This window comes from Salvelinus fontinalis, chromosome 34 (assembly GCF_029448725.1).
Source record: "Salvelinus fontinalis isolate EN_2023a chromosome 34, ASM2944872v1, whole genome shotgun sequence".
Taxonomy (NCBI): Eukaryota; Metazoa; Chordata; class Actinopteri; order Salmoniformes; family Salmonidae; genus Salvelinus; species Salvelinus fontinalis.
In genome coordinates, this window is record NC_074698.1 from 23641545 (window position 1) to 23785723 (window position 144179).

The 144179-nt window shown below is 43.8% G+C and overlaps 2 protein-coding genes and 1 long non-coding RNA gene across 4 annotated transcripts; all 3 read left to right on the forward strand.

Moving 5' to 3' along the window:
- The first annotated feature begins 5446 nt into the window (after positions 1-5446).
- On the forward strand, positions 5447-11382 carry LOC129833533 (tumor necrosis factor ligand superfamily member 14-like). The gene is made up of 4 exons (XM_055898201.1): positions 5447-6522; positions 7841-7874; positions 8071-8157; positions 8358-11382. The coding sequence occupies exons 1-4, from the start codon at positions 6322-6324 to the stop codon at positions 8750-8752; spliced, it is 717 nt and encodes a 238-aa protein (XP_055754176.1). The 5' UTR covers positions 5447-6321; the 3' UTR covers positions 8753-11382.
- Positions 11383-50278: 38896 nt separating this feature from the next.
- On the forward strand, positions 50279-93994 carry LOC129833536 (phospholipid phosphatase 3-like). Its single transcript, XM_055898203.1, has 6 exons — positions 50279-51206; positions 85641-85798; positions 86097-86383; positions 86828-86885; positions 88542-88718; positions 92040-93994. The coding sequence occupies exons 1-6, from the start codon at positions 51002-51004 to the stop codon at positions 92139-92141; spliced, it is 987 nt and encodes a 328-aa protein (XP_055754178.1). The 5' UTR covers positions 50279-51001; the 3' UTR covers positions 92142-93994.
- Positions 93995-112704: 18710 nt separating this feature from the next.
- LOC129833537 (uncharacterized) lies at positions 112705-115688 on the forward strand. Of its 2 annotated transcripts, XR_008756079.1 has the most exons (4): positions 112705-112880; positions 113472-113632; positions 113831-113965; positions 114079-115688. It is a non-coding gene; the product is annotated as an uncharacterized LOC129833537 (long non-coding RNA). The 2 variants fall into 2 exon arrangements; XR_008756078.1 differs by lacking the exon at positions 112705-112880 and having other exon boundaries at positions 113269-113632.
- Positions 115689-144179: the final 28491 nt, after the last annotated feature.

A 144179-nucleotide genomic window follows, 5' to 3' on the forward strand; every position in this document is an offset into this window, starting at 1 on the left:
GCATGGTTTGCTTTCACCGTAAAGCCTTTTTGAAATCTGACACAGCGGCTGGATTAACAAGAAGTTAAGCTTTATTTTGATGTATAACACATATTTTCAAAAACGTAAAATATTTGAATTGAGTATTTTTGAATTTCGTACTCTGCAATTTCACCGGATTTTGGCCAGGTGGGATGCTACCGTCCCACGTACCCTAGAGAGATTTAAAAAAGTAAACATTGGCTTTTGATTATATCACACTTTTTTTTACATGGTGGGGTCACATGTTTTTTTTAAATATCAAAAAAGTTGGGGAACCCCTGCCCTGCCCTAACCTAACACTAATCCTAATTTTAACCCTAACCCTAACCTTAACCCCAAAACATAACCTTAATCCTAACCCTAAACCTAAACCTAGCTCCTAACCCAAACCGTATCTCCTACACCTAATTCTAACATCAACCCCAACTAAACCCCTTAAAAATAGAATTTGACCTTGTGGGGACTAACAAAATGACCCCAGTTGGGCAAATGTTTGTTTGTTTACTATTCTATTCTGGTCCCCATAAGTATAGTTAAACGCGTACACACACACACACACACACACACACACACACACACACACACACACACACACACACACACACACACACACACACACACACACACACACACACACACACACAGAGATGCACACATCCAGTAAGCACTGACTGACGTAAGATGTCCATGGATGTTTGGTGAAATTTGGTCAGTCCATCTTGGTCTTGATTTCAACATCAACAGAGGTTAATTTCCAGACCGACATTGATTTGGCCCTTAAATTAACATATATAATTGGTTCAGATTTGGTCCGCTCTGGACCACCCTTGATTTGTCTCAAACATGTACATCTATGATTTCTTAAGATTTGGTCAGCTCTGGGCGGGCCTATGTTTGGTTCAGATTTCGTCCTGTCTGGACTAACCACATTTTTATCAATGTCCGTAAAATACGTATTTTCAATGTCTGTAAAATAAGTTTAACTTTCACTTAGAGCTGAAAATGAACGTGATTTCAACCTCCGTAATTATGTATTTTCAACTTCTTTCCAACATCACTTTGCTCACTGGGCACTCATTTCATCCAGTTTTTTTTTTGCCAGAATTGTCCACTCAGTAACAATTTCCACAGTTTTTCAAGGAGTCCTGGATTCCATAGAATCAATAAAAACAGACACATCACATAAAAGTTGTCTAGATCAAAACACACGTACACAAAAGCATACACAGCATACCCAGTAGTAAACATACAAAAATATGTACACACATACAGCATATGCCGTGTACATACCATTTTTAAGATCAACTTGTTGTACGTTTTAGTTATATGACATACAGAATGTTTTTTTAGAAGTGTGCATTATGGTCAGAGAGGTTGTGGGTGGTGCTATGACCAAGGGAAAGCTTTACATTGTTATTGCAATGTGCTCTTGTTAGTTTTGGATGAGGTTTACTCTTTGCCACTGATCTAAGATCAGATTTGTACTGCCCCAGCCTGATAGCTAAGGGGGTTTGGAAAGGGTGTTGATCCTACATCTGAATATGATTTTGAATATAGGTTTAGTTGTAGATTCTTTTCACTAGTGGGTGATTGAAAAGTTAAAGAATTGAAAATTACTTTTAGAACACACCTTAGAGAGCATGCTGAAGCTAAATATGGACACCCCTGCTGTGTACCTTTTATCCGCTTCCTGACATAGTAAACCACAATCAATCTCCAAATGCCAAGCAGAGATGCATTTTTCCAGTCTTTAATATGGCTTGACCTGGGATCGAACTCCCAACCTTCCAATGTCAGGGAGGGCAAAGCATGATCTTGACAAAGCATGTGGTAAAAAAAAATGATCATGAAAAGTGTTACGGCTTTCTTCCTGGGATGAAGGAAAGGACCAAAATGCAGCGCAGTTAGTGTTCAACATGTTTAATTAAACAATAAACGATGAACATTAACAAACATTACAAAACAACAAACGTGAAAGCCGAGACAGTCCTATCTGGTGCAGAACATAAACACAGAGACAGGAAACAACCACCCACAATCCCCAACACAAAACAAGCCACCTATATATGATTCTCAATCAGGGACAACGATTGACAGCTGTCTCTGATTGAGAACCATATCAGGCTGAACATAGAAACAGACGAACTAGACACACAACATAGAATACCCACCCCAACTCACGCCCTGACCAACTAAACACATACAAAACAGGTCAGGAACGTGACAGAACCCCCCCCCCTCAAGGTGCGAACTCCGGGCGCACCCCTAAAACTCAAGGGGAGGGTCTGGGTGGGCATCTGTCCGCGGTGGCGGCTCCAGTGGTGGACGAGGACACCACTCCCTTTGTCCCCCTCCTTAGCGTCCTTTGAGTGGCGACCCTCGCCCCCGACCATGGTCCAGGAACCTTCACCAAGGCCCCTCCTAAATAGAGGAGACAACTCAGGACCGAGAGGTAGCTCAGGACAGAGAGGTAGCTCTGGACAGAGGGACAACTCCGGACTGAGTGGCAGCTCCGGACTGGGTGGCAGCTCCGGACTGGGTGGCAGCTCCGGACTGGAGGGCAGCTCATGACTAGAGGGCAGCTCATGACTAGAGGGCAGCTCATGACTAGAGGGCAGCTCATGACTAGAGGGCAGCTCATGACTGGTGGGCAGCTCATGACTGGTGGGCAGCTCATGACTGGTGGGCAGCTCATGACTGGTGGGCAGCTCATGACTGGAGGGTAGCTCATGACTGGAGGGCAGCTCATGACTGGAGGGCAGCTCATGACTGGAGGGCAGCTCATGACTGGAAGGCAGCTCATGACTGGAAGGCAGCTCATGACTGGAAGGCAGCTCTGGCAGCTCCTGACTGGCTGGCGGCTCTGGCGGCTCCTGACTGGCTGGCGGCTCTGGCGGCTCCTGACTGGCTGGCGGCTCTGGCGGCTCCTGACTGGCTGGCGGCTCTGGCGGCTCCTGACTGGCTGGCGGCTCTGGCGGCTCCTGACTGGCTGGCGGCTCTGGCGGCTCCTGACTGGCTGGCGGCTCTGGCGGCTCCTGACTGGCTGGCGGCTCTGGCGGCTCCTGACTGGCTGGCGGCTCTGGCGGCTCCTGACTGGCCGGCGGCTCTGGCGGCTCCTGACTGGCCGGCGGCTCTGGCGGCTCCTGACTGGCCGGCGGCTCTGGCGGCTCCTGACTGGCCGGCGGCTCTGGCGGCTCCTGACTGGCCGGCGGCTCTGGCGGCTCCTGACTGGCCGACGGCTCTGGCGGCTCCTGACTGGCCGGCGGCTCTGGCGGCTCCTGACTGGCTGGCGGCTCTGGCGGCTCCTGACTGGCTGGTGGCTCCTGACTGGCTGGCGGCTCCTGACTGGCTGGCGGCTCTGGCGGCTCCTGACTGGCTGGCGGCTCTGGCGGCTCCTGACTGGCGGGCGGCTCTGGCGGCTCCTGACTGGCGGGCGGCTCTGGCGGCTCCTGACTGGCGGGCGGCTCTGGCGGCTCCTGACTGGCGGGCGGCTCTGGTGGCTCCTGACTGGCGGGCGGCTCTGGCGGCTCCTGACTGGCGGGCGGCTCTGAAGGCTCGTGGCAGACGGATGGCTCAGATGGCGCTGGGCAGACGGATGGCTCAGATGGCGCTGGGCAGACGGATGGCTCAGACGGCGCTGGGCAGACGGATGGCTCAGACGGCGCTGGGCAGACGGATGGCTCAGACGGCGCTGGGCAGACGGATGGCTCAGACGGCGCTGGGCAGACGGATGGCTCAGACGGCGCTGGGCAGACGAATGGCTCAGATGGCGCTGGGCAGACGGATGGCTCAGATGGCGCTGTGCAGACGAATGGCTCAGATGGCGCTGGGCAGGCAAGCATTGCAGGCGGCGTTGAGCAGACGAGCAGTGCAGGCAGTTCAGACGGCGCTGGGCAGGCAGGCAGCTCAGACGGCGCTGGACAGACGAGCAGTGCAGGCGGCGTTGAGCAGATGAGCAGTGCAGGCAGTTCAGACGGCGCTGGGCAGGCAGGCAGCTCAGACGGCGCTGGACAGACGAGCAGTGCAGGCGGCGTTGAGCAGACGAGCAGTGCAGGCAGTTCAGACAGCGCTGGGCAGGCAGGCAGCTCAGACGGCGCTGGACAGACGAGCAGTGCAGGCGGCGTTGGGCAGACGGCCGACTCTGACCTGCTGAGGCGCACAGTAGGCCTGGTGCGTGGTGCCGGAACTGGTGGTATCGGACTGGAGACACGCACCTCAAAGCTAGTGCGGGGAGCAGGAACAGGGCACACTGGACTCTCGATGCGCACTAAAGGCCTGGTGCGTGGTACCGGCACTGGTGGTACCGGGCTGAGGGCACGCACCTCAGGGCGAGTGCGGAGAGAAGGAACAGTGCGTACAGGGCTCTGGAGACGCACAGGAGGCTTGGTGCGTGGTGCCGGAACTGGAGGTACTGGGCTGGAGACACGCACCACAGGGAGAGTGCGCGGAGGAGGAACAGGGCTCTGGAGACGCACTGAAAGCCTGGTGCGTGGTGTAGGCACTGGTGGTACTGGGCTGGGGCGGGAAGGTAGCGCAGGATATACCGGACCGTGCAGGCGTACTGGCTCCCTTGAGCACTGAGCCTGCCCAACCTTACCTGGTTGCATGCTCCCCGTAGCCCGTCCAGTGCGGGGAGGTGGAATAACCCGCACTGGGCTGTGTTGGCGAACCGGGGACACCATGCATAAGGCTGGTGCCATGTACACCGGCCCAAGGAGACGTACTGGAGGCCAGATATGTAGAGCCGGCTTCATGGCACTTGGCTCAATGCTCACTCTAGCCCGGCTAGTGCGGGGAGGTGGAATAACCCGCACCGGGCTATGAACACGTACAGGAGATACCATGCGCTCTACTGCGTAACACGGTGTCTGCCCGTACTCTCGCTCTCCACGGTAAGCCCGGGAAGTTGGCGCAGGTCTCCTACCTGACTTCACCACACTCCCCTTTATCCACCCCCCCCCCCCCAAGAAATTTTGGGGTGAGCCTCTCGGGCTTCCAGCCGCTCTGCCTTGCTAGCGCCTCATAATGCTGCCTCTCCGCTTTAGATGCCTCCAGCTCCGCTTTTGGGCGGCGACACTCCTCTGGCTCTGCCCAGGGTCCTTCTACGTCCAGAATCTCCTCCCATGTCCATTCCTCCTTGAACCACTGCTGCTGTCGCTGCTGCCCGTTAACCCGCTGCTTGATCCGGGTTTGGTGGGTGGTTCTGTTACGGCTTTCTTCCTGGGATGAAGGAGAGGACCAAAATGCAGCGCAGTTAGTGTTCAACATGTTTAATTAAACAATAAACGATGGACATTAACAAACATTACAAAACAACAAACGTGAAAGGCGAGACAGTCCTATCTGGTGCAGAACATAAACACAGAGACAGGAAACAACCACCCACAATCCCCAACACAAAACAAGCCACCTATATATGATTCTCAATCAGGGACAACGATTGACAGCTGTCTCTGATTGAGAACCATATCAGGCTGAACATAGAAACAGACGAACTAGACACACAACATAGAATACCCACCCCAACTCACGCCCTGACCATACTAAACACATACAAAACAACAGAAAACAGGTCAGGAACGTGACAAAAAGTCTTAACATAACAAGAATAACAATACAATGAACCATATGTTGTTGTTTTTTACAAGAAGCTGCACTGTAAAGGAACATGAATATATTGGTCTTGTCATGATTTTACTGTTTTTGCTGGTAGAGTAGACAGCAGACCACTCTCTACCAGATCAGATACTCATCATAAGAGTGGCTGAGAGTGAGTGAGAGGAAGTGTGAACAGAGAGACAAATTATTGCTCAACTCCATGTATGCTGTAGTAGGCTAGAGTGGGTGGGTGTATGTAGTGTAGTGGGGAGGTGATCATACTCAGTGCATGGACACTCTATAAGATGCTCATTTGCATTTGCCTCGCTCTATCTGACCGATTGAAACTTAACACCAGAGGTAACCGTTCTCTCTCTGTCAAGATTTATTTTGGTTAAGACAAGTTTTGCTTTCTGTGACTGCTCTTTGGGGAGGTGGTCGTTTCTGTGAAGGATTTCCACATTTCTCATATCTGGAAGTTTTCTTCCACTACTGTGTGTCTTGTCTTTTCTGCTGACAAGACGTCCTGAGGAGTCATACTGTACAACCCACACTAGTGCTTGGTCTTGCTCTGGGAAAGAATCTCTCTGTGTCTCTCGTTGTGTGCCGGGACCCCAGGTGCTTGGACCTCGCTCAGGTACTACTTGACTTCCTCTTGGAGGATCCTTTTTCAGTTCCTTATATTCTCTGATCGGAGACATCATGGCTGAGGGTGGTGTCCCGTACCCCTCCGTGTTCATGGTGGATAGCCATGCAACCTACCCACCGCTGCCCCCCAAGCCGAGACCTCCTGGTCGGGGTGGTGTGGCCCAAAGCCTGCTGTTCTTGCTGGTTGGTCTGGCTTTGTGTGGCTTGGCCATAGAGGCCTGCTTCATCTACCACCTCTACTCTAAACAGGGATCTGTGAGTATTGTCACCATGATGTGGCTGTCTACCCATCTCCATCTCTATTCCGTCTCCCTCAACACCTGAGTCTCTCTTCACACATCTCTCTCTCTCACACTACACACATCTAGTAACAACTATGTATTCTTTACTGTGTTCTTTCATCTCTGACTGTTTTATTTCCCCCAGTCTCTGTCTTGCTCTCAACCCCACAACGTGTACACTATTCTCAGAAACAGCTTTCTTTCATTCCAAAATGAAAGTCAATACATTTTCAGTGTCATTAGTTGATGTGTTCTTTCTCTCTCAAAAAAATAATCTACAACCCATTTGTATCATCATATGGGAAATAATTACTGGATTTGATTTACTTTCGTAGTCGCAGTCGACAAGACTGAGATTATGCAGAATGCACAGTTACATTAAGACAATACTTTAAAAACCCAAGATACTACATTAAATTAATAAATCATTATTTAAAAAGTCACATTTTGTTATCCAATCTCAATGTATTTTGTACAATGTAGTAATTTACTGTTGGCTTTTTGCATTTGTTCCTTTACTCCATTTTATTATGGCATTATCCTGGTTGAGAATAGAGTAATGTGTGGTGATATGTCACTTGGAATATTGGAACCTTGCTACAATTGGTTGTTTTGTTAGACTGTAATTGTGAAAGTCTATAGGGAACAGAAACAAATATTAACTCCCGAGGTACCAGGGCATTATTCACCACCATGTAGGTTTTTTGTCGGGTTAATTTTGCTTTACGTACAAACAGGTCTCATGACAACATAGTCAAGTTCTGTCATGGTCAGCAGTTTCTGTCCTAAGTTTGAGTTGGGATTCCCCATGATATACGCATTAAACAGTTTTATTCATTCTTGTACATTTGGCAACAGTTGAGATGGAGAAGTTTATCAGAATTGGCATCATTTCGGAGAATATGAATGTTCCGTGACGTACCTTGCTGGAGCAGGGGCCAGCATTCCGTGTTCCACAGAATTGGTTCGTTGGTCAGGTGTTTGTGGTTATGTTGAGCTTCATGTGACATCATTTCCCCTGACCCAATCTGGTGGCAAGGGTGCGATGGTTTATTGGAAGAGGACAGAGCTAACCTAGTCTTGCTGCATGCACATGTACTGACAGGGGAAGACAGGGGGTGGGGTGATCTGGGATGGGATGGGGGATCTACTTTGCTTAATGTAAAGGTCACATTGCTGAAGGCCCAAAGAACCATTTAAATAGGAACAAATTAACATTCTCACACATGCCTGTACTGTATTACCACACACCTCTCTGTTCACTATGATGAAATCTCTATTCTCAACTGCAGGTGGAGTCAGGGTCAGCTGGTATGAGTATCCAAGGTATGTCTGAGACTATATCTTCTTCTCTTGTTCAAACACTGTGACAAAATGACAAGGGACTCATCTTTGGTAGAAGAAGACACTGTATATATTGCACCCCGACTGAGTATTTTGTACACATTTGATAAATGCATTTCTGAATCATTCAATTTCTAAAATGCACATCACATCAACATAAACCTTGATCCCAAAACAGACCAAGAGGACATTCCGAAGGATGTTCCCCCAACTTCAAGACCAAACCCTATTGTGTTGCCTTCAAAACCTGTTGCACATCTGACAGGTAAGAGCATTACCACCAGGCCATTGCAACTACACACAACCCTTTATATTAATATTTGGTCATGACAGAAGAGGGTGAAATAGAAGTATGTAGTAGTTTATCAGATAGTATGGTGTTTGAAATAGGACATGACGATAAATTAAAATGAGCTCTTACGACAGAAAACTTTTCCCACATATTGTCCTGTATTTGTTCTCCAGCTGGACCTCAAGCACCCCATGGAGATGGAGTCATGGTATGGAACATGCAGGCAGAACCGCTCCTCCATGAAATGGAGTACAAAGATGGCAAGCTTGTCATCCAGAAGCAAGGCTACTACTACGTCTACTCTAAGATCTTCTTCAGTGAGGTCAATGTTGCGTTCACACACTCGGTCTGCAGAACTACCCCACGGTATCTTGGGGAGGACATTGAACTCCTTAAGTCCAGGAGATATTACCCCAAGTTTGGGAAAATGATGTCCACATCAAACAGCTACCTGGGAGGGGTATTCCACTTCTTTGAAGATGACTCCATCTTTGTCAAAGTGAAAAATGTCACTCAAGTTCGGATACAATATTCCACAGAGAACGTGTTTGGTATCTATATGATATAATAAGCCTGGGGTTGATGATGAAGATACTTATTTTTAGATTGCTAGCTGATTATCATTTGTTTAAGGCATAATAATACTGTAGGCCAATTTACATGTAATGTTGCTACGCAGGGCCTTCCCCCTTCCCGGCACACCATCATTTTCTTTAAACAAATCCTTGCATCTAGATGCAATTCGATGCGTGGAAAATTGACTGTTGAAGAAAAAGCCCCTTTATAATAAAGCCATAATAACGTTTGCCATGTGGCATACACTAGGCTACAGTTGAGCAGAGGCATTTTTAGGATTTCCGCACATGGGGATTTTTTTTTAGCAGGGTCATAAAAGAATCCGCTTTAAAAAAAATGCATTTAACGCAGTTCTACGTCATTTACATGACCTAAAGACATTAGTTGAATCTTTTTATTACCACACAACTGACGGAAATGATTGGCTACTCTGACACTGACAAACTGAGATCAATCTGGTCTTGAATTCAAACAAACAATAGCCCAGGCCAATGAAGCGACACACGGATTGTACAATATTCGGAGGCAATATATATACAGTATATACTGTATATCATAGGTTACAGTAGGTTACTAAATAAAATGTCGAGTGGCACACTGATTCACCTAATGATGGAGATGAGGCCATAGGCTTCTCACGGTGAGGGCTGATGTTAGCTAAAAATTGGGAGTTGTTAAGATTTTTTTTTTATTGGTTCTATAGACAGATTAGTCTTCTCTTTTCACCAGTAGGCATTTGCTTTCCAAACTATTTCCCACAATTTTATTTTGAAATCTGCAAACTGACAGCTGCTTCCCAACCATAGAAGTACAATCCATAGATGGCAGTTCCCATTCAAGTCAGAACTGGTATCCACTGCTGGTGTACCACTTCAATGGAGTATATATCTATGGCCAAAAAGCAACAAGCTGTAGCCTATTTGGAGCATGACCTTCCTGACTGGCATACCAGTAACTGCCAAAATAAAGGAAACACATGAGTTAACAAGGGATACAAGGTATACAGTATGTTATGGTGTGGGGTGCATTTTCCTGGCATGGTTTAGAGCCACATGTATAATCTATGCCAAGGAGCTTTGAAGCTGTTCTGGCAGTTCATGGTGGCGCAGCACCCTTTTAAGACACTTTTTGTTGGTGTTTCCTTAATTTTGGAAGATATCTGTATGTGCTTGTGATAAAACTTAATTCACAGCTATTTTTTTTACAAATGATTTATCCTCTGCAGGTAAATTATGCTTTCTGGTGTATTCTGAACATTGAGAGCGGGCGCCTGTGGTTGGATAAAAAAATATATATATATATAAAATAAAAAGTATTATTATTTTTTGCCTCTTGGGCCCAGTCCTTGACTCACACAATTGACCAGTCCTATTTATTTATTATGCAGTTATTATTTATATATTTTTTATTAATCAATTACCCAATCAAGACAGGGGACCCCCTACCTCCTCTCCTCCCCCCCTTCTGATGATTAGCAGAGCGTCAGCAGGCAGCAGCTAGACTCATTGAGAGCAGAGTCCTGAGTCTTCCTGTGATTGGCGGTTGTAGTGAAAAAGTATAAAATATATGCTACATATATAATATATACGACATATAATATATATATATATATATATATCTATATATAACATATAATATATACAGTATATATTTCCTTGAAAGTTAAACATTTATTTAAAAACTAAAAAAATGAATTGCTGCCTCTTGGGCCCCCAATGGGCCTGGACGCAGGTGTTACAGCCTCGGTAAACCCCTGCATTAAACCGGCCCTGTTGCTAAGGTAAATCATCAAATCAAATAATAATATATTGATTGATTTTGCTCTTGTAGAATAAAACCATTTTTTTATCAGTGTTGGTGGTGAAAGTGCAGAATATTCTGGAGTTAACATTATTAGGGATGTTTGTATTCACTCCGTGTTGCTTCTCTTTTGTAAGTAGTGTTGTTATTGATGGGGGTTTAGGTCAGGAGGTAACACATTATGTTGATAGTCCGCTCTCAAGAACAAGAACAAAAGAAGTGTATGAACATTCAATGCATATTTACAGACATCAGCTCTTTATACTCTTACTTGTTTGTTATATTCACCTGATTAAAAAAAATATATCCATAATAGTATAAGGAAAAACATAATATAGATATAGAGAAAAATATTTAGATATTTAGATAATTCCAAATGGAGACAAGTAGATATATTCTACATTATTGAAACGATTTAAGAATACCTGATATTCAGGTAAATTGCATGTAAACCACTGCATAGTGTTCATGATAAGGTCAAATGTTGGACTATCAATTTCCCTCTTTGTATAACCTCCATAAAATGACCAAGTAATTAACTAATTTCAATACCCTTGACATGTTGTATTTCACCTTTTGGTGTTTTATATTTATTTAACATTTTATACAAATGTAAAGTAGTCATTGTCTTCCATATTCTGATAAACACGACTTATCAACTTCCATATATAGTGAGAAATAAAAAAGAATATATGTTTTTTCTTCTTCTTGGACGCCAACGTTATGCAAGCAGTAGGCTATAGCTGTAACACATACTGTGTATTTTGTATATTCTATCCTGCAAATATTCAAATAAATAAATGTTGATTTTTTAAAATCTTTCTTACGATTCTGTGTGAGCATTTTTTGTTACTTGAATTGATCCACAAAAGTATATGCACGCAGGAATGTAATCACAAACAGACATACAGAGTCATCATGTAACATAAGGGCTTCTGTGCTGGAATTGAGTCTAGAGTGTGGCTTCAGTAGCAGCGGATGCTGCACCCACTCAGTTGCATTGTAGACAGTCAGCCTGCGACCACACGAGGTGAAAACCACTTCTCATTTCACCGTCCCCCATCCCCACCAACCCCCTGCGTTACAGTGAAGCATATAATCCCCCCGTATACAGTGTCTTTGCATTTCTGCTCCATTTTACTGACATATAGGAACAAGACCTCAGAGGTCTCAAATCAACGGTAATAGATACGAGTAAGGTATGCGACCTGAGTATATGACAGTATGTGACCTGTGTTCACATAGAGATTATTGTCTTGTTTCCCTGACCTGATTAACTTGTTTACTGGTGACAGAGGTGATAAGACTGCACTGTGCAGGTTTTAGAGCAATGCTAACCACATTTGATCACAACTTTGATATTACTTCCCTACCAAAAGTATCTGACCTCATTGATTGAAAACACATAACAAAATACATTTCCAATGTCTTTCCTAACCGGCTCTGCATTTTGTATTGGATGTGTGTATTCTGTTTCCGTTCTGCAGGGCTCATTTGTAAAAGAGACCTGGACCTCAATATGAATCCCTGTTAAAATAAAGGTTAAATGAAAAATGTATACCATGCAATCACATGCATTCACACTCACATTATACAAATACTGTACCTACAGTACCAGTCAAAAGTTTGGACACACCTACTCATTCAAGGGTTTTTCTTTATTTCTTATTATTTTCTACATTGTAGAATAATAGTGAACACATCAACACTATGAAAAAACACATATGGAATCATTTAGTGTTAAACAAATCAATTTGAGATTCTTCAAAGTAGCCACCCTTTGCCTTGATGACAGCTTTGCACACTCTTGGCATTCTTTCAACCAGCTTCACCTGGAATGCTTTTCCAACAGTCCAACTCATCCCAAACCATCTCAATTGGGTTGAGGTTGGGTGATTGTGGAGGCCAGGTCATCTGATGCAGCACTCCATCACTCTCCTTCTTGGTCAAATATCCCTTACACACCCTGGAGATGTGTTGGGTCATTGTACTGTTAAAAACAAATGATAGTCCTATTAAGGGCAAACAAGATGGGGTGGCGTATTGCTGCAGAATACTGTGGTATCCATGCAGGTGTAACAGTACTAGGTTTCAGAGCAAGTGACGTAACTGATTGAAACGCTACTAGCGCGTACCCGCTAACTAGCTAGCCATTTCACATCCGTTACACTCACCCCCCTTTCAACCTCCTCCTTTTCCGCAGCAACCAGTGATCCGGGTCAACAGCATCAATGTAACAGTATAACTTTAAACCGTCCCCTCGCCCCGACACGGGCGCAAACCAGGGACCTTCTGCACACATCAACAACAGTCACCCTCGAAGCGTCGTTACCTATTGCTCCACAAAAGCCACGGCCCTTGCAGAGCAAGGGGCAACACTACTTCTAGGTTTCAGAGCAAGTGACGTAACTGATTGAAACGCTACTAGCGCGTATCCGCTAACTAGCTAGCCATTTCACATCCGTTACACAGGTTAAGTGTGCCTTGAATTCTAAATAAATGATAGACAGAGTCACCAGCAAGCATCCCAAAACCATCACACCTCCTCCTCCATGCTTCACGGTGGGAACCACACATCCGGAGATCATCCGTTCACCTACTCTGTGTCTCACAAAGACACAGCAGTTGGAACAACAACAAAAAATCTCCAAAGGCCAGATTTCCACCGGTCTGATGTCCATTGCGCATGTTTCTTGGCCCAAGCAAGGCACTTCTTTTTATATGTGTCCTTTTTCTTTGTAGCAATTCGACCATTAAAGCCTGATTCACGCAGTCTCCTCTTAACAGTTTATGTTGAGATGTGTCTGTTACTTGAACTCCGTGAAGCATTTATTTGGGCTGCAATCTGAGGTGCAGTTAATTGCAGATTTCTGAGGCCGGTAACTCTAATGAACTTATCCTCTGCAGCAGAGGTAACTCTGGGTCTTCCTCTCCTGTGGGGGTCCTCATGAAAGCCAGTTTCATCATAGTGCTTGATGGTTTTTGTGACTGCACTTGAAGAAACTTTCAAAGTTCTTGACATTTTACGGATTGTCTTAAAGTAACTATTACAGACTACAAAGGGAAGCACAGCCGCAAGCTGCCCAGTGACACAAGCCTACCAGACAAGCTAAATTACTTATGTGCTCGCTTCGAGGCAAGTAACACTGAAGCATGCATGAGAGCATCGGCTGTTCTGGATGACTGTGTGATCACGCTCTCCGTACCCTATGTGAGTAAGACCTTAAAACAGATCAACATTCACAAGGCCGCAGGGCCAGACGGATTACCAGTATGTGTACTCCGAGCATGCGCTGACCAACTGGCAAGTGTGACATTTTCATCCTGTCCTTGACTGAGTCTGTAATACCAACATGTTTCAAGCAGACCACCATAGTCCCTGTGCCCAAGAACACTAAGGTAACCTGCCTAAATGACTACTGACCCGTAGCACTCACGTCTGGAGCAGTGAAGTGCTTTGAAAGGCTGGTCATGGCTCACATCAACACCATCATCCCAGAAACCCTAGACCCACTCCAATTTACATACCGCCCCAACAGATCCACAGATGATACAATCTCTATTGCACTCAACACTGCCCTTTCCCACCTGGACAAAAGGAACACCTATGTGAGAATGCTATTCATTGACTCCAGCTCAGCGTTCAACACCATAGTGCCCTCAAAGCTCATCACTAAGCTAAGGACCCTGGGACTAAACACCTCCCTCTGCAACTGGATCCTGGACTTCCTGGCGAGCCGCCACCAGGTGGTAAGGGTAGGTAACAACACATCCGCCGCGCTGATCCTCAACACGGGGGTCCCTCAGGGGTGCGTGCTCAGTCCCCTCCTGTACTCCCTGTTCACTCATGACGGCATGGTCAGGCACGACTCCAACACCATCATCAAGTTTGCCGATGACACAACAGTGGTAGGCCTGATCACCAACAACGATGAGACAGCCTATAGGGAGGAGGTCAGAGACCTGGCCGTGTGGTGCCAGGACAACAACCTCTCCCTTAACGTGATCAAGACAAAGGAGATGATTGTGGACTCCAGGAAAATGAGGAATGAGCACGCCCCCATTCTCATCGATAGAGCTGCAGTGGAGCAGGTTGAGAGCTTCAAGTTCCTTGGTGTCCACATCACCAGCAAACTATCATGGTCCAAACACACTAAGACAGTCGGGAAGAGGGCACGACAAAGCCTACACCAAGTCTAGGTCCAAAAAGCTTCTTAACAGCTTCTACCCCCAAGCCATAAGACTCCTGAACAGCTAATCAAAGGGCTACCCAGACCCCTCTTTTACGGTGCTGCTCATCTCTGTTTATTATCTATGCATGGTCACTTTAACTCTACCTATATGTTCATATTACCTCAATTACCTTGACTAACCGGTGCCCCCGCACATTGACTCTGTATCAAAACCCCCTGTATATGGCCTCGCTATTGTTATTTTACTGCTGCTGTTTAATTATTTGTTACTTTTATCTATTATTTTCTTAAAACGTCTTAAAGCATTGTTGGTTTAGGGCTTGTAAGTAAGCATTTCACTGTAAGGTCTACCTGTTGTATTCGGCGCATGTGACAAATAAACTTTGAGTTGACTTTCATTTCTCTTTGCTTACATGAGCTGTTCTTGCCATAATATGACCTTGGTCTTTTACCAAATAGGGCTATATTCTGTATACCCACTCTACCTTGTCACAACACAACTGACTGGCTCAAACACATTAAGAAGGGAATAAATTCCACAAGTTCACTTTTAACAAGGCACACCTGTTAATTGAAATGCAATCCAGGTGACTACCTCATTAAGCTGGTTGAGAGAATCCCAAGAGTGTGCAAAGCTGTCATCAAGCAAAGGGTGGCTACTTTGAAGAATCTGAAATATATTTTTTTGTATTTTATAACACTTTTTTGGTTACTACATGATTCCATATGTGTTATTTCATAGTTTTGATGTCTTCACTATTATTCTACAATGTAGAAAATAGTAAAAATAAAGAAAAACCCTTTAATGAGTAGGTGTGTTCAAACTTTTGACTGGTACTATATATATGTTCATACAAAACTTTCAATCACTCATTCAGACACACTCACACTCTCTAGTGCAGCTTTTTTTCTAGTCCTGAGAACATCTTTGCGTCTTTGTCTTGCTCTTTCCTCTCACCTCTGTCCTATTCTAAGAAGCAGCTCTTTGAGGTCTCCCCCGGTGCAGGCGTGTGTTGTATATTAGTACACTGAAGAGGAAGTGGAGGTGGGGGTTCTGGGTGCTGGTTGGGGGCGATGCAAGCAGCTCAGTATATCTATTGTTTCGCTGATTCATGGCCTTTCTCTCTCTGGAATTTTCCAACCCATGTACTGGGGACAAGTACATTTACGAATCAAGTAGGGTGCGTGTGAAGGGGGGTAATAAGCAGCTAATATGATATTGAACCCATCCCCCTCAGTAATCATCTCTACAATGATCCAAATGTTTGTTTAATCAAACACACTTGTGTCACTGTTCTGGTATGAACTTGGCTTGTGTTTCTACAGGTCTAATTTCAATCATAAGAATGTCTAATTCTGTGATCATAAAGTCCCAAATGGCATCACATTCCCTATATAGTGCACTACCGTTGACCATAGGCCTCTGGTCAAAAATAATGCACTATATATAGGAAATATGGTGTGATTTGGGACACTGACTTAGGCCTCAGATTAAAACAGCATGTTGAGACATGTCATAATGTTACAGTGTACAGGTGTACGACTGTGTCCATACTTGAGTCATCACCACATCTTCAACCTTCAGTGGTCTAACCATGCCCTGTAACTCTGTGGTAGAGATGGAAAGACAGAGATGACTGTATGAGTTGCAGTTGGATTTTCCAGTTCTTACTGTTCTTGACTTCTTATCCTGTCCTTAATGGCTCAGCTAAGCATGTTGAAAACGTAGGCCTGTAGCAGCCATTTCATTTGAACTCATCAACCAACCATGAAGTGGAACATTTATGAAGGAATATCTATACAATAGGCCCATATCAGTTTGAAGAGGCAACACGTTCACATTTGTCCGTTAGTTTTATGGATCATGTGTTTCCTACAACCTTTGGAAATACCTGGGTTGAGAAAGGTCGTGTGGTGTGTAATGTCAGTGAGAAATGTTGTGAGACCCCAGAGAATAAATGTGGTCCTACTTAAAGCGAAACACTGCTCCCTGGTGTCTCCTTCGAATACAACAGCATCTTATTCTATATGGAACCAAACAGACTGGATCGTTGTATCCAATTTGTGTTGGCACATATTCCATTTGAGTTAATATATACAGTAAAATATATTTATTTAGTTAAATATGAACAAAGAAGTAACTAATTCACATTGATTTCATATTGAGGTACTTAACCCTAATATGGTTCAGGGGCGCTGTACTATTTGGGCTGACCCTGTAAAAAAAACACATTTCACTGCACCTATCCTGGGAATGTGACAATAAAAAAATAAACATTGTGTGTGAGGGGGGGGGGGGTGTCCCCAACTTTGAACATTTCACTTGAAACTACAGGTAAGTGTCAAAATAAAGGAAACACTAACATAAAGTGTCTTAATAGGACATTGGACCACCACGAGCTGCTAAAGCCGCCAAAACAGCTTCAATGTGCCTCGGCATAGATTCTACAAGTGTCTGAAACTCTATTGGAGGGATGAGACACCATTCTTCCACAAGAAATTCCATCATTTGGTGTTTTGTTGATGGTGGTGGAAAACGCGCTCTCAGGCGCCGCTCCAGAATCTCCATAAGTGTTCAATTGGGTTGAGATCTGGTGACTGAGACACACACACACACACACACACACACACACACACACTTTAAACCCCCATATGCACTTTTGAGACCCCTCTTTCAAAGTTACTGAAATCTCTTCTTCTAGCCAGGGTAGCCAAAATAATGGGCAACTGAAAATGTTTATACATGACCCTAAGCATGATGGGATGTTTTAATTGCTTAGCTAACTCAGGAACCGCCTGTGTGGAAGCACCTGCTTTCAATATATGTTGTATCCCTCATTTACTCCAGTGTTTCCTTTATTTTGTCAGTTACCTATACATGCCATGATGAATGTGTTCCACACTGTTAGAAATATATGTGAGTATCATTTCACAGTTGGGTTGCATCATTCCATATGCTCTCTCCAGAAACATTGTCAAGCAAACTATGAATTCTGGATAATCATCTTCGTATGTTTCAATATAATTTTCCATTGACTGGGAGAGACAGAGCGTTAGAAAAAAAGAGCGTTAGAAAGAAAAGAGAGAGAGATAGAAAGAGAGAGAGATAAGAGCAAATAAACATTTTGAGGAAATTGTCATGATGACGTCTTAGTGCGTGGAAATAAGAAGCAGAGGCAACGCGGACTGCATCCGTACTGAAACACACACAAAACACTTTCTCTCTCGTGTGGACTTGCCCATACCTCCTGTCTTTAACCTCACATCTGGCAGTGGAAAGTCATCACATTAAGAAATGTGTGTCACTTTCCTGACCGGTTTTCTGTTATTTTGTATGTGTTTGACGGTCAGGGCGTGAGTTTGGGTGGGTAGTCTATGTTATGTGTTTCTATGTTTGTTTAAGGGTGACCTGATATGGCTCTCAATTAGAGGCAGGTGGTTTTCATTTCCTCTGATTGAGAGTCCTATTAAGGTAGGTGTTTTCACATTGTTTGTTGTGGGTGGTTGTCTCCTGTGTCTGTTGCGCTACACGGGACTGTTTTCGGTTTGTTTGTTCGGTTTATGTAGTCTGTTCCTGTTTCATGCGTTCTTCGTGTCATGTAAGTTCTTATGTTCAGGTGCGTCTACGTTGTTTTGTAGTTTGTTAAAGTGTTTTCGTGTTTTTCGTCTTTAATTTAATAAATCATGTCATATCAAGAAGCTGCATTTTGGTTCAATCCCTGCTCCTCCTCTTCGGATGAAGTTACAACGTGGTCTAGGCTTCCTCATGAAACCTCTCCAAGGAGTGGGTGGACGCTAGTCTCTGATCTCTGTTTACGTGGGACAGCATTCTGGATAAACTCAGTGCGTAATCGGAATCTGTGGTTTTAACAGCTAATGTTACAATGATTAGAAAGATGTAAGGTTATCGTTGAAATGGAGAAGATTAAAAAAATTAAAACCCCAACGACTGGAAAAATGTGTGTGTCTGGGTTGTGATGAGTCATGCTGTGCTACACAACACTTTCTCTCCCTCCTGCAAGGATATAAGTAGAAAATATCACTGATTTGATGTGCTGTGTGATACCTCTGTGACAGTTTACAATATAAGCCAATATAAGATCTTCTTTACTTAGCTCTCAGCCTCTGGAGGGTCTGTTCCTCGACAGCATAGTTAAAGGGAGGGCCCTTGAATGTATTATTCAACCAACGTGTGGGGGACACACTGTAAGGCCCTCCTACTTTCACTTGATCTCTGGGGTCTCATGGTGCAGTAAGTCACACAACTATACAGATGTAGGATCTTAATTTGAGACAGTTGGTTACAGAAGGAAAATAATCCCTTAGCACCAGGAAATGTGAATTATTATGTGTTTTATAATTAATAGACATTTTTGTAGGGGTACAGTGCATTCGGAAAGTATTCAGACCCCTTGACTTTTTTCACATTTTGTTACTTTACAACCTTATTCTAAAATTGATTAAATCAAATGTTTTTCTCACCAATCTACACACAATACCCCATAATGACAGAGCGAAAACAGGTTTTTAGAAATTTCAGCAAATGTATTAATAATACAGAAATACCTTCTTTACATAAATATTCAGACCCTTTGCTATGAGACTCTCATCATTCTTCAATGGAAGAAGTTTGGAACCACCAAGCCTCTTCCTAGAGCTAGCCACCCGACCAAACTGAGCAATCGGGGGAGAAGGGCCTTCTTCAAGGAGGTGACCAAGAACCCGATGGTCACCCTGACAGAGCTCCAGAGTTCCACTGTGGAGATGGAAGAACCTTCCAGAAGGACAACCATCTCTGCAGCACTCCACCAATCAGGCCTTTATGGTAGAGTGGCCAGACGGAAGCCAATCCTCAGTAAAAGGCACATGACAGCCCACTTGGAGTTTGCCAAAAGGCACCTAAAGACTCTTAGACCATGAGAAACAAGAGTGTCTGGTCTGATGAAACCAAGATTGAACTATTTGGCCTGAATGCCATGCGTTACGTCTGGAGGAAACCTGGCACCATCCCTACGGTGAAGCATGGTGGTGGCAGCATCATGCTATGGGGATATTTTTCAGCGTCAGGCACTGGGAAACTAGTCAGGATCGAGGGAAAGATGAACAGAGCAAAGTAGAGAGAGATTCCTGATGAAAACCTGCTCAGGACCTCAGACTGGGACAAAGGTTCACCTTCCAACGGGACAATGACCCTAAGCACACAGCCAAGACAACACAGGAGTGGCTTCGGACAAGTCTCTAAATGTCCTTGAGTGGCCCAGCCAGAGCCTGGACTTGAATCCGATCGAACGTCTCTGGAGAGACCTGAAAATAGCTGTGCACCTATGCTCTCCATCCAACCTGACAGAGCTTGAGAGGATCTGCAGAGAAGAATGGGAGAAACTCCCCAAATAGAGGTGTGCCAAGCTTGTAGCATCATACCCAAGAAGACTCGAGGCTGTAATCGCTGCCAAAGGTGCGTCAACAAAGTACTGAGTAAAGGGTCTGAATAGTTATGTAAATGTAATATTTCCGTTTTTTTATTTTTTTTATACATTTGCAAACATTTCTAAAAACCTATTTTTTTTCTCATTATGGGGTATTGTTTGCACAGAAATATTTAATACATTTTAGAATAAGGCTGTAATGTAACAAAATGTGGAACAAGTCATGGGGTCTGAATTCTTTCTGAATGTACTGTAGATACATTTTTCTTACTGGAAAATCAAGTCGGAAATTTCAGTGTAGAAATTACAAACTTTAGAAGCCTTTTAAACCTCAAATACGCTACAAGTTACTCTGCAACAGGGGGATCAAATGATGATCCTACATCTGTAGTTCGATATGACCCTTATTAAACTGTGTTGGTAAGGATTCACATCTGGTGGTTTCACATCTGTTTATAATAGCTCTCACCTCCTACAGCGTTGGTATGACACCATTAGGCTTACATCTATTTGTGCTTTATTTGTATATCATTTCACAACATGTCATGATTTAGTCATAATTTCAGTAATTATGGCTTCAACAAACAATATTTGAAGGTGAAATAAAAGCCATATACAAGTCAAATATTGTACTTCATTTATTTGTTTGGAAAACAAAATATTCCAGTGCTTTCTTAATATAATAGATTACATTCATGTTTCCCAGCCGGAACTTCACTTGTGGAATTCGTAACAACGTACATTTTATCTTAGTTTAGTTAGCGCTATAAAGTCGGTTTCCATCCAATTTGCGTTAGATTTTCATGCTAATATTCTAAAATCTGCTAAAACGATATGTGCATTCCCAGGGATGTTTCCATCAAACATACTTGTTTATGGGTAAAAAGCTGTGCTTGAGGACGTAGTGCAGATAAAAAGAACTTCTGCCGTTAAAAATTCCTTCTACCGAATGGAAAATGGGTTTCCAACGCATTTTCAACTCTACTGATGGAGTAGGAAACGCGCACTCTGATCTTGGAACACGCGCTCTAGCCAATAGCTCTCAGATTCAGTGCGGTAGGCTACCAACATTGTGCGATTATTGGATAAGAGCATTATTATTTGTATTTTTTCAAAAGGCAGCCAATAATCGATCATCGTCCAGAAGAAGACCCTCGATATTTATTGAAAAGGAGCATCACCTTGCACATTCACCACCCTGTGAAGTTCATCATAATGTATTTCATCTGTAGCCTAATAAACGGCATGCTTTCCCGAGTCGTAGTGGGAGAACCACACAATTTATCATGGCGTGACTCCAAGTTTACATCGATATGATGGTTATTACATCAATATTTGCGCATGAAGGTGTTTCCACTGCCATTTCTCGCAAAACTAATTTTACCGACACAAAACGACCCCACCTTGTATAGCGTACATTGTATTGTCTACATTTGGAAGGTTTACCGAAACATTTTCTGTTTCCATCAGGCCTGTCATTAAATGTTTTACCTGATGTACTTTACTCGCATAAAAGGATTGAATGGAAACCTGGTTAGTGACATACATTCATGGATTATCTCTACATCTCGTCCTACAACATACTCAACATGTCCTTCAAATTAGATATAGAAAATAAATAAGAAGAAAATAATAATAAAATAATATTGTAATAAGACATAAATAGGTAAAAAAACGAATATTTTAAATACAAAGCAATACGCAAATATTAAAGTAAACATTAAAGATATGTTGATACTGTGCATTCTCTCAACAACCCTGTGCACATGACTTGATAAGACAATCCCCTCATTCATAGCTTAAAAACCTATATTTACTGGAAAAACATACGAACTATAATCCTGAGCGGTAAAAACAGTGCTACTTCATCCAAGAGAGAAAAAGGCCAAAGTAACAGTACAACCCATAACCCATGATGACAAACTTTTAAACATATTTTTCCAACATTCCAAGACACATTATTATTTTACATTTGTAATCCCCCTTCCCTGCAGGAGGCCTTTTGTATTTTGGTAGGCCCTCGTTGTAAATAAGAATGTGTTCTTAACTGATTTTTCTAGTTAAATAAAGGTTAATATATATATATTTTAAATCAGTAGAATTCTGGAAAGAAAATCCTTGCAGCTCAAAACCAGTTGGAAGGCTAGGTAGAGTATAAAGGAGTGGAATAATCTTCTGTGATGAGCAGGGAGTCGGACTGAATCAGTTTCAGTCAAATATACCGTGTCTCCCACATGATCTTCCCCACTACTCCACCTCTCTGACAGGTGGTGGGATGATGGGTTGATCCCAGTTAATTCCAGATCCCCAGGATCTATTCAATCAACCCCTACCAAATTACTCCCTGATCTAGCCCCCAGCATGTGTCTATGAAGACAGGAGTGTCTATATCCAATAGATTCTAAAGATATAATTCTGGACCTATGATGCCCAGGTATGTGGCGGTGTAGGTGGTGTTGATCCTGGCACCAGGGGAGACAGTGACTGTGAGGATGTCAGAGGCTGCTAGATCCACAGCCCTGCCCAGGAACCCTGTGCTGAGGGAGGTGTTGGTCATCCTTACTTCCAGCAGGACTCTGTTGGGCTTGTTCACTCTCACTATGTGCTGTCCAGACACCTCTGGTGTCTCCAGAGTCACCTGAAGATACAGGAAGTAACAACCATCCTGGTTGATGGTCAGGGATCCTTCCTTTAGGGAGACAGAATTATTCGCCTTGGACTGCGTCTTCCACTTGATCCCACTTCTCGCCACCGAGACATTATCTGTGGATGATCAATTGAAAACTGGCATCAGTAATGTGGCTAGAATTGGAATGTAAATGAATTGTGACTATATCTAAAAATTCAAAGAGACTGAACTTTCTAAGAACTCTCACCGTCTATACTTGTGGGTTCAAAGGTGAGCATTTGCCATGGTACTCTTTGATGGTCCAGGGGTATGCTCTGTGGGGACAGAAATAACTCATCATTAGTCACTGATCTCTCTACTCATTGAAGTAATGGTGGGCATCCAAGCAACACGACTCAAATCCTAACAGTAAAACAAAGAAGGGTTGTGGTCAATTCCATTTCAATTCCAGTCAATTCAAAATGTAATTTTCCTCATTGAAAAGCACTGAAGATAATTGGAACTGGAATTTGAATTTCAGTGTACTTCCTGAATTGACTGGAATTTAAATATAATTAACCCCAACCCTGGAACAAAGTATGATCTTCAAACTATTCTTTTTATCTGTGACAGGGTACGAACTACAGCTGTTGTCTATGTTTCCCTGGGGACCCTATTTAGGGAAGCACAGGCAGGAAGGTATAAAAGCACCCCTCAGTTTCTGCAGAGACGGAAGATACATTTGTAAAGGATATGGTTACGTGTCAAATGTTTGCAGATGGGAGAAGTATAGTATTGAAGAATCTGTCAATGGAAAATGTTGCAACTGTGGTGGGGATCAGTCTCCGGACTTCCTTGAGTGCCCTGTTAGAGTGAAAGAGGTTGAGGTGCCAAGAATCAGGGCTGGCAGCAGATCTCTTATGTGGAGGCGGTGAAGAGAGTTGAAGGAGCAAGAGGCAACAGTGTTGAAGATATGGAGGTGGATGCATTCCAACCAGTTGCTAGTGTTTTAAGTCAATTGAGTGATCTGGATACATGGCATTTGTGGCATTTATAGCCACAGTGACTAAGTGTCTAAGAAGTCCAAGAAGCTGGACATCATCATATCTGCAGCCGAGAAGTTTTTGGGGCTCCAAGACTTCATGGCAGAAGCACTGCAAGGACTATTGTTGCTAGTAAATGTACCCACCCTCACAGGAGCCTTTATAGCCTGTTTAGGGACCTGATTGGAATTTTGTTTTTGTTTACAGAAAAGCAGGTTGATTTTGTTTAGTTAATTTCTTTTTTGATAGATTATAAGATATTTTATTTAGTTTTACCCACATTATTTCCTTTTTGGGGATCCTAATTATTCACCTGCACAGTAGCTGGCGGAATGCACATCACATTTACATTTGCGAACGCCATTATACCATAGTTCACTCAGGCCATTCTTCTTCTATCTTAATTTATCCACCATTTTTGGTATTTGTTCAAGAGAGCTTTTTGTCCCTGAAAAGAATTTGGAGATGTTATACTGTATTGGTGCTGAGCAAGTTCATGTTTGAGGGAAACCATTTTGAGAATCATGCAGATTTTTTTGAAGAAGAGTTTGGGGTGAGGTCAAATGTGCTCTGAAGGTATGTTTGTTACATTATTTGTATCAATGCTGATATACAGTACCAGTCAAAAGTTTGGAAACACCTACTCATTCAAGGGTTGACTATTTTCTACATAGTAGAATAATGGTGACAACATCAACACTATAAAATATGGAATATGTGGAATCATGTAGTAACCAAAAAAGTGTTAAACAAATCAAAATATATTTCATATGTTAGATTCTTCAAAGTAGCCACCATTTGCCTTGATGACAGCTTTGCACACTCTTGGCATTCTCTCAACCAGCTTCACCTGGAATGCTTTTCCAAGGAGTTCCCACATATGCTGAGCACTTGTTGGCTGCTTTCCCTTCACTCTGCGATCCAACTCATCCCAAACCATCTCAATTGGGTTGAGGTCGGGTGATTGTGGAGGCCAAGGCAAAGGGTGGCTACTTTGAAGAATCTAAAATCTAAAATATATTTTTATTTAACACTGTTTTGGTTACTACATGATTCCATATGTGTTATTTCATAGTTTTGATGTCTTCACTATTATTCTACAATATAGAAAACAGCCAAAATAAAGAAAAACCCTGTAATGAGTAGATGTGTCCAAACCTTTGACTGGTACTGTATGTGTGACAATATTAAAAATGTTCTATTGTTCTGTGCTGCCACTGCAATAGTGGATTTATTTTTTAGTTGGCTGCAGACTATTCTGTGTTTGGAGAGGCATTGGGAGTGCAACCAGTATAGTGACTCAGACCTCCATTAAGGTAATTGTTTATTCTGTTGTGCGTTTTATATTTCAGTGAAATATTTACTGTTTATTTATAGTGTCCAACAAGCAAACCTAAACCTCTAAGCTTAATAACCTTTTTAAAAAAAAATGTTATATCTGCCTTTCGACTGTTTTCCTTCAGTGGGCATAGTAGAACCTGTAGTTATTATATTACTTATGTCTAGATGTTACATATCCCTACAGAGTTTGCCGTCACTTATACAGATTTAACAGTAAGTACAGTTATTTTAACAGTAAAGTTCCATATAGGGCAGGGATGTGCAACTTTGATGGGGAAGGGGGCCACACACTATCTGAACTCATCATGATGGGCTGCAATGGCTGCAGGTCTGCATACCCACATCCATATCCACACATGCAGTCAGAGCTGGCCCTACCCTTTTGGGGGCCTTAAGTGACATTTTATTGTCTGATTGCTGACATTCTGTTTACCTGTCTAGAAGCGAGAGTGTGCTATGTGAGTGCTCAGTTGGGGAATCCATCTTCAAATAAAATTGGAGGGGATGGGGTTAGCATCAAACGATTGGATTTAATACTTTCTTGTGCACTGCTCAGCGACGCAAACAACAACGTTTCCATCAGAAACGATTACGGATACCATCCAACACGGGAAACATGCTGCTAAAACATGTACAACAACGTTTCCATCAGAAACGATTACGGATACCATCCAACACGGGAAACATGCTGCTAAAACATGTACAACAACGTTTCCATCAGAAACGATTACGGATACCATCCAACATGGGAAACATGCTGCTAAAACATGTACAACAACGTTTCCATCAGAAACGATTACGGATACCATCCAACACGGGAAACAGGCTGCTAAAACATGTACAACAACGTTTCCATCAGAAACGATTACGGATACCATCCAACACGGGAAACAGGCTGCTAAAACATGTACAACAACGGGTCGGGAGATTTCTCGTAAGCTCTATGGAATGCCCTTAGACCCGGCTTATTGATAAATTAAATAATACTAAAGGTGTCTAGATTTGGGATAGATGTTGCATGCCTATCACATTTAGGAATTAATTTGAACTAGTTGCTTCCATTAACACTTACTAATGGAGTATGCCACACTTTCATGATCGTAAAACAGAGATTGAAATCTGATTTCAGAGAAGGAAAATCTGCACAGTGGCATTTCCCTGCATGTGGATATGATGTTATGACATGTCACCTTTCCCTGCAGTGCGGTGAGGCTGGTGGTTGAGCCCTCTACTGTCTGAGAGCCTGGAGGATGATAAGTCAGACAGAGACAGCGGGACTGACGAGGTATGGCCTAGCCTAAGCACAGGTCCCTTCCAAGATGCATTCAAAATGATCTATTGCCGGGTTTACAAAACTTGGTCCGGGGTCCTCCCACAGGTACACGTTTTGGTTTTTGCCCTAGCACCACAGCTTATTAAAATAATCCAGCCTTGATTATTTTAATCAGCTGTGTAGTACTAGGGCAAAAACCAAAACGTGTACCCCAGGGAGACCCAGGACTGAGTTTCGGGATCCCTGGTCTATTGTATATCCTATTGGCGGGCCATGTATATGATGATGATGATGATGATGATGATGATGATGATGTTTTGACTACTCTCTGTCTTGGAGGGGGCAAAAATGAACAAAACGTTTGTATGAGACATGTTAAAACTTGTTAGAGGTTGGAAACATGTTTAAACCCGTCTTGTGGTTAGCTTACCAGAGATGAGTCTGCTGTGGGTTTTGGAGCTGAAACTATTTCTGTCAGAGGCTGGGGGAGGGAGATGGGAAATATCATGACGATTGTCCTATCAGTAACTTGTAAGTAACTACATTTTGCCTGAGAAAGACATTTGTATTCAGCTCTACTGTAGGCTTTATGAAACAGTATTAATATGATATACACAGTGATCATTCAGTAGCACACAACCAGCCCTTTAATATTGGAGAACAGGGTTCTGATGTCACCAGTACTAAACCACACATAGTGATGCGTTTCCCCCACCAGCTGTGATGCTACTGAAACCACTTCAGAGGCTTGTACTCAACAGGTGCAACAGGCAGGTGTTACCACAGCTACAATACACCGCTCTATTGACACACATTGATCCAACTTCAAGATCTCATCTTATTTTTACACAAAGGGAGCTACAATACATATCTCAGATTTCATTCAACTTGATTTCACTATGTCCCTCCCTAAGTTGTGATGGTCAGGGGCTCTTTTTCAATAAACAACTAGCAACAGCATTACATAGTTAACACACACCAAAGAGTGTGTAAGTGTGTGTCTATGCAGGTTAGCATTCTTACCAGTGCGTGTGGCCTGGTGATGATGAGTAGGGTGATGGAGACCACATGGCTGACGGTGAGGAGACCGACCCAGAGAAGGAGTCCACTGACCAGGCGCCGCTGGCTCCCCTGGGCCCCCGGGCTATGATGGTGGCAGTTCTCTGAAACCTCACAGCGATCCATTGACTGCTGCTGCATCATCAATCTGCAACGTCCGGCTGTGGGGGAGAGAGAGGCTCGGGTAGAGCAACCTCAGTCCCCTGAGATGCAGCAGAGGGAGTGCAGGAAGAGAGAGAGATGGAGCCGCTGTGTGTTTGTCCTCTTGGCTTCCTCTGCTGTGAAACCTCAGAACACTGCTGTGTGTGTGTTGCGTCTGTATCCGACGAGGACGTCTTTATGTCTGTTTTCTGCTCTGTGTTCCTCTGTAGCTGTCCAGGACAGGAGGCAGGTTGGGCTGGTACTTTCCTGAGTGACTGAAGGAAAACAAAGAGACTAGATAACTCTTCACGTAGGGGACTGGCCCTCCTACTATTCACACTACTCTCATAGAGAAAGAGGAACACCACTCACAACCAATGAGAAAACGAGGGCGTGATAAACAATGACCTTTAAGTGAAAATGAGTCATTCACATCCTTCCCCTAAATAGATTTTACAATGTGATTTGTCAGCTACTACTATAAACCAAATCGGACCGATAGATTTTGATAGTGTTTTGGCACTGTTCAATGTGAGTCCATTCACTTTTCTGATGTGTCAGTGCGTAATTCGCTTTCTTTTTCTATTCTCTTCCTCTTTCTCTTTCTGTGCGAAAGTACTGTAGTAAAATACAGGTCAAGTCAACATATTCAAACTCCACTCTTCAGCACATTAATATGATAACATGTCACAAGGTTGTGTTTCAAATGTTTGCATCTCTAAAATCTCCCAGTCTCAGCTGCATGTCAGGCTGTGCTGTGCACCTCTTATGCTTTCACTTTGGTTACTTGTGGCTGACCTGGGGAAAGTTTCCGGACCACACAACAGGGTTAAGGTGTCAATCTTGGTATTTGAGTACACTGACCTGGATAGTGATGACAAAGGCCAAAACAACACCTACACATATGATGATTAGATGGACATTATGGAACAAAAAAACTTCCCTAAGTGAAAGTTGGATACCACTATCCGTTTCTAACGTTGTTTAAGTTGTAATGGAAATAACTGACCTTTCCTTTCTTGTGGCATATGAGCAATAGGCTTTGTAATATACTAGCACACAGGAATGCGGGTAAAATAACCATGTTTATCTGATGTAATTGGTGAAGTGCAAAGTACAGATGATGACATGTAGTAAATAGTAACAGAGCAGCCCTCAGGCACGACAGGTTAGTATATGCATCACATCTCCCTTTCTTTGGATCATTTGTTTCTCAAAACAATGTTCTTTCAACTCAGTGTTTCACATTGCAAACAATATGCAAACAAACGTTGCTTTTTTCTTGGTAATATAGACATCACAATAGTCATTACATTGTTATTATTAATGTCTTGTCAATGTTTTATTTTTTCTTCTATTTTGGTTTTTGTTTGTTTTTCAACAGTCTCTGTTTGAACTACAAACACTGACAGAATTGGCATTCTGATAGGTCTTCCATAACGAGTTGAATTCACTGGTGTGTCAGTGTTTACATTGTTGCTTTACATTGTTTGTTTTGGTTTTGTTGGTGCTGGAGAACACACAGGTGAGTAGTTTTCTTCCAGGCTGACACTTGTTTCAGGTTCTCTTTCCACTGGATAAGGTAAGTCCATTATGGTTTCTGAGTGTCTCTCTGGGTGTGTTTCATGTGTTTTTTAACAGGTGTCTCTGGTTCCTTCAGTAGATTCTCTCATTTTGTGTTTGTACTATGTATGACCTTGGCTGGTCATGTTTTCCAATTAAAATCGCTGGTTGCCATTTGTTGTCTTGTCTGTTCCTGACTCGTTCTCCTTCCCTCATGACCAAAAGCTTATAAGTGCGTTGGTCAAGGTAGTGCTTTGTCTCTGTTGTCTGCTTGTGAGCCTGTTCCTGATATGCTGATAGAGTCCTGGATTTAACCTGTTTGGGCTGCAAGCTGAATATTGAAAAAACTGGAAAATGTGTGCACATTTTCAAACGGCCTCCTAAGAAACTTTTTATTTTCCAATATGCATATATTTACTACTGTTGGATAGATAACAGTCTATAGTTTCTAAAAAGGTTTGAATTGTTTCTCTAAGTCGTGCTAGGCTAGCGCTTGACCAATGCTAGTGCTGACTTATGCTAGCTTATGTTGTTAGCTAATATAACGATATATTGTGTTTTCGCTGTAAAACACTTCAAAAATCGGAAATGTTGGCTTTATTCACACGATATCTGTCTTTCATTAGCTATCCACCATATGTTTTTCTGAAATGTTTTATGAGGTGTAATTGGTAGCCGACGTTGGTGTATGTATTTTCTCTGGCTACTCCCGTCTGGATTCAGACTCTAGCTATGTGTTAGCATTTATGTTAGCATCAATGTAAAACTGATTTATAGTTAAAATATGCACTTTTTATGAACAAAACATAGATTTATTGTGTAACATGTTATATGACTGTCATCTGAGGTAGTTTTTTCTGGGCTCTTTAGGTTGGTTTTAGTTTATTTCGGTTGGCTTGTGCATGCTACTTGAATCATAATTCATACTTCATAATCATATCCATACGTGTCTGTCCACTTTTGTATTTGGTGGTGAGCTAACATAAATATATGTGGTGTTTTCTCTGTAAAACATTTAAAAAATCGGACATGTTGGCTGGATTGACAAGATGTTTATCTTTCAAATGCTGTATTGGACTTGTTAATGTGTAAAAGTTAAATATTTAAAAAAAAATAGATTTTGAATTTCGCGCCCTGCAGCTGTTGTCATTTTCGTCCGATTTCGGGCTTGCAGCCCAAACAGGTTAACAATCTCTCTGACTTCAAAATCTTTGTCTGCAGCCTCCCTCCCATCAGTAGGTGTGCAGGTGAGAGACCTACTCCATCCAGGGGTGTTTCTTTACTCAATGAGCGCTAAGTATTCACTATGTAACAGCCTTATTCTAAAATTGATTAAATCGTTTCCCCTCATCAATCTACACACAATACCACATAATGACAAAGAAAAAACTAACAAATATTTTTGGAAATAAAATTTAAAACTGAAATCACATTTACTTAAGCATTCAGACCATTTACTCAGTACTTTGTTGAAGCACCTTTGGCAGTGAATACAGCCTTGAGTCTTCTTGGGTATGACGCTACAAGCTTGGCACACCTGTATTTGGGGAGTTTCTCCCATTCTTCTCTGCAGATCCTCTCAAGCTCTGTCAGGTTGGATCAGGAGCGTCGCTGCACAGCTATTTTCAGGTCTCTCCAGAGACGTTTGAACGGGTTCAAGTACAGGCTCTGGCTGGGCAACTCAAGGACATTCCGAGACTTTTCCCGAAGCCACTCCTGCGTTGTCTTGGCTGTGTGCTTAGTGTATTTGTCCTTTTGGAAGGTGAACCTTCGCCCCCAGTCTGAGGTCCTGAGCGCTCTGGAGCAGGTTTTCATCAAGGATCTCTCTCTACTTTGCTCTGTTCATCTTTTCCTCAACCTTGACTAGTCTCCCAGTCCCTGCTGCTGAAAAAAATCCCCACAGCATGATGCTGCCACCACCTGCTTCACCGTAGAGATGGTGGCAGGTTTCCTTCAGACATGACACTTGGCATTCAGGCCAAAGAGTTCAATCTTGGTCTGAGTCCTTTAGTTGCCTTTTGGCAAACACCAAGTGGGCTGTCATGTGCCTTTTACTGAGGAGTGGCTTCTGTCTGGCCACTCTACAATAAAGGCCTGATTAGTGGAGTGCTGCAGAGATGGTTATCAATCAATCAATCAATCAATTTTATTTTATATAGCCCTTCGTACATCAGATAATATCTCGAAGTGCTGTACAGAAACCCAGCCTAAAACCCCAAACAGCTAGAATGCAGGTGTAGAAGCACGGTGGCTAGGAAAAACTCCCTAGAAAGGCCAATTATCCTTCTGGAAGGTTCTCCCATCTCCAAAGAGGAACTCTAGAACTCATTCAGTGACCATCAGGTTCTTTGTCACCTCCCTGACCAAGGCCCTCTTCCCACGATTGCTCAGTCTGGCCAGGCGGCAAGGTCTAGGAAGAGTCTTGGTGGTTCCAAACTTCTTCCATTTAAGAATGGAGGCCACTGTGTTCCTGAGGACCTTCCGTGCTGCAGAAATGTTTTGGTACCCTTCCCCAGACCTGTGCCTCGACACAATCCTGTCTCTGAGTTCTACAGAAAATTCCTTCGACCTCATGGCTTGGTTTTTGCTCTGACATGCACTGTCAACCTTGAGACCATATATAGGCAGGTGTGTGCCATTTCCAAATCATGTCCAATCAATTGAATTTACCACAGGTGGACTCCAATACAGTTATAGAAACATCTCAAGGATGATCAATGGAAACAGGATGCACCTGAGCTCAATTCCGCGTCTTATAACAAAGAGTCTGAATTTGTTATGTAAATAAGGTATTTCTGTTTTAGTTTTTTTATACGTTTGCAAGAATTTATAAAAACATGTTTTCGATTTGTCATTATGGGGTATTGTGTGTAGATTGAGGAGAAAAATGAAATTAATCAAATTTAGAATAAGGCTGTAACGTAACAAAATGTGGAAAATGTCAAGTGGTCTGAATATTTTCCAAATGCAGTGTATGTGGGGCAGCAGGTAGCCTAGTGGTTAGAGTGTTGGGCCAGTAACCGAAAGGTTGCAAGATCGAATCCCTGAGCTGACACGGTAAAAATCTGGTGTTTTGCCCCTGAACAAGGCAGATTAACCCACTGTTCCCAAGCCATCATTGTAAATAAGATTTTGTTGTTAACTGACTTGCCTAGTTAAATAAAGGTACAAAAAATTGCTTTTTATACATCTTCTCCAGTCTGAACTACTCTCTCAGCTTGGCCGTTTGACTGTGGAAATCTAGGGCTCGACGTGACATGTTTGAACTCTCAGCTGGTATCAAACTCTTGACTCACAAGACATTTCTTGACTCACAAGCTGTGAGTGGGGCACAAAACGTTGAGCATCCCATGCTTGGCAAAGATCGACTTTAGTGCTGTAATTATGTGTTTACTTGCTGTCCCACTGATCTTGGAGATTTCTGGGTATTTTGTAGTAATCCACACATAGTAGAAATTCTGTGTCATTGTAATGGAAGAGGTCCACTCTAACTTTGGCCCAAGCTCTCTCTTATATTGGATGGGACATGAGCGGCTGTTTGGTTGTTGTTTTGGTGTTTGTTGCAGACTGCATATTTTGTTACATCTTCAATCTGTTTAGCCACGCCTGGCCAGAACTTCCCTTCCTCTTTCCTTACATTTTACAATTCCCATGTGTGCTTCATGGATTTTTCAGATTTCTTCTCATTTTCTGAGAGACAAGTTTTAACTTTTGAACAGCAGTCCATCTGGTATTTCAAGTCCTCTCTGAAGGTGCAGTGTTGCTGTATTTTCTTTGCAACTTTCCCTCTCGTGTCTGGCCATCCTTTTTTAACTGTTTCTGTGACCAGTTTTAACTCTCCATCTTCTGCTGTTGCTGTTTTGAATTGCTGCAGTTTCTCCTCTGAAACAGGCTTTTGATCGATGTAGTTGACATCCAGCTCACCATCGAACAATTTCTCTCTCTAATCCTTCAAGTATGCTCGGCTCAGTGCATCAGCGACGTGTATCTCCTTTCCTGGCTTGTCTGTCACATGTAGACTGTATCTCTGTAGTCTCATCAGCATTCTCTGCAGTCTGGCTGGTACTTTCTGGAGCGACTTCTTGAAGATTGTTTCCAAGGGTTTGTGGTCTGACTCCACCTGGATCTGTTTTTAATACAGGTATTGATGAAACTTCTTGCAGCCATACACTATTGCCGTTCGCTCTTTTTCAATTTGAGCGTATCTCTTTTGACAGTCTGTGATGGATCTTGACCCGTATGCGATTGGCTGACCATCTTCCAGGATCAAAGCTCCCAAGCCTTCTGAGCTTGCATCCACAGTCAGTTTTTTTAACATCATAGTACTTTAACACTGGCGCATTGCTGACAAGCGAATCAAATGGCTATTTGCATTGCCCCCCCCCCCTCCCCCCTCATTTACGCTGCTGCTACTCTGTTTATTATATATGCATAGTCACTTTAACTCTACCTACATGTATATATTACCTACTAACCAGTGCCCCCGCACATTGACTCTGTACCGGTACCCTCTGTATATAGCCTTGCTACTGTTATTTTACTGCTGCTCTTTAATTATTTGTAACTTTCATTCTATATTTTTTTACTTATCTATTTTTTTACTTAACACATTATTCTTAACTGCATTGTTGGTTAAGGGCTTGTAAGTAAGCATTTCACTGTAATGTACCTTTTTGTATTTGGCGCATGTGATTTGAAGTGTTTTCATGCTTTTGAAGCTCTGTTCCTGTGCAGACTCCCAGTCCCACTGAATTTCTCCTTCCAGCAGTTGTCTCAGTGGTGCGCTGACATCTGAGAGATTTGGGATGAACCTTGTGATGTACTGCAACATTCCCATGAACCTCTGAAGCGCTGCTTTGTCCTCTGGCCCTGGCCTTTCTTGTATTGCTCTGACCTTTTTGGAGGCTGGTTTCAAGTCTTCTTTACTAAACACATGTCAATGTAGAGAATTTCTGTCATTCTGATTTTGCACTTGTCCATATTCAATTTCAAGTTGATGCTTCTTAGTCTGTCTAGTAGCTATCTCAGTCTCCGGTCGTGCTGCTCTGTGTCATCACCCAAGACAAGAATGTCATCCATGATGTTTACTACACCTATTAGACCTTCCCGATATTCTGCACGAGGCACCTCTGGAGCGGACACGATTCAGAACAGCAGTCTCTTGAATGAATACCTCCCAAACGGCAAATTGATGTGTAGTCGGGAGCTCTCTTCATCCAGTTGGATTTTCCAGAATCCTTGGTGTGCATCAACCACTGAAAATACCTTAGCGTTGGGCATTTCAGCAACTTCCTCTTCAATGGTACGTAAAAGATAACGTTCTCTCTTGATGGCTTTAAGATCCTGTTGGTCCATGCATACCTCGTCATCTACAAGACCCTGCTAGGTAAAGTCCCCCCTTATCTCAGCTCGCTGGTCACCATAGCAGCACCTACCCGTAGCACGCGCTCCAGCAGGTATATCTCTCTAGTCACCCCCAAAACCAATTCTTCCTTTGGACGCCTCTCCTTCCAGTTCTCTGCTGCCAATGACTGGAACGAACTACAAAAATCTCTGAAACTGGAAACACCTATCTCCCTCACTAGCTTTAAGCACCAGCTGTCAGAGCAGCTCATAGATTACTGCACCTGTACATAACCCATCTACAATTTAGCCCAAACAACTACCTCTTTACCTACTGTATTTATTTATTAATTTATTTTGCTCCTTTGCACCCCATTATTTCTGTCTCTACTTTGCACTTTCTTCCAATGCAAACCAACCATTCCAGTGTTTTTTTTAGTTTTTATTTTACTTGCTGTGTTGTACTCACTTCGCCTCCATGGCCTTTTTATATTTTTATTTATTTATACATATATCTGTTTGCCTTCACCTCCCTTATCTCACCTCACTTGCTCACATTGTATATAGACTTATTTTTTTATCTTTTTCACTGTATTATATGTTTGTTTTTACTCCATGTGTAACTATGTGTTGTTGTATGTGTCGAACTGCTTTGCTTTATCTTGGCCAGGTCGCAATTGTAAATGAGAACGTGTTCTCAATTTGCCTACCTGGTTAAATAAAGGTTAAATAAAAAAAAAAAAAAAAAAAAAACCTATATTTTGTTTGGCTTCACGATTGTCACCAAGCTGTTCATCCTTTCAGAAGGCTCAGTTTGCCTGTTGACAACATATTTTCCATGCGGTTCAGTTCCTTTTCAAGTGTTTATTTTAATGCTACTGGTACCTTTCTGGGTGAGTGAACCACTGGTGTGACGTCTGGGTCTATTTGTGTGTGATGACCTCCTGGAACACATCAAAGTCCTGTGAATGAATCTTCATATTCACCCAAAATGTCAGTCTGTCCTTTGTTCAAGCTTGAATATTCTCTGTATTAAGTATTGCAGGTGCATCTTGTTCTATCACTTGATATTCCAGTTCAAACACTTTCTCTTTGTATTTGTATTTATTAGGGATCCCCATAAGCTGCTGCCAAGGGAGCAGCTACTCTTCCTGGGGTCCAAACTCATTAAGGTACTTAAATCACACATAAAACAAAAGAGAAAACAGTACATCACATAACATTATTACACCACTACATATCTACAATACAAAATGTATAATACCACCATACAACAATATTACTATGTACGTGTGTGTGTATTGTGAGTGCGTGTCTTCACAGTCCCTACTGTTCCATAAGGGAATTTTTATGTTTTATCTTATTCAACTGCTTGCATCAGTTACCTGATGTTGAATAGAGTTCCATGTACTTTAGTTATGGCTCTATGTAGTACTGTGTGCCTCCCATAGTTTGTTCTTGACTAGGGGATTGTGAAGAAACTTGTGGGGTATGCATGGGTGTCCAAGCTGTGTCTAAGTAGTTTAAACAGACACCTCGGTGCATTCAGCATGTCAACACTTACAAAACAAGTAGTGATAAAGTCAATCTTCTCCACTGTGAGCCATGAGAGATTTACATGCATATTATTAATGTTAGTGCTCCGTGTACATGTATTGGCCACCCGTGCTGCCCTGTTTTGAGCCAATTGTAATTTTCCGAGGTCCCTCTTTGTGGCACCTGACTACATGACTGAACAGTAGTCCAGGTGTGACAACTAGAACCTGACTTGTTGATAGTGTTGTTAAGAATGCAGAGCAGCGCTTTATTATTTATAGACATCTCCCCATCTTAGCTACTGTTGTTTTGACCATGACAGTTTACAATCCAGGGTTACTCCAAGAAGTTTAGTCACCAACTTTGTTAAATTTCCACGTTATTTATTACGAGATTTAGTGAATAATTTGTCCCAAATACAATGCTTTTAGTTTTTGAAATATTTAGGACTAACTTATTCCTTGCCACCCATTCTGAAACTAACTGCATCTCTTTGTTAAGTGTTTCAGTGATTTCACTTGCTGTAGTAGCTGATGTGTATAGTGTCTTGGTAGTGGCTTTATTCAAAGCCAGTGGCATGTCATTGGTAAAGATTGAAAAAGGTAAGGGGCCTAGACAGCTGCCCAGGGGAATTCCTGATTTTACCTGGATTATGTTGGAGAGGCTTCCATTAAATAACACCCTCTGTGTTCTGTTAGGCAGGTAACTCTTTATCCACAATATAGCAGGGGGAGTAAAACCACAATACAAGTTTTTCCAGCGGCAGACTGTCAAAAGCCGCAGTGAAGTCTAACAAAATAGCTCCTACAATCTTTTTATTATCAATTTCTCTGAGCCAATCATCAGTCATTTGTATAAGTACCGTGCTTGTTGAAGGTTCTTCCTTATAGGCATGTTGAAAGTCTGCCAGTTTGTTAACAGTAAAATATCATTGTATCTGGTCAAACAGGCTGATTGGTCAGCTATTTGAGCCATAAAAGGGACTTTACTATTCTTGGGTAGACAATTTTTTCACCTCTTCCACACTAACTGTACGGATTTCAAAATTACAATGCTTGTCTTTCATAATTTGATCAGTTAGACTTGGATGTGTAGTATCAGTGTTTTTTGCTGGCATGTCATGCCTACATTTGCTAATCTTGCCAATGAAAAAAATCATTAATGTAATTGGCAATATCAGTGGGTTTTGTGATGAATGAGCCATCTGATTCAATGAATAAATTGCCTTTTTGCCCAAAATTTCATTTAAGGTGCTCCAAAGTGTTTTATCATTCTTTATATAATTTATCTTAGTTTAATAGTATAGTTTCGTCTTTTTATTCCGTTGGATATGAAGAAAATTATGAGAGATATTAGAAATGTGAGTTGGAGAATGAGGAAGTGAGAATTGTGTAAGTAAACATAGACGTTCTCAGGAGCAAGAGTAACATGGGCTTTGAGTCTTTGAAAAGGACAGAGATAATCTTGGAGCTTTGTCTTAGTTTATGGGGATTCCAAATGTGATGGAATGAGGAACCAGAGCAGTTTCATTGGTTACATAATCATACCGTAGTTCTGTATTCATGGTTGATGTACTACACAGCAACAGATTGCTGGGATGGACGCTTCGAACGTTATAAATTGTAAATAAAATGTATCACTAGCTTGGTTTCCATGCAATTGGCAACAGATTTTCATGCAAATATTCTCAAATCTGCATAAAAACAATATGAGCATTTTCCCAACAAAGATGTTTCCATCAATTGGACTTGCTGCAGATGTCTCTATGTGCTGAGGTATTGCACATATAAATACATTTTGCGGTTAAATTCCCATGTACGCATTTTCAACTCTACTGATGGTTTTCTAACATAAAAGAATTGCGTTATATAGCGAGTATGCCACTCTGGTATTGGCATGTTTGCACTAGCTGTCACGATCGTCATGGGAAGAAGTGGACCAAAGCCCAGCGTGGTATGTGTTCATTCTATTTATTTCTTTAATAAACACCGAGAACAACAAAACAAATTACGAACCTGACGTTCTGCAGGGCAAAATAACAACCAATGCAAAAATAAGAACCCACAAATGAAAGAGGGGAAAGGACTGCCTAAGTATGATTCCCAATCAGAGACAACGATAGACAGCTGCCTCTGATTGGGAACCACACTCGGCCAAAAACAAAGAAGTAGAAAACATAAAAATAAAGAAACTAGAATGCCCACCCTAGTCACAACCTGGCCTAACCAAAATAGAGAATAAAAACCTCTCTATGGCCTGGGGGGTGTACCCGCACGACAGTTCTCCCCCCCCCCCCCCCCCAAAGGTGCGGACTCCGGCCGCAAAACCTGACTCTAAAGGGGAGGGTCCGGGTGGGCATCCCTTACGGCGGCCCTGGTGGGCTCCGGTGCGGGACGTAGACCCCCCTCCGCCCGCAGATCCCTTCGCTTTGGTGGCTGCCCTGGTGCATGGACCTTCACTGGAGGAACCGGTCCGCAGATCATCGCCGGAGGAACCAGACCACCGATCATCGCCGGATCGTCGCTGGAGGCTCCGGACTGGGGGCCGTGGCCGGCGGCTCCGGACTGGGGACCGTCGCCAGTAGCTCCGGACTTACCAGGCTGAGGAGACACACTGCAGGCCTGGTGCGTGGAGCAGGCACAGGACTCACCAGGCTGGGGAGACACACAGGAGGGCTGGTCCGTGGAGCAGGCACAGGACTAACCGGGCTGGAGAGACACACTGGAGGCCTGGTTCGTGGAGCAGGCACAGGACTCACCGGGCTGGAGAGACACACTGGAGTCCTGGTTCGTGGAGCAGGCACAGGACCCACCAGGCTGGGGAGACACACAGGAGGCCTGGTCCGTGGAGCAGGCACAGGACTCACCGGGCTGGAGAGACACACTGGAGGCCTGGTTCGTGGAGCAGGCACAACCCGTCCTGGCTGGATACCCACTTCAATCCAGCAAGTGCTAGTCACCAGCACAGGACGCACTGGGCTGTGAAAGCACACTGGAGGTCTGGAGCTTAGAGCTAGCACAATGCCTCCTGGGAGAATCACCACTTTAGCCCGGCACGTTCGAGGCGCTGACACAGGACGCACTGGGCTGTGCAGGCGCACTGGAGACACCTTGCGCATAGCCGGCGCAGGATATACCGGTCCGAAGAGGAGCACTGGAGACCAGGAGCGCTGAGCCGGCACCACCCTTCCTGTCTGGATACCCTTCTTTACGCGGCAGGTACGGAGAGCATGTACTGCACGCACTGGGCTGTGACTTTGCACTGAAGGCACGGTGCGTAAAACCGGAAAACATGGCACTGGAACCATGACCAACTCCGCTCGCCCCGCTCGCCAACCCGTGTGCCAATTGGGGGGGTTGCCTCTCGTGCTCCCGACTGCCGTAACTCCTGATCTATCCGCTCCTCTCTATCTGCCTCCGCCTGTTTCCATTACAGGCTTTTGTCGCCTGCCATGATCTCCTCCCATGTCCACGATGTCCTAAACTCCCTTCTCTCCCGTGATCAGCGCTGATCCTCTCTACTTCCGGTGCCGACCGAGATGGCCGCCTCGCTTCGCGTTCCTAGGAAAATATGCAGTATTTTGTTTTTTCATATGTTATTCCTTACATTGGTACCCCAGGTAATCTTAGGTTTCATTACATACAGTCGGGAGGAACTACTGAATATAAGAGCAATGTCAACTCACTATCGTTAAAACCAGGAATATGACTCTCCCGAAGCGGATCCTGTGTTTTGCCTTCCACCCAATCCAATGGATCTGATCCCAGCCGGCGACCCTAAACAACTACGCCGTAAAAGGGGCAAACGAAGTGGTCTCCTGGTCAGGCTTCGGAGATGGCCACATCGCGCTCCACTCCCTAGCATACTACTCTCCAATGTCCAGTCTCTTGACAATAAGGTTGATGAAATCCGAGCAAGGGTAACATTCCAGAGAGACATCAGAGATTGTAACGTTCTTTGCTTCACGGAAACATGGCTCTCTCGAGAGACGCTAACGGAGTCGGTGCAGCCAGCTGGTTTCTTCACGCATCGCGCCGACAGAAACAAACATCTTTCTGGTAAGAAGAGGGGCGGGGTTGTATGCCTTATGATTAACGAGACGTGGTGTGATCATAACAACATACAGGAACTCAAGTCATTCTGTTCACCTGATTTAGAATTCCTCACAATCAAATGTCGACCGCATTATCTACCAAGGGAATTCTCTTCGATTATAATCACAGCCGTATATATTCCCCCCCAAGCAGACACATCGACGGCCCTGAACGAACTTTATCTGACTCTTTGTAAACTGGAAACCACACACCCTGAGGCTGCATTCATCGTAGCTGGGGATTTTAACAAGGCTAATCTGAAAACAAAACTCCCTAAATTCTATCAGCATATCGATTGTGCTACCAGGGCTGGTAAAACCTGGGATCATTGTTATACTAACTTCCGCGACGCATATAAGGCCCTCCCCCGCCCACCTTTCGGAAAAGCTGACCACGACTCCATTTTGTTGCTTCCAGCCTACAAACAGAAACTACAACAGCAAGCTCCCACGCTCAGGTCTGTTCAACGCTGGTCCGACCAATCTGATTCCACGCTTCAAGACTGCTTCGATCACGTGGATTGGGATATGTTCCGCATTGCGTCCAACAACAACATTGACGAATACGCTGATTCGGTGAGCGAGTTCATTAGAAAGTGCATTAACAATGTCGTACACACAGCAACGATTAAAACATTCCCAAACCAGAAACCGTGGATTGATGGCAGCATTCGCGTGAAACTGAAAGCGCAAACCACTGCTTTTAACCAGGGCAAGGTGACCGGAAACATGACCGAATACAAACAGTGTAGCTATTCCCTCCGCAAGGAAATCAAACAAGCTAAGTCCCAGTATAGAGACAAAGTAGAGTCGCAATTCAACAGCTCAGACACAAGAGGTATGTGGCAGGGTCTACAGTCAATCACGGATTACAAAAAGAAAACCAGCCCCGTCACGGACCAGGATGTCTTGCTCCCAGACAGACTAAATAACTTTTTTGCTCGCTTTGAGGACAATACAGTGCCACTGACACGGCCTGCTACCAAAACCTGCGGGCTCTCCTTCACTGCAGCCGAGGTTAGTAAAACATTTAAACGTGTTAACCCTCGCAAGGCTGCAGGCCCAGACGGCATTCCCAGCCGCGTCCTCAGAGCATGCGCAGACCAGCTGGCTGGTGTGTTTACGGACATATTCAATCAATCCTTATCCCAGTCTGCTGTTCCCACATGCTTCAAGAGGGCCACCATTGTTCCTGTTCCCAAGAAAGCTAAGGTAACTGAGCTAAACGACTACCGCCCCGTAGCACTCACTTCCATCATCATGAAATGCTTTGAGAGACTAGTCAAGGACCATATCACCTCCACCCTACCTGACACCCTAGACCCACTCCAATTTGCTTACCGACCCAATAGGTCCACAGATGACGCAATCGCAACCACACTGCACACTGCCCTAACCCATCTGGACAAGAGGAATACCTATGTGAGAATGCTGTTCATCGACTACAGCTTAGCATTTAACACCATAGTACCCTCCAAACGGGGTCTCGACCCCGCCCTGTGCAACTGGGTCCTGGACTTCCTGACGGGCCGCCCCCAGGTGGTGAGGGTAGGTAACAACATCTCCACCCCACTGATCCTCAACACTGGGCCCCACAAGGGTGCGTTCTGAGCCCTCTCCTGTACTTCCTGTTCACCCACGACTGCGTGGCCATGCACGCCTCCAACTCAATCATCAAGTTTGCGGACGACACTACAGTGGTAGGCTTGATTACCAACAACGACGAGACGGCCTACAGGGAGGAGGTGAGGGCTCTCGGAGTGTGGTGTCAGGAAAATAACCTCACACTCAACGTCAACAAAACAAAGGAGATGATTGTGGACTTCAGGAAACAGCAGAGGGAGCACCCCCCTATCCACATCGACGGGACAGTAGTGGAGAAGGTGGAAAGTTTTAAGTTCCTCGGTGTACATATCACGGACAAACTGAATTGGTCCACCCACACAGACAGCGTTGTGAAGAAGGCGCAGCAGCGCCTCTTCAACCTCAGGAGGCTGAAGAAATTCGGCTTGTCACCAAAAGCACTCACAAACTTTTACAGGTGCACAATCGAGAGCATCCTGTCGGGCTGTATCACCGCCTGGTACGGCAACTGCTCCGCCCACAACCGTAAGGCTCTCCAGAGGGTAGTGAGGTCTGCACAACGCATCACCGGGGGCAAACTACCTGCCCTCCAGGACACCTACACCACCCGATGTCACAGGAAGGCCATAAAGATCATCAAGGACAACAACCACCCGAGCCACTGCCTGTTCACCCCGCTATCATCCAGAAGGCGAGGTCAGTACAGGTGCATCAAAGCAGGGACCGAGAGACTGAAAAACAGCTTCTATCTCAAGGCTATCAGACTGTTAAACAGCCACCACTAACATTTAGTGGCCGCTGCCAACATACTGACTCAACTCCAGCCACTTTAATAATGGGAATTGATGGAAATTATGTAAAAATGTATCACTAGCCACTTTAAACAATGCCACTTAATATAATGTTTACATACCCTACATTACTCATCTCATATGTATATGTATATACTGTACTCTATATCATCTACTGCATCTTGCCATCTTTATGTAATACATGTATCACTAGCCACTTTAAACTATGCCACTTTGTTTACATACCCTACATTACTCATCTCATATGTATAGACTTTACACTATACCATCTACTGCATCTTGCCTGTTCTGTACCATCACTCATTCATATATCTTTATGTACATATTCTTTATCCCTTTACACTTGTGTGTATAAGGTAGTAGTTGTGGAATTGTTAGGTTAGATTACTTGTTGGTTATTACTGCATTGTCGGAACTAGAAGCACAAGCATTTCGCTACACTCGCATTAACATCTGCTAACCATGTGTATGTGACAAATAAAAATTGATTTGATTTGATCAGGAACTCTTCTCCTCCTGGCCACACTGCTTGGTCCTTTTGTGGTGGGTTCTTCTGTTACATGGTCATGGGAAAAAGTGGACCAAAGCGCAGCGTGGTATGTGTTCATTCTATTTATTTCTTTAATGAACACCGACAACAACAAAACAAATTACGAACGTGACGTTCTGCAGGGCAAAATAACAACCAATGCAAAAATAAGAACCCACAAGTGAAAGAGGGAAAAAGGACTGCCTAAGTATGATTCCCAATCAGAGACGATAGACAGCTGCCTCTGATTGGGAACCACACTCGGCCAAAAACAAAGAAGTAGAAAACATAGAAATAAAGAAACTAGAATGCCCACCCTAGTTACAATCTCGTCATGGTCTCTCGATAACAATCTCGTCATGGTCTATATGTGCGCTCTAGCCAACAGCACGTAGTTGGCGCTAGCCAACAGCGCTATCTACTTGCTGTTGGCTAGAGCGCACATATAGACCATGACAAGATTGTTATTATGATGGACAAAATAGTGAGATTATTGTCAAATGGCAGCCAAGCATCGATTATCATGTCACCAGAAAGAAAACTGGATATTTATGGAAAGGAGCATCAAACTCATCACTTTTCACTTTCACCACCCTGTGAAGTTCATTATTTGTTTAATCTGTAGCCTAATAAACTGCATGCTTTCCCGACGAGTGTAGTGGGAGGACCACCCAACATGCTGCATGCTGTGACTCCAAATTTACTTTGATATGATAGTTATTATCAATATTTGCGCATAAAAGCGTTTCCAACGACATTTATCGCATAATAATTTTTACCGACAGACAAAGATCCCACCTTGTCTAGCATACTGTTTTGTCGACATTTTGGAAAGTTTACAGAAAAATGTTCTGTTTCCATCAGGTGTGTCATTACATTTGTTTATCTGACATGTACTTTACTTGGTTAATGAAAAGCTATTCTGGAGTGTGACCTATGCTACATGTCGTGTTAATTTTCCCTCGTTCCCTTATTTTTTATGACTACTCTACATGCTGTGGCCATAGTTTATTATGTTGCCATGGGGAGGTGGGGCAGAGAGTCCCTTGCAAACATGACCTTTGGTAGGACATGGTTACCTGTACAAGGCGATAGTACCATTTATTGGTCCGTGCTATCTGTTTGGGACGTCTGTACCCCATTGAAGTTTACATTTTAAATTGGTTAGGTAAGGGTTATGGTTAAGTTTAGGCTAGGGATTAAGGTTAGGTTTAGAGTTTATGGTAGGGGCATTCCAAGCAACCTGGATAGCAATGACCCTCTTAGTGGGGTGGACTGACAGTTGATCAGTGTCATCTGAGGTGTGCTGTACTCAGGGTTGGGTAGGTTATTTTCTAAATGTAATCCAGTACCTGTCACGAATTGTAATCAGAAATGTAACTTTTGGATTACCCAAACTCAGTAATGTAATCTGATTAGTTTAATTTACTTTTGGATTACTTTCACCTTAGAGACAATAGAAGAAGTCAAAAATGTGTGTCATCAAAGTGGTCTATGACTTGTGGTCAGACTCGCTCAAGTGGAACAAATTTAAACTTGTACTTTTTGTCAATGCTGAATTTAATATCATTGAGAAAACACAGTACCGGTCAAAAGTTTGGACACACTTACTCCAATGGTTTTTCTTAATATTTTTACTATTTTCTACATTGTAGAATAATAGTAAAGACATCCAAACTCTGAAATAACACATACGCAATCATGTAATAAGCAAAAATGTGATATAAAATACCCTTTGCCTTGATGACAGTTTGCACACTCTTGGAATTCTGTCAACCAGCTTCACCTGGAATGCTTTTCCAACAGTCGTGAAGGAGTTCCTGTAGTGAGGTGCGTACTGGGGGCAGAGAAGTCAGGCGCAGGAGAGCGAAAACTGATTTACAACGGTGTCGTTTAATATCCATAAACCATCGTCAACAGAACAATACAATAAATGGGTCAAACAAAACCCGGTAAATACCAGCATACCATGCATAAGAAACAATTACCGACAAGGACATGGGGGGAACAGAGGGTTAAATACACAACATGTAATTGATGGAATTGGAACCAGGTGTGATGGAAGACAAGACAAAACCAATGGAAAATGAAAAGTGGATCAGCAATGGTGTTACGAATCCCGCCGAGGATGGTGCCTCTTCCCGTTCGGGCGGCGCTCGGTGGTCGTCGTCTCCGGTCTACTAGCTGCCACCGATCCCCTTTTCTGTTTTCTTTTGAGTTGGTCTAATTGGTATCACCTGTTTTGTGTTTAGGTTAGGGCGTATTTAAACCCAGTTGGCCCACCGACTTTTGTGCGGGCTTGTTTTTTCTGTTTGTGTTGGTGGTGTTCCTTATAGTGGATTTCAGTCCTACTTTTATTGGACAGTATTTTGACGCGCCTGTTGTTTGTGTGGCGTCGTCGTTTATGTAATTTATTTCTGGAAGAAATAAATATCCACTTGTTGGAGATTACCCTGCTCTCTGCACCTGACTCTTTCATTCCACCATTGGAACTGTTACAAATGGCTAGAAGGTCGGTGACTTCGACAGCCGAACACCGCCCGAACAAGGAGAGGGACCAACTTTGGCGGAAGTCGTGACAGTTCCCACATATGCTGAGCACTTGTTGGCTGCTTTTCCTTCATTCTGTGGTCCGACTCATCCCAAACCATCTCAATTGGGTTAAGGTCAGGTGATTATGGAGGCCAGGTCATCTGATGCAGCACTCCATCACTCTCTTTCTTGGTCAAATAGCCTTTACACAGCCTGGAGGTGTGCTGGGTCATTGTCCTGTTGCAAAACAAGTAATAGTCCTACTAAGCACAAATCAGATGGGATGGAATATCGCTGCAGAATTTTGTGGTAGCCATGCTGGTTAAGTGTGCCTTGAATTCTAAATAAATCACTGACAGTGTCACCGGCAAAGCACCCTCACATCTCCTCCTCCATGCTTCACGGTGGGAAGCACACATGCGGAGATCATCCGTTCACCTACTCTGCGTCTCACAACGACACGGCAATTGGAACCAAACATCGAACATATGGACTCCTCAGACCAAAGGACAGATTTCCACCGGTCTAATGTCCGTTGCTTGTGTTTCTTGGCCAAAGCAAGTCTCTTTGTCTTTTTGGTGTTTTTAGTAGTGGTTTCTTTGCAGCAATTCGACCATGAAGGCCTGATTCACTCCAGTCTCTTCTGAACAGTTGATGTTGAGATGTGTCTGTTACTTGAACTCTGTGAAGCATTTACTTGGGCTGCATTTTCTGAGGCTGGTAACTGTAATTAACTTATCCTCTTCAGCAGAGGTAACTAGGTCTGACTTTCCTGTGGCGGTTCACAAGAGAGCCAGTTTCATCATAGCGCTTGATGATTTGTGCGACTGCAGTTTTCCTTATTGACTGACCTCCATGTCTTAAAGTAATGATGGACTGTCATTTCTCTTTGCTTATTTGAGCTGTACTTGCCATACTATGGACATGGTATTTTTTTTACCAAATAGGGCTATCTTCTGTATACCACCCCTACCTTGTGACAACACAACTGATGGCTCAAACGCATTATGAAGAAAATAAATTACACAAATGAACTTTAAACAATGAACACCTGCTAATTGAAATGCATTCCAGGTGACTACCTCATGAAGCTGATTGAGAGAATGCCAAGAGCGTGCAAAGCTGTCATCAAGGCAAAGGGTGGCTACTTTGAAGAATCTCAAATATTAAATATATTTTGATTTGTTTAACACTTTTTTTGGTTACTACAATATTCCATATGTGTTATTTCATAGTTTTGATGTCTTCACTATTATTCTACAATGTAGAAAATAGTAAAAATAAAGAAAACCCTTGAATGAGTAGGTGTGTCCAAACTTTTGACTGGTACTGTATGTTTTTGCAAACATCTTTTATGAATTGAAAGGTAATTCAAGTAGCAATCATCTCTAGTTCTTCAAAAGTATCTGTAATCTGATCACAATATTTTTGCTGCTAATGTAACTGATTCAGTTTTTTGTAATCATATTACATGTAATGAGTTGGCTGTACTGAGTAGCCTACAATATATTAGATTAGGTGTTAGGTGTGTAGTGGTTATCACTAGGGTATGTCAATGTCACTGGATGCAATTAGAAAACTTTTCTGGGGGGGGGGGGGGACTAATTTCCCCCGCACATTGTCTAGGCTATACTCTTAGTTTTGTTCTCAGACATGTAAGCCTGGCAAGCGAGCTTAACTTTAACTACTGCTAAAGCAGTGGAGGCTGGTGGGAGGAGCTATAGGAGGACATGCTCATTGTAATGTCTGGAATGGAATAAATTAATGGTATCAAACTCATCTAACATATGTAATCCACATATTTGACTCTGTTTCATGTATTCCATTCCAGCCATTCAATTGAGCCCGTCCTCCTATAGCTCCTCACACTAGCCTCCACTATGCTGCAGGCTTCTCATCTCTCCTGGCCCACCGATTACACAGTAAATTACTTTCTACAGCCATCTAGTGGCCATTAAAATTACTGCTAACTGCTTTAGGCTCTTCTATTGAAGACAGAGTGAATGTGTAACCTTGCTATCTAGTCCACTTGCTGGCGTCCGGAATCCGGAAAAGAAAAAGAGAAGTAAAGGTAGATCTGCAGGGGCGGATTGACCATGTGCTGGTCAATTTTTTACATATTGGGCCTGTCTAACTTAATTTTTTCTTCTTCACCTCTACAGATCAATGGTTGAGGGTTTGAAGCTCTATTCAATAAGACAAGGAGGTAATGACACAGACCTGTCAACCTAAATAATTTGCTGTTAGTTCCTTATTTTTATTTTGTTTGATCATTCCTTTTCTCACTTTTGTTCGATCATCTTTTCCTCTCTCACAATACTGTAGTATGGCTGAGAATGTTACGTGAGAGGAAGTACCCTTGCATGCTATCAGGCTCCTAGCCACAGCTGACTGTAGCATTGCTGAGAATGTTGCATGTGAAGAAGTAACCTTGCATGCCAGGCTCCTTTCCCACAACTGGTGAGGTACATGAGAAACATACTGGCCTGCGTGTGAGTAAATGTGTTTGATTCATGAACATAGCTGCCTAGTTTGATGTTTCCTGTGCAAGCAGTTGTAGATCAATCATGTAAAACTTCTGAACAAATGTGCAGTTATTTTACCTTGTGTAGTCTGTTTCTAAGAAACCTTAAAATACAGTTCTGAAAAGAAAGAGGTGACAATTTCTGTACTTCTCACCAGGTGGTGGCACTCTCCTACCGCTTGTACGTGCTATTCCATACTGTGTAAGGAAAAATCTGAGACTGATCAGAAAGCCTACATTTGAAGGAATTCTCATCTCCAAGACAGTCATAAGATATATGCTAATAACTGTGTTATACCTATACAAACCATTTTAGCAGAGACATTCAGGGTTGGAGATGTCCATTGAATATGTGGGTAGGCATAGGGTCTACTGCATGGTCTCCCATTAGGCCTTCACTGACCAGGAAAGTAACTGATGCTAGAGATACATCCATTTATTTGATCAAAGGAAGGATTAGATATTGTTGGGTAAGGCAAAGAGCAACATTTTCTCTCGTTTTTAATTGTTCTAGTTTAAGTAGGCCTGGGAAACATAATGGAATCTCTTATTACACACAAATCTACTCACCCATACTTACACTGACACCACAATACAAACTGCAAACATCCACATCCACATAACATGCCCACACTGACACCATACACACACGCACGCGGAAACACACACATGCTGCTGCTACTGTCTAATCTAGCCTGTTGCTTAGTCACTTTACCCCTACCTTTATGTACAGTACATACAGTAGCTACCTCAATTACCTCATACCCCTGCACATACAGTAGACTCGTACTGGTACTCCCTGTATATAGTCATGTTATTTTCTACTCCCTGTATATAGCCACGTTATGTTCTACTCCCTGTATATAGCCATGTTATGTTCTACTCCCTGTATATAGCCATGTTATGTTCTACTCCCTGTATATAGCCATGTTATTTTCTACTCTCTGTATATAGCCACGTTATGTTCTACTCCCTGTATATAGCCTGTTATGTTCTACTCCCTGTATATAGCCACGTTATGTTCTACTCCCTGTATATAGCCTGTTATGTTCTACTCCCTGTATATAGCCACGTTATGTTCTACTCCCTGTATATAGCCACGTTATGTTCTACTCCCTGTATATAGCCACGTTATGTTCTACTCCCTGTATATAGCCACGTTATGTTCTACTCCCTGTATATAGCCATGTTATGTTCTACTCCCTGTATATAGCCACGTTATGTTCTACTCCCTGTATATAGCCACGTTATGTTCTACTCCCTGTATATAGCCATGTTATGTTCTACTCCCTGTATATAGCCATGTTATTTTCTACTCTCTGTATATAGCCATGTTATGTTCTACTCCCTGTATATAGCCATGTTATGTTCTACTCCCTGTATATAGCCACGTTATGTTCTACTCCCTGTATATAGCCACGTTATGTTCTACTCCCTGTATATAGCCACGTTATTTTTATTTGTTATTCGCTGTGTATTTATTCCTCGTGTCACTTTTTCTATTTTATCTTTAACTCTGCATTGTTGGAAAAGGACCCTTAAGTAAGCATTTCACTGTTAGTCTATACCTGCTGTCTAAGAAGCATGTGCCAAATACAATTAGATTTAATTACTAACCTAATTTAATACACATACCACAGTTCATCAAAGCACACTGAAATAAAAATGAATGCAATTAAATAAACTTTTATATATTTCTCTATACTCTTAATTCTCTCTCAAATATAGTATTGATTCTAGCATAACAGATTTTAACAAATAAAACAAACAAAGATATTAGTGTAAAACAAAAAAGTAAGATAATCAAATTTTATTCGTCACATGCTTCGTAAACAACAGGTGTGCACTAACAGTGAAATGATTACTTACAGGCCCTTCCCTACAATGCAGAGAGAAAGAAAATAGAGAAATAATAGAAAAGTAAAACACATAATAATAGATATGCAATGAGTAACGATAATTTGTCAATATACAAGGGATACCAGCACCGAGTCGACGAGCAGGGTACTTGTGCAAGGTAATTGAGGTAGATATGTACTGTACATAAAGTGACAGATAGTAAACAGTTGCAGCAGTGTATGAGTTGAGTCAGTTAGTGAAAAATTGTCAATGCAGATAGTCCGGGTAGCTATTTGGTTAACTACTGTAGTTAACTAACAAGTGAGGGTGGGTTGTCAGAGGCTTGAGCAAAGGAGATATAAACATTTTGCAAAACAAACTACTGGGGGTCTGCCTAGTTTTGGGGAGGGACAAAATGCGAGGGAACAGGAGGACTGAACAGAAAATAGTCCAACACATGGAGAGGGCATTTGGAATAGTTGAATGAATGACATATGGGCAAGTTTGAAAGTTGACAGAAGAATTGAGCAATGCGTGTTTTGCAAGTTATTCTTTTAAAATATTGATTTTGTTGGTTTTAGGGTAACGTATCGTGATGTAACGTGGCTAGCCAGCTACAGTAGTTGAAGACTTTGAACAGAACACGATACAGTGGGACAGTGAGCGCTTTAGCTCGCAACACCTCAGTGAACTGCCAGCTTTGCTAGACTAGCAATAACACTTCTCTTTCCGTTTATCTTTACTCTTCTTTACGCTGTCGTTGAAATTGTCTTACATTTCACAGATAAGCTTGTTGCTAACGGTTTGATAGGTGTCAAGTTTAACTTTTGTGGTTGTTGGACATGGTTTTCAATAACAGCTAGCTAGCTAAAGTTAGTCAGCCATCATTAATTTGTATTTTTCAACGTTGGACGGACTGAATGTTCACCTTTGGGATACTTAACGTTACTGTCAGTAAACAGCAACAAGACAACATCAACGTTGTATTTTAAACGAGACAATATGCAAAAGTTCAACTCGACACACACTAGTACTCTTCCTCGGGACGCTGAGCTTCAGCAGCGTTTAGCCGACAACGGGGGAGCCGGGGAGGCGATGAAGGAAAACGGCGCTGGGAAGAATCACATCCTTGCAGAACCTGCAGACAGTTCACTCTGTACCAAGAGAAAGATGCTGGTCGCCTTGGATGTTTTCTGTCTGTTTGTAGGTAAGAATTATGGTGAACCCCCGTTGCATATTATTTCACCCTTTTTATTTGACTGAATCTCAACGTAGCAGCATGACATGATTGTCTGCTTTGCATTAATTAAATTCTTAGCCTGTCTCAGTATTTCCATCTTATTTCCGAGGAAATATGCAGAGGTCAATATCATAAACATGAATATAATTAATAATATGCATGCCACAGGATGGGCAATTATTGCACATAAATCTAGGAGGCTCACTCTCACATTTTGTCCAAGTGATGATAGACGACCATTTAATTAAACGCATTACATTTATTAGCACAAGTAATTAATGAGAAGAACCAACGACAAAGTGCAACAGGTCTAGCAGTTCAACAGGTCACAATACAAGAATAAGTCCTTTCAAAAGCCAATTCAGCACTTAAGCACTGAAGAAAAGCTGGCAGGAGAGTTGTCCCGGGAATTCTTGAGTTCCCATGACAACCATCCATGGGGTTCTCAAGAAAAGAACATTAGAATAAAACATGTTGCTACCACTTTCCTGCTTGTGTTCTAATGCCAAAATGACATTTGTTCATTGTTTGCCTTGCTTCACTACAGCATTATCCCTTGCCAAGTATCTAAACTCCACTGAGTTGAGCACATTCTAGAGCTTTTGAATTGAACCTCCTCGATACTTACCTTGTAGGCCTACCTATGCTTGTCCTTTGTTGCGTGCATTTCTTTGCTGAAATCCATATTTTTTTTAAATAAAACGTTAATCAAATACAACCACCGATGTTTTCCTTGTTGAGATTCAATTGGCATTCGCGACTGAGTTGCCATCTTAGAGAACCAAGCAATGAGGAAACAGTCAGTGGTTGTATTTGATTAACGTTAAATAAAAAATATTATGGATTTCAGCAAACAAACAAAGGCACGCAACAACAGAGGACAAACATAGGTACATGATAAGGGTTTAAGATTTTTAAATATTTTTTAAGTATCGACATATCGCGAGTCAGAGGTTAATTTAAGGAACTCTAGTCTGCACTCAACTCCATGGATGAGTTGAGGCACTTGGCAACAATATCTAATGTGTGCAACAAAGATATTCTGCCAAATTAGGAGGCTATTATATAATTCAATAAAGCATTGGATAATGGCCTAACAGTATGAATGCTGATAGGGTTAGCAGTGTTAAGCTATAATGTGGAACATGAGGCAATCTGACAATCACACACAAACACAGAGGGACTATTGGGTTGCTACTTTGTGGTAGTTATCATTGGTTACTCCTCAACCAACATGAGTGAAACACAATTGTGTGCCTAACTACACCCCTGAAATGAAATGGGGTGGGGGTGTCGATCAGCCTCTCTGGTGCTGGCACTATGTGAAAGCAGGGAAGAGTGGTTTGTTTTGAAGTCGTTAACATGACACAAACAGGACTATAAGGTGGAACCCGTCCAGGCAGACAGACAGGTCTGCCAGCGCACCTTTGGCGGTTACAAGCTGCCTGCTGCTTCCCAGACAGACACTGAGAGACAGGTTCACTCTCACTGTACAGCCTGTTATTCCTCCTTGCCTGCAGGTATGCTATTGCCTCCTCCTCTGCTAGGTAGCATGCTTGACACTCACCTAAGTGCTTAGGAAGTGGCTGGTAAGTGCCAGACAGAGACTGACTGGCCCAGAGTCAGAAGATGGGAAGGAAATATACTTTTTCAGTTCTTAGCTCAGCCTAATGAGAACACGTGGGCTGGTGTTGACTTTCCTTATCCCTGGCTGCTGGTTGCATTGCAACACTAGGATTGACTCAATCACCAGGTTGCATGCTTGAAAGAACATGAGTGAGAGGAAGTGAGAGATTTAGAAAGTGTCTTTTTAAAGTCTCTCAAGACAAAGCGCAGCATGGCATGCTTGCCATTATCTTCCACAATTCACTACCATCATCTCTGGTATCATCATCTTCCCCCATTCACCACCATCATCTCTGGTATCATCATCTTCCCCCATTCACCACCATCACCTCTGGTATCATCATCTTCCCCATTCACTACCATCATCTCTGGTATCATCATCTTCCCCCATTCACCACCATCACCTCTGGTATCATCATCTTCTCCCATTCACCACCATCACCTCTGGTATCATCATCTTCCCCCATTCACCACCATCACCTCTGGTATCATCATCTTCTCCCATTCACCACCATCACCTCTGGTATCATCATCTTCTCCCATTCACCACCATCACCTCTGGTATCATCATCTTCCCCCATTCATCACCATCACCTCTGGTATCATCATCTTCCCCCATTCACCACCATCACCTCTGGTATCATCATCTTCCCCCAGTCACCACCATCACCTCTGGTATCATCATCTTCTCCCCATTCACCACCATCACCTCTGGTATCATCATCTTCCCCCATTCACCACCATCACCTCTGGTATCATCATCTTCTCCCATTCACCACCATCACCTCTGGTATCATCATCTTCTCCCATTCACCACCATCACCTCTGGTATCATCATCTTCTCCCATTCACCACCATCACCTCTGGTATCATCATCTTCCCCCATTCACCACCATCACCTCTGGTATCATCATCTTCCCCCATTCACCACCATCACCTCTGGTATCATCATCTTCCCCCAGTCACCACCATCACCTCTGGTATCATCATCTTCTCCCCATTCACCACCATCACCTCTGGTATCATCATCTTCCCCCATTCACCACCATCACCTCTGGTATCATCATCTTCTCCCATTCACCACCATCACCTCTGGTATCATCATCTTCCCCCATTCACCACCATCACCTCTGGTATCATCATCTTCCCCCATTCACCACCATCACCTCTGGTATCATCATCTTCTCCCCATTCACCACCATCACCTCTGGTATCATCATCTTCCCCCAGTCACCACCATCACCTCTGGTATCATCATCTTCCCCCAGTCACCACCATCACCTCTGGTATCATCATCTTCCCCCAGTCACCACCATCACCTCTGGTATCATCATCTTCTCCCCATTCACCACCATCACCTCTGGTATCATCATCTTCCCCCATTCACCACCATCACCTCTGGTATCATCATCTTCTCCCATTCACCACCATCACCTCTGGTATCATCATCTTCCCCCATTCACCACCATCACCTCTGGTATCATCATCTTCCCCCATTCACCACCATCACCTCTGATATCATCATCTTCCCCCAGTCACCACCATCACCTCTGGTATCATCATCTTCTCCCATTCACCACCATCACCTCTGGTATCATCATCTTCCCCCATTCACCACCATCACCTCTGGTATCATCATCTTCCCCCAGTCACCACCATCACCTCTGGTATCATCATCTTCTCCCCATTCACCACCATCACCTCTGGTATCATCATCTTCCCCATTCACTACCATCACCTCTGGTATCATCATCTTCCCCCATTCACCACCATCACCTCTGATATCATCATCTTCCCCCATTCACCACCATCACCTCTGATATCATCATCTTCCCCATTCACTACCATCACCTCTGATATCATCATCTTCCCCCATTCACCACCATCACCTCTGATATCATCATCTTCCCCATTCACTACCATCATCTCTGGTATCATCATCTTCCCCCATTCACCACCATCACCTCTGGTATCATCATCTTCCCCCATTCATCACCATCACCTCTGGTATCATCATCTTCCCCCATTCACCACCATCACCTCTGGTATCATCATCTTCCCCCAGTCACCACCATCACCTCTGGTATCATCATCTTCTCCCATTCACCACCATCACCTCTGGTATCATCATCTTCCCCCATTCACCACCATCACCTCTGGTATCATCATCTTCCCCCAGTCACCACCATCACCTCTGGTATCATCATCTTCTCCCCATTCACCACCATCACCTCTGGTATCATCATCTTCTCCCCATTCACCACCATCACCTCTGGTATCATCATCTTCCCCCATTCACCACCATCACCTCTGGTATCATCATCTTCCCCCAGTCACCACCATCACCTCTGGTATCATCATCTTCTCCCCATTCACCACCATCACCTCTGGTATCATCATCTTCCCCCATTCACCACCATCACCTCTGGTATCATCATCTTCCCCCATTCACCACCATCACCTCTGGTATCATCATCTTCCCCCATTCACCACCATCACCTCTGGCATCAACCTCTTCTGGCATCAGCCTTGTTAATTTAGTAGGAAGTAGGCAGTAGGAAGTTCTCTCATTCATTTATATGCAGATGATACAGTCTTATACTCAGCTGGCCCCTCCCCGGAGTTTGTGTTAAATGCTCCACAACAAAGCTTTCTTAGTGTCCCAACAAGCTTTCTCTACCCTTACCTTGTTCTGAACACCTCCAAAACAAAGGTCATGTGGTTTGGTAAGAAGAATGCCACTCTTCCCACAGGTGTGATTACTACCTCTGAGGGTTTAGAGCTTGAGGTAGTCACCTCATACAAGTACTTGGGAGTATGGCTAGACGGTACACTGTCCTTCTCTCAGCACATATCAAATCTGCAGGCTAAAGTTAAATCTAGACTTGGTTTCCTCTATCGTAATTGCTCCTCTTTCACCCCAGCTGCCAAACTAACCCTGATTCAGATGACCATCCTACCCATACTAGATTACGGAGGCAGGTAAGGGTGCTCTCGAGCAGCTAGATGTCCTTTACCATTTGGCCATCAGATTTGCCACCAATGCTCCTTATAGGACACATCACTGCACTCTATACTCCTCTGTAAACTGGTCATCTCTGTATACCGTTGCAAGACCCACTGGTTGATGCTTATTTATAAAACCCTCTTAGGTCTCACTCCCCCCTATCTGAGATATCTACTGCAGCCCTTATCCTCCACATACAACACCCGTTCTGCCAGTCACATTCTGTTAAAGGTCCCCAAAGCACACACATCCCTGGGTCGCTCCTCTTTTCAATTAGCTGCAGCTAGCGACTGGAACGAGCTGCAACAAACACTCAAACTGGACCGTTTTATCTCAATCTCTTCATTCAAAGACTCAATCATGGTCACTCTTACTGACAGTTGTGGCTGCTTTGTGTGATGCATTGTTGTCTCTACCTTTGTGCTGTTGTCTGCCCAATAATGTTTGTACCATGTTTTGTGCTGCTGCCATGTTGTGTTGCAACCATGTTGTTGTCATGTTGTGTTGCTGCCTTGCTATTTTGTTGTCTTAGGTCTCTCTTTATGTAGTGTTGTGTTGACTCTCTTGTCGTAATATTTGTCCTATATTCATATGTTATTTATTTTTATTTATTTATTTTAAAAATCCCAGCCCCCGTCCCTGCAGGAGATATTTTGACTTTTAGTAGGCCGTCATTGTAAATAAGAATTTGTTCTTAAATGACTTGCCTAGTTAAATAAAGGTTAAATTAAATAAATAAAAATTAACTTTTGGTTCTTTCTTGATAGATATGATTGGCGTCACTATCATCAGCTATATTGTGAATTAACAGTATGCTTTGTCTCTAGTTGTCTCTGTCTCCTCTCCAACAGTATGTCGTGTCTCTAGTTGTCTCTGTCTCCTCTCCAACAGTATGTCGTGTCTCTAGTTGTCTCTGTCTCCTCTCCAGCAGTATGTCGTGTCTCTAGTTGTCTCTGTCTCCTCTCCAACAGTATGTTGTGTCTCTAGTTGTCTCTGTCTCAACTCCAACAGTATGTCGTGTCTCTAGTTGTCTCTGTCTCCTCTCCAACAGTATGTCGTGTCTCTAGTTGTCTCTGTCTCCTCTCCAACAGTATGTCGTGTCTCTAGTTGTCTCTGTCTCCTCTCCAACAGTATGCTTTGTTTCTAGTTGTCTCTGTCTCAACTCCAACAGTATGTCGTGTCTCTAGTTGTCTCTGTCTCAACTCCAACAGTATGTCATGTCTCTAGTTGTCTCTGTCTCCTCTCCAACAGTATGTCGTGTCTCTAGTTGTCTCTGTCTCCTCTCCAACAGTATGTCGTGTCTCTAGTTGTCTCTGTCTCAACTCCAACAGTATGTCGTGTCTCTAGTTGTCTCTGTCTCAACTCCAACAGTATGTCATGTCTCTAGTTGTCTCTGTCTCCTCTCCAACAGTATGTCGTGTCTCTAGTTGTCTCTGTCTCCTCTCTAACAGTATGTCGTGTCTCTAGTTGTCTCTGTCTCCTCTCCAACAGTATGTCGTGTCTCTAGTTGTCTCTGTCTCAACTCCAACAGTATGTCGTGTCTCTAGTTGTCTCTGTCTCAACTCCAACAGTATTCTTTGTCTCTAGTTGTCTCTGTCTCCTCTCCAACAGTATGTCGTGTCTCTAGTTGTCTTTGTCTCAACTCAAACAGTATGTCGTGTCTCTAGTTGTCTCTGTCTCCTCTCCAACAGTATGTCGTGTCTCTAGTTGTCTCTGTCTCCTCTCCAGCAGTATGTCGTGTCTCTAGTTGTCTCTGTCTCCTCTCCAACAGTATGCTTTGTCTCTAGTTGTCTCTGTCTCAACTCCAACAGTATGTCGTGTCTCTAGTTGTCTCTGTCTCCTCTCCAACATTATGTCGTGTCTCTAGTTGTCTCTGTCTCCTCTCCAACAGTATGCTTTGTTTCTAGTTGTCTCTGTCTCCTCTCCAACAGTATGTCGTGTCTCTAGTTGTCTCTGTCTCCTCTCAACAGTATGTCGTGTCTCTAGTTGTCTCTGTCTCCTCTCCAACAGTATGTCGTGTCTCTAGTTGTCTCTGTCTCCTCTCCAACAGTATGTCGTGTCTCTAGTTGTCTCTGTCTCCTCTCCAACAGTATGTCGTGTCTCTCGTTGTCTCTGTCTCCTCTCCAACAGTATGCTTTGTCTCTAGTTGTCTCTGTCTCCTCTCCAACAGTATGTCGTGTCTCTAGTTGTCTCTGTCTCCTCTCCAGCAGTATGTCGTGTCTCTAGTTGTCTCTGTCTCCTCTCCAACAGTATGTCGTGTCTCTAGTTGTCTCTGTCTCCTCTCAACAGTATGTCGTGTCTCTAGTTGTCTCTGTCTCCTCTCCAACAGTATGTCGTGTCTCTAGTTGTCTCTGTCTCCTCTCCAACAGTATGTCGTGTCTCTAGTTGTCTCTGTCTCCTCTCCAACACTATGTCGTGTCTCTAGTTGTCTCTGTCTCCGCTCAACAGTATGTCGTGTCTCTAGTTGTCTCTGTCTCCTCTCCAACAGTATGTCGTGTCTCTAGTTGTCTCTGTCTCCCCTCCAACAGTATGTCGTGTCTCTAGTTGTCTCTGTCTCAACTCCAACAGTATGTCGTGTCTCTAGTTGTCTCTGTCTCCTCTCCAACAGTATGTCGTGTCTCTAGTTGTCTTTGTCTCAACTCAAACAGTATGTCATGTCTCTAGTTGTCTCTGTCTCCTCTCCAACAGTATGTCGTGTCTCTAGTTGTCTCTGTCTCCTCTCCAACAGTATGTCATGTCTCTAGTTGTCTCTGTCTCCTCTCCAACAGTATGTCGTGTCTCTAGTTGTCTTTGTCTCAACTCAAACAGTATGTCATGTCTCTAGTTGTCTCTGTCTCCTCTCCAACAGTATGTCGTGTCTCTAGTTGTCTCTGTCTCCTCTCCAACAGTATGTCGTGTCTCTCGTTGTCTCTGTCTCCTCTCCAACAGTATGTCATGTCTCTAGTTGTCTCTGTCTCCTCTCCAACAGTATGTCGTGTCTCTAGTTGTCTCTGTCTCCTCTCCAACAGTATGTCGTGTCTCTAGTTGTCTCTGTCTCCCCTCCAACAGTATGTCGTGTCTCTAGTTGTCTCTGTCTCCTCTCCAACAGTATGTCATGTCTCTAGTTGTCTCTGTCTCCTCTCCAACAGTATGTCGTGTCTCTAGTTGTCTCTGTCTCCTCTCCAACAGTATGCTTTGTCTCTAGTTGTCTCTGTCTCCTCTCCAACAGTATGCTTTGTCTCTAGTTGTCTCTGTCTCAACTCCAACAGTATGTCGTGTCTCTAGTTGTCTCTGTCTCCTCTCCAACAGTATGCTTTGTCTCTAGTTGTCTCTGTCTCCTCTCCAACAGTATGTCGTGTCTCTAGTTGTCTCTGTCTCCTCTCCAACAGTATGCTTTGTCTCTAGTTGTCTCTGTCTCAACTCCAACAGTATGTCGTGTCTCTAGTTGTCTCTGTCTCCTCTCCAACATTATGTCATGTCTCTAGTTGTCTCTGTCTCCTCTCCAACAGTATGTCGTGTCTCTAGTTGTCTCTGTCTCCTCTCCAACATTATGTCATGTCTCTAGTTGTCTCTGTCTCAACTCCAACAGTATGTCGTGTCTCTAGTTGTCTCTGTCTCCTCTCCAACATTATGTCATGTCTCTAGTTGTCTCTGTCTCCCCTCCAACAGTATGTCGTGTCTCTCGTTGTCTCTGTCTCAACTCCAACAGTATGTCGTGTCTCTAGTTGTCTCTGTCTCCTCTCCAACATTATGTCGTGTCTCTAGTTGTCTCTGTCTCAACTCCAACAGTATGTCGTGTCTCTAGTTGTCTCTGTCTCCTCTCCAACATTATGTAATGTCTCTAGTTGTCTCTGTGTCCCCTCCAACAGTATGTCATGTCTCTCGTTGTCTCTGTCTCAACTCCAACAGTATGTCGTGTCTCTAGTTCTCTCTGTCTCCTCTCCAACAGTATGTCGTGTCTCTAGTTGTCTCTGTCTCCTCTCCAACATTATGTAATGTCTCTAGTTGTCTCTGTCTCCCCTCCAACAGTATGTCGTGTCTCTCGTTGTCTCTGTCTCAACTCCAACAGTATGTCGTGTCTCTAGTTGTCTCTGTCTCCTCTCCAACAGTATGTCGTGTCTCTAGTTGTCTCTGTCTCAACTCCAACAGTATGCTTTGTCTCTAGTTGTCTCTGTCTCCTCTCCAACAGTATGTCGTGTCTCTAGTTGTCTCTGTCTCCTCTCCAACAGTATGCTTTGTCTCTAGTTGTCTCTGTCTCAACTCCAACAGTATGTCGTGTCTCTAGTTGTCTCTGTCTCCTCTCCAACATTATGTCATGTCTCTAGTTGTCTCTGTCTCCTCTCCAACAGTATGTCGTGTCTCTAGTTGTCTCTGTCTCCTCTCCAACAGTATGCTTTGTCTCTAGTTGTCTCTGTCTCAACTCCAACAGTATGTCGTGTCTCTAGTTGTCTCTGTCTCCTCTCCAACATTATGTCATGTCTCTAGTTGTCTCTGTCTCCCCTCCAACAGTATGTCTTGTCTCTCGTTGTCTCTGTCTCAACTCCAACAGTATGTCGTGTCTCTAGTTGTCTCTGTCTCCTCTCCAACAGTATGTCGTGTCTCTAGTTGTCTCTGTCTCAACTCCAACAGTATGTCGTGTCTCTAGTTGTCTCTGTCTCCTCTCCAACATTATGTAATGTCTCTAGTTGTCTCTGTCTCCCCTCCAACAGTATGTCGTGTCTCTCGTTGTCTCTGTCTCAACTCCAACAGTATGTCGTGTCTCTAGTTGTCTCTGTCTCCTCTCCAACAGTATGTCGTGTCTCTAGTTGTCTCTGTCTCCTCTCCAACATTATGTAATGTCTCTAGTTGTCTCTGTCTCCCCTCCAACAGTATGTCGTGTCTCTCGTTGTCTCTGTCTCAACTCCAACAGTATGTCGTGTCTCTAGTTGTCTCTGTCTCCTCTCCAACAGTATGTTGTGTCTCTAGTTGTCTCTGTCTCAACTCCAACAGTATGTCGTGTCTCTAGTTGTCTCTGTCTCCTCTCCAGCAGTATGTCGTGTCTCTAGTTGTCTCTGTCTCCTCTCCAACAGTATGTCGTGTCTCTAGTTGTCTCTGTCTCCTCTCAACAGTATGTCGTGTCTCTAGTTGTCTCTGTCTCCTCTCCAACAGTATGTCGTGTCTCTAGTTGTCTCTGTCTCCTCTCCAACAGTATGTCGTGTCTCTAGTTGTCTCTGTCTCCTCTCCAACAGTATGTCGTGTCTCTAGTTGTCTCTGTCTCCTCTCAACAGTATGTCGTGTCTCTAGTTGTCTCTGTCTCCTCTCCAACAGTATGTCGTGTCTCTAGTTGTCTCTGTCTCCCCTCCAACAGTATGTCGTGTCTCTAGTTGTCTCTGTCTCAACTCCAACAGTATGTCGTGTCTCTAGTTGTCTCTGTCTCCTCTCCAACAGTATGTCGTGTCTCTAGTTGTCTTTGTCTCAACTCAAACAGTATGTCATGTCTCTAGTTGTCTCTGTCTCCTCTCCAACAGTATGTCGTGTCTCTAGTTGTCTCTGTCTCCTCTCCAACAGTATGTCATGTCTCTAGTTGTCTCTGTCTCCTCTCCAACAGTATGTCGTGTCTCTAGTTGTCTTTGTCTCAACTCAAACAGTATGTCATGTCTCTAGTTGTCTCTGTCTCCTCTCCAACAGTATGTCGTGTCTCTAGTTGTCTCTGTCTCCTCTCCAACAGTATGTCGTGTCTCTCGTTGTCTCTGTCTCCTCTCCAACAGTATGTCGTGTCTCTAGTTGTCTCTGTCTCCTCTCCAACAGTATGTCGTGTCTCTAGTTGTCTCTGTCTCCTCTCCAACAGTATGTCGTGTCTCTCGTTGTCTCTGTCTCCTCTCCAACAGTATGCTTTGTCTCTAGTTGTCTCTGTCTCCTCTCCAACAGTATGTCGTGTCTCTAGTTGTCTCTGTCTCCTCTCCAGCAGTATGTCGTGTCTCTAGTTGTCTCTGTCTCCTCTCCAACAGTATGTCGTGTCTCTAGTTGTCTCTGTCTCCTCTCAACAGTATGTCGTGTCTCTAGTTGTCTCTGTCTCCTCTCCAACAGTATGTCGTGTCTCTAGTTGTCTCTGTCTCCTCTCCAACAGTATGTCGTGTCTCTAGTTGTCTCTGTCTCCTCTCAACAGTATGTCGTGTCTCTAGTTGTCTCTGTCTCCTCTCCAACAGTATGTCGTGTCTCTAGTTGTCTCTGTCTCCTCTCCAACAGTATGTCGTGTCTCTAGTTGTCTCTGTCTCCTCTCCAACAGTATGTCGTGTCTCTAGTTGTCTCTGTCTCCTCTCAACAGTATGTCGTGTCTCTAGTTGTCTCTGTCTCCTCTCCAACAGTATGTCGTGTCTCTAGTTGTCTCTGTCTCCCCTCCAACAGTATGTCGTGTCTCTAGTTGTCTCTGTCTCAACTCCAACAGTATGTCGTGTCTCTAGTTGTCTCTGTCTCCTCTCCAACAGTATGTCGTGTCTCTAGTTGTCTTTGTCTCAACTCAAACAGTATGTCATGTCTCTAGTTGTCTCTGTCTCCTCTCCAACAGTATGTCGTGTCTCTAGTTGTCTCTGTCTCCTCTCCAACAGTATGTCATGTCTCTAGTTGTCTCTGTCTCCTCTCCAACAGTATGTCGTGTCTCTAGTTGTCTTTGTCTCAACTCAAACAGTATGTCATGTCTCTAGTTGTCTCTGTCTCCTCTCCAACAGTATGTCGTGTCTCTAGTTGTCTCTGTCTCCTCTCCAACAGTATGTCGTGTCTCTCGTTGTCTCTGTCTCCTCTCCAACAGTATGTCGTGTCTCTAGTTGTCTCTGTCTCCTCTCCAACAGTATGTCGTGTCTCTAGTTGTCTCTGTCTCCTCTCCAACAGTATGTCGTGTCTCTCGTTGTCTCTGTCTCCTCTCCAACAGTATGCTTTGTCTCTAGTTGTCTCTGTCTCCTCTCCAACAGTATGTCGTGTCTCTAGTTGTCTCTGTCTCCTCTCCAGCAGTATGTCGTGTCTCTAGTTGTCTCTGTCTCCTCTCCAACAGTATGTCGTGTCTCTAGTTGTCTCTGTCTCCTCTCAACAGTATGTCGTGTCTCTAGTTGTCTCTGTCTCCTCTCCAACAGTATGTCGTGTCTCTAGTTGTCTCTGTCTCCTCTCCAACAGTATGTCGTGTCTCTAGTTGTCTCTGTCTCCTCTCCAACAGTATGTCGTGTCTCTAGTTGTCTCTGTCTCCGCTCAACAGTATGTCGTGTCTCTAGTTGTCTCTGTCTCCTCTCCAACAGTATGTCGTGTCTCTAGTTGTCTCTGTCTCCCCTCCAACAGTATGTCGTGTCTCTAGTTGTCTCTGTCTCAACTCCAACAGTATGTCGTGTCTCTAGTTGTCTCTGTCTCCTCTCCAACAGTATGTCGTGTCTCTAGTTGTCTCTGTCTCCTCTCCAACAGTATGTCGTGTCTCTAGTTGTCTCTGTCTCCCCTCCAACAGTATGTCGTGTCTCTAGTTGTCTCTGTCTCAACTCCAACAGTATGTCGTGTCTCTAGTTGTCTCTGTCTCCTCTCCAACAGTATGTCGTGTCTCTAGTTGTCTTTGTCTCAACTCAAACAGTATGTCATGTCTCTAGTTGTCTCTGTCTCCTCTCCAACAGTATGTCGTGTCTCTAGTTGTCTCTGTCTCCTCTCCAACAGTATGTCATGTCTCTAGTTGTCTCTGTCTCCTCTCCAACAGTATGTCGTGTCTCTAGTTGTCTTTGTCTCAACTCAAACAGTATGTCATGTCTCTAGTTGTCTCTGTCTCCTCTCCAACAGTATGTCGTGTCTCTAGTTGTCTCTGTCTCCTCTCCAACAGTATGTCGTGTCTCTCGTTGTCTCTGTCTCCTCTCCAACAGTATGTCGTGTCTCTAGTTGTCTCTGTCTCCTCTCCAACAGTATGTCGTGTCTCTAGTTGTCTCTGTCTCCTCTCCAACAGTATGTCGTGTCTCTCGTTGTCTCTGTCTCCTCTCCAACAGTATGCTTTGTCTCTAGTTGTCTCTGTCTCCTCTCCAACAGTATGTCGTGTCTCTAGTTGTCTCTGTCTCCTCTCCAGCAGTATGTCGTGTCTCTAGTTGTCTCTGTCTCCTCTCCAACAGTATGTCGTGTCTCTAGTTGTCTCTGTCTCCTCTCAACAGTATGTCGTGTCTCTAGTTGTCTCTGTCTCCTCTCCAACAGTATGTCGTGTCTCTAGTTGTCTCTGTCTCCTCTCCAACAGTATGTCGTGTCTCTAGTTGTCTCTGTCTCCTCTCCAACAGTATGTCGTGTCTCTAGTTGTCTCTGTCTCCGCTCAACAGTATGTCGTGTCTCTAGTTGTCTCTGTCTCCTCTCCAACAGTATGTCGTGTCTCTAGTTGTCTCTGTCTCCCCTCCAACAGTATGTCGTGTCTCTAGTTGTCTCTGTCTCAACTCCAACAGTATGTCGTGTCTCTAGTTGTCTCTGTCTCCTCTCCAACAGTATGTCGTGTCTCTAGTTGTCTTTGTCTCAACTCAAACAGTATGTCATGTCTCTAGTTGTCTCTGTCTCCTCTCCAACAGTATGTCGTGTCTCTAGTTGTCTCTGTCTCCTCTCCAACAGTATGTCATGTCTCTAGTTGTCTCTGTCTCCTCTCCAACAGTATGTCGTGTCTCTAGTTGTCTTTGTCTCAACTCAAACAGTATGTCATGTCTCTAGTTGTCTCTGTCTCCTCTCCAACAGTATGTCGTGTCTCTAGTTGTCTCTGTCTCCTCTCCAACAGTATGTCGTGTCTCTCGTTGTCTCTGTCTCCTCTCCAACAGTATGTCATGTCTCTAGTTGTCTCTGTCTCCTCTCCAACAGTATGTCGTGTCTCTAGTTGTCTCTGTCTCCTCTCCAACAGTATGTTGTGTCTCTAGTTGTCTCTGTCTCCCCTCCAACAGTATGTCGTGTCTCTAGTTGTCTCTGTCTCCTCTCCAACAGTATGTCATGTCTCTAGTTGTCTCTGTCTCCTCTCCAACAGTATGTCGTGTCTCTAGTTGTGTCTGTCTCCTCTCCAACAGTATGCTTTGTCTCTAGTTGTCTCTGTCTCAACTCCAACAGTATGTCGTGTCTCTAGTTGTCTCTGTCTCCTCTCCAACAGTATGCTTTGTCTCTAGTTGTCTCTGTCTCCTCTCCAACAGTATGTCGTGTCTCTAGTTGTCTCTGTCTCCTCTCCAACAGTATGCTTTGTCTCTAGTTGTCTCTGTCTCAACTCCAACAGTATGTCGTGTCTCTAGTTGTCTCTGTCTCCTCTCCAACATTATGTCATGTCTCTAGTTGTCTCTGTCTCCTCTCCAACAGTATGTCGTGTCTCTAGTTGTCTCTGTCTCCTCTCCAACATTATGTCATGTCTCTAGTTGTCTCTGTCTCAACTCCAACAGTATGTCGTGTCTCTACTTGTCTCTGTCTCCTCTCCAACATTATGTCATGTCTCTAGTTGTCTCTGTCTCCCCTCCAACAGTATGTCGTGTCTCTCGTTGTCTCTGTCTCAACTCCAACAGTATGTCGTGTCTCTAGTTGTCTCTGTCTCCTCTCCAACATTATGTCGTGTCTCTAGTTGTCTCTGTCTCAACTCCAACAGTATGTCGTGTCTCTAGTTGTCTCTGTCTCCTCTCCAACATTATGTAATGTCTCTAGTTGTCTCTGTCTCCCCTCCAACAGTATGTCATGTCTCTCGTTGTCTCTGTCTCAACTCCAACAGTATGTCGTGTCTCTAGTTCTCTCTGTCTCCTCTCCAACAGTATGTCGTGTCTCTAGTTGTCTCTGTCTCCTCTCCAACATTATGTAATGTCTCTAGTTGTCTCTGTCTCCCCTCCAACAGTATGTCGTGTCTCTCGTTGTCTCTGTCTCAACTCCAACAGTATGTCGTGTCTCTAGTTGTCTCTGTCTCCTCTCCAACAGTATGTCGTGTCTCTAGTTGTCTCTGTCTCAACTCCAACAGTATGCTTTGTCTCTAGTTGTCTCTGTCTCCTCTCCAACAGTATGTCGTGTCTCTAGTTGTCTCTGTCTCCTCTCCAACAGTATGCTTTGTCTCTAGTTGTCTCTGTCTCAACTCCAACAGTATGTCGTGTCTCTAGTTGTCTCTGTCTCCTCTCCAACATAATGTCATGTCTCTAGTTGTCTCTGTCTCCTCTCCAACAGTATGTCGTGTCTCTAGTTGTCTCTGTCTCCTCTCCAACAGTATGCTTTGTCTCTAGTTGTCTCTGTCTCAACTCCAACAGTATGTCGTGTCTCTAGTTGTCTCTGTCTCCTCTCCAACATTATGTCATGTCTCTAGTTGTCTCTGTCTCCCCTCCAACAGTATGTCTTGTCTCTCGTTGTCTCTGTCTCAACTCCAACAGTATGTCGTGTCTCTAGTTGTCTCTGTCTCCTCTCCAACAGTATGTCGTGTCTCTAGTTGTCTCTGTCTCAACTCCAACAGTATGTCGTGTCTCTAGTTGTCTCTGTCTCCTCTCCAACATTATGTAATGTCTCTAGTTGTCTCTGTCTCCCCTCCAACAGTATGTCGTGTCTCTCGTTGTCTCTGTCTCAACTCCAACAGTATGTCGTGTCTCTAGTTGTCTCTGTCTCCTCTCCAACAGTATGTCGTGTCTCTAGTTGTCTCTGTCTCCTCTCCAACATTATGTAATGTCTCTAGTTGTCTCTGTCTCCCCTCCAACAGTATGTCGTGTCTCTCGTTGTCTCTGTCTCAACTCCAACAGTATGTCGTGTCTCTAGTTGTCTCTGTCTCCTCTCCAACAGTATGTCGTGTCTCTAGTTGTCTCTGTCTCAACTCCAACAGTATGTCGTGTCTCTAGTTGTCTCTGTCTCCTCTCCAACATTATGTCATGTCTCTAGTTGTCTCTGTCTCCCCTCCAACAGTATGTCGTGTCTCTAGTTGTCTCTGTCTCCTCTCCAACAGTATGCTTTGTCTCTAGTTGTCTCTGTCTCAACTCCAACAGTATGTCGTGTCTCTAGTTGTCTCTGTCTCCTCTCCAACAGTATGCTTTGTCTCTAGTTGTCTCTGTCTCCTCTCCAACAGTATGTCGTGTCTCTAGTTGTCTCTGTCTCCTCTCCAACAGTATGCTTTGTCTCTAGTTGTCTCTGTCTCAACTCCAACAGTATGTCGTGTCTCTAGTTGTCTCTGTCTCCTCTCCAACATTATGTCATGTCTCTAGTTGTCTTTGTCTCCTCTCCAACAGTATGTCGTGTCTCTAGTTGTCTCTGTCTCCTCTCCAACAGTATGCTTTGTCTCTAGTTGTCTCTGTCTCAACTCCAACAGTATGTCGTGTCTCTAGTTGTCTCTGTCTCCTCTCCAACATTATGTCATGTCTCTAGTTGTCTCTGTCTCCCCTCCAACAGTATGTCGTGTCTCTCGTTGTCTCTGTCTCAACTCCAACAGTATGTTGTGTCTCTAGTTGTCTCTGTCTCCTCTCCAACAGTATGTCGTGTCTCTAGTTGTCTCTGTCTCAACTCCAACAGTATGTCGTGTCTCTAGTTGTCTCTGTCTCCTCTCCAACATTATGTAATGTCTCTAGTTGTCTCTGTCTCCCCTCCAACAGTATGTCGTGTCTCTCGTTGTCTCTGTCTCAACTCCAACAGTATGTCGTGTCTCTAGTTGTCTCTGTCTCCTCTCCAACAGTATGTCGTGTCTCTAGTTGTCTCTGTCTCCTCTCCAACATTATGTAATGTCTCTAGTTGTCTCTGTCTCCCCTCCAACAGTATGTCGTGTCTCTCGTTGTCTCTGTCTCAACTCCAACAGTATGTCGTGTGTCTAGTTGTCTCTGTCTCCTCTCCAACAGTATGTCGTGTCTCTAGTTGTCTCTGTCTCAACTCCAACAGTATGCTTTGTCTCTAGTTGTCTCTGTCTCCTCTCCAACAGTATGTCGTGTCTCTAGTTGTCTCTGTCTCCTCTCCAACAGTATGCTTTGTCTCTAGTTGTCTCTGTCTCAACTCCAACAGTATGTCGTGTCTCTAGTTGTCTCTGTCTCCTCTCCAACATTATGTCATGTCTCTAGTTGTCTCTGTCTCCTCTCCAACAGTATGTCGTGTCTCTAGTTGTCTCTGTCTCCTCTCCAACAGTATGCTTTGTCTCTAGTTGTCTCTGTCTCAACTCCAACAGTATGTCGTGTCTCTAGTTGTCTCTGTCTCCTCTCCAACATTATGTCATGTCTCTAGTTGTCTCTGTCTCCCCTCCAACAGTATGTCGTGTCTCTCGTTGTCTCTGTCTCAACTCCAACAGTATGTCGTGTCTCTAGTTGTCTCTGTCTCCTCTCCAACAGTATGTCGTGTCTCTAGTTGTCTCTGTCTCAACTCCAACAGTATGTCGTGTCTCTAGTTGTCTCTGTCTCCCCTCCAACAGTATGTCGTGTCTCTCGTTGTCTCTTTCTCAACTCCAACAGTATGTCGTGTCTCTAGTTGTCTCTGTCTCCTCTCCAACATTATGTCATGTCTCTAGTTGTCTCTGTCTCCCCTCCAACAGTATGTCGTGTCTCTCGTTGTCTCTGTCTCAACTCCAACAGTATGTTGTGTCTCTAGTTGTCTCTGTCTCCTCTCCAACAGTATGTCGTGTCTCTAGTTGTCTCTGTCTCAACTCCAACAGTATGTCGTGTCTCTAGTTGTCTCTGTCTCCTCTCCAACATTATGTAATGTCTCTAGTTGTCTCTGTCTCCCCTCCAACAGTATGTCGTGTCTCTCGTTGTCTCTGTCTCAACTCCAACAGTATGTCGTGTCTCTAGTTGTCTCTGTCTCCTCTCCAACAGTATGTCGTGTCTCTAGTTGTCTCTGTCTCCTCTCCAACATTATGTAATGTCTCTAGTTGTCTCTGTCTCCCCTCCAACAGTATGTCGTGTCTCTCGTTGTCTCTGTCTCAACTCCAACAGTATGTCGTGTGTCTAGTTGTCTCTGTCTCCTCTCCAACAGTATGTCGTGTCTCTAGTTGTCTCTGTCTCAACTCCAACAGTATGCTTTGTCTCTAGTTGTCTCTGTCTCCTCTCCAACAGTATGTCGTGTCTCTAGTTGTCTCTGTCTCCTCTCCAACAGTATGCTTTGTCTCTAGTTGTCTCTGTCTCAACTCCAACAGTATGTCGTGTCTCTAGTTGTCTCTGTCTCCTCTCCAACATTATGTCATGTCTCTAGTTGTCTCTGTCTCCTCTCCAACAGTATGTCGTGTCTCTAGTTGTCTCTGTCTCCTCTCCAACAGTATGCTTTGTCTCTAGTTGTCTCTGTCTCAACTCCAACAGTATGTCGTGTCTCTAGTTGTCTCTGTCTCCTCTCCAACATTATGTCATGTCTCTAGTTGTCTCTGTCTCCCCTCCAACAGTATGTCGTGTCTCTCGTTGTCTCTGTCTCAACTCCAACAGTATGTCGTGTCTCTAGTTGTCTCTGTCTCCTCTCCAACAGTATGTCGTGTCTCTAGTTGTCTCTGTCTCAACTCCAACAGTATGTCGTGTCTCTAGTTGTCTCTGTCTCCCCTCCAACAGTATGTCGTGTCTCTCGTTGTCTCTTTCTCAACTCCAACAGTATGTCGTGTCTCTAGTTGTCTCTGTCTCCTCTCCAACAGTATGTCGTGTCTCTAGTTGTCTCTGTCTCAACTCCAACAGTATGTCGTGTCTCTAGTTGTCTCTGTCTCCTCTCCAACATTATGTCATGTCTCTAGTTGTCTCTGTCTCCCCTCCAACAGTATGTCGTGTCTCTAGTTGTCTCCTCTCCAACAGTATGCCTTGTCTCAGGGAGTTCCAACCTAATTTCCCTAAATGTCAATAGCAGATTCCTCAGGCTGTTGACCCTCGTTATCTGCCCCGTCAAGGGACTCATTTATTACCGTCACTCTGGAATTCCCCCAAGGCATCCATTCTAATGGCCTTATGTTAGGAGTGAATCCACTTCTTTGCTCAGTGTGGTCCCTTCTGTGTCAGACAGTACTTTCCTTCTAAGTGTTTACTGCAGTGAAGTAAACACGTTAACACGGTGGTATGGCATTATGAATCACTGTTATTAACATGGTGGTATGGCATTATGAATGACTGTTATTAACACGGTGGTATGGCATTATGAATGACTGTTATTAACACGGTGGTATGGCATTATGAATGACTGTTATTAACACGGTGGTATGGCATTATGAATGACTGTTATTAACACGGTGGTATGGCATTATGAATGACTGTTATTAACGCGGTGGTATGGCATTATGAATGACTGTTATTAACGCGGTGGTATGGCATTATGAATGACTGTTATTAACACGGTGGTATGGCATTATGAATGACTGTTATTAACGCGGTGGTATGGCATTATGAATGACTGTTATTAACACGGTGGTATGGCATTATGAATGACTGTTATTAACACGGTGGTATGGCATTATGAATGACTGTTATTAACACGGTGGTATGGCATTATGAATGACTGTTATTAACACGGTGGTATGGCATTATGAATGACTGTTATTAACACGGTGGTATGGCATTATGAATGACTGTTATTAACGCGGTGGTATGGCATTATGAATGACTGTTATTAACACGGTGGTATGTCATTATGAATGACTGTTATTAACACGGTGGTATGGCATTATGAATGACTGTTATTAACACGGTGGTATGGCATTATGAATGACTGTTATTAACACGGTGGTATGTCATTATGAATCACTGTTATTAACATGGTGGTATGTCATTATGAATGACTGTTATTAACACGGTGGTATGGCATTATGAATGACTGTTATTAACACGGTGGTATGGCATTATGAATGACTGTTATTAACACGGTGGTATGGCATTATGAATGACTGTTATTAACACGGTGGTATGGCATTATGAATGACTGTTAATCAGAGCCTAAAACCAGGATCACTTCATAATGAAGGCTTTCACTTTGGCTTTGACTTAAATACCTATGTGTGTGACCGTGTGTGTGTGTGACCAGGTAATACTGTACCCCAGATCAAAAATACGTCTAAGTGGGATGATTGATGTTTCACAGAGAGAGCATTTTTCTACTGTGTCAGTATGTCTCTCAAGCATACGGATGTCTCAATCTGTGTGTGTGCATTCCTCCTGCACACATTATTGAGCTTTCAAAAGAGGAGCTCAGGTCTGAACTGAATCCATGTTCTGAGGCCATGCTATGCTAGAGACACGGCGTCCAGCAGCATAGGCAGGATCAGAGGTGAGGGGTCAGTCATTGATGTACCTGTGGGCAGGCTGAGACAAGCTTGCCTGCGTCCTGTACGGCTGCCTGTCTCTCTCTCCAGCACAGGTGGTCCTCACTCTGTCAGCACAGTTATTTGGGCCCTTAAAGGTCATTGGAAGGTGATCTGAAGTCTTGAGTGGTTTGTGAAAACCATCAATTACAGTGACCACACAGTCATTCATATTTGCTCAGGATAAAGATTCATAGATGAAATTAGACCCAAATCAATAGCAAAATTAGAGCATGGATTTAGCTGCCTCGACTAAGCTGGGTCAAATGTTTTTAAATAGCACTTAAAACTTCTTACGGATCATCACCTCGACAACATCCGGTGAAATTGCAGAGCGCGAAATTCAAATTCATGAAAATACAAGTGTCATACATCATCTTATTAATCCAGCCGCTTCATCAGATTTCAAAAAGGCTTTACGGCGAAAGCACACCATGCGATTATCTGAGGACAGCGCCCAGGAAACACAAAAGCATTACATACATTTCCAACCAAGCAGAGGCGTCACGAAAGTCAGAAAAGGCGATGAAATAAATCACTTACCTTTTGAAGATCTTCATCTGGTTGCAATCACAAGGGTCCCAGCTACATAACAAATGGTCCTTTTGTTCAATAAAGTCCTTCTTTATATTCCAAAAAAGTCTGTTTCATTGGCGCGCTTGACTCAGTAATCAACCTGTTTCCCTCGTTCAAAATGGATACAAATGAATCCCGTAAATTACCAATAAACATCTTCCAAACATATCAAACAACATTCCTAATCAATCCTCAGGTACCCTAATATGTAAATAAGCGATACAATTTAAGACGGGGAATACCGGAGACCATTACCGGAGATAAATAACGAAGTACGCGCAACAAACACTACAGCCAAAATGGGAGCCACTTACTAAAACTACAAATTCTAGCTCATTTTTCAAAAACAAGCCTGAAACTCTTTATAAAGACAGGTGACATCTAGTGGAAGCCCTAGGAACTGCAATCTGGGAGGTATTCCTTTTATATTCCCATTGACAGCCATAGTAATCAGGGGTGAGCTGAATAAAAGAAAATTCTGGATGGATTGTCCTTGGGTTTTCGACTGCCATTTCAGTTCTGTTATACCCACAGACATTATTTTAACAGTTTTGGAAACTTTAGAGTGTTTTCTATCCAATACTACAAATATGCATATCCTAACTTCTGGGCCTTAGTAACAGGCAGTTTACTTTGGGCACCTCATTCATCCAAACTTCCGAATACTGCCCCCTAGCCCGAATAAGTTTTTAAGCTCTCCCTGAGAGACAGTGACCGGTAGACACCACAGAGACGATTACTGGTTGTGTGTTGGACTGTGTGTGTGTGTGTGTGTGTGTGTGTGTGTGTGTGTGTGTGTGTGTGTGTGTGTGTGTGTGTGTGTGTGTGTCTGTTTGTAGGAGGGTAAGAAGACGGTAGCTCGAAGACGGTAGCTCGCCTGAGAGGAAGGCCTATTTCTCCCGGAGTGATCAGAGAAAGTCCTTGCTATCTGGGATCCTTGGGACGTCCCTACCCCATTGAAGTTTACATGTAAAAGGGTTAGGGTTAGGTAAGGGTTATGGTTGGGGTTAGATTAAGGATAGGGTTTAGGGTAGGGATAGCATTAACCTCAGAGCGAGTTCAAAGGTCCACGTCTTTCCTGCTTATCTCCACTCGCTTTCCCGCTCTTTCTTCTCCTTGCTTCAACCATTTTGGGATGGAAGGTGTCCCAGAAGAGGGGAGGACGCATGGTGAAGTGCACGTGTTGGTGCGTGTGTGTTTTCTTGGGCATACAGTATGTTTGTGTAAGTGGGCTTGTGTTTCTGTTCAGCTGGTAGGGAAAGCTGTTGAGTGAGACAGTGAGAGGGCCAGCATGCTACAGCATGCCACTGCGTCAGGAATATTTTAAGCAGTCATCTCACTCTGGGCCTGTGTGTGTAACCGTGCGTGTGAGTTTGTCTCTGTGTTTTTAGTCCTCTTGCATGGTCATGTTGAACAGTATGCGTTTGTGTGCATGTGCCTCTGTTTACAAATTCACTGATGCATTTTCACTCAATGTTTTTAGCCCTAATGGAATACATGATGAAGTCATTACATGGGAACATGGCAGTATTCTGATGTTGACAGATGCAGCTTCCAATAAAATAAATCCAATCAAACGATTAGCTGAAGGAAAAAGTGATTTTGCTCTTTACCCAGTTTCTGCAGGGCATTTCCATCTAATAGGAGCCATGAGCACCAACATGTTAAGTTCATAGGAGCATGTCAAATCAAAACTAAGAGTCTATATTTTTGAGAAATTAAGGCATATATACATTTTCCAATTATTTTCCATCCGAAAAATTAGGAATAAGCAAAGACTTTGATTTGTGGTCAAACAGATGGAAAAATGGTCTTAGACAACATCTAGCAGGAAAAGTCTGACAAGGTATTAGAAATGCATCCATATTGAAGTAAAGACCCCTGCCAACTAATATCAGCACTTATATTTAGGTTTGGTCAAAATTATTTGCCTCCAGTAAGTTTAAGAAACATTGCCTTGTGCCTTCTAATTCCGTTATAAAAAACACACATTATCTTACAGATATTTTCACATTTCTCTCCCTAATGAGGAGTGAGGATAATGAAAGTTCACAGAAGTAATAGGTAAAGGTAAACCTACCAGTTAGTTTTAGTTTTTTAACTGATATCAAGTTTATTAATTATTAAGTGATTAAAACTCATAATTCTGTTACCAAATTGGTAATTGAATTACTGGAGAATCGGTAACGGAATTACTGCAATTGAATTGACTACAATGGGAAATCATAGTAGTCACAAACCACAGATGGGTCACCTGCTACTGTCCTCCCTTCAACTGCCATACTGTTATGTTCAGCTCATAACTGTTTTTTTCCTCTTTCTGTCGTCTGGGGGGGGGTGCTTTTTCGGTCGTAAATAGTGTAAATAAAAAAGAATAATTATCTGGTTGGAAAAACCCTTTCAGTGTAAACTTAAATGACTAAAGCCACATATAAAGTAAGTAGAAAAGACAATGGACCTATATATTTTAAAATACCGTAAAACGTATTAGAGAGAGGCTTCTATTTGAGCCACGTGTCTATTTCTGTAATTGCACACAGCTTTTGCTATTTTGCATAGTTAATAGTTTAATTCCAGTATTTACTTCCAGAATTGTAATCATTTTCTTAATTTCCTTCACAAATATGTTATCATTCACACACAGTCACATTTCTTTTATCATAGTATGCCTCTCTTTCTCTCTCTCTCTCTCTCTCTCTCTCTCTCTCTCTCTCTCTCTCTCTCTCTCTCTCTCTCAAAAAACTTTTTCTTGACAATAATTATTCTCCTTTGACTGCATTTTCACCAGTTTTTAAATGTTTTAATATATTTTTTTAATTATTATTTTTCGGGGGGAGGGTTCTGTACTGTCGAAGTTGTTGACTGTTTTTGTGCTTGCCAGTTAGCTAGCAGTTCTCAGCTGTTAGCAGCAAATGGCTTGAAGATTCTTAATGGCGATTAAAAAAAGATAGTTGCCATAATTTTTTTGAGTCGTTACTGAATTATTTAATGTATCAAATCAAACATTGAACTGCTTTAAAAAATTAATGGTAATTCATGGTAACCTCCGTAAACAATTCATTTAGACCCACCGTTTATTTGAAACTGCCGTTTATTTGCTGAAATCTGTGCCGCTGCCCGGCTATTAAAAGGTACGGGTGGCTATTTGAGACTGCTTTTAATTGAAGTTTTACGGTACTGTAATCTTTGAAAACTAACAATCACCAAAATGAAAGGTAGACAGTCATGGAGAATAGAACATTCCCAAAACATTAATATATCAGTATTGATTTTGCGATTATGTTTAAGCAAAATAACACGGAATTAGCTATGGCAATGTCACTCTCTGACCTTAGAGAGCCTTTTTATGTCTCTATTTGGTTTGGTCAGGGTGTGATTTGGGGTGGGCATTCTATGTTTTGTTTTTCTATGATTTTGTATTTCTATGTTTTGGCCGGGTAGGGTTCTCAATCAGGCACAGCTGTCTATCGTTGTCTCTGATTGGGAACCATACTTAGGTATCCCTTTTCCCTCCTTTCTTTGTGGGAAGTTAACTTTGTTTGTGGCACATAGCCCTTTAGCTTCACAGTTGTTTTGGATTGTTTATTGTTTTTGTCGGCGTCATATAATAAAGGAATATGTACGCTCACCATGCTGCGCTTTGGTCTACTTCTGTTGACGGCCGTGACAGAACCTCCCACCACAAAAGGACCAAGCAGCGTGGTAAGGGAGACTTATGGACTTGGGAGGAAATCCTGGATGGTAAAGGACCCTGGAGGCAGGCTGGGGATTATCGCCGTTCCAAGGAGGAGCTGGAGGCAGCAAAGGCGGAACGGCATCGTTACGAGGGAACACGGCTAGCAAGGAAGCCCGAGAGGCAGCCCCCTGTTTTTTTTGGGGGTGGGGAACACGAGGAGATTGGCTGAGTCAGGTTGGAGACCTGAGCCAACGCCTCGTGCCTACAGTGGCGAGTGTCGTACTGGTCAGGCACCGTGTTATGCGGTGGAGCGCACGGTGTCTCCAGTGCGCGTTCACAGCCCGGTGCAATACATCCCAGCTCCCCGCATCTGCCGGGCTAGGGTGAGCATCCAGCCAGAACGGGTTGTGCCAGCCCTGCTCTCCAGACCTCCAGTGCGCCTCCTCGGCCCAGTATATACTGCGCCGGCTCTGCGCACTCTGTCTCCGGTACGTCTACACAGCCCAATGCGTCCTGTGCCAGCGCCCCGCATTTGCAGGGTAAAGATAAGCACCCAGCCAGGACGGGTTGTGCAGGCTCTAAGCTCTAGACCTCCAGTGCGCCTCCATGGCCCAGTGTATCCGGTGCCTCTGCCAAGGACAAGGCCTTGGACAAGGTATGTCTCTCCAGCCTGGTGAGTCCTGTGCCTGCGCCCAGAACTAAGCCTCCTGTATGTCTCCCCAGCCTGGTGAGCCCGGTGGCAGTTCCACGAACCAGACTGCCCATACGTTCTCCAGTCAGAAGCCTCGAGTGATGATCCATGGCACGAAGCCTCCAATGAGGATCCATGGCAAGAAGCCTCCAGTGATGATCCATGGCAAGAAGCCTCCAGTGATGATCCATAGCAAGAAGCCTCCAGTGATGATCCATGGCAAGAAGCCTCAAGTGATGATCCATGGCAAGAAGCCTCCAGTGATGATCCATGGCAAGAAGCCTCCAGTGATGATCCATGGCACGAAGCCTCCAGTGATGATCCATGGCAAGAAGCCTCCATTGATGATCCATGGCAAGAAGCCTCCAGTGATGATTCAAGGCAAGAAGACTCCAGTGATGATCCATGGCACGAAGCCTCCAGTGATGATCCATGGCAAGAAGCCTCCAGTGATGATCCATGGCAATAAGCCTCCAGTGATGATCCATGGCAAGAAGCCTCCAGTGATGATCCATGGCACGAAGCCTCCAGTGATGATCCATGGCACGAAGCCTCCAGCGAGGAGTCATGGCACGAAGCCTCCAACGACGGTCTCCTCTCCGGAGCCTCTGGCGACGTTCTCCAGTCCGGCGCCTCTGGCGACGTTCTCCAGTCCGGAGCCTCCGGCGACGTTCTCCAGTCCGGAGCCTCCAGTGACGGTCTCCAGTCCGGGGCCTCCGGCGACGGTCTCCAGTCCAGGGCCCGCGGCGAGGGTGCCCAGTCCGGGGCCCGCAACGAGGGTGCCCAGTCCGGGGCCCGCGATGAGGGTCCCCGCACCAGCGGTGCCACCAAAGTGGGGTGAGCCAGTGGTGGAGCGGGGTCTGCGTCCCGCACCTGAGCCGCCACTGCGGATAGATGCCCACCCAGACCCTCCCCTATAGGTTCAGGTTTTGCGGCCGGAGTCCGCACCTTTGGGGGGGTACTGTCACGCCGTTGTCTCTGATTGGGAACCATACTTAGGTAGCCCTTTTCCCTCCTTTCTTTGTGGGAAGTTAACTTTGTTTGTGGCACATAGCCCTTTAGCTTCACGGTTGTTTTGGATTGTTTATTGTTTTTGTCGGCGTCATATAGTAAAGGAATATTTACGCTCACCATGCTGCGCTTTGGTCTACTTCTGTTGACGGCCGTGACAGGCAAAATGCATAGAATTGCAGGGAATTACATCTAAAACTACAAACAATTCTCTACACCGCCTAGATAGGAGCCTCTAAATAAAATGTTGAAATTCAGCCTCACCGCTGGGTTGGTCACGCCCATTGGCCTGAAACAGCCCCCGGCTGGGTGAGGCAGGGTGGGGAGTGGGAGCAGTGGCTTTCTCCTCTGTGGGTAAGGATCCACTGTAGGGGTCAGAGGTCAGCTTGGGGTATCTCCCACACCCAAATTGCTACAAATTCTCCCTATTCTCCCTTTGGTGAAGTGAGTTTTTCCATATAATCGGTGTTAAGAGTGAAGGGTAAAGCCTAGTCCCATTGTGTGTCGGTCTGCAGTCTCTGGTTCCCCCCCAACCCCCCATTCCCTGTCTGTCAAAACAAATGAGTCCTCCTTCTACCCCCTGCTCCTCCATGTTGGCTTTCAGACAGCCCCCCTCCTGGTGCCCTCCCAGCATGGCCCCCTATCTACCCCATCATCCTATCCTCCTGACACATCTTACCTGCCGGATCCCCCTTTATCCACCTCAGCCCCAACCCTCTTCTGTCTGGCTGTCTGAAGCTCTTCCAACCACAGACAAACCACTAAACCAAACAGTCTGACAGCCCAGTCCTCACTGCACATGTCATATACCACAGACAAGCAGACAGAGCACTCCCCCCACCCTTACTGTCACACTGCAGACAGACACCCGCCTCTCCAGCCACCCAGCCTGAACCACACACACCCTTACCTTCACGCTACGCCACAGACCACCAAATCCCTTTACATACATACCACCGAGACCGCCAGGCAGGCAGGCAGGCAGGCAGGCAGGCCCCTTTATGTCCCCCTACTCTCTGTCAGCCATCCCTCGCCACACATACCCTTAGCTCCAGAGCACGGCTGCAGTGCTGCAGGAAGAAGTCAGTGGAGTGTGGTTAGAACAGAGAGGCTAGGGGGAAGCGTGTCTGGACCTGACGACAGCTACAGTAACAGTTACACAGCCTGGAAACTAGAGACAGCACTACCGATAGTGGGTGGGAGGGGGGGGGGGGGGGGTTCAGAGGCTTGTTAATTGGAAGTAGGCTATAGCTGCAGTCTTTCATCTCTTCCTCCTGACTTGTTTTTTGAGTTAGCTCTGTTGTTTCGTGGGAACTATGGACAGATAGTGTTGCTCCCTATGGACAGATAGACCGTGTATCGAGTGATTATGTTAGTGATTATGTGTACAGTAAATAACGTTTTGGTTGTGTGTGTACGTGAGTCCAACTGCAGCAGATGCTGCTGATATCAGATAGTCAGTGAGATGCCGTTGGGCTGTTTTTGTTTCCCAGGCTTTGTCCTTTGATGATCAGTCTTTTTGTGTATGCATCATGGCAGACAAAACAGTGAGCAGTGCACCCAGTTAGAACAATCCAGACAATTTAGGAGAATGGACAGCAACGCCCCCCCCCCCCATCCTGTACCACCTGGATCAGCCCAACAAGTAAAAGCTGGGAGAGAGGACTATGTAGTGCTCATCCACACACGCACACACACACACACACACACACACACACACACACACACACACACACACACACACACACACACACACACACACACACACACACACACACACACACACACACACACACACACACACACACACACACACAGTCGCTCTAATCAGGAGGATGGTGGTTTACTAGTCATAATCACAGCCCAGGTGCCAATGACTTAATCTCCTGTCTGAGGCTTACCTGCCTCACCCCTGTGTGTCCGTGTGTGTGTGTGTGTTGCACACCCAACTACTATTTTATACAAAGACTCTTTGTCCTTAAATGTCAGGTGAAACACAAAAGACGTCTGGTCCTGCTCTGACTCTCACTGCCTCAACCCAGATAGAGATCACATACACACTATGTTGTGGCCAGGACACATTGTCTAAGAACAGTCTTCAGGGAATAGAAGTCCAGCTCTGTATAGTAGACACATCTACCAGATACAGTGCTATTATTAGGGATTACAGCAGGGTTTACTAAAGTTAGAGTAGCAGCACTTCATAGGTGTATAAAATGGATTCACTACACCAGTCACAGTGCTATTGTTAGGGATTACAGCAGGGTTTACTAAAGTTAGAGTAACAGCACTTCATAGGTGTATAAAATAGATTCACTACACCAGTCACAGTGCTATTGTTAGGGATTACAGCAGGGTTTACTAAATTTAGAGTAACAGCACCTCTCTATGTAATGATTCACTACACCAGAGCAGTAGATTGACTTCTGTATAAACAAGCAGCTTAGACCTGATGTTGAGGACCAGAGGCCCTGGCACTGGCCCTAGAGGCCTGCCTGGCTGAAGAGAGACGGACCACCCCTGGAGGGTAGTAGGGGAGCGTTCTCCTCTCTGCCCCAGTGACTGTACCCTCCCCTGCCCAGGACAGCAGGCCAAGTGGGTGGTTGGTTGGGGTAACCCCTCAAGAGATCCAGTGGTCACTGGTCACTCAGCACCCATGGTATACTATATAGTGACTGTCACCTAAAATGTTGGTTGATGCCTTGTTGAGTAGTAGGCTATGTTACAGTCTAGTATTGATATTCATGTGTTAATAATATACTAGTACTGTTTAGTGAAGTTGTTAGTTTGGGTCTGTCTGTGTGTTTGTTCAGTGCCTGTCTACGGGTTGCTTAGATTGCTGTGCTTTCTTTGGCTCCAGGGTGGTTTATTTGGTTAGCTATGGTTGGTTGAGGTTTTTGTGGGTAGTTTGGGTTTTGATGTGGCTTGTTTGGTTGCGTGTTAGTCCATGTGGTGTTTTGTGGCTTGTTTGTGTGTGCAAGTGGGGTTTGTGTGTGTGTGTGTGTGTGTGTGTTCTGGGGGCATTCTGCTGGATGAGGCGAGGTCCTGTTTACAGAGCAGGTCCCAACAGAGCCCAGTTCTCTGACCCTCACATTCCAGAACCACTGCTAATCGTCTCCGTCTGTGAAACACTTCACCACATCTCTCAATTCTCAATCTCTCTCTCCCTCTGTAGAGCCCCCCAACCCCTTATCCATCCCCCTCTCTCTCCCTTTCTGTTTGTCAATTTGCCGTACCCCCTCTAACCATGTTTTCCAGTCTTTTGAGTTTGACACTGTTTTATTGACTGGTACACATTATGAGCAATATGCCCTCAAAGCATCCGCATAAATAACACACATAATAACTAACAAGTAACATCTGCCCCCCTCCTCCTCCTCCTCCCTCCTGCTCTCTCTCTTTCAGTCTTTATTCTCTTTCTCCATGGCTGTTCTGGTTTTTCTCTGTGTTGTTGTTCTCTTCTCACAGTGAGCTCATTCTGGGCTGTGGTCATAGAAGTGTAAATTAGAACCAGAAGAGTTTCTTAAGAGTGAGGCACATATCCCCTCTCCTCTCATTCCCTCACCCTCTCTCTCTTCCTGTTTCTCCTCCCTCTCTCGGTCTCTCCCTTTGACTATTTGAAAGCATTCCCACTTTGAGAACTCCGTCCAGCAGCAAATTTGGCCCGTGTGTGTGTGTGGGTCTGTGTTTGTGTTTTTCTCTCTCCTCTCTGTTTCTCTCCCTCTCTCTCTCTCTGCTCCACTCTGCTGCTGTCTCCTCTGAGGCTGCTCTTGGCCAGGTGCAGCGGTTTGCTCACAGCTGCCTGACAGATGAGGTGAGGGGCTCTGGAGTGTCTTTTGCGTCTTCTTGTGAAAGCGTTTAGAGCCGGTGTAAACCCCAGTGTAAAGACTGGAACTTTACTGGGCCTGGCTGAGACCTCTCAGACCTCTGAGGTTGTATAGGCTAGGTGCAGGCTCGGTTGACAGTGTGTGTTCTGCTGCAGAACACATCACATATGTGTTCTGTGTGTTCTCCATGGTTTCACAGTGGTGTGTGTTTGGGACATTTGTATAAGATGTGTTTTGTGTGTTCTCCATGGTTTCACAGTGGTGTGTGTTTGGGACATTTGTATAAGATGTGTTTGTGTGTTCTCCATGGTTTCACAGTGGTGTGTGTTTGGGAAGTTTGTATAAGATGTGTTTTGTGTGTTCTCCATGGTTTCACAGTGGTGTGTGTTTGGGAAGTTTGTATAAGATGTGTTTTGTGTGTTCTCCATGGTTTCACAGTGGTGTGTGTTTGGGATGTTTGTATAAGATGTGTTTTGTGTGTTCTCCATGGTTTCACAGTGGTGTGTGTTTGGGAAGTTTGTATAAGATGTGTTTTGTGTGTTCTCCATGGTTTCACAGTGGTGTGTGTTTGGGATGTTTGTATAAGATGTGTTTTGTGTGTTCTCCATGGTTTCACAGTGGTGTGTGTTTGGGAAGTTTGTATAAGATGTGTTTTGTGTGTTCTCCATGGTTTCACAATGGTGTGTGTTTGGGAAGTTTGTATAAGATGTGTTTTGTGTGTTCTCCATGGTTTCACAGTGGTGTGTGTTTGGGAAGTTTGTATAAGATGTGTTTTGTGTGTTCTCCATGGTTTCACAGTGGTGTGTGTTTGGGAAGTTTGTATAAGATGTGTTTTGTGTGTTCTCCATGGTTTCACAGTGGTGTGTGTTTGGGACGTTTGTATAAGATGTGTTCTGTTTGTTCTCCATGGTTTCACAGTGGTGTGTGTTTTGGGAAGTTTGTATAAGATGTGTTCTGTGTGTTCTCCATGGTTTCACAGTGGTGTGTGTTTGGGAAGTTTGTATAAGATGTGTTTTGTGGTATGTGGCAAACTGGCGGCCTTTTTTTGTTGTGGACTGTTTTAGAGTAGCATTTTGAGGAGCTCTGGAAGCGAGCGTTGTTGGGTCCCGGCCATGTGAGCCCAGGCTGTCAAATCAAATTTTATTGGTGACATACACGTATTTAGCAGATGTTATTGCGGGTGTAGCGAAATGCTTGTGTTTCTAGCTCTAACAGTGCAGTAATATCTAACAAGTAACATCTAACGATTTCAATACACACAAATCTATGTAAAGAAAGGGAATTAAGAATATATAAATATATGGATGAGCAATGTCAGAGCGGCATAGACTAAGATACAGTACAATAGAATACAGTATATATCAATGAGATGAGTAATGCAACATATATAAACATTATTAAAGTGACTAGTGTTCAATTTATTAAAGTGGCCGGTGATTTCAAGTCTATGTATATAGGCAGCAGCTCTAATGTGCTGTTTATGGACTTTAACACACAAATGTGGACATGACAACACACACATATTTACAGAGCGGTCAATACATCATTGACAGGGTCGGTCATAGTTTGCCTACTGAGTGGTTGATGGCTCCCATTACTGTGAGAAACACACTAGAGGATCCAACGCTAACGGCTCAACCAGCCCCACACTTTTATTATGGCAGGAGTGGAGACACTGTCCATTAGCAGACTGACAAACCAGAATAACATTGATTATAACCGTAACTCTGGCCCAGATACAGAGAGAGAGAGATAATTGTGGTAAAGAAGTAGCCTATTGTGGTGGATGGCCCAAGCGTAGACACCACCATGACATGTGTTTTCAGAGCAAAGCTATAAAACCTATACAGGGTTTCAGCCCCTGACCTTGTCAGTGTGTGCTTGAGTCAAGAGAACCACATCTTTCTTCTGGGCCGTTCCATATGATTTCAGTCCCTTTCTGACTGCACCCCTTTTGATTTGAACAAAACCTTTCATACATGTTTGCCCGTGTAGGAAGTGGTCAGAAAGGGACTTTTTTGGACCTGAATGCCAAAACATTCAGGAGATGGAGGTTCTCAAAGTTGGCCCATTTTTCATACCCCACACTACCAGGAGACATTCATGTCTCATTCATGTCAGTTCATCAAAGGAAGCTGGAAGGCCTTCAAAGAAATGTAAAGGGATAGTGGTAATTTGGCAATGAGGCCCGTTATCTACTTCCCCAGAGTGGAAGGAACTCGTGGATTTCATTTGTATGTATCTGCGTCCAGTATGAAGGAACTTAGAGGTAGTTTCACAAGCTGCTAACGCTAGTTAACAACTTCCTTCAAACTGCATGCAGATACACACAAACTATATCCACAAGTTCATCTGTCTCTGGGAAAGTAGATAAAGGGCCTCATTGCCAAAATCCTCATCTACCCCTTTAAGTACCTAAGAAAGGCCTCCTGATGCATATACAACATCTTTACCTTCATCTCTGTCTTTGTACTGAGTCATGGTATTGGGTCCTTACCAACTCCAGACAGCCACTCTCTCTCTCTTCTCTGGGAGAGATCTGGCTTTTCCACGGTGGTCTGGAGTTAGGCCCTTGCGTGATGTCAGAGGCTCTGTAGAGGGCTGCAGCTTGAAGTCGCACGCCATGGTGTGTTTATGTGTGTGCCGTGTGTGTATTTCATGCACGTGTTTGTACAATGTGTGTGTGTGTGTGTGTGTGTGTGTGTGTGTGTGTGTGTGTGTGTGTGTGTGGTCTAAATGCGTCTGAAATGAGGAGCATGTGATTCTGGCAGGAGAAGTAGATCAGGCAGAGATCAGGGTCAGGTGAGATGTTTTCACTATCTCTCTCTTCTCTCACTCTCTCCCCTCGTCTCTCTCTTCTCTCGCTCTCTCCCCTCGTCTATCTCTTCTCTCTCTCTGCTGTCGTCAGAGCCTCTGCTATCTGCCTGCAACGTGTTTCCCTCTCCTCTCCCTCCCTCCTTCTGTCTTTCTGGCCCTCCCGTGCCTTCTCTTAACCAGAGGATATGTCGTTATCTGTGTTTGGTCTTTCTCTCTGACAAACACATACTTCCAGTATTAGCAAAGGTCACAAGCAGACATTTGCTGTATACTACAGTAACTTTACCCTGCTTATAAGCCAATGACGCTACACTACTTCCTCGTTTTCATTCCTAAATTGTATTGGCCCTTAGGTACATTGATATGTGTGTAGGTTCTTAACTGTATGTCTTGGGCTGGAAGGGTGGCTGTATGGATCTGTTTTGGTAGTATTTATGATTGACTGACTGGTACTGTGAGTGAGATATATCTGCAGAGTATTCATGGTTATATAGTGCAGGTAGACTGAAACCTGTTGAAGTCACAGAAAGTCACACTGAAGGTCAGTGAGCCATGTCCTACTCCCGTCTGCTACTGTTGATCTACAGTCTCTAATGGCCTGTGTGTTGTCCTCTCCTCCTGTCACGTAGTCTCTCTGAGATTTCCTGGCAGCAGCAGTGTTTGCCTGGGCCCGTTCCAGTTCCAGGCTCTATGATGAGGGAGAGGTTAATCATTAGTCCCATGCTCTCCCTGTTCCATGGGGGAGAGGGCTATGGGGGCATGGGATAGGGGACTACATGATGGGCTAGAGGGGCTGTGGGGAGCAGAGAGAGGAACTAGGGTAGTTTGGAAGTTCAGAGTGAGTATAGTGGTGTAGATTTAATTTCAGATCTAGCCTTGGATTTGATTTCATCCTCCCTGCTGTGTGACTGGTGCCAGTATCATAACGAGGTTGCACAATCTTTACCCAATGAACTTTCACCAGCAGCAGGGCAGGCTGCAGCAAGGTGTGTTTGCTTAAGAAAGCCAGACCTTGACCACCCTCCTTTACACCTTCCTTACACACAAACTTTTAATTGGTTAGCCAACTAGGAAATTAACTTGATACAGTATTAACAATCTTTAAAATAGGAAGGTAATGTGTTACTACATTGATTTAATAAATATTCTGCCAATACAGTGGTAGTTAATGTTTAATGTTGTACGCTCCTTGTGCGTCTCTGTGCCACACTACACTATTTCTATTCCCTTATAATTGGAAACAAAAGACACCTCTATTCCCTTTCTATTGGAAGTCTCTGCAGTCACGGTGTAGTCTATACTGTAGCCTGGCTATTAGTTTACTGTAAAACCCTTTGGCTTTCACCACTTTGTCATTTTCTGTGTAATAGACTCTCAGTATCCTCTGTTCTCCTTTCATCCTGAATAATCCTTCATTCTGCACTGTCATCTCTGTCTCTCTCTCGTCTCCCCCTCCTCCAGCCTCTCTGGTGGAGCTCCAGTATGTAAGGAATGCCAGATACTTTGGGAGATCTTGAGTCCAGTCAGTGGATGACTGACAGGCCTAAGACCCACCCCCTCCTCAGATTGCACCCAGGCCTATATCCTGTCTCCTAAACCCTTCTCATATAAAACAGGATCAAGGATCATTGACAACTCTTTGTGTTGGCTCACTGTGCGATGCGTCACTCTTACTTTTTTCACACGCACGCACGCACGCACACACACACACACACACACACACACACACACACACACACACACACACACACACACACACACACACACACACACACACACACACACACACACACACACACACACACACACACACACACACACACACACACACACACACACACACACACACACACACACACACACATACATACATACATACATACATACATACATACATACACACACACTCCTCATATTTTTTCCTCTCTTTACCTCTTCCTATTCTGTCTCTTCATCTCCCTCATAACTGTGTCAAAACCCCCCTCTCTCTCTCTGTCTCTCCAGCCTCCATCCCGTTCTTTGCGTGTGAGTTGAAGGCGGTGACTCCGTACCGGAGGGGTTTCTTCTGTGGGGACCAGAGCATCACCTACCCCTACCTGGAGAGAGAGGCCATCCCTGACGCACTGCTCATCGCTGGGGGCATCGTCATCACTGGCCTCACGGTGAGACACACAACACAACACACCACTTACTGAGTATATACACAGGATCTTACTGAGTATATACACATGACATACTATCACCTCTTACACACTCACTGTAAGCAGACAAGAGGTTCACCTGGAAGTAGATGTATTTATGAGCCATTCCATATTTAGCCTTTATTTAGTCAGGTCATTGAGAAAACCTTATTTTTTACAATACGTTGTGAAAGCGTCGTTTCTCTACCGGTATCTAGCTCAGGTTTTTTACGAAGAGGACTGATTCTAACTCTTGCTCCTCCTCTTCTTCCCTGGCCAGATTGCGCTGGGCGAGTGTTACCGGGTTCGTTTCTGTGAGGTGCAATCGCAGGCCTTCGTGCGGAACCGCTATGTCTCCTGCCTCTACAAGGAGCTGGGCAGCTTCCTGTTTGGCTGCTGCGTGGGCCAATCACTGACCAACATGGCCAAGCTGAGCGTGGGGCGTCTGCGACCTAACTTCCTGTCGGTGTGCAACGTGACATACGCCTCGCTCAACTGCGTCCCCGGCTCCTACGTGGCCCAGGTCACCTGCAGGCAGCCCAAACACAAGATGGTGGAAGAGGCCAGGTCAGTACCGTGAGGGACGCCTTCCCTATTCACACTATAGGGCCAAACTGAGCTGGCCTGGTTACACATCCACCATAGTTGCTGGAACCGTGCAGGAAAGGACAATGTGAAAATAAATATCAGAACTAGCACAGTGCAGTTGTGGTTGGTCCTGTAATCTGAATCAAGCTTCAGTGTATCAGAGTTGGGCTCAATTCGAGCTCAATTCCTATCAGTTGGATTGGATATGAGATTTTTCCATTGTTATGCAATCCTGAAAAGTCATGCACTGACTGGAATTGAGATGTAATAGACCCAAACGCCACTAGTCTAGTCAAAGTGAAAGTCTGTCTTTGTGAGAAACTATTGGTATGAATGTTTATTACCATAGATTGAGATGGAGCAATATCGACACTAGATAACTGGGTTAATGAATGACATCCCTGTTATCCCTTTATCTTTCAGGAAGTCCTTTTTCTCTGGCCATTCCTCTTTTGCCATGTACACCATGCTCTACCTGGCGGTAAGTGTCACTGGCAATTGGAGACACACACACACACACACACACACACACACACACACACACACACACACACACACACACACACACACACACACACACACACACACACACTTGCACGTGCCTGTGGCGACAAAGAACAACACACCTGCCAAGTAACGTTTATACACTTGAAGTCACCTGCTTTAGCTGGGATTACTACAGATTAGTTGAATGAAGGAAAGAATGATCTTTGACAGTTTTAACTTTCACTGTAATTATGAAAGAAAATATTGGACACTTTGTCCCTGTAGAGATGGAGTGCACACTCACTCACACCCATACTCACAAACACTCAGTCATTCAAACACACTCGCATACACACATTGTACATGCAAACTCTGAGAAAGGCAACTTTTCAAAAACCGTCCTGCCTGAAATGAAAAGGGAGAGGGAGGAAGTTTTCCACAGGGAACATGAATAGAGGGAGAGATGGAGAGCAGACAGAGCACTCCTTGTTTGGGGTTTGGGGGGGGGGGGGGGCTGCTGAGAGATCGACAGGCTTCTTTCAACAAGAGAACCCTCCTCCCTCTCTCTCTCTCTCTCTCTCTTTCTCTCTCTCTCTCTCTCTCTACTGGACCATTGGTGAGGAACACATTGTAGGGTGAGAAATGACAGAGGAAGACAAAAGCCCATCATGGCTCAAGCATTTGTTCCCATAATGTATTCATTCACATTCTAAATGGAATTCCTCCACTTCATTAAGTCTCCAATGGTCCGGAATATGGCTGGAATAATCGCAAAACTATTTACGGGAAATATATATGAAACTCATTCAATTTCAATCTGATAAAAGGATAGGATTCACCATTCAAAAACATTGTTAATAGATTTCTCGGGTCCTCCCCTCCTCACCCCTCCCCTCCTCACCCCCACTTATCAGAAAGGGACAGAGAGAAAGAGGGAGAGAAAGAGAGTGAGGCATTGAGAGCAGTTGAGTGTCCTGAGAAAAACAGGGGGCCTCATTCTTCATTCTGTCTCCTCTTCTCCCTCTCTCTCCCCTCCATCTCGTCTGTGGCTTCCTGGCGAATAGCTAGTACTACTACTGCAGACTGACTGTATCCTTTAGAATCCATGGGACCTGCAGCGACATGCAGCCAGGGCCCTGGGCCAGCTGCTGGGGTTGGAGGGCAAGAAGACTGACACCTGCTTCCAGTCAGAGTGAGCCAACCCCCCTAACCAGCTCCCCTCCGGAGGAATACGTTCCACATGTTCCAGTGACAGGCCCAGGCAGCAGTCACCTCAGAAACAGCACCATGCATCTCTACAGTTAACCCCTGACCCCCCAGTCAGTCTCTGTCTGGTCCCTGACTGACACTCCTCCTCTACTGTAGTAATGATGGGGCCTGGAGGGAAAGATGAGATGGAGGAGAGGTTTATTAGGGTGCTGAGCCCAGTGTGGATGGACTAATGCCAGGTCCTCTTCCTCACCCTCTAGACGTGTGTGTGTTAACTGAGGTTAATGTACCATGTGACCAGATCACTGTGGAAAGAACGAACTACGTTGCAGTTTATGCACACACACAGACGCATGCAAAAATGCATGAGAGTGCCTGCACACACACACACACTTCTCATATTTGAAGGTTCTGATCATGTGACGCTGCTCTCCTTCTCCAGTTCTACCTGCAGGCACGGTTGTCATGGCGAGGGGCTCGTCTGCTGCGCCCGCTGCTGCAGTTCCTGCTGGTGATGATAGCCGTGTACACCGGGCTGAGCCGCATCTCCGACTACCGCCACCACCCCACCGACGTGATCACCGGCTTCATCCAGGGAGGCCTCACCGCCTACTGGGTGGTAAGTGTCTGTCCCTCCCCTCCCTCTGGCTCTATGGAGCTGTGGGATTGGGAACAAATGTGTTGATGTATGATCTCCTATGTCAGTCAGGTTTACAGGATGAAATAATGTCAACCATGCCTGCCTAAACAATGACATGTCCTATCCATCTGCCTGTACAATCTGTATTTATCTATCTGCCTATATAATCTGTATTTATCTATCTGACTATACAATCTGTATTTATCTATCTGTCTGTATAATCTGTATTTATCTATCTGACTGTATAATCTGTATTTATCTATCTGACTATACAATCTGTATTTATCTATCTGACTATACAATCTGTATTTATCTATCTGGCTGTATAATCTGTATTTATTTATTTGCCTGTATAATCTGTATTTATCTATCTGCCTATATAATCTGTATTTATCTATCTGCCTGTATAATCTGTATTTATCTATCTGACTATACAATCTGTATTTATCTATCTGCCTATATAATCTGTATTTATCTATCTGCCTATATAATCTGTATTTATCTATCTGACTATATAATCTGTATTTATCTATCTGACTATATAATCTGTATTTATCTATCTGCCTATATAATCTGTATTTATCTATCTGCCTGTATAATCTGTATGTATCTATCTGACTATACAATCTGTATTTATCTATCTGCCTATATAATCTGTATTTATCTTTCTGCCTGTATAATCTGTATTTATTTATTTGCCTGTATAATCTGTATTTATCTATCTGCCTGTATAATCTGTATTTATCTGTCTGCCTGTATAATCTGTATTTATCTATCTGACTATATAATCTGTATTTATCTATCTGCCTGTATAATCTGTATTTATCTATCTGACTATACAATCTGTATTTATCTATCTGCCTATATAATCTGTATTTATCTATCTGCCTGTATAATCTGTATTTATTTATCTGGCTGTATAATCTGTATTTATCTATCTGCCTGTATAATCTGTATTTATCTATCTGACTATACAATCCGTATTTATCTATCTGCCTATATAATCTGTATTTATCTATCTGCCTGTATAATCTGTATTTATCTATCTGACTATACAATCTGTATTTATCTATCTGCCTATATAATCTGTATTTATCTATCTGCCTGTATAATCTGTATTTATTTATCTGGCTGTATAATCTGTATTTATCTATCTGCCTGTATAATCTGTATTTATCTATCTGACTATATAATCTGTATTTATCTATCTGCCTGTATAATCTGTATTTATCTATCTGTCTGTATAATCTGTATTTATCTATCTGACTATATAATCTGTATTTATCTATCTGCCTGTATAATCTGTATTTATCTATCTGTCTGTATAATCTGTATTTATCTATCTGCCTGTATAATCTGGATTTATCTATCTGTCTGTATAATCTGTATTTATCTATCTGCCTGTATAATCTGTATTTATCTATCTGACTATACAATATGTATTTATCTATCTGTCTGTATAATCTGTATTTATCTATCTGACTATATAATCTATATTTGTCTCATTCAGTCCCTATATGGTGGGATCTCATCTGGGTCAGGCTGAGCAGTATAACCAGTCTCTCTGGCGGTTGGGATATATGTCTTATGTTTGATGGATTCTCTTGGTTGCCTTTGTGTGTTTGACGGACAGTGTTCCATCTCTATGTATCCGTGTTTGACGGACAGTGTTCCATCTCTATGTATCCGTGTTTGATGGACAGTGTTCCATCTCTATGTATCTTTGTTTGACGGTCAGTGTTCCATCTCTATGTATCTGTGTTTGACGGACAGTGTTCCATCTCTATGTATCAGTGTTTGATGGACAGTGTTGCATCTCTATGTATCCGTGTTTGACGGACAGTGTTGCATCTCTATGTATCCGTGTTTGACGGACAGTGTTCCATCTCTATGTATCTGTGTTTGACGGACAGTGTTCCATCTCTATGTATCTGTGTTTGACAGACAGTGTTCCATCTCTATGTATCCGTGTTTGACGGACAGTGCTCCATCTCTATGTATCAGTGTTTGATGGACAGTGTTGCATCTCTATGTATCCGTGTTTGACGGACAGTGTTCCATCTCTATGTATCCGTGTTTGACGGACAGTGTTCCATCTCTATGTATCCGTGTTTGACGGACAGTGTTCCATCTCTATGTATCAGTGTTTGACGGACAGTGTTCCATCTCTATGTATCAGTGTTTGACGGACAGTGTTCCATCTCTATGTATCCGTGTTTGACGGACAGTGTTCCATCTCTATGTATCTGTGTTTGACGGACATTGTTCCATCTCTATGTATCCGTGTTTGATGGACAGTGTTCCATCTCTATGTATCTTTGTTTGACGGTCAGTGTTCCATCTCTATGTATCTGTGTTTGACGGACAGTGTTCCATCTCTATGTATCAGTGTTTGATGGACAGTGTTGCATCTCTATGTATCCGTGTTTGACGGACAGTGTTGCATCTCTATGTATCCGTGTTTGACGGACAGTGTTTCATCTCTATGTATCTGTGTTTGACGGACAGTGTTCCATCTCTATGTATCTGTGTTTGACGGACAGTGTTCCATCTCTATGTATCTGTGTTTGACAGACAGTGTTCCATCTCTATGTATCCGTGTTTGACGGACAGTGCTCCATCTCTATGTATCAGTGTTTGATGGACAGTGTTGCATCTCTATGTATCCGTGTTTGACGGACAGTGTTCCATCTCTATGTATCCGTGTTTGACGGACAGTGTTCCATCTCTATGTATCCGTGTTTGACGGACAGTGTTCCATCTCTATGTATCAGTGTTTGACGGACAGTGTTCCATCTCTATGTATCAGTGTTTGACGGACAGTGTTCCATCTCTATGTATTCGTGTTTGACGGACAGTGTTCCATCTCTATGTATCTGTGTTTGACGGACAGTGTTCCATCTCTATGTATCTGTGTTTGACGAACAGTGTTCCATCTCTATGTATTTATGTTTGACGGACAGTGTTCCATCTCTATGTATCTGTGTTTGACGGACAGTGTTCCATCTCTATGTATCTGTGTTTGACGGACAGTGTTCCATCTCTATGTATCCGTGTTTGACGGACAGTGTTCCATCTCTATGTATCCGTGTTTGACGGACAGTGTTCCATCTCTATGTATCTGTGTTTGACGGACAGTGTTCCATCTCTATGTATCCGTGTTTGACGGACAGTGTTCCATCTCTATGTATCTGTGTTTGACGGACAGTGTTCCATCTCTATGTATCCGTGTTTGACGGACAGTGTTCCTTCTCTATGTATCCGTGTTTGACGGACAGTGTTTTATCTGTGTCTCTCCAGGCCTTCTATATTTCCTCCATGTTTAAGAACAACCGTCCAGACCTGTCTCCCACCAGCATGTCTCTGGAGAGCCCCCTGTCCAGCCAACAGACCGTCTGCTAGCAACACCTGCCCCAACACACCCCTCCTCACCTACCTGGACGAATGGGGGATGGGAGAAAAGACAGAAAGAGAGAGAGAGGGAGAGACAGTCAGATAGCAGAGGTGAGCAGCACATGGAGGGACAGGGAGGGAGAGAAAGTGTGTGAAAAGGAAGGGGGATGAGATAAGAGGTAGAGCAGGTAAAGAGCGTTCTAGCAAGTACACACATGCTCTGATGAATACGTCAAGACACGCACACACACGCAGTGCCACCTCTCTCTCACTAACACACACTACCATCTAACACACACACACACACACACACAGACACACACAGACACACACACACACACACACACACACACACACACACACACACACACACACACACACACACACACACACACACACACCAAATCACTGTAGAGTACAGCCCGTCCACATGGAGATATGCATAGTAATTTTACAGATATTTTTGTATTCGAAAAACGACAAATGTTTCTATTTTTCAAATGAGAGTCGTAGATGAAGCTGCTAATGATAATGATTTGTTCCTGTTCTAAGTAGAATATGTTTTAAATGTGATGGTGGTTAGTGGGCAGTGCATTAGGTTAGCTCTCACAAACACACGGTCGGTCAGTGTCTCTAAATTATCTTCATTGGTCGTCACTTCGTTGGTCATCCTCTGACCAGCCTGGATGATGATATCATCAGCTTGACGTCCCCTGACTCTAATTCTGTGGATGTCTCATTGACGTTCCCCGACTCTAATTCTGTGGATGTCTCATTGATGTCACCTGACTCTAATTCTGTGGATGTCTCATTGACGTCCCCTGACTCTAATTCTGTGGATGTCTCATTGACGTCACCTGACTCTAATTCTGTGGATGTCTCATTGACGTCACCTGACTCTAATTCTGTGGATGTCTCATTGTGTGAAACGAGACAGTCAGAACTGAACTGTTATTTCAGACCTCTACACGGAACAACAGCGCTGCATGGAGTGACAAATCCTGGCAACCAAATAAGGAACAAGCACTGGCCTTGTGTGCCCTCTTTACCAGTACCCTCTCCATCCTTCACCCTCTAACTCCACAGCAACTAGTAGAGGATGTCATGGACAAAGACAAAATAGAACACTTTGTATTAAACCAAGTATCTTATCTTAACTTTAGTTACCCAGGAGTGATAGGGTGGAAATCTGCTTTGCCCAGGTTACGTCCCCTCCCCTTCACTCCCACGCTTTTCCATGTCTGTACTCTGTACTAACCACTTATTACTGTGTCTCAGAGGCGGAGCTATGACTGAGCCCTGTAACCTTTGACCTATTACCCTGACCTCTGAGCTGCACCTTGAGTTATGCCACTCTCACAGGGGAGCCAAAATGGCTGCCTCGTGTTGCCTATGGCAGAGGTCTCCTGTATATTCCTATTAATAGCACTTGAACTACATAATGGAACCTACTCTAATTGCTATTATATATATTTTATCTCAAGTTTGAATAATCAGTGTTTTATTTCTCTTAATATGTCACTCTCATACGGTATATGTTTTAGTTTTTTTCCAAATGATAATGAATCAAATTGAATGTAAATAGATATGTCCTTTTTATAAACCACACAGAATTTCAAAAGTATTATTAGTGCCATTTTTGGACAGTTTTTTCACGTTTATGTGTTATGTGTCTGTGTTGTTGATCAGGTACGCAGAGTTGTTGTTATTGTCATAACGACTATACTGAGCCAGAGCTATTATCAGAAAGCTATTTCTTGTTTCCAGTTTTGTGTTTTTTGTTTTCTCTGTGAATGCCAGAATGGCTGAAAATAACCACTGTACTCAAAAAAACAAACCAATAAAATGAATGTTGAATCTTTTGACCTCCTATTGTCCACTGATATTCCTTAAAAGGTCTCACACACTTGTTTTCTTTCCACACAGAAACAATGTTTGTCATCTGACTGTTTATGTGCTCAACAGAGTAAAGAATCAGTTGTTCGTCACACACACATGACCAGTAAGTAAGTTCAAGCTTAGTTCAGGAGAAGTTAGAGGTGAAACCGAGAGCAACAAAAAATATTGAATTCCAAAGTCACAAGTGACTTCACCTCAAGTTTCTGACTGGGAAAGAACACACCTACTTTCTCCCTCCACCACCCCGCTCTCCTTTCTCCATCCCTTCTCTACCTCCCCCTCTCTTTCAATCCTTTTGGAGTGCAGCAGAGCGCGCTGGGCTTTTTGGGGATCATGCTGCCATGGCGATGCCTGGCTAGATAGTGGGCTGGGGAGGTGGAGGCCTTTTTATTTATTCTCTTTCTTTTCCAATCCACTTCCTGGCTGAATGAGGAGAATAAAAGGCAGTTGAGATCAGAGTGAGAAAGGAAGGCTGCAGTAATGGGTGTGTATGGAGGTGAGGAAAGGGGAGGGCTGGCATGCAGCGGAAGAACGGGATGAAGGGAGAAGCTGGGGTTCAGTAATGAAGGGAAGGAGTAATGGAGCAGTTGGCAGTGGGGACGGGTTGACGGGGGAAGCTGGGTTTCAGTAATGAAGGGAAGGAGAAATGGAGCAGTTGGCAGTGGTGACGGGGGAAGCCGGGGTTCAGTAATGAAGGGAAGGAGTAATGGAGCAGTTGGCAGTGGGGACGGGGTGACGGGGGAAGCTGGGGTTCAGTAATGAAGGGAAGGAGTAATGGAGCAGGTGGCAGTGGGGACGGGGTGATGGGGGAAGCTGGGGTTCAGTAATGAAGGGATGGAGTAATGGAGCAGTTGGCAGTGGGGAAGGCGTGACGGGGAAGCTGGGGTTCAGTAATGAAGGGAAGGAGTAATGGAGCAGTTGGCAGTGGGGACGGGGTGACGGGGGAAGCCGGGGTTCAGTAATGAAGGGAAGGAGTAATGGAGCAGTTGGCAGTGGGGACGGGGTGACGGGGGAAGCTGGGGTTCAGTAATGAAGGGAAGGAGTAATGGAGCAGTTGGCAGTGGGGACGGGGGAAGCTGGGGTTCAGTAATGAAGGGAAGGAGTAATGGAGCAGTTGGCAGTGGGGACGGGGTGACGGGGGAAGCTGGGGTTCAGTAATGAAGGGAAGGAGTAATGGAGCAGGTGGCAGTGGGGACGGGGTGATGGGGGAAGCTGGGGTTCAGTAATGAAGGGAAGGAGTAATGGAGCAGTTGGCAGTGGGGACGGGGGAAGCTGGGGTTCAGTAATGAAGGGAAGGAGTAATGGAGCAGTTGGCAGTGGGGGCGGGGTGACGGGGGAAGCTGGGGTTCAGTAATGAAGGGATGGAGTAATGGAGCAGTTGGCAGTGGGGACGGGGTGACGGGGGAAGCCGGGGTTCAGTAATGAAGGGAAGCCGTAATGGAGCAGTTGGCAGTGGGGACGGGGTGACGGGGGAAGCTGGGGTTCAGTAATGAAGGGAAGGAGTAATGGAGCAGGTGGCAGTGGGGACGGGGTGATGGGGGAAGCTGGGGTTCAGTAATGAAGGGAAGGAGTAATGGAGCAGTTGGCAGTGGGGACGGGGTGACGGGGGAAGCCGGGGTTCAGTAATGAAGGGAAGGAGTAATGGAGCAGTTGGCAGTGGGGGCGGGGTGATGGGGGAAGCTGGGGTTCAGTAATGAAGGGAAGGAGTAATGGAGCAGTTGGCAGTGGGGACGGGGGAAGCTGGGTTTCAGTAATGAAGGGAAGGAGTAATGGAGCACTTGGCAGTGGGGACGTGGTGACGGGGGAAGCTGGGGTTCAGTAATGAAGGGATGGAGTAATGGAGCAGTTGGCAGTGGGGACGGGGTGACGGGGGAAGCCGGGGTTCAGTAATGAAGGGAAGGAGTAATGGAGCAGTTGGCAGTGGGGACGGGGTGACGGGGGAAGCCGGGGTTCAGTAATGAAGGGAAGGAGTAATGGAGCAGTTGGCAGTGGGGAAGGGGTGACGGGGGAAGCCGGGGTTCAGTAATGAAGGGAAGGAGTAATGGAGCAGTTGGCAGTGGGGACGGGGTGACGGGGGAAGCCGGGGTTCAGTAATGAAGGGAAGGAGTAATGGAGCAGTTGGCAGTGGGGACGGGGTGACGGGGGAAGCTGGGGTTCAGTAATGAAGGGAAGGAGTAATGGAGCAGTTGGCAGTGGGGACGGGGTGACGGGGGAAGCTGGGGTTCAGTAATGAAGGGAAGGAGTAATGGAGCAGTTGGCAGTGGGGACGGGGGAAGCCGGGGTTCAGTAATGAAGGGATGGAGTAATGGAGCAGTTGGCAGTGGGGACGGGGTGATGGGGGAAGCTGGGGTTCAGTAATGAAGGGAAGGAGTAATGGAGCAGTTGGCAGTGGGGACGGGGGAAGCTGGGGTTCAGTAATGAAGGGAAGGAGTAATGGAGCAGTTGCAGTGGGGACGGGGAGAGAGGGAGGAGGGATTTGGGTGTGGGGCTTCGGTCTGGGAAGGAATGTGACGGTGGTTGTCAGGCCTGTTTTGTGTCAATACTGTTACTCAGAGACACATTTAATTCCTTAGCACTGTAAATGCCTGCGCTTGTGAAGATGTTGTTGTCTATCTGTTTTTGTCTAGGTCATCATTGTGTGTGTGTTTTCTTTTTGGGTGAACAGGAGAGAAGAGTAGGTGCTCTACTAAGCTTACAGCACTGCCTTTCAAACATGACATCTTGATTGCTCCATAGATGTCTTCCTTGGTGACCCTTTGAGCTTGTTCAAATGAATGCGATTAACAAGAGGAGGCCGATATTCCCTCCAGTCCATAGAGCAGAGAGGCCAGACTAACTGAGGCGTGTGTCCTGTCTATCTGAAAGGTCCCACTCGTTCCAGCCCTCTCCACTGTGTGAGTTGTGGCTGTAGTTTAGTATACACATACAACAGTAGCTCCAGCTGGCCTGTGGTCCTTTAGATGAGGCTGATTGAGCCCTAATCTCAGCCTGTAAAACACATTACCGTCTCCACACTCCATTCTGAAGAAAATAAACCACTTTCTCCCTCCTCCCCATACTTAGGGCTGGGGAATTCGTTTGATAAGACATTTGTTTTCAGATAAAGTACAGGTCTAAAAACAGAATAGTTCCATGGGCGGATGTTACGGCGGGCGATCAGAATCAATGGTGTGGAGGGAGGGAACCCTGTGATGGGTTGCTACTGCAGGCAGGCTGGCAGGCAGACAGACGGGCACGTAGCTCACCTGCATACCTGTCTAGTGGAGGTGGAGAGGACACCTGTATCATACCTGCTGTCTGCCTATCAAACTATCAGATGGGATAACATCACCCAGGCATTTAAAACTCCCCCACCAGGCTTCCTTTGAGGGCTTCTTTCTGGTAATGTAATGACCAAGAAACTTCTATAGTCCGCCAAATACTTCTCATAATAAGGCACAGTTTCAAGCAGCTTAATGTTGTACATTGAATCAACAGTGGAGAAAGAGGAGCTATTTCTTCTTTGCATATAATCTTTTCTCCCAGGGTCGGTCTCCATGGCATTACAGACATAGCCTCTGGATTGGAACTTAGTGGGGTTCTTATCCCTCTGCAGCTCAATTCTTGATAGAATTAGAAGGGATTAATGGGCTCTTTAGTATGCTTGAGTTGAGACCTGCTGCTGCTCAGCGACATTAGACTGAATATTCCTCCATATACTCCATCTATCCCAGTAATGACAGTTTGGGAATGCTTTGGCTGCAGCCATTAAGACCTGAGACTGGAGAGCAGAGCAGAGCGGGCACATGTGTCCTGACTCCTGATACAGGCCTGTGAAAGGCATTAGTCTCTCTGCTCCAGCAACGCAGCGCTAGATATATCTGCCTTCATCATGTTGCACCGAGGGGATTAGACCAGGCCAGATCATTTGGTATGCAGAAAGAGAAGAGAACACGCCAAACGGTGACAGAAATAGCTTTTCGAGCCCTGCGGGTGGACGTACGTCAGGTCTGCGATGGCAATTAGTGTGACGTGGAAACTGCAGATGGTGTGTGTGTAGTCTCAGACATGTAGCATCACACACCCCACCTGCATACTCAACCCACTGGACAACCACATGCCTCAGAGTCCACACCTGTATAACTATGATATATCTGATGGGGATAGTATCATAGCGTGGGCATTTGGGCACAGCCACACCGCCTCCAGGATAGCCGTTTTGTTAAGGATGGACCCAAGGCGGGGTGGAGGGGGAGCCTTTGTAATCGTTGAATATTGATGAGTGAAGTTGCAGTTTTCTTTGCATATTTGGATCCCACCGTTGAATGTTTAATTTGTGCGTGAGACAGACTGGTAAAAAATATCCAATCTCAACATAATCAATTTAGCAGCTTCTCAAAACACATTTTTGGACATGGCTGCTGTGCCAGCCCAAACAATACTAAAGTATGCAGCAGGAAAGACGGACTATAGTATTGCCTTTCCTGTTCGCTGCCAAGCCTTTAAACTTAAGAAGGATTGTAACCTATATCTAGCATTTCACTATTTGATATGTAAATAATCTCTATTTCAAATATTGTTGCATGGCAGCAGTTGTGGCCCTTGGGGCCCGGGATGTCTAATAAACACAGCCTAACACTGAGGACGGTGAATAACACCACAGGCCCCTATTTACCTACCTGGAAGTCATTCTGTCGGATGTATATGGCTGCTCAATGTGTGGATGTTATTTTACAGTGTTTGACGGTGTGAAACAGAACATTGCCGGGTACATTACCCTGAGGGTGGTATGCTATCAAGTGCTACCACTATCTATGTCAAGGTTATTGGGGCCACTTTGCCCCCTCAGTACACACATGAACATAAACAGCTAGATTAGTCTGACAGGTAAGAATGTCTAATGGTTCCTAAGGAATGTGTTGGACTGTGACAAAACATGGAGCTAAAAAACAATGTTATCTGTAGGACAGAGACAAGACACCATGTTGATAGAGATATCAAGCAACGTGTTTATACTGTACGGACTGAAGGATGAGAGACTACATGCCTGGTGGGTGGGTGTGTGTGTATGTGTCTGCATGGCTGTGGGTGTGTGTTTGTGTTTACATACTCAAGTGCATGCATGCTTGTGTGTATATACTATACGCCAGGCATTGTGGGTCGTTAAGGACAGATTGGAATGTGATAACAAGGGCTGGAGAGTGAAAGCATGGTAAGTAATAGTGAGGTGTCAGGGACGAGGGAGGAGAGACAAACCAACCATCTGGGTCCCAGGGTCAGGGTCAGTCCACAGAGCCTCACACTCCCTCACACTCTGACATGTTATCATGACATGACACTCAGTGCCTGTATCTCAAATGGCACCCCATTCCCCAAGGCCCAGGCCAAAAGTAGTGCACTAGGTAGGGAATAGGGTGCATTTGAGACACATCCAGGGTCTGTTTATAGAGGCTGAAGAGCCATGTAGAGTAACACATGTATCTGCTCTGCAGTTCTCCATTTCTCTGCACTTATTCATCTGCAGTCTGCCAGCGATGAGTTGACACTAGACCAGTCCATTTTAGAGAATGTTGCGGTCTGCAAACAATTATGTAGTTGACATTGACATAATGGCTTAGCGGTACTGTTTTTTTTTTTTTTTTTTTTCTGGGGGGTGGATCAGCTTAATATTGCGGAAAGAATGTTGCTTCCAATGTAATTGTCTGCATCATTTCCAATCCCCCATATTTTTGGGGGTAAATATATATATCCATTCACGTATGCATACATATACACATATATACATACACATACCTACATAGACATACATACTTTTTTAAAGAGTATACCTTTATTATTATTCCCCGCAAACCCTACCACCGATCCCCCAATTGGAGTAAACTGATAAACATTTCTGTTTTTACCTTCAATTTATACATCTTATACACATTTTACAGACACAGTCTACTTTATAATAGTTCTCTCTTGTTTGTTCTTAGTCCTTCCTCTATTTCTGTTGTCCATCCAGTTTGATTTCCACTTGTAACTATGCTATTTCACAATAGCTCCGCACCTATACACATTTCACAGATCCCGTATGCCCTACATTGTTTATCTTGTTATTAGTCCCACCCTTCAGCTCCACTCAACCTTTCCCATCTATCTTCCAACATCATCCATTTCGGATTTTTATTTGCCATATATTTTTCAACTGTGCTGTGATGCTTCACAAAAGATTTGAATCTTCCTATTCTCATAGCTTCCACGGATTGTAAATTAAAAATAAACATTTTTGCTAAAATAATTATTATATTATTGATTGATTGACTATGGCTTTTCAAATCCCCCAGTATTGCTATCTGTAGCGTTAGTTCTACGCAAATGTTGCAATTCTTCAACCATTCCTGGACCTGTGACCAAAAACGAGCTACATGCGGACAATACCAAAATAAATGGTCTAATGACTCTGCCTCCTCACAGCAGAATCTACAGAGCTGGGAAGATTGTATCCCCCATATATATAACATTCTATTAGTTGCAAGAATTTTGTACAATAATTTAAATTGAAAAATTCGAAGTTTTGAATCCGGCGTTGTTTTGCGTATCAATTCATAAACCATGTGCCATGGAATGGGTACATCGAAAATCTCTTCCCAACTATTTTGCAATTTATATGGCACAGCTCTAAGTTTTTTGGTCCTTAAATGAAATTGGTATATGTTTTTATTTATCACACTTTTCTTTAACCATTTATGTTCTTTAATATAAGGACGACATACAAGTTCCTTACTTTTATCCCCTTCCACCTGCCTCTTCCATTTTTGTGGTAATGCCGCAATTAATTGGTTGTAATTTTGGGTAGAGCAGACATTTCCATATGTCTGTGTTAGCTGCATGTGTGACATTACTCCACCAGTCCTATTTATGATATCATTCACAAAAATTATACCTTTTTTAAACATTTCTTCGATAAATACAGTTTTTTTTATCAATTACTATATTTGAATTTAACCACAAGATTTGTTGTACTATTTGTTCCGTCCTTTCAGGTGGATTAAACTGAAATTGCAACCAACTTTCTAAGGCTTGTTTAAAAAATAAAGATATTTTGGAAATTATTTCCTTTTCAAGCAACCGAAAGTGAGCAGGTGTAATCTGAATAAAGGGAAAAAGGCCCTTCTTGAACATAGGATGAGACATTCGTACCAATCTACTAGAGAACCAGTTTGGATTTAAGTATAACTTTTGTATGACTGATGCCTTTAGTGAGAGGTCTAATGCTTTAATATTTAATAATTTCTGCCCTCCGAATTCATATTCGTTATATAAATAGGCCCTTTTAATTTTATCTGGCTTGCCGTTCCAAATAAAATTGAATATTTTTTGTTCATATAATTTAAAAAGCAGGTCACTAGGTGTAGGCAAAACCATAAGCAAATAGGTAAACTGTGATATGATTAAAGAGTTAATCAGGGTGATTTTCCCACAAATAGACAGGTATTTTCCTTTCCATGGTAGCAAGATCTTATCTATTTTTGCTAACTTTCTATAAAAATTTATTGGAGTGAGATCATTTCTTTCTTTTGGGATTTGTATACCGAGTATGTCCACATCACCGTCAGACCATTTAATTGGTAAACTACATGGCAATGTAAAATGTGTATTTTTTAGTGATCCAATACGTAATATGGTACATTTATCATAATTTGGTTTTAATCCAGAGAGGATAGCAAATGTATCTAGATCCTCTAAGAGGCCGTGGAGAGTTTCTAGTTGTGGTTTTAAAAGAAAACATGAATCATCAGCGTACAATGACACCTTAGTTTTTAGGCCCTGGATTTCTAATCCCTTAATATTATTGTTTGATCTAATTTTAACAGCTAACATTTCGATGGCAATAATAAATAGATATGCCGATAGTGGACAACCTTGTTTTACTCCTCTAGATAGTTTAAAACTTTCTGAGATGTAGCCATTATTTACTATTTTACACCTAGGGTTACTATACATAATTTTTACCCATTTTATAAGAGATTCCCCAAAATTGAAATATTCTAGGCATTTATATATAAACTCCAGTCGTACTTTATCAAAAGCCTTTTCAAAATCAGCTATGAAAACCAGGCCTGGTGTCCCCGATATTTCATAGTGTTCCATTGTTTCCAGTACTTGCCTTATATTATCTCCAATGTATCGTCCATGTAAAAAACCTGTCTGATTAGGATGAATAATATCTGACAAAACTTTTTTTATTCTATGCGCCAAGCATTTTGCTAGGATTTTTGCATCACAACACTGAAGTGTAAGAGGTCTCCAATTTTTGTAAATGGACTGGATCTTTATATATACCACTTGGGTCCTGTTTCAGTAATAATGATATCACACCTTCTTGTTGCGTGTCTGATAATCTATCATTTATATAGGAGTGGTTAAAACAAGCTAATAATGGTCCTTTGAGTATATCAAAAAAATGTTTGTATACTTCCACTGGTATGCCATCCAGTCCTGGAGTTTTCCCATCCTTAAAGGCCCCAATTGCATCAAGTAGTTCCTCCTCTGTAATTAGGCCTTCACATGAGTCTTTCTGTACAGATGTTAATTTTACATTATTATTAGGGAAAAAATCCATACAATTAGTTTCGGTTAGTGGAGATGGAGGAGCCTGAAAATATATTCTTAAAGTACTTTACTTCCTCTTTCAAAATATCATTTGGTGAATCATGCGTGACTCCATCATTTGTAACAAGTTTTAATATGTTTTTTTTGGTAGCATTTCTATATTGACGATTGAAAAAGAATTTGGTGCATTTTTCCCCATATTCCATCCAGTTCGCTTTATTTTTGTAATATATTACACTGGATCTTTCTTGAATAAGTTCCTCCATTTCTTTTTGTTTTTCCTCTAACTTATTCTGTGCCTCTATGGTACCGTTTTTATTGTTATCTAACTGTACTGTTAGTCCTTCAATTTCCTTTGTTAATATGGACTCTTTTGATCGAAATTGCTTTTGTTTTATAGATGAGTACTGAATTGCATGGCCTCTAAAGGCACACTTAAAAGTGTCCCATACAATATGGGGATCTGCTGTACCTATGTTATGTCTAAAAAAGTCAGTTATAAATTCTTCTGTCCTAGTTCTAAACAATTTATCATGTAGTAGGCTTTGATTAAATTTCCAATATCCTCGCCCACGTGGAAATTCTGTAAGAGTAATATATATGCCAATTATGTGATGGTCCGACCGCATTCTGTCCCCTATCAAACACTTTTTAACTTTTGGTGCCAGAGAGAATGATATAAGAAAGTAGTCAAGGCGACTAGCTTGATTAAGCCTCCGCCATGTATATCTCACTAGGTCAGGGTATTTAAGTCTCCATATATCCACTAATTCCAATACATCCATGACATTCCTGATTTCCTTAAGTGCCTGAGGGTGATAGTTTGTAGTGTGATTTCCTTTCCGGTCCATAGAGGTATTTAAGACCGTATTAAAATCTCCCACTATAATAATAGAGTCTAGTGTTGCTTGTAGAGTTGATACATTCTTATATATATTGTCAAAGAAGCTTGGATCATCATTATTCGGACCGTATAGGTTAATAAGCCATATATGTTTATTGTCCAATAACATATTTAAAATAATCCATCTACCTTGAGGATCTGTTTGGACAAGTTGCACATTTGGATCAAAGTTATTATTAATTAAAACCATCACCCCTTTTGAATTTCTTTGCCCATGGGAGAAATATATTTTGCCCCCCCAGTTCTTTTTCCACAAAACTTCCTCTAAAACTGTCGAATGGGTTTCCTGTAAACAGTAGATATTATAATCCTTCTCTTTTAGCCAGGTAAATACTGATCGTCTTTTCTTATTATCTGCTAAGCCATTACAATTGTAACTGGCTATACTTATTTCACCACTTACCATAATGAGACACACCTTTCAATTATTTTTATCAAAATATATGTTTGTAAACGTCCTATTAAAAAGTAACATAATGATTGAGTGTCTATATAGTTGTACCATGACATTTGCATCTCCACTAAGCAAACCTCCAATTGGTCCCCACTATTCCACCCGCCAAAAGCCCCCATCTCGAGTTGGGTTGTCATCCCATCCCCTTAGCGGTATTGTTGTTGTTGCGTGGTGCTGTGAGATGTTCTTTATTATGTTAACTATTACAAAGAATTGTAGTACAATGTGTGTGTGTGGTGTGTGTGTGTGAGAGTGCGCATGTGTGTACAGTGTGTGTACAGTGTGTGTGTGTGTACAGTATGTGTGTGGTGTCAGTGATGGGGAGGAAGGTGGTATCAGTGCAGTGGTAGTACCAGTACTTCCTCTCCCGTGTTCACAGCTGAAACAACAAGGAGGACTGGACAACCTAGTGGGGTTGAGGCCACAGGGACCAACGTGTGTATGTGTGTGCGTGTGTATGTGAGAGAGTGTGCGTGTGTGGCGTGTGTGTGTGTGTATGTCTTGGCAACGAGTTAAGCCAAGATGTAGGAATGGCTTGGATACACAAGGTGTTGTCACGCTGAGTGCTGATCCTCTGGCCGTAGATACAAGACAAAGACAATAATCAGTGTTAAAATGGGGTGACATCCACACGCATGAACCACTTATATTATCGCTGTCCTTATTAGAACAGTGGCAAACATGTCGCTCAAACACTTTGTTTCTATACTTCTCTCAAACTGTACAACCTGCTTATAACATCCTATTCTAAAGTAGGCGTACAGACACAGTAGGCCAAAGGTCACAGGATGTGAGTGTTAACAGCTATTGTAGTAATTGGCCCATTGACAGAATGACACGGTTTCACAGCGATCCGTCTGCCTGCTGTTACCATGGTTATTAGTGTGACCCGAGGGTGTTGAGTTATGACAACGTCTCTCTTGTAGTTACTGTTCCTCTTCCCTTTGGTGGCCAGTGATGGATGGGAATCCTCTGGAACCCTCCGCAATCACCGGAAATGATGAGGAATGATGAGGAATGATGACAGCCGTATGGAAGCATTCCAGGCACCAGGAGGAGCCTGCCTGTCTGGACAGCACCGCCAGCCACCCTCGTTCCTTCTCTTGGCCTAGTGTTCCAACTTCCATCCGTGACGTGTGCTGACCTGTCCCCCCTCCATTCAGGTGAGTACCTGAGCACCTCACTGATCCCACGGGACAATAGAGGATAGACAATGGTTTATCCCAACAAAGCCCGTGTTTATTTAGCAGCACGGCTCACCCAAATGTGGACAGCTTAATAGCTGGGTTCCTTCCATACCTAAACAAGGAAGTGAGAGAGAAGAAGGACATTCCCATTCCAGGTCATTTATACCACTGTTACTTCTGCTCCCCTTTCCCAATCTCTGGTGTCCGTCAGTCATCGGTGGTGAGGTAGCTAGCTGGCTTTAGTAGTGAAAGAGAGGAAGCAGTGCACACCCCGGGTAAGGTAATTATACAGTACGAAGGAAGGAACACAACCTGTAGAGAGAGTTTGTAACCTGATGTGAATTTTGTCCTGACATTTACTTCCACTACATGAGTGCAGTGCACAATAATAATACATTCTCTGACCTGGAGTGTTGTGTGTTTGAGCGATTGTACGCTACGTATGTTTGGCTGTATGGGAGTGTGTGTGTGAATGTTCTTGGTGTGTTTATATTTGTGTTTAGGGACTGCAGAAATACACACGGTGCTGTCTGTGTGAAATCCTGATTGTTTCTGAGGATTATCCTCCACAATACTGGGCTTTATCAGAAGGGCCAGTACTGGTGTAACAAGACACTCTTTACCCTGGGTTCACGGAGGGAAGGAACAGAACTAGAGCCCACACCAACAAGGCTCAACAAGGGAAGAGGGAGAAGAAGAAGAGGGTTAGCGAGAGGGAGAAGAGAGTGGTAGATAGAAAGTAAAAGGGAGAAAAGAGAGGAGAAGAGAATGATAGAAAGGGAGAGACAGAAGTGTAGATGAGATGAGAGAAAAAGAAGAGGTGGAGAGAGAGTGTAAAATGGAGACAATAGAGGAGGAGAATGGGAGAGGAAGGAGGAGAACAGAGAGAAAGAGAAAGAGAAGGGAAGAAGAGAGAGGGGAAAACAACACAAAAAGAGAGAGTTGAACAAGTTTACCACAAGGCAGCGGTTCAGAAAGAGAGTGATTTGTTTGTTTGACAGAGATCCCTCTCAGGAGATTCTTCTCTGGATAACAGATTCATAGGGGCTGTCCAAGTGACTTGCTATGGTTGTGCAATACGTGACCTAACTGTACGTGAATAAGCAGTGCATCACTGTGACATAGTACAGGAAATGACTGTGACATGAGTAGCCTATACTACATTCAGTTCCTGTAATCTATGCACGTGAGGATAGGCCCCTGGGCACGCACGCACACACACACACACACACACACACACACACACACACACACACACACACACACACACACACACACACACACACACACACACACACACACACACACACACACACACACACACACACACACACACACAGGTTGTGTCTTGGATGTCTCAGATCAGGTTGTGAGGGAGCGGTGGTCAATGTGATTGTTTTATTCCCTCCCTTTTATAAGACTTTCTCAGAGAGCTCAGGTTGCTCTGCTTCATCGCTGCATAGAGAGAGAGAGAGAGATGTGGTTAGAGACCCGGTTAGAGCTCCAATGCACAGACCCGGTTAGAGGTCTACAACACAGACCTGGTTAGAGCTCCACAACACAGACCTGGTTAGAGCTCCACAACACAGACCTGGTTAGAGCTTTACAACACAGACCTGGTTAGAGCTCTACAACACAGACCCGGTTAGAGGTCTACAACACAGACCTGGTTAGAGCTCTACAGCACAGACCTGGTTAGAGCTCTACAACACAGACCTGGTTAGAGCTCCACAACACAGACAAGGTTTGAGCTCTACAACACAGTCCTGGTTAGAGCTCTACAACACAGACCCTGTTAGAGCTCCACAACACAGACCTGGTTAGAGCTCTACAACACAGACCTGGTTAGAGCTCCACAACACAGACAAGGTTTGAGCTCTACAACACAGACCTGGTTAGAGCTCTACAACACAGACCTGGTTAGAGCTCCACAACACAGACCTGGTTAGAGCTCTACAACACAGACCTGGTTAAAGCTCTACAACGCAGACCTGGTTAGAGCTCTACAACACAGACCTGGTTAGAGCTCCACAACACAGACCTGGTTAGAGCTCTACAACACAAACCTGGTTAGAGCTCCACAACACAGACCTGGTTAGAGCTCTACAACACAGACCTGGTTAGAGCTCTACAGCACAGACCTGGTTAGAGCTCTACAGCACAGACCTGGTTAGAGCTCTACAACACAGACCTGGTTAGAGCTCTACAACACAGACCTGGTTAGAGCTCTACAACACAGACCCTGTTAGAGCTCTACAACACAGACCCTGTTAGAGCTCTACAACACAGACCCTGTTAGAGCTCCACAGCACAGACCTGGTTAGAGCTCTACAACACAGGCCTGGTTAGAGCTCCACAACACAGACCTGGTTAGAGGTCTACAACACAGACCTGGTTAGAGCTCTACAACACAGACCTGGTTAGATCTCCACAGCACAGACCTGGTTAGAGCTTTACAACACAGACCTGGTTAGAGCTCTACAACAAAGAAACTCCATAGTGTGGAGATGGCCTTTCAGATGTCCTGGCCGTGGTCACACACACACCGAAACACACAGAGAAACGAACGCTGGCACGCACACACTACAGCCCCCTGCATATTCCACCCCTGGTCGACCCTGAGACCAAAGCACTTCAGAGTGCCATGGTGGGTCTGCAGTCGGCCTGCCCTTCCTCCGGAGATGGTGCTCATCTTTGATCCCACACCATGAGAATAGGGATTACGCTGAAGACTGTTTTAGTTGAATGGAGTTAGCCTGATTTCACAGTCTTCACACAGATCTAGGGTGGTACTTTGGGGACTGTAACATCTACAGACCTATGTTATGTTCCTCATTCTCTGTCTCTGTCTTTCAGTCTCTCTGTCTTTCTGTCTATCTCTCTGTCATGCGCTGACCAACTGGCAAGTGTCTTCACTGACATTTTCAACTTCTCCCTGTTCGAGTCTGTAATACCAACATGTTTCAAGCAGACCACCATAGTCCCTGTGCCCAAAAACACTAAGGTAACCTGCCTAAATGACTACAGAGCCTTAGCACTCACGTCTGTAGCCATGAAGTGCTTTGAAAGGCTGGTCATGGCTCACATCAACACCATTATCCCAGAAACCTTAGACCCACTCCAATTTGCATACCGCCCTAACAGATCCACAGATGATGTAATCTCTATTGCACTCCACACTGCCCTTTCCCACCTGGACAAAAGGAATACCTATGTGAGAATGCTATTCATTGACTACAGCTCAGCGTTCAACACCATAGTGCACACAAAGCTCATCACTAAGCTAAGGACCCTGGGACTAAACACCTCCCTCTGCAACTGGATCCTGGACTTCCTGACGGGCCGCTCCCAGGTGGTAAGAGTAGGTAACAACACATCCGTTTAGGCCCCTCCTGTACTCCCTGTTCACTCATGGCTGCATGGCCAGGCACGACTCCAACACCATCATTAAGTTTGCAGATGACACAACAGTTGTAGGCCTGATCACCAACAACAACGAGACAGCCTATAGGGAGGAAGTCAGACACGTGGCCGTGTGGTGACAGGACAACAACCTCTCCCTCAACGTGATCAAGACGAAGGAGATGATTGTGGACTACAGGAAAAAGAGGACCAAGCACATCCCATTCTCATCGACGGGGCTGTAGTGGAGCAGGTTGAGAGCTTCAAGTTCCTTGGTGTCCACATCACCAACAAACTAACAGACAATCGTAAAGAGGGCACGACAAAACCTATTCCCCATCAGGAGAATGAAATGATTTGGCATGGGTCCTCAGATCCTCAAAAGGTTCTACAGCTGCACCATTGAGAGCCTCCTGACTGGTTGCATCGCTGGTTGGTATGGCAACTGCTCGGCCTCCGACCGTAAGGTACTACAGAGGGTGGTGCGTACGGCCCAGTACATCACTGGGGCCAAACTTCCCACCATCCAGGACCTCTATACCAGGCGGTGTCAGAGGAAGGCCCTAAAAATTGTCAAAGACTCCAGCCACCCTAGTCATAGACTGTCCTCTCTGCTATCGCACGGCAAGTGGTACCGGAGCGCCAAGTCTAGGTCCAAGAGGCTTCTAAACAGCTTCTACCCCCAAGCCATAAGACTCTTGAACATCTACTCAAATGGCTACCCAGACTATTTGCATTGCCCCCCTCTTTTACATCGCTGCTACTCTCTGTTGTTATCGATAACTCTACCTACATGTACATATTACCTCAATTACCTTAACTAACCGGTGCCCCAGCACATTGACTCTGTACCAGTACCCCCCTGTATATAGTCTCGCTATTGTTATTTTACTGCTACTCTTTAATTACTTGTTACTTTTATTTCTTATTCTTATTTGTATATATATATTTTTTACTGCATTGTTGGTTAGGTGCTCGTAAGTAAGCATTTAAGGTCAACACCTGTTGTATTCGGGGCATGTGACTAATGCAATTTGATTTGATTTTGTTTTTGTTTCTCTCTCCCTCTGTGTCTCTTGGTCTCCCTCGGTCTCTCTCTCTCCCTCGGTCTCTCTCTCTCTCTCTGCCCTAGAGGCTGACAGTCAGTGGGGTTTAAGATGTGTCCATTCACAGCTGCCTCTCTGGAAGTCCTTATTGGGCTGTTAACGTGATATTGTTTTCAGAAATGGAACCCATCCAGGCCTGCTGTGTGTTTTCATTGTGGTCGTTTTTCCACACTGTGTATTTTAAAAATGTGCCTGTAAGCCATGTAAACACTGGCCAAACAGGGTTCCTACTCCCAGTGTAGGGTAATGCTATTGTTATCACTAAGTATTCAGGCAGGGTAAGGCTATACTGCCTCAGCACTAGTCAACTCACACTCTCAGGTGGGATTGGTATTATTTTAATTCAACCTTTAGTCAACCAGGAAGTGGTCAGAGTATCTCTCCCTAGGGATACCTGAATAGAGGTACAAGGCTTTATATTAGTTAGACTGTGGAAGATAAGAGAACAGGGTTAACCTGTTAGCCTAGTATAATGTAGCGTAGCTTAATCATGAACACAGAAAGGTGTGGTGCAGCAGAACTATCCACACAGACCCCCCATACACCCCTCCCTCTCTCCCACTCCTCTCCACCATCCCCCATTATTCAAAATTCCTCAGAATTCCAGAAGTGAAACCTGTGACCCTCTGGGGAGGAAAACGATGTATCTCTCATCACTACCCTGATGGTAGGAGGAAAGAGGGAGGGAGACAGGTGGCAGGACGAAATAGAGGAAGACAAACAGTTGTGTTGGTCGACAGATATTTATTGACATCCCTTCACCTGGCCTGTATTAGTGGAGGGAGCAATGGAGCATTCAGCTGAGTGGAGTCCCATAGAGCCAAAGCCAGGGCTGTTCTAGGCTGTTTGTTAGCCTGGGCCTGGGGAGAGAGAGACATGCAGCTAGCAGCTCCTTGATGTGTGTTTATAGGCAGACCTGCTTCACTCTCCTCTACGTTCCTCTCTCTCTCTGTTTATAATGTCGGTCCTGTCCCCCAGCAGAGGGGCTCTTCCTCTATCTCTCTCTCTCTGTCCCTCTCTCTCGTTCTCTCTGTTTATATTGTCGGTTATGTCCCCAAGCAGAGGGGCTCTGTCTCTATCTCTCTGTCTGTCTGTCTCTATCTCTCTCTGTCTGTCCCTCTCTCTCGCTCTCTCTGTTTATAATGTCGGTCCTGTCCCCCAGCAGAGGGGCTCTGTCTCTATCTCTCTGTCTGTCTGTCTCTATCTCTCTCTGTCTGTCCCTCTCTCTCGCTCTCTCTGTTTATAATGTCGGTCCTGTCCCCAAGCAGAGGGGCTCTGTCTCTATCTCTCTGTCTGTCTGTCTCTATCTCTCTCTGTCTGTCCCTCTCTCTCGCTCTCTCTGTTTATAATGTCGGTCCTGTCCCCAGCAGAGGGGCTCTGTCTCTTTCTCTCTCTGTCTGTCTCTCTGTCCCTCTCTCTCACTCTCTCTGTTTATGCTGCCTGTCCCCCAGCAGAGGGGCTCTGTCTCTCTGTCTCTCTCTTTCTCTCTTTCTGGAACACAGCCTGGGCAGGATGTGAATACCTCCTACTGTCACGATATCTATGGAAAATTGATCATATGATTGTATGGAGCCCCTTCCTCTCTCCCCCCTCTCTTCCCCCCCAGTCCCATCCCCTCTGGTAACTCAGGCCAACTCAATCAGGTAGTAGGTCTCTAGTATGTTTAGGAACTGAGAACATGTCAAGTTCACTTGGAGTGTAATTCAACATTACTTAGCTTTTATTTTCCTCCAACTCTATGGATGGGCCTTTGGTATGGACATGCCTGAAATAGAGTGAGGGCAAGAGAGAGAGAGGGAGTTTGGGAGAGAGAGAGAGAGAGACAGAGGGAGGAAGGGAAAGAGACAGAAAGAGGGAGAAAGCGATCGGGCCAGATTGAGTGACAGACTCCTGTCTGTGTTTTCTCGCTGGACCAGTGAATCTGTAAATTAAGCATGCTGCTTCTGGCAGCCCCTGCTTTATCTGTGGGTGTGTGTGTGTGAGAGAGAAAGAGAGAGTGAGTGTGAAGGGGCAGATGACAGAGGGCCCTTTGAGCGCCTGCTCTCCTGCTCTCACGGACATAATCTGATGGGAGGGTTGTCACGCTGTCTCCAAGGACCAGCTCCCAAAGACAACAGGAGGATGTCCTGTGCTATCACACCCACGCAAACACATTACCTCTCACAAACACACACACACACACACACACACACACACACACACACACACACACACACACACACACACACACACACACACACACACACACACACACACACACACACACACACACACACACACACACACACACACACACACGTGTACACACACACAGTGACCTATGTGCCACGCGTTAATGCTCCTGGTTTCTACAGTAGCTACTGTAGACCCTCACAGATGTGATCATGTACACAGACAGTACTGAGTCTAAAGCACTGTATGTCTGTCTTTGTGTGGTGTCTGATGGCTGTTCACCCTATAGACAGTAATGGAATGGAAAGGATGATGAGTTTATTGATGTTTTCCCATGTCTTCCCGCTCTGAAATGAACCACAAGTGATCACAATAATTATATTATTTTCAATAATTACAATAGCCACACACTCTCCCCTCACTGAGGGTCAGATGTCACAGTCAACCTAGAGTGTTCATCTTTATAAACATGTTATGCACCAGCTAACTTGTGATCATTTTACCTATTGAATCATTCAATCAGTTATATACCTTGAGGTAAAGTTCAACATGACTCGAATCAGACGAAGGCTTCTGTTTCATTTATTCAACAAGAGCCCCTTCTAGTGGTCAGAATGATGTAGCCCTGAATGTTTACCAGCCATGTCAATTACCTACGTACAACTCTGAACTCTGGTTCTCTGAGTTTGTCCTGGTCCTACAGAAACCACCTACAGTGCACTGAATCATGACACCATTATCAGACTGCCCCACTAGTAGGAATCAGGTCCATGGAAATGGTGAAAGGAAAACAGGGTTTCAATGACTTGCAGGTGTTTAATATCAGTGCTAGAGCTGAAACTGATTTGCATAATGATGCAAGACTTCCCCAATGAGTCAGACGTCACTGTTAACTCTACCTCTTCCATGTATCATAACTTTCACTATGAGTTATACCTATCTCTTCCGCGTTTGCACCTCACGGCGGCAGGCACACAGTTCTTTGCAGTACTACAATGTCTGTTGCATATCTTTTAACTTTTTTGCTGATCCTTGTGTCAAGTCGAGGTAAGAAGATAGTGTTAGCATTTTAGTCTGTGTTGCTGATGTTTGAATAGCCAGAGGCCATGCTTTGGGTTAAAGCCGTCTCTGACAGATTTCTGTAGACACACCTTCAGTCTAGTCGTATTGCTTTTTCGATAATATGAGCATTTGTTTATCTATTTTCTATTTGCCATTATGTTGAGGAAGTTACATCTTATCTATGGAAAGAGATAGCATTGCAAAATAAAAACTGCGCCACGTGTTCTCCAAAATGGCGGCGACTCATTCATTGTGGGGCGCGTACAGTACCAGCAGAATATTAGTTGTTGTGAAATGTCTCTCCTTTTTATCAGTATCAAGATCTGAAATCTTGAACTGTTATTTTTCATTCAAGCATTGTTTGTGACGTTGTAAGTTTAAAATTACTGGTGAAAGAAAAGACATACCTACCGAGATTGTTTCCTACAACTAGTGATGCAGACTATATCCATCTTGTTGATATGCTATTGTGCTTATACAGTAAGCTGTCCCTTCCGGACATTCTAATCTCTTCAACATCAGTAAAGATTTGCACTGTAGATGACTGTGGTAATTGTCTTCCTCCTCCTTCTACAGCCTGTTGGGGCGGAGAGAAAACCAAGAATATAGCTTGTGCAAACCTCAGAACAGGAAATGCTTACAGATACTGTGTAGATGTGAAAGAGGAATCTACAAGGATCTTATGCGTGGAGTGGATGTCCATGATCCCCAATGGGGTGACTTCAACCACAGATGATGTACTACTCGATGATACAATCGGGGGGTTCCATATCCTTCACCCATAATGTATCTACTGTAGAATCAGAACTACGACTGTCTTTCACACTTCAATATAGACAGTAGATACAGTTTAATGACAAATGTATTCAAACATGTAGAATGTTGTTTTTGTGTGTTAGATGTCTAACTTTGCGTTTGTATTTTTTCTTCCACAGACGTCTACGTGGCTTGCTGAACTTTGCCGACACAAAAACACTTCACAAGCACCCAATGTGATTGATGTCAGCTACTCCTGCATCACCCTCCTGGAGTGTGTCAACGTAGACCACACTGCCATAAGCAATTTTACTGTGAGTATTGCTATTATATTATATGTAAAATACAATGCCAAAAAAACAAACAAATGTAAACTATTTGATTATAAAAAAGTAAATATATTGATGTTATCTTATTTCTGAATCAGGAGCATTCGACCCATATCATTGTCTCTGGTGCATCAGGTGAGATGTGTATATTGCTTTTCAAGTTTGAGGACATGTCTTCTTGTTATTTTTATTTTTTTTCACATATACAGTGCCTTCGGAAACTATTCAGACTCATTGACTTTTTCCACATTTTGTTATGTTTCAGCCTAATTCTAAAATGTATTAAATAGTTTTATCCCCACATCAGTCTACAATACCCCATAATGACAAAGCAAAAACCACTGTTTGGACATTTTTGCAAATTTATTAAAATTCGTAAACTTAAAAATAACATTTACTTAAGTATTGACTGTTTATGCTACAAGCTTGGCACACCTGTATTTGGCGAGTTTTTCCCATTCTTCTCTGCAGAACCTCTCAAGCTCTATCCGGTTGGATGGGGAGCGTTGCTGCACAGCTATTTTCTAGTCTCTCCAGAGATGTTCGATCGGGTTCAAGTCCGGGCTCTGGCTGGGCCACTCAAGGACATTCAGAGACTTGTCCCGAAGCCAATCCTGCGATGTCTTGGCTGTGTGCTTAGGGTCGTTGTCCTGTTGGAAGGTGAACCTTTGCCCCAGTCTGAGGTCCTAAGCGCTCTGGAGCAGGTTTTCATCAAGGATCTCTCTCTACTTTGCTCCGTTCATCTTTGCCTCGATCCTGACTAGTCTCCCAGTCCCTTCCCCTGAAAAACATCCCCACAGCATGATGCTGCCACCACCATGCTTCACCGTAGGGATTGTGCCAGGTTTCCTCCAGACGTGACGCTTGGCATTCAGGCCAAAGAGTTCAATCTTCGTTTCATCAGACCAGAGAATCTTGTTTCTCATGGTCTGAAAGTCTTTAGGTGCCTTCTGGCAAACTCCAAGCGGGTTGTCATGTGCCTTTTACTTTGCTACTGTACCATAAAGGCCTGATTGGTGGAGTGCTGCAGAGATGGTTGTCCTTTCTTTAAGGTTCTCCCATCTCCACAGTGGAACTCTAGAGCTCTATCAGAGTGACCATCGAGTTCTTGGTCACCTCCGTGACCTGGGCGTCCAGCTCTAGGAAGAGTCTTGGTGGTTCCAAACTTCTTCCATTTAAGAATGATTGAGGCCACTGTGTTCTTGGGGACCTTCAATGCTGCAGAAATGTTTTTGTACCCTTCCCCAGATCTGTGCCTCGACACAATCCTGTCTCAGAGCTCTATTGACAATTCCTTCAACCTCATGGCTTGGTTTTTGCTCTGACATGCACTGTCAACTGTGAGACCGTATATAGAGAGGTGTGTGTCATTTCCAAATCATGTCCAATCAATTGAATTTACCACAGGTGGACTCAAATCAAAATTATTGGTCACAAATAAACAGCAAACCTGGTTTCAAAAGCAACACCTCACGGCACAACGCCTCTCCCCTATTTGACCTAGATTGTTTGTGTGTATGCATTGATATGTAGGCTACGTGTGCCTTTAAAAAAATGGTATGTAGTTCTGTCCTTGAGCTGTTCTTGTCTATTAATGTTCTGTATTATGTCATTCTGTATTATGTTTCATGTTTTGTGTGGACCCCAGGAAGAGTAGCTGCTGCTTTTGCAGCAGCTAGTGGGGATCCTAATAAAATACCAAAATACATACACTTGGTTAGCAGATGATATTGCGAGTGTAGCTAAATGCTTGTGCTTCTAGTTCCGACAGTGCAGCAATATCTAACATGTAATCTAACAATTCCACAACAACTACCTAATACACAAAAATCTAAGTAAAGGAATGGAATAATAATATATACATATCAATATATGGATGAGCAATGACAGAGCGGCATAGGCAAGATTCAATAGATGGTATAAAATACAATATATACATATTAGATGAGTAATGCAAGATATTTAAATATTATTAAAGTGGCATTATTAAAGTGACTAGTGATCCATTTATTAAAGTTGTAAAAATATGTCAAGGATGGTCAATGGAAACAGGATGCAACTGAGCTCAATTTGAAGTTTCATAGCAAAGGGTCTGAATATTATTTTTAATTTGTTTTTGCAGAAATGTAAAAAAAAAAGTTTTCCTTTGTCATTATGGGGTAAAGTGAAATCCATTTTAGAATAAGGCTGTAACGTAACAAAATGTGGAAAAAGTCAAGGGGTCTGAATACTTTAAGGCACTGTACATACCTATATATAAATATATATATTACACAGTACTAGTCAAAAGTTTGGATACACCTACTCATTCAAGGGATTTTGTTTATTTTTACTACTTTCTACATTGTAAAATAATAGTGAAGACATCTAAACATGTAGTAACAAAAAAAGTGTTAAACAAAACAAAATGTATTTTATATTTGAAATTGTTCAAAGTAGCCAACCTTTGCCTTGATGGCAAGAGCCCCTTCTAGTGGTCAGAATGAGCTTAATAAGCTTAACATTTTACATTTTAGTCATTTAGCAGACGCTCTTATCCAGAGCGACTTACAGTAGAGTGCATACATTTTACATACTGAGACAAGGATATCCCTACCGGCCAAACCCTCCCTAACCCGGACGACGCTATGACAATTGTGCGTCGCCCCACGGACCTCCGGTTGCGGCCGGCTGCGACAGAGCCTGGGCGCGAACCCAGAGACTCTGGTGGCGCAGCTAGCACTGTGATGCAGTGCCCTAGACCACTGCGCCACCCGGGAACAACATTAACAACATGAAATAGTTTAAATCAAATCAAATGGTATTGGTTACATACACATATTAAGCAGATGCTATTGCGGGTGTTATGCTTGTGTTCCTAGCTCCAACAGTGCAGTAGTATCTAACAATTCACAATAATACACACAAATCTAAAAGTAAAATAATGGAATTAAGAAATATATAAATATTAGGGCGTGCTATATCGGAGTGGCATTGAATAAAATACAGTAGAATATAGTATATACAGATGAATTGAGTAAAACAGTATGTAAACATTATTAAAGTGACTAGTGTTCCATTATTAAAGTGTCCAGTGATTCAATGTTTATGTACATAGGGCAGCAGCCTCTTAAAGTGCAAGGTGGAGTAACCGGGTGGTAGCCGGCTAGTGATGGCTATTTAACAGTCTAAAGGCCTTGAGATAGAAGCTGTTTTTCAGTCTCTTGGTTCTAGCTTTGATGCACCTACTGTATACTGACCTCTCCTTCTTAGTAATAGCGTGGTGAACAGGCCGTGGCTCATGTGGTTGATGTCCTTCATGATCTTTTTGTCCTTCCCGTGACAACGGGTGCTGTAGGTGTCCTGGAGGGCAGACAGTGTGCCCCCGGTGATGCGCCACCCTCTGGAGATCCCTGCTGTTGTGGGCACTGCAATTGCTGTAACAGGCGGTGATACAGCCCGACAGGATGCTCTCAATTGTGCATCTGTGAAAGTTTGTGAGGGTCTTAGGGGCCAAGGAAAATTTCTTCAGCCTCCTGAGGTTCAAGAGGCGCTGTTGCGACTTCTTCACCACTCTGTCTGTATGGGTGGACCGTTTCAGATTGTGATGTGTGATGTGTACCCCTTGAGGAACTTGAAGCTTTCCACCTTATCCACTGCGGTCACATCGATGTGGATAGGGGCGTGCTCCCGGTGCTGTCTCCTGAAGTCCACGATCAGCTCCTTCGTTTTGTTGACGTTGAGGGAGAGGTTATCTTCTTGGCACCACTCCGCCAGTGCATTCACCTCCTCCCTGTAGGCTTTCTCGTCATTGTTGGTAATCAGGCCTACTAATGTTGAGTAGTCTGCAAACTTGATGATTGAGTTAGAGGCGTGCGTGGCCACACAGTCATTGGTGAACAGGGAGTACAGAAGTGGGCTGATCACGCACCCTTGTCATGCCCCTATGTTGAGGATGAACGTAGTGGAGGTGTTGTTTCCTACCTTTACCACCTGGAGGCGGCCCGTTAGGAAGTCCAGGACCCAGTTGCACATGGCGGGGGTTCAGACCCAGGGCCCCGAGCTCAATGATGAGCTTGGAGGGTACAATTGTGTTGAAGGCTGAGTTATAGTCAATGAACATTGTTATTCCTCTTATCCAGATGGGATAGGGCAGTGTGCAGCAATGGCGATTGCCTGTTTGATTGTCTTACGGAGGGAATAACTACACCTTGCCGTGGTTAAATGGCTTGGTTCACGCTTTCAGTTTTGTGTGAATGCTGCTATCTATCTGCGGTTTTTGGTTTGGGTAGGTTTTAATAGTCACAGTTGGAACAACATCCCCTATACTCTTCCTGATGAACTCAGTCACTGTGTCCGTGTATACGTCAATGTTATTCTCAGAGGCAACCCCAACATATCCCAGTCCATGTGATCAAAACAATCTTGAAACATGGATTCCAATTGGTCAGACCAGCGTTGAATAGACTTTAGCATGGGTGCTAAACTGTTTGCGTTTCGGCCTATAGGAAGGGAGAAGCAGAATGGAGTCGTGATCTGATTTGACAAGGGGAGGGCCTTGTAGCCATCGCGGAAGGGAGAGTAACAATGGTGGAGTTATTGAAGCAATGTGTTGTACTACCGGCAATGTGTTGATAGAACTTCGGTAGTATTTTCCTCAAATTTGCTTTGTTAAAATCCCCAGCTACAATAAATGCAGCCTCAGGATATGTGGTTTCCAGTTTGCACAAAGTTCAGTGTAGTTCCTTGAGTGCGGTCGTGTCATCGGCTTAAGGGGGGAATATACACGGCTGTGACTATAACCGAAGATAATTCTCTTGGGAGGTAATACGGTCGGCATTTGATTGTGAGCAGTGGTGTAAAGTACTTAAGTAAAAATACTTTAAAGTACTACTTAAGTCGTTTTTTGGGGTATCTGTACTTTACTTGACTATTTATATCTTTTACTTTTTCACTTTAACTTTTACTTCACTACATTCCTAAAGAAAATAATGTACATTTTACTCCATACATTTTCCCTGACACCCAAAAGTACTCATTACTTGAATGCTTAGCAGGACAAGAAAATGGTCAAGTTCACTCACTTATCAAGAGAATATCCTGGGTCAGCCCTACTGCCTCTGATCTGGCGGAATCACAAACACAAATGCTTCGTGTTGGAGTGTGCCTCTGGCGATCCATAAATTGAAAACACAAGAAAATGGTGCTGTCTGATGCTTAATATAAGGAATTTTAAGTATTTACAGTTTTACTTTTGGTACTTAAGTATATTTTATCAATTACATGTACTTTTGATACTTAAGTATATTTAAAACCAAATACTTTTAGTCTTTTACTCAAGTAGTATTTTACTGGGTGACTTTCACTTTAACTTGTAATTTTCTAATAAGGTATCTTTACTTTTACTCAAGGATGACAATTGGGTACTTTTTTCACCACTGATTGTGAGGTGTTTTAGGTCAGGTGAACAAAAATAATTGAGTTCCTGTACATTATCACAATCACACAATGAGTAGTTAATCAAGAGATAATGCCAGAGAAGCCGGTGTTTGAAGGATATATTGGCATGGGTGTTGTTAGGCCCGAGACGAAGTCAAGCCAATATATCCTCCAAACACCGGCTTCGAGGGCGTTATCACTTTTATACAATGGGTTACCAACATATTAAAATAATGATTTACATGATTTTCTTTGGAAACTTAATTTTAATTTATTTATTCATACTATTTCATCCCGACACAAATCTAGGGTTGCTACCCAAGCCGGTGGTTCGTTCTATCGGTTCGGTTGCTAGAGACGCGACCCAGTCATTCAGTCTTAATGTTCTGTATCTATGGGCGACGACCCAGTCGTTCGTTCTAAATGTTCCATTGCCATACTGGCTGGCAACGTTCTTATTCCTTGCTTGCTAGCTAGCCAACTACGGCTAATTTAAAGCCAGAATTATAGCAAAGTAGCTGCATTTGCATTTGTTTAAGCTGTTTTTTAGTGCCATTTATTTGGTGAACATCCATAACAATGACCTAATGTGGCACGATTTTTCCTGGCATAGACAAACACTTGTTCAGAGGAGCTAGCCAACAACAATCACTTCAAACTGAAGCTGGAAAGACTGCAAACTAGCTGCACTTTGTTTCGTTTTACCTTTTTCCAATTGACATTTCTTTGTATTTATCCATAAAAATGATGCCAGCTGATTCATGATTTCGACTGGCTGAGAAATGCTGCCTGTCTGTCTGTCTCGTCCCGACTCCCGACACATTCATTACTATGGGACAGCTGGAGATCAAATTTGAATATTGAAACAATGTTAAATGTCAGAGAGACAGACAGTAAGGTTTATACAAATTTTCACTGTTGAAAACGAAATGTTAGTCTAAAAGAAATGTGAGATAATGTCTAAATGCTTTTTATAGTGGAGATCAAGTTTACAAAGTGCCTGGCTAGGCTGATGAGACAGTGGATTGCACAGTCAGGTGGAACAGAGTAAATAGGCATTTTAACGTCACAGATTTAGCCGGTGGTAACTTGTGGAATAGACACTGGCTGGAATGCGGTTTTAACCAATCAGCATTCAGGATTAGACCCACCCATTGTATAATCATGAAACATACACCACCGCCTCTCTTCTTCCCGGAGAGTTCTTTATTCATGTCTGTGCAATGAACTGAGAACCCAGCTGGCTGTATAGATGGGGACAGTATACTCGGAAGCGGTGGATGGCTTCCGAGTCGGACTAGATGTCCACTCTGAATACCTCTTTTCCGCCGGCGGCGTCTTGGAGCAGCCTCTGGGATAAGTTCAATAGCCCTGGGGGTACGAACAAAGGACCCAATTCGGGAAAGTCGTGTTTCTGGTCATAATGCCGGTGAGTTACCTCCGCTCTGATATCCAAAAGTTATTTCCGGCTGTATGTAATAACACCAAAAACATTCTGGGCTAATAAAAAATAACACACAAACGAAATACTGCAAAGTTGCTTAGGAGCTAGAAGCAGAGCTGCCATGTCTGTCGGGCACCATCTTGTATTCTATATTGAAACAATATCATAGCCATTATCAATGGGCAAAACAATGTTAAGCCATTTAAGTGATTGTTGCAGCAAATTCCCCTTGACTGTTATCGTGGAAAATTACAAACCCACTCTTGGTCACGCTGCCAAAGACGAAGAGCCTCTGAGAGTGACCACAGTTTTTGGGTCCATCCTGTTCTTTTCGTATCTTTCAAGGGCACAGCTGTGTGGAGATATGAAGAGAACAGAGGCTAGCTTGAGCAGCAGCAACAATTCTATCAGCAGAAAGGCGTAACAAAACTGGCATTATCACTTGTTTATGCTATGTTCCCACCGGGCTCTCACACACCTGCTATACTGCCACGTAGACAAAGGTTATAAAAGCTGAGACCCAACTCTTGTTCGTTGGGCTCTCATCTCTGCACCTTTTGAGTGATTGTTGACCAGCTCCAGAATTGCAGTTCTTATAATACGAAGTTGTTGTTTGAAGAATCTACAGTCACTCTTCCTTTCTGGTTAGAATTTCCGCGACACTGTTGAGTCATGGTAACTAAGCTTCTCCAAAACTGCACTCTGATGCTGATGATGGTCATTAGTAGCCTACCAAACTTGCTGGAACCAACAAACACCCAGGAACCAACGAACACCCAAGTGGCCCAGAGTATGAAGCTCCCCATCAGACTGGAGGTAGGACACCTGCAGAAAAGAAGGCTGATATGGAGGATTTAATTCAGGGAGAAGTGGATAATTTTATTTAACCTTCATTTAACTAGGCAAGTTAGTTAAGAACACATTCTTATTTACAATGACAGCCCAGGAACAGTGGGTTAACTGCCTTGTTCAGGGGCAGAACAACAGATTTGTACCTTGGGGATTTGATCTAGCAACCTTTCGGTTACTGGCCCAATGCTCTATCCACTAGGCTACCTGCTGCCCCAGGAAAAGTCCCCCTAATGAGCCATCCAGACAAAAATCATTGATGAATGGTGGAACATGAATTAATGCACTTTAGATGTGAGTAGATTATATTACCGGGTTCAGAGAAGCACATTCTGTGTATGTGAGTATAACCGATTCATATATACTGTGTTGTTCTGGATGAGCCAAAGAAGCCTTTGGAGAAAGAGCCTGACAGTCAGAAAACAACTACAGGTGAGTGTTCCTCTGTAACAACAGAGCAGAGCATATTGAAGGAGAGCTGTTGCTTCCACTGGCTCTCTGTTGGGTAGTCATCAAATGATTCTCAGTTATAAATGTCATTAACAATGTCTTTAATTTTATTTATAAGATGATGTGAAGCAGGATGTCGACAATGAAAACCCCAACCATGACAACACTCACACATGGCTCTTCCCAGGTGAGTGAGTCCACGTGATCATTGTGTGGTACAGTAACACTCTGTTATTAAGCTTAAAAACATGAAATAATATCATAGCCAATATCAATGGGTAAAACTGTGTTCAACCATTACAAATATTTTTGCATCACTGACAATTGATTGTTGCAGTCAAATTCCACTTGACTGTTGAGTCACGGTAACTAGGCTTCTCTAAAATTGTACTCTGATGCCACTGATGGTCATTAGTAGCCTACCAAACTTGCTAACGGCCAGTTGCTAATGGTGTGTTCCCTCTAATCACTGACAGAACCCTGGCATTCAGAGTTTGAGTGGAATATATTCACCTGTTGCCCAGTGAGAGCCAGCTCCTCATAACTGGTTGAAGCAGCATCAACTCATAACTGGTTGATACATGGAATAAAATACGTTTTCCTATATAGGCCCATGTTGCGCAACATTTTTCTATAGGCTATGCTATGTATTTGCGTGGGAAAACAGTTTTGATGGCCTGTATTAAAAAGAGGATCCCATCAGCTTTCTATAGGCTAGGCCTACTGTATTTATTTCTCAACTTTGCTAATTTTAAGCACATTGCTTCGCTTTACAACCAAAGTAGCCTACCTGGCTGGGCTGAAAATGAACCGCTGGAAAGGTGTCCTCCATTCAAGTGCATTATCAAGACCCAGATGCAGACACAGGAGGCAGATGGTTGGAGTCTTACACTGTTTAATAATCTAAAGGGGTATGCAAGACAATGGTAATGGACAGGCGAAAGGTCAAAACCAGATCAGAGTCCAGGAGGTACAGAGTGGCAGACAGGCTCGTGGTCAAGGCAGGCAGAAAGGTCAGGCAGGCAGGTACAAAGTCCAGAAACAGGAAAGGGTCAAAACTGGGAGGACTAGAAAAAGGAGAGTAGCAAAAAGGAGTATGGGGGAAAAATGCTGGTTAACTTGATTAAACATACAGTTGAAGTTGGAAGTTTACATACACCTCAGCCAAATACATTTAAACTCAGTTTTTCACAATTCTGACAAATCCTAGTAAAGAATCCCTGTCTTAGGCCAATTTTGGCACATTCCTCCTAACAGAGCTGGTGTAACTGAGTCAGCTTTGTAGGCCTCCTTGCTCGCACATGCTTTTTCATTTCTGCCAACAAATCTTCTATAGGATTGATGTCAGGGCTTTGTGATGGCCACTCCAATACCTTGACTTTGTTGTCCTTAAGCCATTTTGCCACAACTTTGGAAGTATGCTTGGGGTCATTGTCCATTTGGAAGACCCATTTGCGACCAAGCTTTAACTTCCTGACTGATGTCTTGAGATGTTGCTTCAATATATCCACATAATTTTCCTACCTCATGATGCCATCTATTTTGTGAAGTGCACCAGTCCCTCCTGCAGCAAAGCACCCACACAACATGATGCTGCCACCCCTGTGCTTCACGGTTGGGATGATGTTCTTCGGCTTGCAAGCCTCCCCCTTTTCCCTCCAAATATAACAATGGTCATTATGGCCAAACAGTTCTATTTTTGTTTCATCAGATCAGAGGACAGTTCTCCAAAAAGTATGATCTTTGTCCCCATGTGCAGTTGCAAACTGTAGTCTGGCTGTTTTATGGCGGTTTGGGAGCAGTGGCTTCTTCCTTGCTGAGCAGCCTTTCAGGTTATGTCGATATAGGTCTCATTTTACTATGGATATAGATACTTTTGTACCTGTTTCCTTCAGCATCTTCACAAGGTCCTTTGCTGTTGTTCTGGGATTGATATGCACTTTTCGCAGCAAAGTATGTTCATCTCTAGGCGACAGAAGACGTCTTCTTCCTGAGCGGTATGATGGCTGCATGGTCCCATGGTGTTTATACTTGCGTACTATTGTTTGTACAGATGAACGTGGTACCTTCAAGCATTTGGAAATTGCTCCCATGAATCAGACTTGTGGAGGTCTACAATTTATTTTCTGAGGTCTTGGCTGATTTCTTTTGATTTACCCATGTCAAGCAAAGTGGCACTGAATTTGAAGGTAGGCCTTGAAATACATCCACAGGTAAACCTCCAATTGACTCAAATTATGTCAATTAGCCTATCAGAAGCTTCTAAAGCCATGACATCCTTTTCTGGAATTTTCCAAGCTGTTTAAAGGCACAGTCACCTTAGTGTATGTAAACTTCTGACCCACTGGAATTGTGATGCAGTGAATTCTAAGTGAAAAAATCTGTCTGTAAACAATTGTTGGAAAAATTGTGTCATGCACAACACAGTTGATGTCCTAAACGACTTGCCAAAACTATAGTTTGTTAACAAGAAATTTGTGGAGTGTTTGAAAAACGAGTTTTAATGACTCCAACCTAAGTGTATGTAAACTTCCGACTTTACAACTGTACAAGACGAACTGGCACAGAGAGACATGAAACACAGGGATAAATACACTGGGGAAAATAAGTGACACCTGGAGGGGGTGGAGACAATCACAGGAACAGGTGAAACAGATCAGGGCGTAACATGCATAGTCTTTTTTCCCCCTACCCCTGTTCCGACAGAGGCATGATAATGGCCCATTCTAAATGAAAACTAATTTGACACATATTTTATTTAGTATAAAGACAAGATTTAGTGTATAGACAAGATTAAATTTAGAATAGTCTGATAGGTGAGTATATTATCACTTGTGAATGATGCCCAGTGTGTGCAGTCTATAAGGCAAGAAACCGCGCATGCGTTCAGACTTTTTAAAATCGTAATCGCATACATCATTTAGCCTATCGCCCATAGGCCTGTATGTTTTGTTTTGACAACTTTTTTTGTCTAGTATTCAGCCCAACTAAAAATATTAAACTTCTGAACAACACAGAATCCAGCAAATACAGTATATATATAAAAGTATGTGGACAACCCTTCAAATTACTGGATTCGGCTATTACAGTCACACCCGTTTCTGACAGGTGTGTAAAATTGAGCACACAGCCATCCAATCTCCATAGACAAACATTGTCAGTACAATGGCCTTACTGACGAGCTCAGTGAATTTCAATGTAACACAGTCATAGGATGCCACCTTTCCAAGAAGTCAGTTCATAAAATGTCTTCCCTGCTAGAGCTGCCCCGGTTAACTGTAAATGCTGTTATTGTGAAGTGGAAACATCTAGGAGCAACAACGGCTCAGCCGCGAAGTGGTAGGCCACACAAGCTCACAGAATGGGACGGCAAAGTGCTGAAGCGCGTAGTGCCTAAAAATCACCTGTCCTCGGTTGCAACACTCGCTACGGAGCAGTGGTGTAAAGTACTTAAGTAGTACTTTGAAGTATCTTTACTTAAGTAGTTTTTTGGGGTATCTGTACTTCACTATTTATATTTTTGCCAACTTTTACTTCACTGCATTCCTAAAGAAAATAATGTACTTTTTACTTCTTACGTTTTCCCTGACACCCAAAAGTGCCTGTTACATTTTGACAGGAAAATGGTCCAATTCACAGAACATCCCTGGTCATCCCTACTGCCTCTGATCTGGCGGACTCACTAAACACAAATGCTTCGTTTGTGAATTACTGTGGGGCAAAAAAGTATTTAGTCAGCCACCAATTGTGCAAGTTCTCTCACTTAAAAAGATGAGAGAGGCCTGTAATTTTCATCATAGGTACCACTTCAACTATGACAGACAAAATGAGAAAAAAAATCCAGAAAATCACATTGTAGGATTTTTCATGAATTTATTTGCAAATTATGGTGGAAAATAAGTATTTGGTCACCTACAAACAAGCAAGAGTTCTGTGTCTCACAGACCTGTAACTTCTTCTTTAAGAGGCTCCTTTGTCCTCCACTCGTTACCTGTATTAATGGCACCTGTTTGAACTTGTTATCAGTATAAAAGACACCTGTCCACAACCTCAAACAGTCACACTCCAAACTCCACTATGGCCAAGACCAAAGAGCTGTCAAAGGACACCAGAAACAAAATTGTAGACCTGCACCAGGCTGGGAAGACTGAATCTGCAATAGGTAAGCAGCTTGGTTTGAAGAAATCAACTGTGGGAGCAATTATTAGGAAATGGAAGACATACAAGACCACTGATAATCTCCCTCGATCTGGGGCTCCACGCAAAATCTCACCCCGTGGGGTCAAAATGATCACAAGAACGGTGAGCAAAAATCCCAGAACCACACGGGGGGACCTAGTGAATGACCTGCAGAGAGCTGGGACCAAAGTAACAAAGCCTACCATCAGTAACACACTACGCCGCCAGGGACTCAAATCCTGCAGTGCCAGACGTGTCCCCCTGCTTAAGCCAGTACATGTCCAGGCCCGTCTGAAGTTTGCTAGAGAGCATTTGGATGATCCAGAAGAAGATTGGGAGAATGTCAGATGAAACCAAAATATAACTTTTTGGTAAAAACTCAACTCGTCGTGTTTGGATGACAGAGAATGCTGAGTTGCATCCAAAGAACACCATACCTACTGTGAAGCATGGGGGTGGAAACATCATGCTTTGGGGCTGTTTTTCTGCAAAGGGACCAGGACGACTGATCCGTGTAAAGGAAAGAATGAATGGGGCCATGTATCGTGAGATTTTGAGTGAAAACCTCCTTCCATCAGCAAGGGCATTGAAGATGAAATGTGGCTGGGTCTTTCAGCATGACAATGATCCCAAACACACCGCCCGGGCAACGAAGGGGTGACTTCGTAAGAAGCATTTCAAGGTCCTGGAGTGGCCTAGCCAGTCTCCAGATCTCAACCCCATAGAAAATCTTTGGAGGGAGTTGAAAGTCCGTGTTGCCCAGTAACAGCCCCAAAACATCACTGCTCTAGAGAAGATCTGCATGGAGGAATGGACCAAAATACCAGCAACAGTGTGTGAAAACCTTGTGAAGACTTACAGAAAACGTTTGACCAACAAAGGGTATATAACAAAGTATTGAGAAACTTTTCTTATTGACCAAATACTTTTCCACCATAATTTGCAAATAAATTCATAAAAAATCCTACAATGTGATTTTCTGGATTTTTTTGAAAATTACAGGCCTCCCTCATCTTTTTAAGTGGGATAACTTGCACAATTGATGGCTGACTAAATACTTTTTTGCCCCACTGTATGTTTGAGTGTTGGTGTGTGCCCCTGGCTATCCGGAAAATAAATATTCCGAATAATTGTGCAATCTGGTTTGCTTAATATAAGGAATTTGAAATTGTTTATACTTTTACTTGTACTTTTCATACTTAAGTATATTTCAGAAATTCCATTTACTTTTGATGCTTAAGTATATTAAAAACCAAATACTTTTCGACTTTTACACAAGTAGTATTTTACTGGGTGACTTTCACTTTTACTTGAGTCATTTTCTATTAAGGTATCTTTACTTTTACTCAAGTATGACAATTGAGTACTTTTTCCACCACAGCTACTGAGTTCCAAACTACCTCTGGAAGCAAGGTCAGCACAAGAACTGCTGGTCGGGAGCTTCATGAAACTGGTTTCCAATGGCCGAGCAGCCCCACACAAGCCAAAGATCACCATGTGCAATATCAAGCATCACTCAATCAATCAATCAAGTTTCTTTTATATAGCCCTTCATACATCAGCTAATATCTCGAAGTGCTGTACAGAAACCCAGCCTAAAACCCCAAACAGCAAGCAATGCAGGTGTAGAAGCACGGTGGCTAGGAAAAACTCCCTAGAAAGGCCAAAACCTAGGAAGAAACCTAGAGAGGAACCAGGCTATGAGGGGTGGCCAGTCCTCTTCTGGCTGTGCCGGGTGGAGATTATAACAGAACTATGCCAAGATGTTCAAAATGTTCATAAATGACAAGCATGGTCAAATAGTAATCAGGAATAAATGTCAGTTGGCTTTTCATAGCCGATAATTAATAGTTGAAAACAGCAAGTCTGGGACAGGTAGGGGTTCCATAACCGCAGGCAGAACAGTTGAAACTGGGACAGCAGCAAGGCCAGGTGGACTGGGGACAGCAAGGAGTCATCATGCCCGGTAGTCCTGACGTATGGTCCTAGGGCTCAGTTCCTCCGAGAGAGAGAAAGAAAGAGAGAAGGAGAGAATTAGAGAGAGCATACTTAAATTCACACAGGACACTGGATAAGACAGGAGAAGTACTCCAGATATAACCAACTGGCCCTAGCCCCCCGACACAAACTACTGCAGCATAAATACTGGAGGCTGAGACAGGAGGGGTCAGGAGAAGGAAGGATATAACCCCACCCACTTTGCCAAAGCACAGCCCCCGCACCACTAGAGGGATATCTTCAGCCACCAACGTACAATCCTGAGACAAGGCTGAGTATAGCCCACAAAGATCTCCACCACAGCACAAACCAAGGGGGGGCGCCAACCCAGACAGGAAGATCACGTCAGTAACTCAACCCACTCAAGTGACGCACCCCTCCTAGGGACGGCATGAAAGAGCACCAGTAAGCCAGTGACTCAGCCCCTGTGATAGGGTTAGAGGTAGAGAATCCCAGTGGAGGGGAACCGGCCAGGCAGAGACAGCAAGGGCGGTTCGTTGCTCCAGAGCCTTTCCGTTCACCCTCACACTCCTGGGCCAGACTACACTCAATCATATGACCTACTGAAGAGATAAGTCTTCAGTAAAGACTTAAAGGTTGAGACCGAGTCTGCGTCTCTCACATGGGTAGGCAGACCATTCCATAAAAATGGAGATCTATAGGAGAAAGCCCTGCCTCCAGCAGTTTGCTTAGAAATTCTAGGGACAATTAGGAGGCCTGCGTCTTGTGACCGTAGCGTACGTGTAGGTATGTTCGGCAGGACCAACTCGGAGAGATAGGTAGGAGCAAGCCCATGTAACGCTTTATAGGTTAACAGTAAAACCTTGAAATCAGCCCTTGCCTTAACAGGAAGTTTCTTGGGACCTAGAACAAGCATCTCTGTTTTGTACGAGTTTAAAAGTAGAACGTTTTCAGCCATCCACTTCCTTATGTCTGAAACACAGGCTTCTAGCGAGGGCAATTTTGGGGCTTCACCATGTTTCATTGAAATGTACAGCTGTGTGTCATCCGCATAGAAGTGAAAGTTAACATTATGTTTTTGAATAACATCCCCAAGAGGTAAAATATATAGTGAAAACAATAGTGGTCCTAAAACGGAACCTTGAGGAACACCGAAATGTACAGTTGATTTGTCAGAGGACAAACCATTCACAGAGACAAACTGATATCTTTCCGACAGATAAGATCTAAACCAGGCCAGAACTTGTCCGTGTAGACCAATTTGGGTTTCCAGTCTCTCCAAAAGAATGTGGTGATCGATGGTGTCAAAGGCAGCACTAAGGTCTAGTAGCACGAGGACAGATGCAGAGCCTCGGTCTGACGCCATTAAAAGGTCATTTACCACCTTCACAAGTGCAGTCTCAGTGCTATGATGGGGTCTAAAACTAGACTGAAGCATTTCGTATACATTGTTTGTCTTCAGGAAGGCAGTGAGTTGCTGCGCAACAGCTTTTTCTAAAATTTTTCAGAGGAATGGAAGATTCGATATAGCCCGATAGTTTTTTATATTTTCTGGGTCAAGGTTTGGCTTTTTCAAGAGAGGCTTTATTACTGCCACTTTTAGTGAGTTTGGTACACATCCGGTGGATAGAGAGCCGTTTATTATGTTCAACATAGGAGGGCCAAGCACAGGAAGCAGCTCTTTCAGTAGTTTAGTACTTTCAGTAGTTTAGTAGGAATAGGATCCAGTATGCAGCTTGAAGGTTTAGAGGCCATGATTATTTTCATCATTGTGTCAAGAGATATAGTACTAAAACACTTAAGTGTCTCTCCCGATCTCAGGCCCTGGTAGAGCTGTGCAGATCCAGGACAGTTAAGCCCTGGAGGAATACGCAGATTTAAAGAGGAGTCCGTAATTTGCTTTCTAATGATTATGATCTTTTCCTCAAAGAAGTTCATGAATTTATTACTGCTGAAGTGAAAGCCATCCTCTCTTGGGGAATGCTGCTTTTTAGTTAGCTTTGCAACAGTATCAAAAATAAATTTTGTATTGTTATTATTTTCCTCAATTAAGTTGGAAAAGTAGGATGATCGAGCAGCAGTGAGGGCTCTTCGATACTGCACGGTACTGTCTTTCCAAGCTAGTCGGAAGACTTCCAGTTTGGTGTGGCGCCATTTCCGTTCCAATTTTCTGGAAGCTTTCTTCAGAGCTCGGGTATTTTCTGTATACCAGGGAGCTAGTTTCTTATGACAAATGTTTTTCGTTTTTAGGGGTGCAACTGCATCTAGGGTATTGCGCAAGGTTAAATTGAGTTCCTCAGTTAGGTGGTTAACTGATTTTTGTCCTCTGACGTCCTTGGGTAGGCAGAAGGAGTCTGGAAGGGCATCAAGGAATTTTTGTGTTGTCTGAGAATTTATAGCACGACTTTGGATGCTCCTTGGTTGGAGTCTGAGCAGATTATTTGTTGCGATTTCAAACGTAATAAAATGGTCGTCCGAAAGTCCAGGATTATGAGGAAAAACATTAAGATCTACAACATTTATTCCAAGGGACAAAACTAGGTCCAGAGTATGACTGTGGCAGTGAGTAGGTCCAGAGACATGTTGGACAAAACCCACTGAGTCGATGATGGCTCCGAAAGCCTTTTGGAGTGTGTCTGTGGACTTTTCCATATGAATATTAAAATCACCAAAAATTTGAATATTATCTGCTATGACTACAAGGTCCGATAGGAATTCAGGGAACTCAGAGAGGAACGCTGTATATGGCCCAGGAGGCCTGTAAACAGTAGCTATAAAAAGTGATTGAGTAGGCTGCATAGATTTCATGACTAGAAGCTCAAAAGACGAAAACGTCATTTTCTTTTTTGTAAATTGAAATGTGGAGTTAGAGCCCTGTCTATGTTGGTAGATAAAATCAGAGCACCCCTCCAGCTAGGATGGAGTCCGTCACTCCTCAGCAGGTCAGGCTTGGTCCTGTTTGTGGGTGAGTCCCAGAAAGAGGGCCAATTATCTACAAATTCTATCTTTTGGGAGGGGCAGAAAACAGTTTTCAACCAGCGATTGAGTTGTGAGACTCTGCTGTAGAGCTCGTCACTCCCCCTAACTGGGAGGGGGCCAGAGACAATTACTCGATGCCGACACATCTTTCTAGCTGATTTACACGCTGAAGCTATGTTGCGCTTGGTGACCTCTGACTGTTTCATCCTAACATCGTTGGTGCCGACGTGGATAACAATATCTCTATACTCTCTACACTCGCCAGTTTTAGCTTTAGCCAGCACCATCTTCAGATTAGCCTTAACGTCGGTAGCCCTGCCCCCTGGTAAACAGTGTATGATCGCTGGGTGATTCGTTTTAAGTCTAATACTGCGGGTAATGGAGTCTCCAATGACTAGGGTTTTCAATTTGTCCGAGCTAATGGTGGGAGCCTTCGGCGTCTCAGACCCCATAACGGGAGGAGTAGAGACAAGAGAAGACTCGGCCTCAGACTCCGACTCGCTACTTAATGGGGAAAACCGGTTGAAAGTTTCTGTCGGCTGAATGAGCAAAACCAGTTGAGCATTCCTACAGCATTTCCCTCCAGAAGCCATGAGAAAGTTGTCCGGCTGCGGGGACTGTGCGGGGGGATTTATACTAACGTTAGTATCTGTACTTACTGGTGGCACAGACGCTGTTTCTTCCTTTCCTACACTGAAATTACCCTTGCCTAACGATTGCGTCTGAAGCTGGGCTAGTAGCACAGCTATTCTCGCCGTAAGGCGATCGTTCTCCTGTATATTATGAGTACAGCGACTGCAATTAAAAGACATCATGTTAATGTTACTACTTTGCTTCGGCTGTTGAAAGTGCTGACGAACCATGTCCAGATAAAGCGTCTGGAGTGAAAAAGGTGAATGAGGGCAAAAGTTGTGATGGAAAACTAAAAATATAAACTGTAATTAAAAAGTAAAAAGAAAAAAAACGTAAAGTTGTCAGCTAGCAAAGTAAGGTTGGCAACAAAACGCACAGCAACAAAACGCACAGCAACACGTCTGCAAATTCAAGAGGAAGTGACGTATACAATTGCTCCAAGTGGGCTGGGTTTTACACCACTCCAAGCATCAGCTGGAGTGGTGTAAAACTGTCCGCCATTGGACTTTGAAGCAGTGGAAATGCGTTCTCTGAGTGAAGAATCATGCTTCACCATCTGGCATTCTGACAGACAAATGTGGGTTTGGCGGATGCTAGGAGGACGCTACCTTCCCCAATGCATAGTGCCAACTGTAAAGTTTGGTGGAGGAGGAATAATGGTCTGGGGCTGTTTTTCATGGTTCGGGCCAGACCCCTTACTTCCAGTGAAGGGAAATCTTAACGCTACAGCATACAGTGACATTCTAGACAATTCTGTGCTTCAAACAGTTTGGCAAAGGCCGTTTCCTGTTTCAACATGGCAATGCTCCCATGCACAAAGCGAGGTCCATACAGAAAAGCTTTGTCGAGATCGGTGTGGAAGAACTTGACTGACCTGCACAGAGCCCTGACCTCAACCCCATCGAACGCCTTTGTTTTGAATTGGAACGCCGACTGCGAGCCAGGCCTAATCACCCAACATCAGTGCCCGACCTCACTAATTCTCTTGTGGCTGAATGGAAGTAAGTCCCCACAGCATTGTTCCAACATCTAGTGGAAAGCCTTCCCAGAAGTGTACACATCCTTCAGGTCATGTAGTGTATCTATTTGATCAACCATCCACCAATTATTGAGTATGAAGTACTTTCACTGTATAATGCTGAACATTCTTATTGATACATTTCAAAGATAAACAAATTACTTTACACATGAACACAATGCATCAAGTTTTGTTAATGTTGAAGCAGCACCCATCACTCCCATAACACGGCCTGTAAAGATTGGCCCACACTGGATCAAAGTATTTTATGATGAACAAAGACCTGCTAGTAGACAGAACTGGCTGACACAAACCCACTGTAGAGGGGGTCAGGAGATGGTTGAGTACAGTCCCACTGTAGAGGGGGTCAGGAGATGGTTGAGTACAGTCCCACTGTAGAGGGGGTCAGGAGATGGTTGAGTACAGTTCTACTGTAGAGGGGGTCAGGAGATGGTTGAGTACAGTTCTACTGTAGAGGGGGTCAGGAGATGGTTGAGTACAGTCCCACTGTAGAGGGGGTCAGGAGATGGTTGAGTACAGTCCTACTGTAGAGGGGGTCAGGGGATGGTTGAGTACAGTCCTACTGTAGAGGGGGTCAGGAGAAGGTTGAGTACAGTCCTACTGTAGAGGGGGTCAGGGGATGGTTGAGTACAGTTCTACTGTAGAGGGGGTCAGGAGATGGTTGAGTACAGTTCTACTGTAGAGGGGGTCAGGAGATGGTTGAGTACAGTCCTACTGTAGAGGGGGTCAGGAGATGGTTGAGTACAGTTCTACTGTAGAGGGGGTCAGGAGATGGTTGAGTACAGTCCTACTGTAGAGGGGGTCAGGAGATGGTTGAGTACAGTCCTACTGTAGAGGGGGTCAGGAGATGGTTGAGTACAGTCCTACTGTAGAGGGGGTCAGGGGATGGTTGAGTACAGTCCTACTGTAGAGGGGGTCAGGAGATGGTTGAGTACAGTCCTACTGTAGAGGAGGTCAGGGGATGGTTGAGTACAGTTCAACTGTAGAGGGGGTCAGGAGATGGTTGAGTACAGTCCTACTGTAGAGGGGGTCAGGAGATGGTTGAGTACAGTCCTACTGTAGAGGGGGTCAGGAGATGGTTGAGTACAGTCCTACTGTAGAGGGGGTCAGGAGATGGTTGAGTACAGTCCCACTGTAGAGGGGGTCAGGAGATGGTTGAGTACAGTCCCACTGTAGAGGGGGTCAGGAGATGGTTGAGTACAGTCCCACTGTAGAGGGGGTCAGGAGATGGTTGAGTACAGTCCTACTGTAGAGGGGGTCAGGAGATGGTTGAGTACAGTTCTACTGTAGAGGGGGTCAGGAGATGGTTGAGTACAGTTCTACTGTAGAGGGGGTCAGGAGATGGTTGAGTACAGTCCTACTGTAGAGGGGGTCAGGAGATGGTTGAGTATAGTCCCACTGTAGAGGGGGTCAGGAGATGGTTGAGTACAGTCCTACTGTAGAGGGGGTCAGGAGATGGTTGAGTACAGTCCTACTGTAGAGGGGGTCAGGAGATGGTTGAGTACAGTCCCACTGTAGAGGGGGTCAGGAGATGGTTGAGTACAGTCCTACTGTAGAGGGGGTCAGGGGATGGTTGAGTACAGTCCTACTGTAGAGGGGGTCAGGAGATGGTTGAGTACAGTCCTACTGTAGTGGGGGTCAGGAGTTGGTTGAGTACAGTCCTACTGTATAGGGAGTCAGGGGATGGTTGAGTACAGTCCCACTGTAGAGGGGGTCAGGAGATGGTTGAGTACAGTTCTACTACACAGAAAAACACAAGGTGCATAGAGGAAACTTTCTCACACTATGTGCAGGACAACAATCCTGTCCCCATGAGAAGGGCAGACATACCACATCTGGAATGACTGAAAATGAGAGTGAGGTTGAACAGGATAATCTCTTGGCTCCAAATGACAAAGTTGGTGTGAATAAAACATTGGAGTTGTTACCTGGTGAGCCAGAGTCTTCAACAATGACCTCTCAGTATAAGAAAAATAAGACTAGGAAAAATGATAAAATGAAGCTAGGAAAGTGGCTACTAAGCCGAGTCAATCAATCAGTCAACAATCAGTCATCAATTTTTACATCAGCAGATGTCAGCAAGTGCTATACAGAAACCCAGCCTAAAACCCCAAACAGCAAGCAATGCAGATGTGGAAGCGCTGTGGCTAGGAAAAACTCCCTAGAAAGGCAGGAAACTAGGAAGAAACCTAGAGAGGAACCAGGCTCTGAGGAAATGGACAGTCCTCTTCTGTCTGTGCCAGGTGGAGATTATAACAGTGGCCAAGATGTTCAAACTTTCATAGATGACCAGCAGGGTCAAATAATAATAGTCACAGTAGTTGTAGAGGGTTCAACAGGTCAGCACCTCAGGAGTAAATGTCAGTTGGCTTTTCATAGCTGAGCATTCAGAGTTAGAGACAGCAGGTGCGGTAGAGAGAGAGTCGAAAACAGCAGGTCTGGGACAAGGTTGCACGTCCAGTGAACAGGTCAGGGTTCCATAGCCGCAGGCAGAACAGTTGAAACTGGAGCAGCAGCACGACCAGGTGGACTGAGGACAGCAAGGAGTCATCAGGCCAGGTAGTCCTGAGGCATGGTCCTAAGGCTCAGGTCCTCCGGGAGGGGAGGGAGAGAGAGAATTAGAAGGAGCATACTTAAATTCACACAGGACACTGGATAAGACAGGAGAAATACTGCAGATAGACTGACTCTAGCCCCCCGACACATAAACTATTGCAGCATAAATACTGGAGGCTGAGACAGGAGGGGTCGTGAAACACTGTGGCCCCATCCGACGATACCCCCAGACAGGGCCAACCAGGCAGGTTATAACCCCACCCACTTTGCCATATTACAACCCCCACACCACTAGAGTGATATCTTCAAACCACCAACTTACTACCCTGAGACAAGGCTGAGTATTGCCCACGAAGATCTCTTCCACGATACGAACCCGAGGGGGCGCCAACCAGGACAGGAAGATCACGTCAGTGACTCAACCCACTCAAGTGACGGTGCGTCCCTCCTAGGGACGGCATGGAAGAGTACTAGTAAGCCAGTGACTCCCGTAATAGGGTGAACTGTAAGTGCTGTTTTTGTGACCAATAGCCAGCCCCCGTAATAGGGTCAGATGCAGAGAATCCCAGTGGAGAGAGGGGAACTGGCAATGCAGAGACAGCAATCGGAACCAAATAAAACAAAACGGAGGATAATAAGGGTCCCTGAAGACAGTGCAACTCTCTGGGGAATGCAATTGCAGACAGCCAAACATCAATGTTGGCCTTCGATCAAACAATCCGGAACCAATAAACACCCAAGTGGCCCAGAGTACCAGGCTCCCCATCAGACTGGAGGTAGGACACCTGCAGAAAAGAAGACTGATATGGAGGATGTCATTCAGGGAGAGGTGGAGAAAAGTCCCCCTAATGAGCCTCAATAATCATTGATAAATGGTGAAACATGAATGAATGAAATCATCTAGGTGTGAGTAGCTTATATTACCGGGTTCAGAGAAGGACATTCTGTGAATGTGAGTATAACCTGTGTCACTGACATGGCTTTTCAAGAGAATGTGCAATCTGCAGATAATCTCACCTTAATGCAAACTCTTGATACATGTCACAAACAAAACACGCCTTCAAGACAGAAACTCGGCCTCCCGGGTGGCGCAGTGGTCTAGGGCACTGCATCACAGTGCTAACTGCGCCACCAGAGTCTCTGGGTTCCCGCCCAGGCTCTGTCGCAGCCGGCCGCGACCGGGAGGTCCGTGGGGCGACGCACAATTGGCATAGCGTCGTCCGGGGTAGGGAGGGTTTGGCCGGTAGGGATATCCGTGTCTCATCGCGCTCCAGCGACTCCTGTGGCGGGCCGGGCGCAGTGCGCGCCAACCAAGGGGGCCAGGTACACGGTGTTTCCTCCGACACATTGGTGCGGCTGGCTTCCGGGTTGGAGGCGCGCTGTGTTAAGAAGCAGTACGGCTGGTTGGGTTGTGCTTCGGAGGACGCATGGCTTTCGACCTTCGTCTCTCCCGAGCCCGTACGGGAGTTGTTGCGATGAGACAAGGTAGTAATTACTAGCGATTGGATACCACGAAAATTGGGGAGAAAATGGGATAAAAAAAATAAAATAAAAAAAAGACAGAAACTCAGTTCCCTTAATCCAGTGATTAGAAAACATTGTACCGTGAACCGTTTTCAAACCGTTCATCAGGTTAAAGTGCTCTGGCACCCTCGTTCCAAGCCTACAGAAAGACAGTATTAAGTCATCTCAATATTCCTAGCATTATTTCTAAGAGGGAATAGATGGAACATTTATTGACTGACTCTAATCTTGATTTCATATTTTTCTCTGAGACATGGCTAAAGAAATGTTCTCCTATTTTTGCCTTTAATGTCCCTGGTTACCCCATAGTCAGGAGATACAGGGGAGAGGGCAGATGGGGTACTTATTTGCATGAAGGGTAACATTAAATGCAATCGTATTGAATGGAGACATGCCAATGACAAGTGCCTTGAGAATTTATTTTTTTATGTTTTATATTCTGGACGCCTGCCTGGAAATTAAACTAAGGGAAAGACTGCATAACACATTATTCTGTGTTGTTCAGTATTGTTATTGATTATGTCATGGAAATAACTTTATTCTCTCTAATCATCCATTATAGATGGAGACCATCCTGATACAAACCGTGGTGACACTGGTTTGATCTGGAAAATCTTTGGTGAGTGTTTACGCAAATCTATCACCACAGCTCCCTCTGTATGAGCAAATGACAAGTAAATCTGACCTCAAAACAATGCTACCAAGATCAACTACTGTTAGAAGGTTATTTTTAAACCTTTTCATGTTTGTGTGAATATGTCAACATATGATGACTACATTTTGTTTTTCAGTGGGTATTGTTGCTGTCATTGCTGGTCTGCTCTTTTTTTGTGTGTTTAAATCTTGGCGAGACAAACAGCGGTGAGTATCCTATATAACTGTTTTTATAACAGCTTTATAACTGTTTTTGTCTTTAAGTCAATTGGAATTGTTGCAGAGGGTATATGATAGTTATGAGACTAGTTCTCTCTGTCTTACTACTAGGGTTTAAAGTCAGACCAATGGGGTCCTTGCAGGTCACAAACAGGATGAGAACAGCCTGGAACTTGCAGGACACTTACAAACTACAGTCTTGTCGGACATTTTGTAAAGTTACTGTTGTTTCTCAAACATTATCAGAATGTCTTATTAATGTAATAATCTCATCTTTAGCAACCAAGGCCACAGAGACATGGAAGAGGTTCAGGGCATTCCAGAACCAAACTCCATTCCTCTGATGCAGAATGAGCAACGTGATTCCAGGTAAACCTTTATACATCACTTTGATGATCTGAATGATAGTCTCACTGTCTTCAGCTGTTGCTATGGGTCATATTAGTTTCTGTCTCTATAGAACAGGGCTCTCCATCCCTGAACCTGGAGAGCTACTGTCCAGTAGGATTTCCCTCCAACCCTTATCTAGCACACCTGATTCTAATAATTAGCTCAGGGATGGGCAACTGGAGGCCCGCGGACCCCCATTTTACTGTTGACAGCTAGAATAGTAGAATACACAAGGTACAATTAAAAAATGTGGTTGTTCATCAGGAGTTTTCCTCTTGTCATGTCAGTCACTGAAAATCACTCAATTAGCCCATGTCAGCTAACCATTTTTTAGATTGGTAAATTTATTTAACCAGCTGCTTAAACTTGTAGTAATCATCGTCAAATTGCTGAATGGGGGGGCCCCGTTGATTTTGTAAGTCACTCTCACTTAGATGTCATATTGACATGCAAACATTTCTCTCCACCCCATGGCAAAATCAATAGGTTTGCAGCAAACTTGCTTTAAATCTGCAAAATGTTCTCTACTCCCCATGGCAAAATGTTACTTAGGGGCGGCTCTGACTGCATGTGTGAGTGTAAAGCTGCATCAGGTTAGTTACAACTGGGATTGGAGAGAGAACCTACAGGAGGGTAGCGCTCCAGGAACAGGGTTGGAAAGTCCTGCTATAGAAAGCGAAGGAAGAATTACTCAATAGATCTGCATGGCATTTCTTAATACCAGTAATGTCTTTCAGCAAAGACCCTGCCTTTTAGAGCCCTTTCCAGGCAAGACATAACGTATTCAAGTCAGAAGGGCAACTGGTGTATTTTTGTCTGGTGTAATGTATCGTAGATGATTCCACTTGTACCTGTGGGTATCTGACTGAACCTTTGGTACATGTTTTATCACAGAGACATCAGAAAGCCTGATGACGGTGAGACTGTTGAAGCTGTGGTTGTTCCCAGGTTAGTTACAATACCTCTATTACATATTTATACTCTACTCTGTCCTGGATCAGTTTGTCTTGCTTATCCTTTCAGTCATGCTCATAATAATCGCACTTTTAGTGACCAAGGAGGTGAGCCAGGAGAGGAGAGGCAGCCCATGGACAATGAAGAGACAGGCGCTGACAACCCTCTGCTGAATGGAGATGCCAGGTAAACTGTACCACATGACTAATCACCTGTCAGTCCTCTGTAATGTAGACTATGGAGAACATTTGTATCCTTCCCAGTCGAGATCCTTAAATCCTTATCAATGTAATAATCTCAACTTTAGTGGCCAAGGAGAGGAAGGTGTTCTAGGAATGGAGGATGGAAAGCCGTCAGACAATGACAGAGCAGCCACTGAAACCTGTCAGAAGACACATGCTGATTCCCCCACACTGAATATACCCAAGGTTGTTAGGTAAATTCTCCACATGAGGACTCCTTTGATAGATTGTCATTATCCATTGAATGACAATCTAATTTCTCCGTTCAGGACCGCGTTTGGGAAACCCTGTTATCTCTATAGGGGACAGTATACTGGTGGATCATGAATGTGAATGTTGATGTCTTATTTCTCCAACAGGGTTAACGATGAGACTAAGGAAGTGACTCCTGGTGCACAGAGTCCAGGACCTCCTCAGATGAATGGAGGACCTCCCATGTCTAACAGAGCTGCAGAGGAGACCACTGCTCTATTGCACAAATAGGCCTTGGACAAGGACCAAGTCACCAAACCTCCTGAGTTAATAGTAAGTAATGTTAATGTCCTCTGACAACTGGTGAACTGTTTGGCTTGGTATCTAAAATGACGGGGCTCGTTGTCTTCTAGCTCCAACATATTTGTAACTCTTGTGTTTTTCCCAAGGACAAAGGACCTAATGACATGGAATCAAGAGGAGAACTGTAACAAACGATGGACGTTTGTATAGGAAAAGAAAACCTAATAAGATATAAGATACAGTAATATATGATATACAGTACTTATTATAAGATACACATATGTGACTAACTTCATCATAATTAGTCTTGTCAACCCCAAGACACATTCTGACCAGTGTGTTTTACTGCACATTGATTTTCAGAAGCCTCAAAAGTTTAATAAGTTAATTCTCTATGTGACAAGTGTAGTCTGGATAGGTTAGGAAACCTAAGTGAAATCAGTTTAAGTGAAATCAGTTGAAATTCCAAAACAGCCCAAGACTTGTAGAATTATTATTATCTACATTTTGTATGACAATCTGAAAATGAGAGTGACTTGTGACTGATTATGATACAGCATGTCACATATTAGCTATACAACATTATAAAGATATGAAAGGATGGCAAGATCATACTTACGCTAGTATTGTTTACTATACATACAAGCAAATATCAATCACATACACATGGGAAGATGCATAAAACATAAACCTCTTTAGTAGAGACATTTCCAAGGTCCTGAGGTCTCAATGTCTTGTGGACATGTCAAATAGCTAAACATTGACCCAGTGTTATTTACACTATATATACAAAAGTATGTGGACACCCCTTCAAAAGAATGGTTTCGGCTGTTTCAGCCACACCCGTTGCTGACAGGTGTATAACATCGAGCACACCGCCATGCGATCTCCATAGACAAACATTGGCAGTACAATGGCCTTACTGAAGAGCTCAGTGACATTCAATGTGGTACCGTCATAGGATGCCACCTTTCCAACAAGTCAGTTCATAAAATGTCTTCCCTGCTAGAGCTGCCCCGGTTAACTGTAAGTGCTGTTATTGTGGAGCAACAACGGCTCAGCCGCGATGTGGTAGGCCACACAAGCTCACAGAACAGGGCCGCCCATGTGCTGAAGTGCGTAAAGTGTAAAAATTGTCTGGCCCCTGGGTTTGGCACATGCCAGGAAAATGGTACCTGCCCCAGTGCATAGTGCCAACTGTAAAGTTTTGTGGAGAAGCAATAATGGTATGGGTCTGTTTTCATGGTTCTGGCTAGGCCCCTTTGTTCCAGTGAAGGGAAATCTTAACGCTACAGCATACAATGATATTCTAGATTATTCTGTGCTTCCAACTTTGTGGCAACAGTTTGGGGATGGCCCTTTCCTGTTTCAGCATGACAATGCCCCTGTGCACAAAGCGAGGTCCATACAGAATTTTTTTTTCGAGATCGGTGTGGAAGAACTTCACTGGCCTGCACAGAGCCCTGACCTCAATCCCATCAAATACCTTTGGAACGCTGACTGTGAGCCAGGCCTAATTGCCCAACATCAGCGCCCGACCTCACTAATGCTCTTGTGGCTGAATGGAAGCAGGTCCCCTTAGCAATGTTCCAACATTTAGTGGAAAGCCTTCCCAGAAGAGTGGAGGCAGTTATAGCAGCAAAGGGGGGACCAACTCCATAATAATGCCCATGATTTTGGATTGAGACGTTCAACGAGCAGGTGTCCACATACTTTTGGTCATATTGTGTAGAAGAGACATCATTATCACAGGGCCCAGTCTAAGATGCTCTATTTTACTGAAGAAATGATTCATTATTTCTGAATTGAGTTACAGCATGTTAGTTTTAAAATAACTTGCATAATTTGTCCCAACTTCAGCAAAACATTTCACAGACATTTAACACACACCTGTAATCCTACTTTCAGTAAAGAAAGTTGATGTTCCATTTTCCTTTAGAGACTAGAGTCCTCAAACTCAACTCTGGACCTCGAAACAAGTTCCACTGCATTTTGTCATTCTTCCCCTCTAATCAGGGACTGATTTAGACCTGTGACCCCAGTGTAGTGCAATGAATGATCAGGTATTACAGAAAAGCAGCAGGCTCCGGACCTCGTAGGGTAAGAGTTGAGTACCCCTGCTCTAGAAGATACTACAACAGACTTTATTTAAACCACCGTTTTCATAGGAATGCATGATTGGTCAGTTAAAACATGTAACACTTCATATGGATGTTCTCTTTATAATGCATTACAGGAGCATTAATAACACCTTCTATTCATAATGCATCAGGATGAACAACATAGGTGCTAATAACTGCTCATGAACATCTATAACTGCATAAAGCATTATCACCAGGATGTGTAATGCCTTATGAAGCAAAGTATTACTATGCCAGATGCCATATTTGAAAAGCACATTATGATCATTATATTATACATTCTGTGCTCATTAAGTGGTAGGCTATATTCTAATTTCACTGCATAAGTAACTCTGTCTTGCATACTTAAAGGGATAGTTCACCCAAATTACAAAACTACATGTTGTTGTTCTTACCCTGTAAGCAGTCTATGGACAAGATAAGAAAGCAATCCATGCTTTGGTTTTGTTTACTGTACTTGGTTAGAAATATGCATTTTAGCATTTGTGGCACAAATCCAAGTCAATAACCCTGTTAAAATCCTTTTTTGAAAATCATCCTAAAGTGTCAACATTTGATTGTGTACCACAAGTCAGTTATTTTAAGATGATTTTGAAATGAAGCATGAAAACAATGCAAGAAAGGGGATATTGGCCTCACATTACTTGACATGGGATTTGATCTAATAAGTTTGCATTTGAAGACAGTGGTCAGGTAAACAAAACCAAAGCATGGATTGCTGTCTGAGCTTGTCCATAGACTGCTTACGGGGTAGAGAAAGCAAATTATATTTTGTAACTTGGGTGAACTATCCCTTTAACAGGAGTGCGGAACTCCTACGTGAAGTCGTTACAGTATAGCCCTCTGACACAATTTCCTAAAGAGCATTTCATGTAGGTCATACCACTTAGCTTCATAATCATAAGGCATTATGCTGCCTGCTTAAAATGCTGTAGGAATATATAGACATGTATTAGCAGCCATTAGTGCCTATTTCATGCAATATGATGTATAATGCATAGATTAGAAGGTGTTATAAATACACTTATAACACATTATGAAGAGCGTATTCATAGGATGTGTTATCCACAGGTCCTGCGGAAGGAACTGTGCCCCACATCCCCACCTACTAGTGACATTGTGAAAAATACCACACCTTTAAACAGTAATTGTGTAGCTATGTTGATATTTGTGTTCACCGTTTCTTTAGAATGTTTATTTCAGTCAGAGTGTCTGTCAGGTCAAATTACTTAGGCGAATGACATACCCACATACATTGAGACCTTATAACCTTAGTGTCAGAAAAGGTTCATTTTCTTCACATTTTGATTATGGTAATTTGACGTACTTGTAATGTATTTGATATGTCATGTCTGTGGGTTGGTCTCATATTTATGAATGGCTTTCGCCTGATGCTTTTTATGGTTAGTTACCGTTCATATTTATTTTGTTTTATTTCCTTTTTACATTTTAATTTCCATTTTATAGGACTATGCATTTTGATTGTTGGATTGATATGATCTGCTCATACATTGCCATACACGTGAGTGAGTTAAGACTATTGTTTAATGAACAACTCAGGTCTGATGGATAAAATTGTCCCTCGTACTCTCATGTATTATTTGTTACAAACTTTCTGCATGTATCTGTATGAGGAAACGTCCACATTATTGTCATATCTACTTTTTAGCCTACAAGTTTAGGAAGGCTATTCTGCAGAGTTTTGTGTTTGGTCACAACTTGTTTTATTTAATACATTAACATTTAGTCATTTAGCAGATTATCCAGAGTGATTTACAGGAGCAATTAGGGGGTAAGTGCCTTGCTCAAGGGTACATCGGCAGATTTTTCACCTAGTCGGCTCGGGGATTCGAACCAGAGACTTTTCAGTTATTGGTCCAACGCTTCTTAGTATTATAATATGTGTTTAATTCCTTTCATCTTTAAAATATTCCTTTCCAGCTTGTGGTCGTGTTTTCTTCAAATGAGACACTGGTGGAGAGGGAAAGATCAAACTGATGATTTATTTAGTCTTGTGTCTTGTTTTTAGTTTTTCAAGTTCATGCAGAGACAGACACACACACACACACACACA

What these genes read in the sequence shown, in the direction of transcription:
- LOC129833536 (XM_055898203.1), top strand. Translation starts at nt 51,002, where the DNA reads ATGCAAAAGTTCAACTCGACACACACTAGTACTCTTCCTCGGGACGCT. An exon ending in AAGATGGTGGAAGAGGCCAG is followed by an intron (nt 86,384 to 86,827) that starts GTCAGTACCGTG and finishes TTTATCTTTCAG; the next exon opens with GAAGTCCTTTTTCTCTGGCC. An exon ending in GCCTCACCGCCTACTGGGTG is followed by an intron (nt 88,719 to 92,039) that starts GTAAGTGTCTGT and finishes GTGTCTCTCCAG; the next exon opens with GCCTTCTATATTTCCTCCAT.
- LOC129833533 (XM_055898201.1), top strand. Translation starts at nt 6,322, where the DNA reads ATGGCTGAGGGTGGTGTCCCGTACCCCTCCGTGTTCATGGTGGATAGC. An exon ending in TCTACTCTAAACAGGGATCT is followed by an intron (nt 6,523 to 7,840) that starts GTGAGTATTGTC and finishes TCTCAACTGCAG; the next exon opens with GTGGAGTCAGGGTCAGCTGG. An exon ending in AGCTGGTATGAGTATCCAAG is followed by an intron (nt 7,875 to 8,070) that starts GTATGTCTGAGA and finishes ATCCCAAAACAG; the next exon opens with ACCAAGAGGACATTCCGAAG.